A 119,764-nucleotide genomic window follows, 5' to 3' on the forward strand; every position below is an offset into this window, starting at 1 on the left:
TTGTCTTATAAAACTTTTTAAAAATTTTGAATGACTGTTTCGACTTATCACGCAACTGATAACAGGAACTAACTTGTTTGACAGACGTTCCACAACATTATTATTATTATTATTATGATAAAAGTACAAGTTGTTCTTTAATTAATAAAAAAAATGTATCATTGGCAAATTGTTGTAGAGTAACAGGAATAAAATACTTAGCGATGTGCTGTTAGTGCTATAATCAAGTGGTATCGCATCACATCACCTCATCATTGATTTTTTTTTTTTTTAATAACAGCACACCCTCTTATATTTTATTCTTTTGCTTTCTAGGCTTTTGTTTTCTGGCCCAGAAATCAGCTCCACCCCCATTCTTTAAGACACGGAATACATAGTTTCAACGGAGCACTGGAGTCAGCTGCAGCAACGTGAAGACTTCGCAGTGTTTTCATTGCAAACTGCCTCACAGGCAGCAGAGGGCTCTAAAAAAAAATCCAAACTGTCCCTTTAATTGTGGCTGGGAGACCATGATGTACAATATATTTTCCAGTCGTGTCTGTGCATTTCATTGACAAACACAAGCACACAATAAAAGACACAGGTAGACCAATGCTTGTAACAATGCATTTATTAAGTTTCTTAATATTTTTATCCATCATTTTAGGCACACTATATGGAAATGGAGGAAAAGTCAGGACTCTAAAGGTTTGGTCTGCATGCCTGCTTCATACACAAGAGCAGAAAAGAATAACGTAGCATGCTACAAAATGGCAGAAATCAAACAGTTTTTTTCAGCTGTGTATGCAAATGTGCAGTCATATGCATGGATATTATAACTGTTAGGAGAGAGAGAGAGAGAGAGAGAGAGTGAGAGTGAGTGTGTATGCATTAACATAACCCAGTGTTTCTCAAACCAGTACTCAGGGCCCCAGATGGTTTGCATTTTTGCTCGGATGTTCCACTGGTGGGACAAAATTATCCACTGCCTTTAGTGTACTGATGCTTTTCAATTGTTTGAGTATGAGGGAAACTCACACTTTTCTGGTAAACTACAGATTTTAAGCTAAACAGTAAGTGCTAATTGTTCTTTCCTTATTACATTGCAGCAAAAAGGGGACTATGTAAGCCAGCACCACGTCGGTTGTGCCTTCGTCAGTGGATGTTCGAGGACGTCCACTTCTCGGGTGGTCCACAGCTCTTCAAGTCCTTTTGAATTTTGGCAACATTGTCGTGTGTGATGTGCTTGCCATGTTTCCTGTTAAAGCCCATCGTAACCTTGCGAGAGCTTCCTGATCCAGCCATGAGCATGATTTCAAAATGTTCTTCTTTTGTCAGAGGCATTCTTAAAGGCTATCTGAAAAAAATATATAAACTTAGTATGAAAAATTTTGGAAGACATTTTGCTAAAAAGTGTTAATTTCCCCTCTGTATGCAGAAGGCAGACACCTGTATTGTGTGTGTGTGTGTGTGTGTGTGTGTGTGTGTAGTATGTATAGTTTGTTTTAGCTATAGTGTTTTTGACAATTTTGTGACAACTTATCATTGCTCTGCTAGGTCACACCACATCCAGAGTGTCTTAATCAGAAGATCATAGCGTATAGGAGAGTTTATTAAGTGACTAGTCTAATTATCTGAGATTGTGCCGACATGACATGCGCAGACATGATCACGCAAAAAGGTACACAAAAGCAGAAAGGCACAGTGTAAGTGTTGGTTCAACTGTGCTGTGAGCTAGGAAAGCAAAAATGTCAACCATCTGGAGCAGGGGCCATCAACTGGCAGTCTAGCAAAGTATTTCAGTGGACTGAATCGAGTAGCTGAACCGATCAACGTATGAAAAAATTTGTTGTTGTACAGGGACAGATTTTTTTTAAACATGAACCAGCATGGCTTCTGTAGTAGATCCCCTGCTGCGAGTTATCCAATCACATGCTAAAAGCAGCTCAGAAAGTGGAGGGTTTTCACTGACTTTCATAGATTTTTCCATTTCATTTACCCTCTCGGGTCTGATTACTGAACTGACTACATGGCTTGTTTAAAAAAAAGTCAATGGCGAAAACAGATGAAGGGACCAGACATAAGTGTTGTCTTCTTCATTGCCAAACCATTAATGGTTCAGAATTAAACGCTAACTCTTGTCGCCATTCAGTCAGTAGTGGCTTATCCTGACCTTTGTAAACAAGGAACTTTATGTAATTGGAAATTTCAGTTGAATACCCCTGGTCTGGAGGGAAACCACAGGTTTGGGCAACACTGGCATAACCAACAATGTATAATTAAGCATATCAGAAAAAAAAGCACGAAATATTTGTATGCAAATGTTAGCATGCACATAAGTGTGTATGTTGTGTCTGAGTGTTCAATCAGACACACACTTGTGTACAGCTCTTTCATCAGAACAACCGACTCACTCTGTAAGCAGCAGCCGTGATAGAGATGTTTCCCTAGATGGCACCTTAATGCAGCAGATCAATGAGCTGATACTTAGAGCAGTCATCAGTGCTAGATGAAGTCCTAACTGAAGTCTGCATGTGCAGATTTAACACGTTGCAAACTTTACCGGGAGTGTAGAGCATTACTACAGACGTGTCTATCAACACTCCATTTCCTCACAATCATCTCTTTTATTGGAGGCTTTTCACAGCATGTCACTCGAAGAGGAGAGATGTCTCTGGATGATTTTAGACAGAAAGCATTTCATCCTAGATTAGCACGTCTATGCTAAGACTCTTTGTGATTAGTAGTTCCAAAATAAGAGTTCAGTTTCTTTAAATACTAATAAAAACCATCACATTGACTAAATGGACCTGACTGAGATCAGTTCTCTTACTCTGAGATATGTGATACTTATTTCATTAGGGTGAATGGGCTTTTAGCTCAAGGCAAAAGAATGTTGAGGTACACAGACGTGAGTATTCAGAGGTATGTTGCGCCAGTTAATTCAATCTCTATCCTTTGTTCTTATGCATTTTTGACAACTAAACCGCCATGTACATGGTCCATAGCTGCAGCCATCTTCAACAACGTTGACAGGAAAGATCTAAGTTTTCAGTTTTACAGGTTTCTATTCCTCGACCATTTCAAAAGTTCAGCACAGAAGAACTTTGCCTGCCATCTTTCCCATTTTGACATTTTGTAATATCATGGAACATTAGCTGTCAAATTTTCCAGAAGTCATCAAATCATTTTCTCAAATGGTTCTTCTTCTATAAGCACTCTTTCAGCTATCAAGGACTAGTGACATCTGTTTTTTTTTTTACAAGAAAAAGGCTAAAAATGCTTCAGGGAAACGAAAACTCAGATAAAATTTGCTATCTATCTGTAAATAAGATGTCTTTTGACCGACTAGCGCTCTACAGTCAGTGAAACCAACAATTTCAAACTTAAGATCAAAACCAAGGAAACACTTGCAATCAATGTTAGTTAAAATCGATAGTTTATAGTATATAATGTCAGTTTTCAGTGCTCGTCTCACAGTAGAGGCAAATGATATGTAAATAAATATTACCCGTCTATTTCCCTTTAATACTGCGCTTATACGTCACGAACCATGCAACTTTCATTGAGCCGGCTCCCATACTGACACACTCCAAGATAGTCTAGCAGATGAAAGATTAATTATATGTCTCACTCTCTATTCTATTACTACACAACATTTCAATGATCACAAAAGCCATTTCTAAAAGTGCTCTCCTGTGTACCAGATAGTGGCTTCATCCAGCCATGAAATGGTGGTGAGTAGTTTAACTGAAACATGCCTTTTCCTATGTAATTCTCAACAACACCACTGTTCTAGTGGTTAGCTAATACATACAGTCTAATCAATACCATTCTATCTGCTACAACTTTCCATTTTTAAATCATGAATTGACTTTATGTAGCCTTTAATTTCACCAACCTAGAACTGATCTTTTACACTGACTCCAACACACAATTTCTGGTTAAAATATTTGGAAGGCTAGTCATGTATGTCATGCTACAGTTACAAAAGTATGGTTAGTTTTTTTTTTTTTTTTTTAGCTGATATAGTGTATCATGGACTTTTCTGATGAATTAAGGTTTAAGATAAATAACAATGACTAAGCAATGTTCATTCAGTTAAGCAGTTCTGTGCTTCATAGTAATAAAGGTAACAGTGTACGGCCATATCACACCACAGCGATGCCTCAGAAAACGTCTGCAGACAGTGAATAACAAATTCATGACTTCCATTTGACAGGCTTCGCACATCCCGTTTTCTCAGACACAGTTCTCCTGCTTTGTTACATTTTTGTTATGCTTTAATAGTGCTGTTTCATAGCTAGATTTCTTCTTCTTTTTTTTTTTTTTTAATTTATGTTATTCCTCCAGGGGCATGACAAGCTAGAGAAGAGAAGCCAGTCTTCAGGAGAGGACATCATCCATTATATCCATCATCCAGATTTCTTTTTCTCTTTCTCCTGTGAGAAAACATACTGGCCATTTTCCCACCTCACTGGATTCAGCACTAAGTCCTCTCATTGCTCTCAGATCAGACACTGAACAGACACCATGTGCTCATGTGCTGTCCATTAATAAATGGGAATAGTGTTATGCCTGACTTGCAATGACTGACCTTTCTCCTTATTTATATTGTAATTTTTTTTTTATCCTGGAAAGCATGGTGGTTGCCTTCATTTGAAGGGGTGAGAGTGTAGGAGAGTAGATGAGGTGGCGTCTGCCACGTTAAGACAGCTGGTCAGAGTCACAGTGTAGTTCAGATTAAGGGAAGGACGAGTGGAAGGGTTTGCAGTACAGGAAAACTGAGGGAACTCGAACACAGGGGACAGACAGAAAAACAGATCAAAGAAAGGACAAGCCCACAACATACAGTTCACATAACAGAAAGATACAACAGACTCAGAGGAATAAACATGAGGCACAGATAATATACAGATGTGCAAAATGTCTCTACGCAGTCCTTCTATAGGGTAGAGAGGCGAAATCACAAAAAACAGATATAGAGTAAGAAAAAAGATGCAGAAGTAGAAAAAAAGTGACCAGTAGCCCTACTGCAGCAACTAGAAGATCTACTGTGTGTGCCTGAACATTATGCTAGTCTGAAGAGCTTAGCTAACAGACTCTCTACAGGAAAGGTAAAGTGCTACACTTGGTAAGATGACATACAGTGAGTGGGCTAATTGGCCAATTAGTCTCTCAATGCCAATTGTCCTTTTAGCAGGAAGAATATCTGTGGTCCAAGTCAGAGACGTTCCACTTGGCACAGGAAGAAGAAGAATAAATGTCTTAAGGGCTGGTATTTGGAGGGGGTGGGGTGGGGAGGGTGTATGGGCAGGGGAGAGGGAAAAAGAAAAAGGGAAAGATAAGGGTCCTAAGACACAAGGGTTTGATCCAGGGCTTGAGGCGACTCAGTTTGGGCTGGAAGGCTGGTGTGTACTGCCGACATTTGAGAAGACGCTCGGAGGGTCACGTGGTGGCTGGTGCGTCTCTGGGACTGCTCAGGTTATGGAGAGCTCTCCAAGGAGGCTGCAAAAAGAGAAAAAGAGAAAAAAAGAGAGGGATTTAAGGAGGGAGGTTGAGAAAAATAGGAAACGAAGATAGGACAGAAGGGAGAAGGAGGGATAAGGCGAACAAAATTAGAGAAAAAGAGGAATGAGGAGGGAAAAGGCAAGTGCAAAGGAGTGTGCGGGAAATGACATGAGGGATTGAGGGAGATCGAGCGGAAGAAGGGAAATTAGAAGTAAAATAACAAATACAGTTTGAGGAAATGGAAAGAGGCAAAAATGAACACAGGCAGAGAAGTAGAAAAATATGAAGAATTTAGTCGATAAAAAAAAAGGGAAGAACTGCAGAGGAGAGAGCAAAGAGAACATAAGATTTATATGGCAGTTGCAGTGGTAAATCAATAGAACTATAGTTCACCACTAGCACAAGACAGTGTCGATGAACCCGGCACCCCACTGACTCACCTGCCCCGACACACACAGAGTCACACATCACGACATGACACATCTGACACTCAGCAGCATAACAAGTCTGGATATGCCCAATAAGATAACACCACCTGGGTAGCAACCCAATCTTTATCGGAGGATATAAGAACTCGGCATATTAAAAAAAAAAAAAAAGAAGCATATTAGCGCTTATACACTCTACAAGAACATGCACTGCCTCCTGGCTACACACAGAAAAACACAGTAAGCATCTGAAATCCATTACCATGGAGTGGCCTGACAAGCTGTCAGAGCATCACAGGCCCTCCATCTCATGCAGAAGCACATGAGCAGGTGCTGTGAGTGGCTGACTCGGGAGTTTTCGGGTTGATCCTGAATCCTTGAATCAAGGTCAAGAATTTTCAGTTCTGCGCCAGGAGAAATGCCAACATGACAGCTACCATTCGCATGCACACACTATGGCATGTGGGAGGAAGCGTTGGGCTAAAAGTGGTAATGGAAAGTTTGCTGTTGGGAGGAATTAGAAAAATACTCCTTCATTCTCCCTGTCAGTAAAAGTTTTCAAATAGTGAGTCTCCGTGACTCCCTGACATTATGAACCATGACTGGAATAATAATTTCCACGGATCTGTTTCTACCATACCCACCACTTTGACGGAAGACAAATTTCCTTCTCAATCTCCGTCGTAAATCACGTAAGAGGAATGAGAGAAAATGTCCACTTCTCTTTGACTAACTCCCTCTAGCCAGAGGACATACTCCAGTCTCCTTCACCCCACTGACTCCATCCTCAAACAATGTGATTTACTCATAATGGAACGCAGACAGAGTCGGCGCAGCTCATGTGTTACACATTACACGCCTGCTTTTTATGTTTCCTCTGAAAACAAAGGCTATTTATCACTGTAACCTTCCTTTGACAAAATTTATAGTGCAATAAAATGTGAAGAAGATAGAGAGTGAGATCTTTTTCTCTTTTCGTGCACCATACTGGCTCCCTTCTCAGCCCCAGTGGAAATGATAGACTGGATTCAAATGAATTACAGATGAGCCGCCCTCAGAGAGGGAGAAAGTGAGAGGCGAAATCCAGGAGAGAGCTCTGGAGAAGAAGCTGGAGGCTACCTATGCATTCCTAATTAGTTCGTACTTCTACCAGTAAATTCCAGCTCAGCCTCTGACTGTTTCAAACCCAGTTTCTCTGCTGAATGCTTCCCAAAGCCCTAGGAGCTGACAGATTTGCCTTTGTAGTGGCCGAGGAGCTCATTGATTGGAAGACTTTTGGTGGCGTTGATCCACTGTGGCTTCTGGTTTGGCAATTGACCTGGGGCTATGTTTGAGAACTCTGAAGGAGGAGAGGCTCGCCTCACTATAGCTGGGTTATGGTTAGACATTGTTATTGTATGATGACCAAGTCAGAAAAGATCACTGTTGTAGTATCCTGGTATCACAACCAAGATGCTGAAGAGAAGGAAAATTTATTATTCAAAAATAAATTGGAACATTGGCACTCACACATGAATTAAATGTAACATATTACACTTGCTTTATCCTGGAAAAATAGGATAAAGAATTTATTTATACTTTATCCTGTGTATTAAACGAGCAAAAAACCCAAACAGATAAATAAATATTTAACCATGCTTCAGTTGCTCCTTTTTCTTTTCCCTTTTCTTGCACCAAATGGTCACTAATGTGAAAAGGATTGCCATCAACATGAGTTTATAATCTGCATTTTAAGCTATCCAAAATATTCAAATACAATCAGTTTGATTTGCTATTGAAGGAGGATGCAAATTTTCATCACGGTCACCAGCCTATTTTGCTAATGATATATTAAACTAAAGGCCAAATAGGCAAAATCTGAATCCTCTATGTGAATGATCACATGATCACAAAACAACTGCTAGGTCAAAAATAGTTGATTTTAGTCCATTTATACCAGCACGTGATGCAAACAAGCTTTGAATATGCACACAAATATAGAAGTTATTTGACTGTGCATGTTGCAGCAGCATTGGCATTTGGTTTGTATGACCTTACCGAAGATTAGCTAAAGTACCTATGTGAAAAAACAGTGGTGGCAATCGTTTAATATAGTTCTGTGAAATTAGCAGCCCAGGGTTTTGTTTAAGGCACATTTCACTTATTTTGGAAAAGTCAACAGTGACAGATTAAACCAGTGAGACCATAACAATCCTACCCTTTACCGTTTTGAGGGAGTTCTGGCCGAGAGTCGCTGAGATACTTCAGTTTGAATAAAAAAACAATTTAGCATAGCAGTTTCTTGGTGGCCACGGTCACCTGATTACAGTAGATATATATATTTTTCTCCATTTTCATGTCAAACCATTTTCTTTTCACTTCATTTAATTCACATCGAATTTACCTTTTCCATAATTCTCTTCCAGATTTTGGCCTTTCAGGTGCTGTTATGCTGTTAAATAATATATATTTTATTATGGGCATAGACGTCAGTCAAAATAACTTTCACTTTTACTCCTGAGAAAGCCTGTTTTTGCCCTTGGCTTCTAACTTCAGCTGTGTGAGCTTTTCCCTTTATAGGGTTTCATGGGTGTCACCAGATGCAAATCAGCTGTGTCCTGCACATGCCTGGTAATTTACAGGTAATTGGCATTTATCAACATACGCATGCAAATACAAAGAAAATCAGCATTTCTGACATGTTTTTAAATCCAGCGAAAATACTTCATTCGGTCTGGCTTATGCAAACATGAGACCCATTGTCTGACTGCTGCTATGTATTTGAAATGTCAATGAGTTTTGAAAAAGTCATCAAGTACAGTGATTTGTTCAACACATCAATAGGCCTTAAATTTATTGTCCATGAAAGGGCAGTCACTTCAAATATGCTCCTAGAACAAACTGCACTATTTGTTCTACTTTAGGACAAAAATGAGACATTTATAGCACTGGGCTTTGTGTCGCGCCTCAGTCCTCACCAGCACTGAAATCTGGCTGCCCATTTCCCATCAGTACACACATAAGAGGACATCTTTACACACAGAACTTTTGATCTGCTCGTGAGCAGGTTTAAATAGGTCGTCCTGTTCTCCTTTTAGTGCCTTCTTTCCCTCGCCCTGGATTCTGATAACAAACAAAAGAGGAAAGTTGTTCAAACAAAACAGCTCATCAGCATAACCCACAGAGGCTATGCAAAGAGGTCTATTTATGTAGACTTTCTGATTCTCATCACTGACACTCACACCAGTCACACACTTCCTTCCCTCCTGCTCTGTTGCTTCCTCTCGAGCTGGGCTGCATACAGGAAATGATGAGGATAAGGAGTGTGAAGAAAGGAAGCAGCATCGTTCCTACCCCCCCGCCCCCGGTGACTTTAGGAAGAGCCGCTGAATAAATCACTCAATGTTGCACCATAAGTCATTTAAAGCAGTAATCATTCTAGCAATTAAAGTCTTTTCTCTACTTAATCTGAATATGATGAATACACTAAATTAGTTTTTGACCGTTCACATATATTCAAGGTTAAGTTCTCTTTATGAATAGTTTGAAGCATCACTTAGCTGAATATACTGTATTACACATATTATACTCTCTTCAAACTACAGAAACAGACTCTTTACTCTTCAGTGCAACACTTGAACTTTACCAATGCCTGTTCATAAAATAATTAAAAAATAAATAGACGAGGCAGTATTTTTGCTAACATATTTTAGACCTTACTTCAAGCTGCAATTTTAGTTATTCAGCATAATGCTTCTAAATGGTTAAAATCCATAGGATATGAGAGAGAATGCTAAGTAAACTAAATGATAAGTAGCTCATAGGATGTCCTCGCATGGAAACAATGGACAAGCACGTGACGTCATCAAAATATCAGAATAATCAGACTATCCATTAAAGACTATCCATTGCACTATCCATTAAAAATCCAACCGGGATGCTGTTTGTAGGTCATTCATTCACATAGGGCTGTATTCAAAGTCGGAAAGATAGGTTTGAAAGTTAAATCAATACTTATACAGGAACCATTATCCATATTCAGACCTAACTTACACAGGGGCTTAACCTGATTTTCTGTGCACATTAAGAATACTGAAATGACCTTTGTGCTGTTCATGTCTCTGAAGTTTTCTCAAGTTTCTCCTGAGTAGAGCTCTTGGCCTAGTCTACCATGAGAGATTTTCAGTAGTGTTTAGACCTTGCTGTTAAAACAAGATCAGTGGATGGAAAAAAAAAAAAATCAGGCAATAGAAAACATAGACTGATAAAGCTTATCACATCACATGTTTTGCTGTCAGTCACAAAGCAATGTACGAAGCAAGAGGCATTTAATAAAATAGACTAATAGGAAAGTGTACAAAAAATATGAAGGCAAACATATAAATAAACATACACTCACAGACCAATTTATTAGGAACACTTGTACACCTACACATTCATGCAATTACCCAATCATGCAGATCTAGAGGATGTTAATCTTCACATCAGACATTAGAATGGGGAAAGATGTCATATCAAAAACTTTCATTGTTGGTCCGAGTCTGAGTACACAACAGTCCCTGGAGTTTACACAGAATGGTGCAAAAAAAAAAAAAAACAGAGAGTGACACTGACAGTGAGTAGGTGGAAATGCCGTGTCGATAAGAGAGGTCAGAGGAGAATGGCCAGACTGGTCTGAGCTGACAGGATGACTGTGGTGAGCAGAAAAGCATCTGAGAACACACAATGTCAAACGTTGAAGTGAATGGGCTACAACAGCGAAAGACCACATCAGAGTCCATTCCTGTCAGCCAAGAACACGAATCTGAGGCTACAGTGAGGATAGGATCACTGAGACTCCTGTTGTAGCCCATCCACCTCAAAGTCCGACGTGTTGTGCATTCTTAGATGCTTTTCTGCTCACCACAGTTGTAAAGAGTGGTTATTTGAGTTTCGGCAGCCTTCATGAATTGTAGCAGTTCAAACCAGTCTGCAGTTTCTGAAATACTTAAACTAGCTCGTCTGGCACCAACAACCACACCACAGTCAAAGTCACTGAGATTTCTTTTTCTCCATATTCTGATGTCTGATGTGAAAAGTAACTGACCAGTATCTTCATGATTTTATGGACTACGCTGCCACCACATGATTGGCTGATTGCATGAATGAGCAGGTATACAGTGGTCAGTGAGTGTAAATCAGTAGCCAAATATATTTAGAATATATTGATAGTCATGAATAGTCCTATTCATAATAATTGCATTAATTTTCCATCTTTACATGTTTGTCTTAATTTAGCAATCTTGAATCCACCTACATTAATTGCCTGCCAGCCTACAAAACAGTACTGATACCAGTATACAGCAGCTCCTAATAATAACAGAAGCAGGCCAAAAAGCAGGCAAAAAAATTAAATAAATAAAAATTGCATGATGAAGTGCTCAACACTGCCATTTCCACTAAGCACACGCTATTTGCATGCTCAAGGATACAGATGTTCAAGATATGATCTAAAAACCATATCGAAAGTGTGAAGCTAAGGAGTGAAAAATGCTTTTGCAGTAGAATTGTGGATGATCCATATGAATATTTATTTAACAGTATTTATATATATATTTTTATATATTTATTTAACTGTATTTACATCACCGAGGACCTAGAATGTAGGCTGCAATGCTCTGATTAAAATGGCAACTCTGAATCCTTACTCAGCAGGTGAGCCAATGCAAGAATGAGGGATAATACTGCACCTTAGCCAGTGCTCTCTTGCCATGCCTATTTTCTTCATACTCCTTCCCTTTTACCCCCTTATAACCTAAGCATGGAGAGAATGGTGCAGAGAGGGAGGAATGAAATGCTGCTAGAGCAAAGAGGTGGAGTTACGTTCTCTGCTGTATAAATAGGTTTAGAAGAAATGGGCTTTATGATAAAACTGCAACTGCGTGGTGCAACCTAATTTGCCAGCCTCATTGCAAACACTAACAAAACAAAAAGAGAAGAATAAAACCTGACACTCAGGGAGTTTGGGATGACAGAAGCTGGAATCATGTCTGAGAGGGAGGAAACTTTCCTTTCTGTGATTTATTGGTATAGTTCTGGCTGTAGTCAATGGTGCATGGAGCCAGGCTTTATCTGACACTGGTAAATACCTGCTCCCCATTGAAACAGCACTTCCTTTCTCATGATTAACCTGCATGACTTAACCTCCAGCCAGTGATTAACGACACTCCATTAAACAAAATTAGGTGCCATTATTATAAGGCATCTTTTGTAGAGAGAAGTAGAAATGTTGGCCGGGTTTACTCTGGAGTGCTGGAGTATATGTGGAGTAGATGTACTGTATGTACCACAGTGCTGATTAATGCTCCATTCTGATTGGTTAGAAGGTGTTGACTAATTTTCTATAACAGTGGCTCAGACATGCTCATGTTAATGCACTCGTTTTAATTAATACATTATCATTTCTATAGTAACAAATTAGACAGGGGATTGTAAGGTGGACATTCCTTATAGCAGATTATAAGTGAAATAGTCTTTTTTTTATACCTTACTTGTGCAAATAACCTGGAAGATATGCAGAACATGACAAAAAAAAGTGGATTAAGCCGTGGCCTTAGCAAAAGTTTATTAAGTTGCTGAGAAAATCCATTTGGAAAACTAAATTCCAGTCTCGAATGCTCGTTTTTGCTTGGATGCTCCTCCTGTCAGTCATTTTGTAGACACTATATGGACCAGCTAAGATTCTGGGGGCGGAGCTTCGTTACACGGGCAGGAATCATTCAAATTTCGAACCCACCTAACCATAAGAGACTTAATCTTGAAAAAAAAATCTTACGTAATGCACGTTTAAAAGACAAAAGTTTTCTGTGAAGAGATGTTTATTTAGCATTTAGTAAAATTTTCTGTGAAGAGATGTTTATTTAGCATTTTTGGAAGGAGTCTCCAGTGTCAGTGTTTTTGTAACGGTCAGAGTTTTCTGGCACAGCTTGCCGGTTTCACAGTAACATGACAAAAAGAGAGGCTGGTAAAGGGGACTGACTAAATGTAAGTGTTAACAGGAAGTAACTTGTTTCGAGGAACATTTGTGTCTGCTGTTTCACAACATTAAGAGTAACTATAAATAAATAAAAAGTATGATGTGTGATTCTTTAGATAATATAAAATTGTAATCATTGGGAAATCGCTGTGATGTAAGAGGAATAAAACACTTTTCGACCTACAGTTATTGAAAAACAATCAACGGGCATCGTGCAATGTAAATTATTTTCCTCCAAGAGCAAAGCCCAGTTGTGCTTTACTCCATACACAATTTCTAATAACATCTTACAAATAAAATTTACAAATAAAATCTGTTATTATGCTCTTGCAATATACCCTAGAAAGAAGAAGGGCATTAAAAGACAGAATGCATGCAGGAATGGATAACAAGGAAGGTGGAAAGTGTGAGCACACAGATAAGGGGTGGGTTGTATTCCCTAATGTCGTTCTGAGTATAGACTCTCAGCTCCTGCTCTGAGGACTACAGCATTTATATTTCAGTGTAAAAATAGCTCCCGTGATAATTTATTTAGCCTGAACAAGCCTGCCTGCATTGTGCTCCTGGAAAATGGCTTCCTTCACCCACATCATGATAACTCTCTGCATACCGCGTATTTCCTCACAGAACTATCTCTTTTGCTAATGACATTATGGCAAAAACACCACATTAGCAAAGTCGCGTAATGAACTGAGGTTGTGCCTCTGTTCTCAATCTCTGCTGGTAGAAAGAAACTGTGTTGATAAGGAAAATAATAACGTTCACACTTTTGCAGAACTTCTTATTTGCCAGCAGCAATTACATTACACATTAATAAAAATGTAATCAACAGTTTTCCTCGCTATGCTGGTGAGATTTTGTGGTGCAAAGTAGGGTAAACTGGCTTTAGCTAATCTGTGAGGTGCTGAAGCTCATTAGGCTTTCATCTGTGGCGAAAAACTCTCAAAAGAGCCCTAAAATGTGACAACTCTGCACTTTCAGTGGCAGCGATCCATGTCGGCCAGGAAATGGGTCCAGGAAGGAATCCTAATGTTTTGACTGCACACTGTATCTCCATAACCTTGAGATTCATTGGTGAATAATAACTCTGCTCTGTGAGCTGGCATTGCTCTTATGGGAAAAAAGACATTGTTTTCTTTGCAGTGGACTCCCAAATCGCTGGCACTAAATTTTCTATTCATTGACAAAGAATGGCAGTGCAGATGGTGCAGCCAGTGAAATAAATGAAGAAGTATGGAATGTAAAAACGATTAAGAGCTCTAAGAGATGAAAGCTTATCAAGTAAGACATTAAGTTTCCTTGAACTTGTTATGAAACTACAAAAAGTCTTCCCACTTCCCCTTGATAATGCTTACATCAAACATTAAAAATGTAATCAGCAACCTTACTCATAACAGGATTCTTCTGCATCCATAAACTGTACACAAAACTAGGTCATGATCAAATGAGTAAAAGAGTAAAAGTCTTGAAGTTGTAAGGCAGTAAACATCTATAAACATGTCACAATGTCTTCGGTGCACTGAAGGTGAAATATTAATACCTAATCAAGTTCTCAGAAGAAAGTGAGACTAAAAATGCCAAGCTAAGCACATTAAAAGGGTCAGATTGAGAGACTTTATCTCGAAATACTACACTGCGCTTTCCCTCTAGAGCACTGCACGACCAGTGCTTGGTGGGGAAATGAACTCTAATGACCTGTAATTAAATCAGAAACCAATTCATCAAACAACTAGTCTGGGAAAAAGAAAGGACTCGTCTAAGAGTGTGGGTGTTGGAATTTGGGCTGAGTCATTTTGGCTGATTACAAGAACCCTCTTTCCTTAACTACCCCCACCCCATTTGGTTTGTTTTTCAGAGGCAGGAAATTCTACTTAAGTCAAGTTTATATCTAATTACCCAGGCTCTGAGTAAGGAAGCACTGTACTAAACATACCTAAAAAAAGGAAATGAATAGAAAACATAAGCAAGTGAAGGAAAATAGAAAGGGCGACACGTTTAGTTTAACTTATATTATCAATGACAACGGATTTGGCTCTGCTGGTGTTTAAAGTTCTTCATACTTTATACAATATATAGCCAAAAGCTTGTGGACACCTGACCGTCACACCCATATGTGGTTCTTCAAACTATTTCCACAAATTCTGAAGCACACAACTGTATAGAATGTCTTTGCATGCTGTAGCATTAAGATTTCCCTTCACCGGAACTAAGAGGAGCTCCATGAAGACCTAGTTTGAGAAGGTTTAAGTGGAAGAACTCAAGTGTCCTGCACAGAGCCCTGACCTCAAAGCCACTGAACACCTTTGGGATGAACTGGAACACTGACTGTACTCCAGACCTCCTCACCTAACATCAGTGCCTGACCTCACTAATGCTCTTGTAGCTGAATGATCACAAATCCCCACAGCCATGCTCCAAAATCTAGTGGAGAGCCTTCCCAGAAGAGTGGATTTTTATTACTTTAACAGCAAAGGGGGATTAAATCTGGAATGGGTTTTTCAGCAAGCACATATGGGCATGACTGGTTAGGTGTCCACATACTTTTGACCATATAGTGTATATAAAAAGAAGCGAAAAATTAAGACCATAAGGTCCCAGTGCTCAAAAACTAAGTGGGATCACAAACTTTTTGGACAGCCATCAGCACACATTAGATCCTGTGTACATTATGAATCACATTAGCAACTGTCAGCTATGTAGGTCGCATCACAAGAGTGTTTGCCAAGCAACTAAATGATAAATATTAATACCAAGAGTGCATAGGGACTCTGGGGACTGAATGTCGCCATGACGACTTGCTTCCTTCCCTCTCTGAAATGTCGGCTGCTCATCACCTCCTATCAGTGGAGAAAAGTGTCACCATCAGCCATGCGGCATCAACCAAAGAGCACTCTACAAAAAGTTAGGGTTAAAATAGTTAAGCTTAATGAGAGGGTGATCACACTCACAGGTAAAACAATCCTTGTATTAAAAATTGTATTAAAAATCAATATAGCAAAGCAAAAAAGACTGATGCATTCACTCATTGATGACTACTACTTATGACTCGTGTTTTAATAAAACATGTTGCCTAATCGGACACCCAACTGCCTCTGAATCATGGAGAGATACATCTTTACTGTAAGTTCAGCTACTCCTTATTCCTCCCACCACCAAGACTATACGAACTGTTGGCTCAGCAAACACACCCCTGCGTGCTGGAGAAATGGCATAACTGACTAGGGGCCAGGCAGATTAAGGTAACAGTTAGAAATGATGAGTCACTTACAGACCAAATGTCTGCTAAACAAAGACACAAAGTGGGAAAAATAGCAGGATTAAAAAAACAAAGAGAGCAAGAGAAAGAGAGAACACAAAGGAAGTGTCCTTATCTTTTACAGTTAAAACCTTCTAGGAGCTCTGGGAGAGGAGCTCAATGAAGCAGTGATTGAATGTGCAAACAATTTTCCCTTTACGGGTCTACAATAACCGTTCCATTCGTGGGAAGCGGGACTCACTGATGTTTCTCACTTCAGCTGTAACAGAAGATGAGGGAGGGGAAAAAAAAGCACACAAAAGGGAAATGAGTCAGTTGTGTTTAATCGCTCTTCAAAAAGAAATCCAACGTGCAGCAACAAACAAGCTCGACAAATAAGCCAATTCATTCACGGGATTTTAATCCCCACTTCCTAACACAGCTAACCACACAAGACAACAAACGTGGGCAAGCCAGGAGATGTAAACTAGCAGAGCTGGTAAATCAGCCATGCTCATCTAGCGCTGGCACACCCTCTCTCTCTGTCTCTAATCAGCCCTGACACGAAGCATACGGCACTGCACAGCACAGCAGACCAAGCCCATTAGGTCCAGAACACACACACACACACACACACACACACAAACACACACACACACAAGAAAAACACTTCAACACTGTGGAAGGTAAATCAATGGAAATATTAGGTTTGAAGTCTGTATGCTGCCATGTGGTTGTCCGTGTGTGAACTGTGTCAGCATGTGCGTGCTCTGCATTTTGATCTATACACAGTTTATATCATTTATCATCATCCACATTTCACCATAGGTCTCTGTAGTCTTTTCCCCTTGACTGCATCCAGTAAAGGTGAGGACAGGTTGTCACACTGCAGAATGAAGAAAAAACTGCAAGATTTCATTCTTCATTAGTGGAGGATAAAATTAGTTTGTCTTCACGGCTCAGGTTCGCAGCAGCCCGCCATATGCACAGTGGCAAACATACCTCCAACTGCCACGCACAATTTTGCCCTCAAGTCTCCATCAGTGAACAGTGGATAAGTTCAACAAAACAGAGCTCATGTGAAAACTGTAATGAATTTCCTGGTTACACAATTGCACTATGTGACCATGTAGCACACAGTTATAGAAGGGAATTATTTATAATTGCACTCTCCAGTGTCACCCAGATGAGGATGGGTTTCCTTTTGAGTCTGGATCCTCTCAAGGTTTCTTATTCATATCATCTCAGGAAGTTTTTCCTTGCCACCCTCGCCTCTGGCTTGCTCATTAGGGATAAGTTCATACACTTAAAATTTATATCTTGAATGTATTTATTTCTGTAAAGCTGATTTGTGACAATATCCGTCGTTAGAAGCGCTATACAAATGGAATTGAATTGCATTCAACCTCCGCTTATTTTCATGCCGTCTACGTATGTAGGAAAGCATAGCATGTCAAAACCAGAGCAAATCAGAAAGTGGGTTTCTTGATAATGTTAATTTACCTAACAATTCTTACTCACAGTGGCAGAGTGGTGCAGTGGTGCAGCTCCAGGGTCCTGGATTCGTCCCTGAGCTTGGGTTACTGTCTGTGTTTTTCACATGATCTCCCCATGTCCATGTGGGATTCTTCTGGGTTCTTCAGTTTCAAACCACCTGTACATGGATTGGCTACACTAAATGTCTATGAGTGTTTGAATATGTATGTATGGTGCCGCGTGAAGAACTGGCGTCCCATCCAGGGTGTATTCCCACCTCATGCTCAGTGTTTCGGGGATAGGCCCCTGATCTTTGCAACCTTGACCAGAACGACTGAAGATGAATGAATCAATCAATTCTTACTCATTTTCTACTTTTCGCTGAAAAGCTGATATTGAGGTTTAGTCAATTCAAATACACACACTTGCTGATTAATTATTTGTCTGATATGCAAGCTAAGAGAACTTGATAGCAGGAGAAATGACTGGTGCCTGTTTTGCAGATAGTGGACTGTCTGAGGGAATCGTGTAGACAGCTGCAAGGTTAAACACTCCTCCTTCTTCTGGACAGCTCATTACTAAATATCTCAATACGTTTCATTGACAGAGGTCTCACCTAATGGACTTACAGTCTAGCGAGTTATTTCATTATCAGGATGGCAGGATAGCTGCTGACAAAGCAGACACTTGCTTGGATGATACCCAGAACCCCACTGTTCACATGGGCTTGTTCACGAAGAATGGGCTTGTCTGGGCTCGCCACTCCTGACAGATCTTGTTGTCCAGACTTCTGTAATTGCAGCTACCACTGGAGATCTTAATCAAGGTTTCGGGAGGATGGAAGAGGCTGCCGGGACAAGTGTTTAAGAAACATTTTTCTTTTCCCAGCCCAATGCGAAGTGTTATGGCAAACCATCTTCTGGCCAACCTGCAATTAGAGTGCAACTTCAGGTCTTTGCAGTAACTGAGCGAAACTTCACATTAGAGAGCTGCAATCTCGCAAAGGACCAAATGTCTCGACATTTAAAGCCAATGGTTGAGGGTAAGCGGTGTTGTTTGCCTCCGCTACCAATGAACCTTTTATATACACACACCAAATGGTTTCCGGAGGGTTCTCGGAAATTTGTGGGCTTCAGACAAAAACTTTGGTGACAAATGCGATTAGAACAGACACTTTCTTGGGGATTCAGCACACATTTTCCCCTCGATATCTCTCTAAACAGATTTGTTTTTGCAACTCTCTTGGGAGTGCAATTCCTTTGGGGGCTTTATGATGTTCTTGTGTTTTCTTTGCTCAGTCAGAGTTTATCCAAACCATCATAAAGTTTATGAGATTGCCACTTATCACAGTAGGAAGATGGCAAACTAACGTCTTCAAAAAAAAAAAAAAAAAAAAAAAAAAATTCAACTCTGCCTCAAGCATAGTGAAAGATGCATTTGGGATATGAGCCTACTATAAAACAGAGCTTATATACTTTGCAGAGCATACAACTGTACGCACATGAGCATTCTTTTTTTCAACACTGGTTCTTTCCAACATGCATACTCTTTAATATAGCCACACACAAAATACACACTCACGTTCTTCCTCAAATGCAGATTTTTCTACAGGGTGTTATTGTGCCTAGCTCATTACGTCCGGGTGGTCTAAGGCATTTAAGATGCTGGGTAAGTCTCAGACACACTCTTCCCACAAAACAGCACAGACCAACACCACCGACACCAGTGTTCATTCTGACAGCTAATTTTGCTTTTGGGATTAAAGCCAAAAGTCAAATAATACTTATAATCATGTTTTAGTTTTATTCAATGGTGTAATGTTGCCACCTCACAGTTTATAGTAAGCTTGGGTTACTGTCTGTGTGGGGTTTCTGTGCACGTTCTCCCTGTGCCTGCGTGGGTTTCTTCCAGGTTCTCCGGTTTCCTCCTACCTCCAATAACACGCCAGTAGGTGTACTGGCTACTCTAAATTGCCCCTAGGTGTGTGTTAATATGTGTGTAAATGTATGTGTGCATGGTGCCATTCAGGGTGTATTGCCAGCTGACCCCCAGTGTTCCCAGAAAAGGCTCTGGATCCACCAACCCCCTGACCAGCATACGGTGGTTACTGAAGATGAATGAATGATAAGAAGATAATGAATCATCAATCAATCATCAATTTAGTTGAAGAAAACCCACAAATTTTCATCAACAAAAAGGGAAAAGTTTTAGTCAGTGAAAACTAAAGTATGTATTTAGTTACAAACTAAGTATGTTATTTCTTTTGCCATTATGGGCTTTCTCCCTGTGTTGAAATCATACGGTTACAACTGCGTCTCGAAAACGCAGCAGCTCTTTTATAGGGAACTGGGTGCATTCAGTAACTCTAGTGAGCACATTTATTATGCTGCATAGACTTTATAAAAGTAAATTAATTCAGTGACTTTGGTGGGGTGTCATCTGATATGCTAGTTCTTGCTAGAAAGTATTATATTAGCCTGATTTTTTTTTTTTTGAGAATAAAACATTGTATTGCGAAACAGTGCCTCTGTTTTCGAAAAGGTTGCTAATATTACAAATTAAGAGTGTGACAGCATCTCCAACAAAATTAACAATGCACCACTGACATGAGTGAGTCTGAAAATAACAGTGCTATGGTGCTAAACACCACACAGGTGCCTTTTCTGTCACCTTCTATGCTTCTAGTTCTGGCTCTAAGTAAGCAATGTGATACACACTGTTGAGGAAAAGATGGCCCGAACGAAGGTAAAGTGAAATATGCGGGCTGGGATAAGTCAGACCTAATAGACTGACGACATTTCCAATGACTGTGGACAGATAAGTGGTCATCCTCATTATCTGTCATTGTCTTCTATCCACTGTCTTTAACTTGGAGATCATTAAACAGGTTTTTCCTACATCAGTGCCAGCTCAGCAAGTCCTCTCACGAGCAATGCCTACTTTCTTCTAGTCCTGCAATGACCATGTGGCTTCACACAACCCAGGGTGTTGAATTTTTTCCTTGCTTTAAAGGTCATTTACTGATGCCTGCATTTATATTCTAATCCAGCCCGTGAAAATAAACAGCAAGGTCCAGCAAACCAATTTAGATTGGCACACTGAGATTGCGCTTAGCATTCAGCATAAATAAGTACTGCGCCAATCGCAGCCCTGCTTTGTGGTCAACAACTCTGAACTATGATCAGCTGTTGCTTTTATAATAGTCATAATGAGGGAGGTGTATGGGAAGTTGCTCCCAGATCAGGAAAGCCTCATTTACAAGTGGTTAAGTGTGAATGCAAGCCAAAATCTGGGGAAAATTGATATGACAATCATCCAGGATGTGACCTGGTGAAATTCCTAGGATATTATCAGGAGCTGGGGTCACCAATTGTCAGAATACGGAGCCAGCAAAGCATTTTACTAGACCAAACTGGGGAAAAAAGCCATAGTTCAGTGACTCCAGATTTCTAAACATGATCCAGTGTGGCTTCTTGTTCAGATCATCTTTTGTGGTTTATGCAGTCACATGCATTTACGTAAATTATTTAGCTGAAGGCATCTCATCGGACCAGAGACTAGCTACAGGGCTTAAGACATTACGTCAGAATTTTAGATTGTTCTTTTCCTCGTGTCTGATTAGTGAAGTAACAATATAGCTTGTAGACAAAGTAGAAAACTCAACAACAAAACCAGTAAGTTTAAATACGATTCAGTAAAGAAGGATGGGTTTATTCTCATTTGGTTCAAGTCAAAAGTGCCACTAGTCAAAAGTGGTAATGTGATTCGCAATTGCGAAACAAAACCTTTAAAAAGGTAGCTATTAGTTGTGTAACATGTTAGTTGCTTATCCGAACCTTTGAAAGGAAGAAATTATTATGAAAACAGTTAGTTGAACATTCTTGCATTAGTAGGTGGCAATCCTATGATGCACTGACAACACTGGAGATTGTCCATTTAATAAAAACAGCGCGGTTTGTCATTCAGGGCAAGAACAAAATTATGCGTCAAATAAAGTTAGTTATTTATGAGGGAATCACCATCATGCTACAATATAACAACATTCTGGCTTAAGTAGAGAGTGTCTGAAAGGTAAATTCCACCAAATCTATCTACGTACGTGCGATTTTTTTATACGTCACATCCAGACTTTCATGGTAAACATGAACATCCTGGTATAAGGCTAGAAGTTTGAATGGTGTAAAGTCTGAACATTACTAGTCGAAGTACACTCATCATTTTGAGTGTATATATATATATACTGTAAGTGAAGTAGTTGAGAGAGGACAGTGAGTGAGGTTGCCATTCATATGCAGTTAATCGCCTCTGGTGCAGAAGGCTAATGGGGGTTAACATGAACGCAGGCTCCCAGTGCAGACGGGACTCTCCAACCCCAGCTGTAAACAGTCATAATGAAAGCCATGTCAGAATTGTTCTGGTCACACTCACATACACCCACTTTTTAATTGCTTTTGCATGTGACAAGGGCAGACAAAAGGGATCAAAGCGTCTCTTTCCTTTCTTACCGATCCCCCCCACACCCACCCGCCCTTTCCAATACCTCCCTGTGGCCCCCACGTTCCGCCCTCCAGGCGAAGGTAATTATTGTCTGAAACCTACGTCACAGCAAAGCACAGATTGAGCAGAAGAAAGAGCTAGGGTAAACACTTACTACAGTCTGCATATTGAGCAAGCCTTTTCCATATGCGAGCCCCTCTACAGAATACACTCTTGGGCACGATTGTACACACCATAAACATGCAAAAACCTACACACTCCTGCATGATACCCATATAGCAGCTGGCCCACAGACGAGAGCAAACATAAACTTTTAAGTTCCTAGCTCAGAGCACATGAATGCCATCAGCATCTGTTGGTGTTTTAGTTTCAGAAAATTTTTTTTTTTTTTTGTCTTAAAGAAGGTACAGAACATAATAGTAACCATTTCCCAAGTCACAGCTTATCAAATTGTTGCTTTTCATTTATTTATGACTCAAATACATTCCATATGTGCCCCATTGTAGCTGGCCTTTTCCTACCTTCCAAGTTAAAAAACAAATAAAGCCAAATAAGATATTTTTAAGAACATAAAAACATCAAGCAATGAAGCACAAAGTCTCCAGTGATCTCTATGGAAATTCTGAGTCTATATGTTCCAGTGTGTGAAAGTGGAAACACAGTAAAGTTCACATGTAGATGATTTGTGACCCTTTTTATTTTCATGCAGGATTTCGCACCATTGTGTATTTTATGGTTATGGCTATGGAAAGGATGGGACAATGAAATACTGACTACAACCTTTACTGCCTATTAAAGCGACAGCAACTTTTCACCTGCATAATATCGAAACAATTGTACTGACAGGGATGTTTAAGGTCTTTGCTATGGCTCTGTAGCTTCTTGAGTGTTGTTTAATAATATTGTCCCTGAAAACTGTAGGAATCTCCTTCAACCCTTACCACTCTGGAACTATATTAAAAAACAAAAAACAAAGTGTCCAAATACTTCTTTTCCCTCACTGTATAAGTTGTTAAAGCATGCACATTTGCGTGTGAAAACCCATACATTTCACATTTTAAAAAAGGCAGCTTCTTCTCACCCATGATTTTAAGACGAGCCATTAAGAAAATCTCAACCTAAACCACGCTACAGCTTTCAAGGTTCCAATGCCATAACACTGCTCCGTGTGTTCAATAAAGCCACTTCGACATTTATGGTATGTGAGTACAGTTTCAAAATCCCAGGGTATTTTAAATATATATTCTGTTCAGGGACTGTGAGCAGCTAGGGCACCTTAACACTACCCATTACCCATCTGTGCCCCCTCAACACTCCAGAGAGTCTCCTGCAGGAGCTGCAACGATCTTCAACCAAATCTCAAAGTCATAGAGAACACTGAACAGGATTTTGACAAAGTTTGCATGTAGGATTATGCATAACAGGAATACTACTTTAAATGTAGTCAAATTAATTGATAAAACAACTTCTGACAACAGTAGTAGTTCTATTTCGGAAATACTGTATAATTAGGCCCTGATTTACTCATATCCCAAGAGTGTTAATTTGTGTGGGCTATCTGAGAAATTGCGTGCAAGATTAATGGGAACATTCCAAATGATTGAGAAAAAAATAACGGTGGAAATGACATCACATGCAAAGTAGCGAGAGGAGACAATAATAAAAGGAGGTGTTTGTGTAAGCTAATTGTTCTCGATATGCGAGTTTGGAACAGTTTCAAACAGATCTCTGGAAGAGTAAAACTGGAACTTGTCAGATGTATGTGTAACTGTGTGTCACGTAGGATGCAGATTAAAGGTGGGGAGACTTTTGAAAAAAGTGTTCAAAACATGGAATACATTCAAAATTAGAGTGTGTGTTTTGTTCAAAAAGGTAATAAAAAACTTTTCACTGGCTTTCTTTAAATGTTAATCGTAAAATGAATCCAAGATTTAAAAAAAAAAACAATCATTCTTTTGAGGTTCCAAGAAATAATTTTGTGAAACAGTAAATGACAACACTGTGAATGCAAAAAACATACAAATATGGGCAACATATTTTATATTGCTCATTTCAAATATGCAAACCTCTGTACGCCGTTAGTAAATCAGCTTCCTTTTTTTATCAGATGTTCATTTGCTCTTGGAAATGAATCACTAGTTTAACTTTTTTTTTTTTCATACTTTAATATCAGATAATCAGCTAATTATCTTAAAAAGAAAAAACTAGAAATTTATCCATTATGAAAATGGCTGTAAAGGATCAAATTATCATCAAACTACATACTCAGTCCACTTTAATAGGAACACCAGCACACCTGCTCATTTATGCAGTTATCCAATCAGCCAATCATGTAGTGGCAGCACAATGCATAAAATCTTTCAGATACAGATCAAGAGCTTCAGTTAATGTGCACATCAAATATCAGAATAGGGAAAAAGTGTGATCTCTGTGACTTTGATCATGGCAAGGTGCTTGGTACCAGATGAGCTGGTTTGAGAAATTGAGAAATTGAGAAACTGCTGATCTCCTGGGAATTTTACACACAACACTATGTAGAGTTTACACAGAATGGTGCAAAAAACAAAAAACCTCCTGTGAGTGAAGGGTCTGTAGGCTGTTGACACCTTGTTGAGAGAGATCAGAGGAGAATGACCAGACTGGTCTTAGCTGACAAGAAGTCTACTGTAACTCAGATAAGCACTCTTTACAATCATGGTGAGCAGAAAAGCATCTCAGAATGCGCAACACATCAAACTTTGAGGTGGAAGAGCAGAAGCAGAAGACCACATCAGGTTCCACTCCTGTCAGATAAGATGTCAACCAATGTTTTTTGTTTTTCGCACCATTCTGTGTAAACTCTAGAGACTGTTGTGTGTGAAAATTGCAGGAGATCAGCAGTTTATGAAATACTCAAACCAGCCCATCTGGGACCAACAACCTCACCACGATCAAAGTCACAGAGATCACAGTTTTTCTTTATTCTGATGTTTGATGCGAACATTAACTGAAGCTCTTGTATCTGCATGTATCTGCATGATTTTATGCATTGTGCTGTTGTCACATGATTGGCTGATTAGATAACTGCATGAATGTGCAGGTGTACCTAAGTGGACTGTTACTGTATATGAGACTATATACAGATAGACTTAACAGTGAGAGGCACTACCAAACATTTTATTATATAATTTCATATAAACATCATGTATTAGCAGATATGAATATAAATATCATGTCTTGTTTTAGCATTTTTAATACCAGATTTGTATAAATCAACTGTGCAACAGCATCCCCAGGAAAAACATCTACCTCTGATATTTCATCATTTCCAGTCACTGAGCTCAAGTGAGATGTAGTGTTAACAGTTTTGAGAGCAATGACCTTATGTTTGAGAGCATTGATCAGTTGGTCAAAATTTATAGATAAGCACCTACAAGGAGAAGCTGAGCCTTGGTCAGTAGCACAGCTGTATGATAGTGTATCAGTACAGGCACTAGTGCACGAGAGATCTGTGACCTCCATTCTGCTTGTGTGAGAACCATAGATATATACACAACACGATGTCTTTTAAATGAACTGCCAAAGACACATAATATCTGCTGTTTTAATTAACAAAATGTTACACATTATACATTATACGCTATACTTTATGTGGAACCATACAACGGAGTGTTTCACCGTCAGAAAGGGTTTCAAGTAGAACCCTGTTTGGAAGCTAAGATCCCTTAATTATCCAATGATTAAGTCATTAAATTACCCTTAAATAACCATTTATTCTCTGTTTGTATTGTAGTAAGTCAATGCAAATAAAAGGCAAATAAAAACTGGCTCCAAAAGTCATTTTAAAATGTCAGAATAACAGTTGCCAGGTTTTAAAATAACTATGCTACTGTAGATCTCTAAATATCCACTGCCTAACTCCCTTATCCATTTTCAGGGCATTGCTTCTTAGCTAGCTACATTTAGTATCAGTGTAAAAGAAACAGGAAACTCATGCAACCTCTGCAGGATCTATTTTAACAATATACAGTATGTGCAACAGTAAAGCAGTGTTGGACATATATTATTCTTAGCACGGCAGTTTCAAACAGAAGTTCATAAATGTCACCATGCAATATGTCACATCCTATACAGCAGCACACCACTGCTATTTTCAAGCACCTGTTCCAGATCCGACTTCCTCTATTCAACCCAGTTACAGGTAAAGCTGAAAGCACGCGCATGTGGATACTGGCAAAGAGCTTTAATGGCTTCACACTGTTCAGCTCCCTAGTGCTTTGGGTTTACTTTGCTTCTCTATGTGTGGTGAGCACAGTGAACAGGTTGGAAGAGCCAGCCTTGGGCTTTTGGCCTGCTGGAGTCAATCAGAGACATGCTGCCAGTGCTTCACTCTGCAATCACTCTGTGTGACCGTTCTGTGCTCCAGCACACTTACATTTAATGGAACACAATGAAATGTAAAAGTTTCCAACTTGACCAGTTGGTGCCTGGGAACTAGTATCATCCAATTGTTGCAAGATATACAGTGGATTTTATGTTTATTTCCAATCTTGCATTATATGTTATTATTTCTAATCAGGTTCAGCCAGCCTTACAGTTAGCTCCTAAATTTTTGGCACCCCTGTAAATATGGGTAAAATGGTTAGGAAAAAATGTCTTTGTGGTTAATTAGCTTCATTTCACACTGAAAACATGAAAGAAATCTAACCTTTAATTGAAGTATACTTATTCTAATTTATATATATATATATATATATATATATATATATATATATATATATATATATATGTGATATATATATATATATATATATATATATATATATATATATATATATATAAATAAATTACAATAAGTATATATATATATATATATATATATATATATGTATATGATCAAAGTATGTATATATTTTTAACAAAGCCAGAATTATTGGCACCCCTGCATTTAGTAATTTCCATTTTCCAACAGTGCATTCAGTCTTCTCATTTAATGCTTCGAGCTTGTAGAATACAGAGCCAGGAATCTGAGAGCACTCCCCAATACAGAATCTCTCCAAATCCTCCAGGGTCCTAGGTCCTCTCTTATAAACTTTCTGCTTCAGCTCAATCAACAGGTATTCAATAGGGTGTAGGTCAGCAGACTGGAATGGCCACATCACAAACTTGATTCTGTACGTATTGAAATATTGGATGTATGTTCTGGATAACTGTCCTGCTGGAAGATCTAACCATGAGCTACTTTTAGCTTCTTGGCAGAGGCCAGATTTTCATTTAAAATCTCCTGGTACCTCATGGAGTTCTTGATGGCATGTATCCTAACAAGCTTCACAGGGCATTTGGAGATTAAACAGCCCCACAACATCACAGATCCTCCAGCATACTTAACAGTGGGCATTGGGTTGTTTTCTGTATAAGCATCTTTCTTTTTACACCAAACCCACCTGGAGTGTTTGTTGCCAAAAAGTTCTATTTTTGGCTTATTAGACCATAGATCTTGGTTCCAGTCAAAGTCCCAACAGCATCTAGTGAACTTACGTTTGTGTTTAGATGAAAGTAAAGGCTTTCTTCTGGCACAACTCCAAATAGTTTGTTGGCATGAAGCTGGCAGCTAATTGTAGTTTCGGAGATTTGGTGACCCCAAAATGCTCACATCTTCTGCAAACCTCCAAATGCTATCCCTGGAGAAACCTCTCTAACCATCCTCCTCACTGTGTGTGGGCAAAATACACCTGCATCCTCTTCCAGGCTTGTTCTTTACAGCTGGGTTACACTTCTTAATTATTGCCCTAACAGTGGATATGGGTATTTTCAGGCATGTAGCTATTTTTTATAGTCATTGCCTGATTTATAAACATCAACACAACACGTTTAACTTATTTCATTTGTGTTTTTTTCTTATCTTCCCCATGTTGATGGAGAAGGATGGAATTTTGGATTTTGGTCACGTCATATTTATACCCCAGTCAAACATGATACACAACCATTATCAAGGGTGTCAATAATTCTGCCCAAAAAATACATATTAGTGAATAAAAATGTTTCTAGACCAAGAATAATCATATGATTTCACATATACTGTATCTTGTGATTTACAGTATTACCATATGGGACCTGGTTAATTTCAACGATGTATACAGACCTCCAATTGCATTTTTCTGGTCAAAAAAATATAATGTGGCTACATTTAACACATAACATTTAGCTAACCTGTTGACCTAGTTGGCTAGTCAAATATCATTCTAGGCTAATAAATGACATTTGTATGCGAGATAACTACCATAAATGCAACAAAAATATGGTTTTAGAAATTACACACTAATATTATACTAAAACTGAATGGCCTGAAACTGATTATTGTTACAGTGTACACCTAAATATACTCTAAGTTACAAATCCCCTCAGAAATCCTGTCAGTTTAATGCTTGCTAGTTAGCTAGAGAGCATGAACAGTGAAGACCGCAATAACACAGCATAGGGTGAATTATGCTATATTGGCACATCAGGTAAATTTGGACAGTTAATCTTAGCAGCATTTATTTGTGTACTGGTATGTCAAAGGCAAATCTTTTGTTACGAAGCTCTTGCAGTGGAAGCGGAAATAAATAATGTTTTAAACATGAACTTGTAGATGAAAGTAAAAGTCTAAACCAATGAAAGTATATGACTCAAATGACCAAACATGCCATTAAAATGGCTTTCAGTCAGTCTTGAAACAATTGTAGGCCATGTTTCTTCAAAACATGATATAAACATTTTCTTCTTCATATGTAGATAGTCAACACCTTGAGGATTTCAGAAATACAGTTGAGGTCAAAAGTTTACATCCCCCTTTCAGAATCTGCAAAATGTTAATTATTTTGCCAAAATAAGAGGGATCATACAAAATGCATGCATTTGAACAGAATGGATATGTGTACATTTTTCTTATTTTGCCTAAATATCATATTTTTTCATTTAGTACTGCCCTTCAGAGGCTACAGAAGATAGTTACATGTTTCCCAGAAGACAAAATAAGTTAAATTTACCCTGATCTTCAAATTCAAAAAGTTTTCACCCCCCGGGCTCTTAATGCATGGTTTTTCCTTCTGGAGCATCAGTGAGCGTTTGAACCTTCTGTAATAGTTGCATACGAGTCCCTCAGTTGTCCTCAGTGTGAAAAGATGGATCTCAAAATCACACAGTCATTGTTGGAAAGGGTTCAAATACACAAAAAATGCTGGAAAACCAAAGAATTTGTGGGACCTGAAGGATTTTTCTGAAGAACAGCAGGCTTAACTGTTCAGGACAAACAAGAGACTCATGAACAACTATCACTAAACAAAAAAACACAGCTGTGGATCACTCAGGTGACAACACAATATTAACAATCAAGTGGATGTAAACTTTTGAACGGGGTCATTTTTATAAATTCAACTATTATTCTCTCTTGTGGACTATATGTAAACATCTTTTATGTGAAATATCTTATTCAGGTCAGCACTAAATAAACAATAACATGCATTTTGTATGATCCCTCTTATTTTGGCAAAATAATTAACATTTTGTAGATTCTGAAAAGGGGGATGTAAACTTTTGACCTCAACTGTATATGATGTGTTGGGAGGTTTGTTTTATTAAGGGCAAGAAAGCTTAGATGATATGGAAATTCAAAAAGGGTTCCAATATATCAGATTTCACCCTATATGCTAATCCTAGGTGTGTGCACTTCCCTGAACTTGTTGTAATCTCCTCACAGACAGCTTTTCAGCAGAAAAAAAATGTATCATTTGCAGTGAATAAAGATGAATTGAAACTCTGTGTGAATTTATAAAAAGAACACTATTCTGGGATAAAAAAAATCAATCTTGCCTCAGCAACTTGATATTCAGGGACAGACAGCATCGTTAATCAATGCAAGCCTATTGCTGAGGTACTAAATTCACAAGCCACATACACACCTTTGTTTGACAGGAGACTATTTGTTTTGTAAAATATAGTGTAAATGTTCAGTGGAGTTGTTCTTTCTTCCCCTTCATGAATATAAAGATCTATTTAATCTTGCAATATGAAATTTTCTTAATTAGACCATGTCCAGGAATCATGTCGGATCACGCCGACACTTAGTATTTCACCTTTTTCATCTCCAGCTATATTTCCGCACAAATCTTTGTCACATCTAGTGCTAGTGTCTTCCCTCCTGCGCTATCCCTCCATGGTCTGCAGTAGACTATACTGTTCAGTCTTCAGACTGTTTAAACACTGCTTTTCAGTAAGACTCTGTTAATACAATTTTTGGATGCTGTTTTCAGGGAAATCCAGCCAAAGACAGGCCCGTCAGCTGGGCTGGCATGGGATCTTGGTTCAATATCTTTGTCAGATATATTGTAATTGCATGGGGCAGTGTGATGGAACCCACTGGTTGGAATATTGCATTGTATTTCCCTGGAGTCTCCCTTCGCCTCCATCAGTTTCTCGCTATCAGTCTTTCTCTGAATGTCTCTAAGTCACTCTCTGTTTCACTCTCTTCACACTTTTCCGGGAGAAGGAAAGGAATTGAGGATTGAGGAAGACCAAGAAGAGAGGGTCTATGTGATCCAAACGAAAATATAGCATGAGGAACATATGTCTCAACAACTCTTTATAAGAGAAAAACGCACACACACACACACACACAAACAAAAGAGAAAGAAAATGCATTTTATGGGGATGCATATTTGCATTTTACACTGAACTTGAAAAACAATATTTGAATTCATATTCAAATTTCTTTGTTGTACACACACATACACGGGCACAAACACACTGGAATACCAAACAAGGCTGTTGTGTGTTATATTCTGATAAGCAAACACTCCATTGCAGGACTGTACACAGAACCTCTAAGGTCTCTCTCTCTCTCTGTCTCTCTCTCTCTCTCACACACACACACACACCTTTTCAGGGAACTAGCAATCCTTAGAAACAGTCCTGCATTTCTACCGGTTTGGGAACCATTGCATAATCAGATGTGGGAGTAAAGATAACAACTGTGGAGGATTTTACAAGTTGTACATCTGGTTTTGAGAACATTTTATCATCCAAAATCGAATGCGTTATCGTGCATACACAACTCAAAGGCGTCATCTTAGACAAAAAAAAACAAAACAAACATGGGCAAGACAGGAGATACGTGTTACTGGTTTTAGCCTACTTTGTTTTAGAGAGACTGTGTGCATAGCAGCTCAAACAAAGTTTTGGTAGCACTGGGATTAGCAGTACACCTCCCATTCAGTTTGTTGTAATTTGCAATAAAAAACTGTTTATCTCAGACTAGTATATATTATACTGTAGGCATGAGACAAAATATCGTCTCGAATATCACAATACAGATACTGCAGAGACGAATTTGCTTCACGTATCACGATATTGCCATTTAATATTCATTATGAGCTCTACCTCTTCTTACACACTAGGAGGCAGCAGCAGTGGTAGTAGCATACAGTGCACGAAGTTTGCGCGTGGGAACCTAACTGCCTCGAAGGATACTTACTTAATAGTTCAAAAACTTCAGCTAATCAGAAGGATGCGTTATGGCCCTCAACAACGTTGGGCCTGTGTGAACTTGGGAAAAAAATAATACTGAAACGGCCCATAATACACTACTGATCAACAAATTCACACTGTCCAGAATTCACAGCAGATCCGTAGCGTAGCCAGCAGAAGGGCAGTTACCTTAAACCTCTGTATATATGTGCACTCCGATTTCTACAGTGGCTGGCTTGATAAACAGCATTAAAAAACAATGCCTGTGTGCAAATCACTTGCAGCTAAAAACGATTCACAAACATGTACTGGCAGTGGCGTTCTGGCAGAGACATAACCAGAAATTAATTTTGAAGGGATGAGGAAATATACAAAATAAAATCGCAACTGTTTTTCTCATCTGTACAATGAAATTGGTGTGACACACTCGTGCATTTCAGGTGGATGTCAGACGGCAGTAGGAGCAGTTATGACACCAATTTGATATTTAGACTAATCATTTAAGGTGCAATCTACCATCAAACAATCTTTCCATATTAATCACATTGCCATGAAATACAGTTATGACACTGAAAAAGATAAAAATAACATGTTAATAATAGGGCAAAATTACACCTTATGTTATAAAACCTGATCTGTTTTCCTTACAATACAATGTACTGATATTGCAGTGGTTCGATTAATTGTCCTTACAAAATAAATGAGTTAAAATGTAATATCTTATTAACATCTTGTGAAGCCTGTATTGGGATTTGTCTCATATAGTCGGCTCATTGTATCGTCTCATGCCGATACTGTATATTGCAATATTGATATTTTAATCTCGCTATTTTCTTCAATATGTTGTCATACCAATGAAATCCCTTAAATCTGGTTCACTGGTTTCAGACCAGGAGAATTTTGATTTTGCAACCACACTGATTTCGCCATTAAAGAACCAGCATTTCTGTAGAGGAAAAGGGCAGTTCAGAATTAGGGACCGTTGACGTCACCATGACGGTAAAAGGCCTATCTGCCTCCTCCTCTGATAGACACACTCTCGCTTTTACTCTTGGTCTCCAGTCAGCTGAAACATGTTATCTATTAATCCTGCTGAGGCAGAGCCATTCTCCCATATGCTGTGTTATTAAACACAGGCCTGTTTTGGTCAGTGGGATTAAGTGGAACCAATTTGTGAAGCTTGAACAAAACTTGTGCAGGAATGCAGGCAGCAGACTATTTCAGATTGTAGCAGTGTGATGCGTGATGTGTGTTGTAAGTTACAAACCTGGACACTTCTTTCAAGTGGATTGGGAATCTGGCGAGAGAAAAGGACAGGGCAGGATGACTGGCCAACCATGACTAAAGATCTCTAGGTGGTTCACCCACAGCCCATCTCCCAGTTTATCCAAGCTCTATCCAACCACAACTGCATTTCCTGCTACTGGAAGCAAGCTTAATACTGACAGCATACCTTTGGTTAATGAATACAGTACTAAAAATGAGATGATACACAAGCCTTGCAAGCTCAGGATGTCTTGAGATAAGAGGCTGAAGATGACGAATGGCCTCGTAACGCAGTACTGCAGAAATAAGCTGCCCCGAGGCCATTCTGCCAGGGGAAACATCTATTGTAGAACACTGCAAATACCTGGTGCTTAAAAGCTGAAAAATGGAGCAGGCCACGTAAGCACGCATTCGCTGATGGAACGCCTAATTAAGACAAAGTGGGCCGCAAATCTGCCTGACATTTCACCAGCACCGGAGGGGCCTGACTGCCGGCATGGTAACACATAGATATCGGGCCAATGACATCCCCCAACAGACACTTATCCCCTGACATGCAATCAGTTTTAGTGATCTTTGGCTATGTAAATAATTAGGCCTATCTAAAGGGGATATTCTTATAAATCCATGTAATAATCCTTTTGGCCCAATGCATATTTACTCAAATGTGAATAAAACACATGGAAAATAATCCTAAATGCACAGTAATTATTTTACCTGGAATGTTTCCTATGTAATTGCTTTTTAGTAAATGTTAAGAGTTGTGTATATAAGTGCAACATGGACCATTTTTTAGAAGCAGTTATGCTACAAAAGATAGAGAAAGAGAACAAGAGCAAAAAATTCTTTATCTCAGAAGGAATGCTGGAATCAGCTCAAGGATCAGTGCAGCAGGGTCAGAGTCGGAGACCAGAGGAGGTTTTAGTCTGCCCTTATCACCGCGTAAGTGCACACAGGGAGAAAGAGTGAAGGATGGAGGACAGATTGGGTGTATCAGCACGGAGGTGATCAGGCCCATCTGTGTGACGTGGCTCCAGACTGAGCAGACGGCTGCAAGCAGTGATGAGATTTCACCCATGCTGCCTGGATAGACAAATAAATATCCTACTTACCGTGAACCACTGCTATGGTGGGAACTGGTCGATGTTGCCATCTGATACCATTATCTAACTTTTAAGAAGGTGTAGGAATACTCCAAAAGACAAATTCTCCAAGACCACCCAGATACATGCTTGACATAAGGGGCATGACAGCTGTAGCGAGGTCAGAAAACGAAGTCCTGCTAATTTGAAGATCTTTGCCTTACAATAAAACTTGCCAAATAGTTTTTTTCCCCAGACAGACGCAGATTTCCAAGATGTGATGAGTCAGAGTGGGTGTGAGAGAAAAAGACTGCATGGGAGAGTGAACGGTTACAAGGGCAAAAGCGAGGGTGATAGCTACATTCACTTCACATTCAGATTTCTGTGTTATGAATCATCATCCCGAGCAGAACAAATTACTATAAATGGCACCATTATGATAAACCACAGAGTAGAGGAGAGTCCAAATGTACCATATACATCTACAAAGTAGCTTACACATCTACACGCAGGCAGTGTAATTATGTGAATGCATGGAGTAAATACCTACAGGCAGAGTTCTCTCCGCAAGTGATTTGCTAGAGCTGCTTTGTTGTTAATAGCTAGAGGACACGCTGCTGACCTGCATTAAGAGAGGGGGGTTGTGGGAAGGAGGAGCAGGCGTGGTGCAGGTGGTTAGATTTGATTTGTCAGGATGCCGAAATGCCCGCCATGACTCTACTTAATCACGCAGCTTAATTACAAATAGCCTGTGTGCCAGGCAGACAGCACGCCTCCTCCTTCCCACATCCAGATTACAGAACACACACACACACACTACACTTTCCCCTCATCAGTATCCATAATTAAGCATAAAATGATGGCAGTAATGAAATCCTCACATACGCAAGTGGTCAGATAGACCATGCAAAATCAAGGCACCAGAGAAATTCTGTGGTTAGTGGACGTCTGGTGGAAACTGTGCAAGTGTTTCAGCCCTCCAGATTAGCCTGCGGTCTCCCAGCACGCCCGTGTGCCAGCCACCTATGGAGGAGCACTTGCTCAAGGGACTGCACCGACAATGCTCAATTTCAAGTCAGCACGTCGTTTCCAAAAGCAGCCTAAACAGCTTTTGTTGTAAAACTAAAGTACAAAATGACACTGGCCTGTTAAAAAAAAAAGGTGCAGGAATGATTTCATTGCACCTGTCTACTTCCTGAATGGCCTCTCTGTGCCATGCGCCTGTAAAGTAATTCCTGAGACTTCTCACCATCGGTCATGTGATGTGACATCTGGACGGTTTCGTTTTACAGAATGTGCACAGAAACTGAGAAAGAACATCACACACTAACTGTTAAAAAAGCTTGTTATATACACATAGCACATCCCACAACCCACATGTAAACAGAAAATGTTAAAAAAAAAGAAATGTGCTAATAAACAAAAAGCAAGTGTATTTAGTGTACAGGTGTGTAAACACTTATGCCTTCAAGGACCTTCATGCATAGCATCTCATTTACAACAAAAATCATAATTATATGTATTCCCAGAATGTATTACCTTTTTTTTTTTTTAAATTGGAAGCTGTGCTAAATTGGCATGTTCTAGTGCACTAGTGAAAATGCTTCTATTTTCATTCCCTTCTAATATAATACAATATTTTTCATTACAAATTATATTATTGACAACAACTTGAGTGAAAAGTAGAATCATTGAAATATTTACTTGAATTTCAGTGTTTCTTAGTATTTGGTACGTCCTCTTGTTTGCTTTAATGACAGTGTGCACTCGAGCTGGCACGGACTCCACAAGTCTGCCGAAACCTTATGATCCATTTTAGATCAAATCCATCAGGGCGCTGTCTGAGCGCTTCAACAGAAGAGATTAGCCTTGAGGAAAATCTGACCTTTTGTACAAAGCAGTTAACATGGTCAATATCACAAATTTGCTTACAGTTAAATAGGGACCTAGAAATAGTGCAACATCTTGAATATTAAATATTTACTTTCTTTATTTTAAATTTTTCAAAATTCTAAAATCTTCTGTTTATTTCCAATTTTAAATAGAAAAAAACCCCAGATATTCAATGTGGTCTCAGACTTTTGGACCTCACTGAATAAAACAGATTGTATAAAAAAGACCTCATTGTTTTAAACAGAACTGGTATTAGAATATATTTTTATTATATAATTATAATATTTTCAATTCTTATAAATTCCTGGAATTTTTAGGAATTCTTCTAGGAACAATCTAAAAGTTAATTTACTGTAGGAATGCCCCTGCAACAACTGTAAAGCACAGCATAAGTGACAGAAAAATCCAAGAAAAAAGCAGGGATGCACATCTTTACCTGCAATCCAAGTGAATTGATTGCTGTTGCAAATGCCAATTTAGCTGTTTATATTATGTATTCTATACAGCATTCCATAAAGTCTGCTCATGTGTACTTGTAATCCGAACCAAATTTATACACATGCAAGATTCGGTTTTCAGTTGCATTGCTTCTTTCTCAAATACTGTCTGCCTCAAAAAATGTGCTCCAGACATAGCTATTGAACAGAAGGCAATTATTCAGTATTCACGAAGTATGATTTGGAATATTATTCGGATGCCCATTCCACCACATATCCTCACAATATCTTTTACCACACTTGCACTTAATAGCAGCAAATATTCAGACTGTGAACGTAATCTGAGTCAAAGGTTTATATGCTGAATATTTTTCCATAACAGATGATGAAATGACCCAGCGTGTTCAATTTGTATAGAAATTTCTGTCAGATTGGCTTCAGTATATTTACTAAGATGGATATATTAAAGGTTTTAGTCACATTTCCACTAGAGTCAGAAAGCAAGCCAGTGGTAGTGCTGTTAAACGTGTGATTCATTCCTAACAGCCTGACAGACATGTAAGCCAGCGACAGCACATCAGGGCACAACTGCTCTCTACCTTTGTCTACTAGACAAACTGTCATGCTTCTCTTTCAGGAACATGACTGCTTAACAACTCCTGAGATTAACTAGCCTCATAAAGCAAAAACAGCACAGCGCAGTGCAGTGCAGTCCGCAACCAAAATGGCTGCCCCAGTGGCGTTCTCGCAAATGAGATAACAAATCACATGCCGGATAATAAAAGGAACTGCTACACAAACATGGGATAGGACAAGGGGGTCATCTGCTGACCGCGCTCGGGGGTGAGGTAGTGAGCCATCAATCAGTGGTTTATTGGGATGTCAGTGGCTGTGACAGAGCACCATCTGGGTTCTGCCGTCTGGACCTGTGTTAGAGCAGGTGATGGCGGTCTGCTCCTTCTGCTCCTCTTCTCTCACTCTGCTGAAGAACCAGCTCAGATATGCGTGCAGTCTGGAGTGCAAAACCAGAGTGTGTACTGGAAAATATAATTCAACGCACACACAATTGAGGTGGAACTGGGAATTTTAATGATTTATTCTAAAAAGGTGTAAACTATTTTGAAAAATAAGTCTCATATACCCAATATATACAGTCACCATCCACTTTAATATGAAAACCTTTACCCCTGGTCATTCATGCAATTATCCAGTCAGCCAATCATGTGGCAGCAGCGCAATGCATAAAATCATGCAGATACAGGTCAAGAGCTTCAGTTAATGTTCACATCAAACATCAGAATGGGGAAAAATGTGATCTCTGTGACTTTGATTATGGCATGGTGCCAGACAAGCTAGTTTGAGTATTTCAGCAAATGCTGGGATTTTTATGCAGACCATAGAGTCACTAGAGTTTACATAAAATAGTGCGAAAAACAAAAAAACCTTCCAGTGAGCAGCAGTTCTGAGGGAAGAAACGCCTTGTTGATGAGAAAGGTCAGAGGAGAACAGCCAGACTGGGTCGAGCTGACAGAAAGGCTACGATACCTCAAATAACCACTCTTTACAGCTGCGGTGAGCAGAAAAGCATCTCAGAATGCACAACATATCGAACCTTGTTGACCTTGATGCAAGTTAATACAGCTTGCTAAATCAAAGACTTTGGGAAAAATCAATCAGCCAGAACTAGCCTTCAGTGAACTAGCTTTAATCTTACCTAATGTTGCAATCAAACTCAATGTTAGAGTCCTAAAGACAATAAATATCTCTGTGAAGAATGTAATTTGTAATAGAGGGCAAACTAAGCCTGCAGCACACACTTACGTGCACATGCACACTGTACATACAGCACACATGCATACACACACAGACACACACAGACACACACACATTTGTCTCAGTATTCTTGTGAGGACGTTCCTTTGAAATACTTATTAATGCAGCTAATTAATGCTATGTCTACACCAAACTTTAACCCCAACCTTAACCTCAGTAACCATAAGGAAACATTTTCTATTGATTGATTGATTGATTTTTGTATTTATAAGCAAAAGCTTAAATTTTTGTAAAAAAAAAAAAAAAAAAAAAAAAAAAAACAGTTTTCCTCATGGAGACCAGTCAAATGTTCACACAAGGTCAAAACTGTCACATATTCCACTCCCACCAAGATATAAAAACATACACTTCCCCCTCTTACACACAGATACAGTTTGAATTAAAGAGTTTAATGACACATTTGCATCATACCTGTCAAACATCCTTTCATCTATAAATATTGGCTTACTACAAAACTCCACTACATGAATAAACAGTCCTGCTTGGGCGACTGCGCCTTCCCACCCACAATGCTGCAAAACTCAATGACATCTTGACAGTGTTTAGGCATAAACATCCACTTCTTCAGTGAAGAAGAAGGTGAAAGAAAAAGAATTAAGAGTCTAGATATGTGACATATTACAGATTTGGCCAGCAAGCTAATAGAGGCTAAAAGGCTTATTTCAGAAGTGTTATTTAAGACAAAAGTCATATAAACTGTCAATGGCCATGAAAGTTGTGCAATTCTATCACAGTGTACAACAATGCAAATCTCTGAATGGTTTTCATTGCATATCCAAAAATATAAATTGGCTCAAGTACAAACTGGCTCAAAACAGGAACTGAAAGAACCTGGGGAATCTAATTCTGGTTCATTTTCTCCTGGCTGTAAGGGTAGAAGCAACTACATTATTATTTTGGCATGCAAAAACACCACTTCAACCCGGAAGACATGCTTGGATTGACATTGTTATACTTGATTTGCCATCTGTTTAGCCAATCAAAATTTCTGACAAACAATGCTGCTAACCCTGTCTCAAGTACTATTATCATTGTTAGCACAAGGGTTAAATAGGTACCAAAAATAGTACAACTGGAATTTTTGGTACTGGACCTGTGTTTAATGCGAAAAGCACAATTTCGTATTTCTAGTGCCAAAAATTCGGGCAAATCCACCTTTTTGTTGGATGTCCGTAAGTTGCTGTGATGCACAAATAATTGTGTTGTGTTGTCTGTCATGTGTGTTGTAAACTGTGTGTGTGTTTTAAACTGTGTGGAATGTATCATGTTGTGATCAAAAACCAAGAAAAAATCCTAATACATGTAAGTATATGGTGAATAAAATGATTCCGATTTTTTGTTTCTGGTGGCTTAATCTAGGTACTTGGACTGCAAAACAGTTTTATGCTATGATTATAATATTTATTCCAAAATATTACAAATCATTTGATATGACAATGGCATTTGGCTCTCCTAAGGTCTAAAGTTGGTCAGGAATAATCACAGCACACAAATCATTATCTATATATAGCAGACCTCTGCAATATCAGTATTGAAAAGGCCAATATTTATAACCGAAATATTGCACAGCTACACATTGGACATTGACTGAGAACAATATACACAGACACACATATTAACACAGTTTTTCATATGGATCTGTGGCTGTCCTGTATGTTATAAAGGTCTCTTTTTTCTGGACTGCAGAAACAGTAGTATGGCTGCCTCATAATCCAGACTAATCTTCTCTAATTACAGACACTTTTCCATGCAGAAAATGAGTAGGGAGATCATATGATCACAGGTGTTTGGGTCTGTCCTCTCTGCTTCCATAAACCCAAGATTGCAGACAATAATCACTTCCCATCAAGCTCACCCACAGAGCAAAGAAAAGGAACATTTGGACAATTAAACATGAAATGTGCAGTAGCACCAATTTTGTCCAATGATGGATTGTTGGATTGTTGATTAGTGTTTGAAAACGCTACAGGATTTAGCAGGACAGAGAGTGAAGGCAGGAAAGATGTATTTGTGTGTGTGTGTCTGTGTGTGTGTGTGTGAGAGAGAGAGAGAGAGAGAGAGAGAGAGAGACAGAGAGAGAGAGAGAGAGAGAGAGAGAGAGCGAGTGAGAGCACATGTGTACACTTGTGTGTGCACTTTGACGGTGAGAACGATACTCAGTGGCGTAATGAAATGCCACAATCAGGCTACTGTAAAAGAGAGAAAATTGTGTTCAGTTGGTTGAGAAAGTGTAAATTCAAGGAAAAAATGCTGCATAATAAGTTTGTTGAAAAAGCTTTGCTGCATGTTAGCTGATCTGCGTGGTCATATGCTCAAATTACCACTCCGTTTAAAGCTGGAGGATCACCAGGTGTTACACTTGGCTCATGTGAAGCATGTGATTTTTTCCCCTCTGGTCCAGACAAAGTCAGTGTTTTCACTGGCTAGTTCTGCTCAAAGCTGTCCTCATGATCTCAGCAGCTGGATCTAGAAAGCTTCCTCTGTCCAGCCTGTTGTTGCAATGGACAATGGGTAATATTTGTATTCCAGGATAGAGAACATTATATTATATTTTAATTTGATCAAGTGGCATTTATACCAACACAGTAGGAGAAGCCCATTGGTAGAGGTAGTTGTGTTTATGTGTAGACATTAATGTACTGTACTAACCACTTTTTTTTTTACTAATAGATATTTTGTTTTTCCTTTCTGATGCATAGATTTTGCCTGCATCCTTTTGCTGAACTACAAGACACATTATGCTCACTGACTAACTGAACAATACCACATTGCTGAAACGCACATGTGGAACATCCATAAGCCCATCAGTAAATGTGGAGGGAAAAAAAAAAAACATTGCCAGGAGTTCAAGCTAGTTGCAATATTTCTACCTATGGTCCAGAAAAACCATCCTCATATGTTACGATTGGCTTGTAGCTCTTACTCTTATTCTGCTGATTCCGCTTCTCCATTTCCACTGTTTTGCTATAGTTGCTACAACAATGTGAAGGACTTCTCAAATGTCCGACTGACAGACTGCATTCGGCCTAATAAAAGGATATATATATATATATATATTTAAATTTAAATTTAAAATGGGAAATAAACAGAAATTTTAAACTTTTGAAAATTCTAAAAAAAAAAGATGTGCACTATTCAATGTATTAGATGTTGCACAATTTCTAGGTCACTTTTTAAATGTAAGCAAATTTGTGATATTGACCATGTTAACTCCTTTGTATAAAAGGTCAGATTCTGTGAGTCTTATCCTTTCCACTGAAGAACGTATTCAGATGATATACCGATGGATTTGATCTAACCTGGATCATCAAGTTTCACACAAACTTGTGAAGTCTGTGTCAGCTCGAGCGCACACTGTCATTAAAGCAAAAAGGGGACGCACCAAATACTAAGAAATTCTGGAATTCAAGTTACTGCTCAAATTATTGCTGAATATCATTTGCAATGAAAACTGTGTTACACTGAAAAAGAAAGTTAGGCAGAAACATTTTCACTAGCGAGACTTTTGGACCCCACTGTGTGTCTGTGTGTGAAAGGGCTCAGTGTGAGTGTATGAGCAGAGAGTCTGCATTAGTGCCAGCGATGTGCAGGATGCTGAGGTGGGGGGCAGACAGAGTGGAACCAGGCCGATGTCTTTTTAATGGACTATACTGCTTATTCAAGGCTGACGAACAAGGCTCCATGCCCTGAAATTCAAGCCTGAATGCAGTTCCTTCTGAAGTCTAGCCAGCCTTTTTCCACTGTAAACAAGCATTTCCCATTCTACAGTAGTGCTTATTGCTCAATACGGCTTAGTCGAATATTGGAATATTATTGTAATAGTACTATAGCTTCATACCATATGATCGTCTTCCATCTATGATACAAATGTTCATCAGAAATATTTAAACTATATGTAATTAAAAACTGTATGTCCTGTGAAAAAAATAACTGTATTAATACATTTGCAAATTAAGAGTATTTGCAGTTGGGGGGCGGGGGGGCAGTGGCTTAGTGTTTAGCACTGTTGCCTCACACCTCCGGGATTGGGGGTGCAAACCTCGCCTCCGCTCTGTGTGCATGGAGTTTGCATGTTCTCCTCATGCTTCTGGGGTTACCTCCGGGTACTCTGGTTTCCTCCCCTAGTCCAAAGACATGCGTTGTAGGCTAAATGGCATTTCCAAACTGTGTGTGCGATTGTGCCCTGCGATGGGCCGGCATCACTTCCAGGGTGTCCCCTGCCTTGTGCCCCGATTCCCCTGGGACAGGCTCCAGGCTACCCTGCGACCCTGTGTAGGAAAAGCGGTACAGGGAATGGATGGATGGATAGATGGATGGAAGAATTGATGGATGGATGGAGTATTTGCAGTTTGTGCTTTTTGAAGGATACTCATAAATAGGTGTTATACTCAAATCTGTTGAATTATTATTGCTTTACTCATAGATACTCATAGATACTCATAAATAGGTGTTATACTCAAATCTGTTGAATTATTATTGCTTTATATCAGTCTGGCAGTTTCTGATTACTGACATTAAAGACAGCTAAAATCATTCCCTTTGCTGAGGTATGTGTCTAATTCATGAAGTAGTTCTCTAACTGGGTGTCAAATTTAAAATATGAAAATATATTTAAAGAGATTGTAAGGCTACAGTTTTTGGATTGATATACAGTCGAGCTGAGCGACTGACCATGTGTACAGTGGACTGTTGAAGTTTTTAAATAGAAATTCCCTGTATTATATTAGAGGCAGTGGTGGCTCTGGGCTACTGATCAGAAGGTTGTGAGTTCATACTCTGGCCCTGCCAAGCTGCCACTGTTGGGCCCTTGAGCAAAGCTCCTTAACCCTCTCTGCTGTATCATGGCTGACCCTCCATGCTCTGATCCCAGCTTCCTAACAATGGGACAATTGGGTAACTGGATACTCTTCAGTTTTGGATAAGTGGATTATACAGTATTACATGAGGCTGCCATATAGTTATAGTCAGACTGAAAAACAACACACTCACTCACTACACACTCTGGGTTCAGAATGGATCTGAAAGAATTTCATTAGTTTAAATTCAAGCTTTGGGGGCTTTAAAAACTGTTTTGATGAGATAGGTAAATCTCTCCAAAGTCCACTGCTTTGGAAAAAGATATCTTTGTTCTATTCTGTCAAAGGCTTTCTCTAAATCAATCAATAGTATCAACATAGAAAGATCTATTTGTCTAGTAGATGAATTACATATATGTCAGTGCACTCTGTCAAACCAAAGTCTATTTCTTATAAACCTTGTCTGGTTAGGGTGACAGGACAAGGTGAATAAGCTCTGTGGGCATAACATTTTCTTACCTTGTAGCTGTCAGTGTAGTCACAACCTTCAGAACTCAAAAGGAATCAGAATTCAAAAGAACTATAAAAGCCAATTTCATCCAGTGTTGCCAGGTAAGTGCATGTTCGTAGCCAGCTCCAATGAGCCTGGTGATCCTTCATTAAATGCATCTTTGATCATATTTGTGAATAGAAAAATAGCTCCAACTGCTTGGTCAAAAAAGTTGCAAAATCTAAATCTTCAAGCATAGATGTTTGAATTTCCACCTGCTAGGCTGTGGGTGGGCTTTTTTCCATTTCACAAATAATCATAATTGCTTCATGATCAGATAGTGTGGCAGCTAGGTACACACAGTGTACTATTTTAATAATCGCTACTTTGGGGTTCAGGAACATAATGAGTCTGGGATAAGAGATTTGCGCATTTGGACAAAGTAATTTCTTCTTTTTGAAGCACTGAACATGTGGAAATGTCATACGGCCCTGGATCTTTTATGCGTTTGATTAAGAATTAGAGCAGACTTTGAAGGGGTGAATGTCCTAAGGGCTAAGCGATCTAATGATCAGTCCAGGAAAAGATTAAAGTCTTCTCTGATAAGACAAGGAGCTGCCGATGCAGCCAGGCTCATTATTAAGTTTTGCAAAAAGTTGGGTCATCATGGTTGGAGTCAGTGTCATACTATCCATGTTAATTACATAGTCTTTTTCTATTTTTCTCTTTTCCTACTGATGTACTTTTAAACCTCAATGAATTTATTAATAAGTGTAGCATATCCTTGCACTTTAGATGACAATGATGAAAAGAATACATAATCAACCCAAATTCTTCATTATTTTACAGACGAGATATTTTTTCAGATGAGATAAATGGGTCTTCTAAAGAACAGCATTATTTATAATGTTTTTCATTAAAAAGCTTAAGATATACACCCTAATGCCTAGCCAGGCATAAGTAAAAATATTAATAACGCCATCCCTCAGGAAATATCAGAATCTAAAAGGCCATGCCTCCTTTACAAGACCCTATCATAGACCCTTAAAAATTAAAATGTAGTCTACACTCCGAGTTTGAATATTATCTAGAAGGGGGATTGTATACTGATATTGTGGATGGCAAAAAAAAAAAAAAAAAGTAATATCATGACGTGGCCTTCAAGAGAGGCTTTCTTGGGAACACTGGATGTGAGGCAGGAATACACCCCGTCATATACACATTCACACTTGGGCGGAAATTAGAGCAGCCAATCCATCTACATGCATGTCAGAGGAAACTGGAGAACCTGTAGGAAGCCTGCATGGACACAGCTAGGACATGTGAAAGGCCACATAGTAACCTGAGCTCAGGAGGGAATCCTGGAGCTGTGAGGCAGCAATACTACCTGCTGTGCCACTGTGCTACCCATGTAATTCCCAACAAATCTGAAATAACTGCACTAGAATTATAAGTTATTAAAGAACTGGCTAATACAAAATCAGCTTGCAGAAAGAATGGGAAATTAGTGCTCTCCCAACATTACTGAGAATCTAAGCTTGCCAAGGTCAAGTGCCTTGACTAGTGACCTAAGCTAAACCACTTTTCCCATGCGCCTTCATTCTGTTCCAGATTCTTCAGACACTCATCAGCAAATCATTGGATGGATCCGTTGTGCTCTACCCACAGTTTACTTGAGCCATATATGATTGCTATCATTCTCAGTGATTTTTCCTGAAGGCATATTTGAGCTGTCCTAGATGTGATGTAGATCCTTATCTCAGAACCATGAGAAGTTTTGATTGAGTAATATGCCCTCCGTAAACAGTGGAACTGGAATTCTACTCCAAATCTGGAGAATAATCTACTACAAAGCCTATTGTGATATCAGCCTCCAGCTGAAAAGCTGTATTTTGGTCCAACTGCTTGTATAGGCCATCATTTCTTTGTTTGTGTCATATCTTTTTTCCATCTTGCTAATTTGATCTGCTATACCGTATTGTCTTCACTCGTCCTTTCATTTCATGTTGGTCAGATAAAGTTGAGAGATAAGTTACAATTTTTGTCATTAGCTTCAATTTTTGAAGAAATATGCCTTTTGTTCTCCAGAATAGATCTCATGATAGCCTTGAGTGTGCTGTCATTGTGCTCAGGCACAATTTTCTCTTCAAACCAGATTCACACTCAGGTACTATAACAGTCAGTTAGCTTTTCTTAAATCTCAGATTATACCCTGCCAACTACTAGTAATGTAGAATGATATTATTTTCAAGGACACAGATTTGCACAAAACAGGGCCACCTGCTGAAGGCCAACCAGGGTCAACTCATGTCTCCTCTCACTGCATGCAGGATTACAAAGATACAGCAGGATTCAAAGGTCTGAGTCCACCTCCAAGATTGCTTCTGATAAAATAATAATTTCCTCAAACTATATTTCTCTAACAACTATATGAGTCCATAAAGTGTTATTTACTGGAAGCAGCAGTGACTAAAAAATAACTCACAGAACTATACTAAGTACTGAGTCAATAACAAGTGTTAGTCATTAACCATTGTAATTGCTGTTGGGGATTATGTTAACTTTCACCAGATTTTCCCCACAGAGGGCATAATTATGCAGAATTGAATTCTGAGTCCATTTTTTTTTTTTTTTGGCTTCCTCAGTATCTCATATTGGTAGACAAAGTGTCTAATACAATAATGTGTCTTATTTTGATTCAAAGAATTATAAATTTGAATGAACATATCTTTATAATGCGTATAGTTAAAGAAATCTTTTTTTGTGGAATAAAATATTAATGCTGGAATAAATTATTTTGTTCCTACACTGGCTGAATAATTCTGATAAGTCGTGATTATTTCAGCAAAAATATTCATGATTATTGTTTTATCCATTAACAATGTTTCCTTAAGTCTATTCAAAGACATGAATGTGTACACATCACTGGTATTATAGTGTTGCTTCATGGATTTGTAGATTTAGCTAAACTCTACCTTTTTTAGCTGAAAGGAAAGGTTTATCCCTCTGAGAGAACCCTTAAAGATTCTTTGCAGCACCTTACACTTGGGTTTCCTTTTCACAACTGGAAAATACAGGTACATTTTAATTTGTTTTAACCACCTAGAAAACAAAGGGGGGTGCAAACTTTTGCACTAATTTCTTCACAAACTAAAAATCGGCTTACACAAAGTATTCTTGAATAATAAGTGTAAAAATGTTCATATTCCGTTTTAAAAACCATACTGTTGCTGCAGCTGTCATGAAACACTCCTACACACCTACTCATTTCATCAGTGCCCTCAGGATCTATGAGTCTCCAGAAGCAGGGTTTTATTATAACTTTTTCAATATATCTGCCCTACATACATATGTGTAAGTGTGTGTGCTCCTGCGTCTGTGTGACCTCTGCGTGCAAACTGATTCTGTTTCAGTGTTATTCTTATCTCTAGCAGGCTTAAAGACTCGGCTTCACTAAGGTCCGTGTGCACGTGGCTCGTGCCTCACCGCTCCTGCTTCTCGGAGAGCTACTGTCCTTGAGAGCCTACTTCTCATACACACACTCCCACACCCCCGCCAAGATAGCTTGTGCACACACACACACACACACACACACACACACACACACACATACACACATACACACACACCTACAAAACTCCCGGATAAAACTGACCTTTGCATTGTCTATCCACATGTCACAGAACGGAGAGGGAGAAAGCCCAGAGTGGCAGAACTAAGATTAGCCTTCCGTGACTAACAAAGAACAGGCAGCTTATAGATGGAAATGAAGAGCTCTCACCTCCTCATGTCCAGGGTATTTTAGTCTGAAGTGGGTGGAAGGGAATAAGGAAATATTTCTGAAAATACATACACATCTCTGACCATAGCAGCTATACCAGGCCATATACTATATGCCAACATTATTTTGAGCTTTTATGCATTTAAGTTGACATACCAGAGTTTCACACAGATCATTCCATTACTCGAATTTGTTTGTGGAGCACTTACAGACCTGCAGCTCTGCTGTGCTGAAGCATTCCCAACCCGGGAAGAAACTCTGTCTTCCATACACAGTAATTAATAAGCAGCATTACACACCATGTGATGCTAATTTACTGCAGGAACTCTGCACTTGCACTATGCATCATGTCAGATTTAATTCCCCATAAACTGGAACCTTCTGTAACCAGTGCAAGTACTACTACTGCAACATTCTCAACTCATGCCCCCTTTAATGAGCCCCCAGTCACGAGTCAGCACACCTGCCTAACCTGTGAACTCACACCATTGAAATCGGCCAGACTGGACTCCTATTAAATTCATGTCTTGAGCAGAATAGAAGACTTCATTATACGCAATATCTCTTCATAGAGGCATTATATGACATACTATTTTTTGCCATCTTTTTTTTTTTCCTCATTGGTAAGACATAATCACAGCTTCCCAAACCCCAGTACTGAGATAGTGTCTCTGCTGGGAAAGCCTAGGAAGGCAATTAAAAAAAATGAAATTAATCTGACCTTCTGGAGGACGCAGGGAGAATTTCCCAGTGTGGAGCCTTAGGCTTTGGCAGATAATAACACCAATCAGCTTTTCTTTCTTTCCTGACCCCCAGAGCAAAGAACGCTGATTCTACTTCACATATCCATAGCCTTCACACACACATACACACACACAGACAATTGTAATGAACAACCATTTAAGATAGACTGCTTTTGCTATACTAAGCATTCAATTGTTGAGCAAAGTCTGCAAAAAACATGATACAGCAGCTGAGAAAATGCATGGAGTGTAAGGGGGAACATATAGAGCATAAGTTGTAAATAGTAAATACAAAATTATTTATATGTAGCTTTACTCTCACTGGTTCCTGACTTTTCGGACACCCTGTTCATCCTGAGTAACTAGAAGCACAAGCTATGTTTTCTGATCACAGACTGCAGAGTGTACCGTCTAGCATCCAGCCCAACAAAAAAAGCATCTACAACTGATATTACAACTGTGACTTACACCGAAACATGGCATAATCAAAGACAACCACATCAAACCCCAACGCTTTCAGCACAGCTCAATGAGAGATACACTTTTACAACAAGAACGCTCCCACTTCACTAAAAAAAACCCTGAAGACATTCAGTGCACGAGAAACAGCTTGCAAAAAAAAAAAAAAAAATTCTAACATTTTTTAAGCATTCTGAGATTTTTATAAGGTCAGCACCCCTTTATGGTCTGTAGGCATTTCACACATCTGGAAGCTAAGTATTTGAAAGAGTTGAAAGTTTTATGATGATTAGTGTAAATCACTGCAAAGCACAGGCTTTTTTTCTCCTCTGGCTTTTAAAAGCTTTTGGAGCCTATTTGGCATTTTTGCATCAGTGCCACTTGGTAACACAGTGTGTACCAGTGGGTGTGATTAATGACTTTTGATGGTCTGCGGTGAAGATCGCTGTCCAGTGTGATTAAAGACAGATGACCTTGCTAAACTATACAAATCTGATATCAGTATATCCTTTAAAGTGTATGAAGATTATCTTATAAAGTACACTACTAGACATTATCTAGACAATGCAGTTTAGATTGATGCCAAACATTGGAAATAGCAGTGATGGCTTGAATTTGTTATTTAATTATTTATGGCCTGATCTACCAGTCTCATCATATTAATAATGTTGCCATAAAATACCTTTATGACATTTCCACTGAAAATGATTTTAGTAATAGGGGAAAATGATATTTTATCTTATATATCCTGATCTACCAGTTGTTTACCTCCTCCTACAGTAAACCTCTGGTACTTCAGCTCGAAATCCCTTTTCAGAATCAGAGTCTAGCTAGCTGGCTGGTAGCTTTCAAACAGAAAGTGGGAAAAAAATCCATGATTCTGATTGGATAATCACGTTTCTCACTATAAGATGTGATTCTTATCAAACTAACGAACACATTCATTTGACATCTAGGGTGGTTAAATATAGAATTGTAATGAGGGGAGGTTCAAACCTGAAATCGCCTCACCACCTACACCTCTGACTAGACTGTATTTGCAACAGGAACAACTTGGTAGAAAGAGAGAGGCATGAGTTAAAAAGGTAAAATAAGGATGTACAAGGAAAAATGCTCTCATGTCATCTCACAGTCATCCTTTGCTTCTTATGCAGGCTGTGGCTGGGATTCATTAAATAAGTGAATGCTAAGAAAAAGCGTTTTTTTTTTTATTATTATTCTAACCACACATTGCCTTGAAGTGGATGATTAGTTGATGTAGTCATGGATACAGATCTGAAGGTACTATATAAAACACTAATGAAAAGTATGTGTATCAAAGCCATCAGGAACAAGCAGTTTACATAAGTCTGATACACAGCTGCACCAATGCAGTCCATGCCATCTGCTCGGCCAGACTAATGGCCACATGGCATTCATGCTCATAACCTGTTATTTATTTTCAATGTTTAGATGTTATTTGTCAGAGTGGTATAAGTGGTATAAAGAATTTATTTACATAAAAATTTCTTTCCTCCGGGCACAATGTGCATCATTCAGATGACACTTAAATCAAATTTGAAATGCCATTTAGACACAATTATATAAAAGTTCATAAGAAGTCCTGGACCAGCACATCCTTCTTCCTGAAGATGCACCAGACTCTGCTTTTGGAACACCTCAGACGTGCAAAGATAATTCAATTAATCTGTCTCATTGAATGCACTGTTGAAATGGTAGGAGATTGCTATTCTTAGTCGGCTGCCCACTGCTTTGCGTCATGATCACATTCTGATCTGCATCAGCGCCTGCACGAACTCAAGCTAGTCAGCTCTAGTGATGACAGAAGTGACATGAAGGACAACAGTGAATCCGTTCTTTCTGCCCAGTAGCCTGCTACGTGAGCCATGAACAATAAGAGGCTGCTGCTGCTTGGTTGACTGTAACTGATAAAGCCATTACATTCCAATCATCCTCACTAGCTTTCACTGAACCAGAATCTAATTATTTTCCTTCCAAGGACCAACGAGCCGTAAAGGTTAATTGCTGTCCATCCGTGTGATTCTGTGGAAGCACCGGAATTGCACAAAGTTCATTAGTGGAGAGAGAATATTTACGCTAACTACTTTAGCCAGACTGCCTTTACTAATACGTGAGCCAAATATAATTGTTGGTTTCACTGCAATGACTATTAATAGCAATTGATGAAACATTGCATCTTTCTGTCATTTCTGTCCACTCCTACGACTTCTTCTTCCACTATACAGTATGTTTGGTCAACAAGCTAAAGATAGAATGAATGAGCTCAACCAACAGGTTTCCCAACAGTGTACAGTCAGAAAGGAGCTAAAGTAAGCCCTGCTGTCCCTAAAGTAAGCCCTGGTGTCCAGGATGAATGAATAAAGTAAGCTCAGCATTCATCAAACCCACATCACCCTCTCTATTATACAGCATGTCAGAATCCTTAAGGAAGTTTGTTCCTCCACTTTCCTTCACTACAACATCAACTATTTCTGTATTAGTGTGATGTGCAACCTCATACACCTAGCACACATATTCTTACCAGACCATACACTATGTACCTGACTATGTAATATATGCATTTAAAAAAAATGCTAAAAGAAAATGACAAATTAACTACCGCCAGCCAAAAACCGGCCGTAGTTCAGCTAGTATTTTAAAAACATAAAGCATTGCTGCTTCTACTGTGGGAAATCAGACAGATTCATGTAAATTACTGACGGTATCTCATCAAGATAGAAAAGAGCTTTCGCAGACTTTCAGAGATTTATTATTCATTTATACTCTCTGGTCTGATTATAAAATGACAACATGGTTTGTTCAAGTCCTCCGTGAAAACAGAATGTTTAAAGACAACAGAAACAGATGTCTCATTTATTCATGATGCTAGTAAAGCACCAATGAGAAATAAAACAGACCCAATTTAAATTAACGAGTCTTATTTACAGCCATGAACTAATCATCAACAGTTAAGCATTAAAAGGTAACTGTTATTGCCAAGCATGTTATTTCTAAGGAAGGAATTTTATGTAGCTTGACCTTCACAAAGTTTACTTGAAGTCCTCTGCTCTATAGAAACAACATGCAATTTTAAAATCCAGAATGCTCACCTAAAACCTTTTCTATTCTCACTTGGTGCATCAGCCATTTAAGTTTCCAGACATGCCTGAATTTACCAGTAGGGACACACTAAAATTGTACAAATTGTATGTTATATGAGACATAGCTTTGATGTCACATCCACGTATCACACTTACCAGCGAAGGTTCCTGTAGCCAGAATACTGAGCTGTTTCCATGGTTACTTGGTTCATTTGACTTACCTGCAGCTCATTTACTCAATGGTCATATAAATGGCACTCTTCACAGCCTGTGGCAAAGTCTTGCCCATCTATTCTAGCAAGTCCAAACCTTTCAAAATAGCTTATCCCTCTCGTTGTGTTGAATGTAGTCTACTAACTCCACTGTGCTTTTGGAACACTCTTAGTACCTCTTTAATTTTCAATCAACTACTCTTTCAATCACATGGTCATGTTTATTTTGGTCATGTTACCAGTCCCAGTAGCTTCACTGCAGTCACTGGCTACGTTTACAGGCACACCAATATTCCGATAATAATCGGAATTTGCCAATATTCTAATTAGTATTGAGTCATGCATGTAAACGCTGCAATCCGATTGCCTGATTCAGATTAAGACAATATTCTGATTCCCCGAATTCCAATTCCCACCCCTGGAAATGCCTGTTTTAATCGAAATTTGTTGCATGTAAATCCACTGAAAAGAGATATATGTGCATGCTCAGTCTGCAAGGAATTGTGGGTACTAACAGATGCTTAGCTGTAGGCTAGGTATTTAGTAACGGCATCTCATTTAACTCAATATAAACATCGTATTCGGAATATGGCTGCAACCTGACTATAGATCTTACATGGAATTTGATGTGCATGTAAACATAGCTACTGAACGATTGAATTAAATGCTTTAAGATGAATAACTGATTAATAAGCTGAAAATTCTCACTCAACCTCAACATAGTTGATAGAAACACATGGAAAAAACTGGTAAAATTGCCAGAGATATGTGATAATGTGATAACTTGTTATGTAGCTCCACTATATTTATATTTATTACAATTATTCTCCAACAACAAAGCATTTTAATATTGATAGCTGTCCATGAGAATGTTTTATAAAAACTGACAAATGAATTAATTTGAAAGGGCATTACATTAGAGACTATGGAGACTGTTGAAGAAACTAACACTGTTAATGACAGGTGAAGTGAAATGTATTTATCATCTGTTTGTGCTGTGTTTGTGCTGTTCTGTGCTTTGAAGGTTATTGATTGCGCCAGTTTGGTTTTTGAGATATTCTAGGTATACACGTCAATGTAAGTGAACGACCAAAACTGATATCACAGTGGTTGTATAATATCCCAAAAAAAAAACAGACACAAAGCACTTTGTACAGCACAAATCAGCACAAATGGTTTGATTTTGAGATGACTGGGATGTAATATGATGTGTGCATTGTGACGTCACTCTCGATCATATATCTCAGAAATTAAACCTGCACAAACAGTATATTTTGCTGCATCATTCAGTACAAACACAGTACAAACAAATTACATACGTTTTATTCTATTTCATTTTCAATGAGGTGCCAGCTTAAAGTTAATTGGTTTGCTCTAAACCTCCCTGTTTGGTTTCCTATTGGTCATTATTGCTCATATGACATACAGTATATGGCCAAAAGTATGTGGACACCCATGTGTGGTTCTTCCCCAAACTGTTGGCACAAAGTTAGAAGCACACAATTGTCTAGAATGTCTTTGTATGCTGTAACATTACAATCTTCCTTCATTTTCCTTCCTTCTTAGTTTCCCTTTTACTGGAACTAAGAGGCCCAAACCTGTTTCAGCATGACAATGACCCTGTGCACAAAGCGAGCTCTATGAAGACATGGCTTGAGAAGGTTGGAGTGGAAGAACTCGAGTGTCCTGCACAGAGCCCTGACCTCAACCCCACTGAACACCTTTGGGATGAACTGGAACACCGACTGAACCCCAGACCTCCTCACCTACTGTATCAATGCCTGACCTCACTAATGCTCTTGTGGCTGAATGAACACAAATCCCCACAGCCACGCTACAGACTCTAGTGGAAAGCCTTCCCAGAAGAGTGGAGCTTATTATAACAGCAAAATAATGACTAAATCTGGAATTGGATGCTCACAACAAGCACATAAGTGTGTGATGGTCATGTGTCCACAAACTTTTGGCCAGCGCATTCTCCGCAAAAAATGATCTTAGTGCAAATATCTTGAATATAGTTAACTTTATTTACTAGTATGTTTTTTTTTTTATTAATGTCAAGCTTGAAATAGTCTCTTTTTTCTAATTTTAAGCATTTATTTCTAGAATGAAGCAAAATTATCCTACAATAGAATAATAAAATGTCAAGCTTGTAATTAGTAAAAAATGTCTAGAAATAAGTTTAAGAATTTTATATATGGTTTTGTCTAATCTTATAATAGAATAGAATACTAGATACATTGTGGCTACAATTAAGATAATTTCACCTGCTAAGATGTAATTTTTTTTGTACTGTATACTATAATATGTCAACATTGGGAAAATGTTTCCCAATGCAACTCATGAGGAATTATTTAGTTAAACATGATTTCATTTATAAATCCAGTGTGTGTGTGCGCGTGTGTGTGTGTGTGTGTGTGTTTGTACCCTGTGTGAGGAGCTGCAGGGTGCGGACCTCCTCTCTGACGCGCAGCTGCAGGACCTGTTGCAGGATGTACTGTCTCTGGCTCTCTTGCATGATACCCATCCTCTCCAGCTTCCTGTCTGTCAGCCTCATCAAAGCTCGGCCTGCAGACAGAAAGAACTTACTCAGTATCAAACTACTTCCGCGTGACGTAACTCAGCACAGTAATGAACATCAACAGTAATTACAAAGCTAATATTTACCACGTATGCACACAAAACACCCTGTAACTCAACATGGCTAATAAGAGCAGTGTGAACTGAACCTGAGCAGACGAGTCTATGTGGCATGTAAAGACTTTAGTCTAGCACTCGTCTCTGTCCTGCAATATATTAAAAGGAAAAACGTTAATTGAAGGAAATTAACTGGAATTTTTTTGCTCCAGATAACATAGTAGTCAAGGTCAGATGAAGTTCATTGAATTTCTCAGCATTTCCCGTTTCTTAATGACATTGCTGAGGGCAGAGTGAATAATCCAAGTCTCATGAATTTTCATTGCCTCATCTGATATTTGGCATTTTTGCCTTTTGGCTTGAGGCACATCGCTTTGTATGGGATAAACACTGGAATTTTAGTTGTGTCTATGAAAAAGACATTGCACATTCATTCACTTAGAAGCTTGTTAAGTATATAGCGTTCAGCTCTGATACAAAATATGAGCTCGCATGAATCCTATTTTCTTGTTTGATGACGCAAGCAAAGACAGCTCTCTCACATTCTCTCTCGGTGAAATTCTCACAGCCTCTATTATCTATAAAGTGTGTTAGCCAGTGGAGTGATGCTGACGTGACCATTTTCCTGCTCGGCAAAAGCATTTACGCCAGCAGTGGTTGTTGACAGCCAGACGGTTATTTAGAGCAAAGTGTGCGCTGCATGTGTGCAAACCTGCTTAAAGCTCCCTAACAAATCAGGCCTCCATAATTGCCAACCACCTCTTCCACAGAGAGCGTAATGTGGAAATGCAAAAAAAAAAAAAAAAAAAAAAAAAACATCTGAATGAGAAAGAGTAGGTGGAAAGAGTCCAGGAAGCCTTTAATGGGCGCAATGGTTACAGAGCCTGCACAGACCAAAGAAAGCATGACAATAGAATAAAAGCGACAGTAAAAGAGAATAGGAGATTGAAACTGTCATTATTTAGTAAGCTTTATTGAAATTGGACACTTTCACAATATAACTGATGGATAGAAAAGCATAGAAACAACAGCAGTGCTTCCAGGCCTGTCACTGAGCAACAGATGCGTCAAAGGACATATCAAATTTTTACTGACATTTAAAAAACGCCTACAATGAGTTTCTGGCTGGGTGCTATGTTTAGCCATGCTACATTGGAAGAAGAGAATGAGGGCTCTTGTGGAGGTGGACGTGATCAGACTGAGGCTTCTCCATAAAATGGACGTGGGCCAGACGAGCTCTTCATTTGGCAGCCGGAGCTGGAACTTATTCCTTCTTTCTGACTCAGTGCCTTCAAAATCCCAGAAAGACGCAGAATGGGATGAGTTAAGCCATGGTTAATACTAGCGCACTGAGGAGAAGAGAGGGAGAAGAGAAGACAGAGGGGAGATAAGAGGGAATATGAGAAAATAGAGGACGAAACAAGAAGAGAAGATGAAGTGAGGAGATTCAAAGACAGTCACCAAATTATAAACCAAACAAGCAGAAAGGGAACTGGGAATGAAGCCATTCAAAACAGAGCTCAGCACATAAACACGTCCTATAAAAACATTATGGATGCTGCTCAGCTGTGTACATCAAATGTCACTGAGTGGGAGAAAAGCTACACTACCTTAAGTCTAAAGAAAAACAGGCAAGATGGTGCAGTTCATCCAAATGCACTAAGTCACCTTACAATGCATGTCAAGTGGGAGAGAAAAAAGCCATAAAAGGCAATAAAGCTATTGCGCCTATGGGAGCTGCACTGCCACAGACTACCCTGAGGAGACATGTACTGAGTCACAACAACCGTGATTATGGCTTTTTCACTGCACCCCTACTCTCACCTGTGCAGATCCATCAAAAATAAGTTAGACAATAAGGGTAAAACAGATCAGCTGTGTCTCAAATCTATATGGAATCAAATGCGACTGGTAAGGAAATATTCGCTTTTATGTCATCCTTCCTAACTGCCAAGAGTGGTGAGAATCACTTGGATACATGCTTTTGATTGACATATCTTCTCTGATATGTGCATACTCTGATATGTGATCCAGTTTTTTTTTTTTTCTTCAAATTTTGGAATTTTCCTCATTTTCTCCCCAGTTTGATCACCTGTCAATTCCCACCGCCCAGCCAGCTCTCCCCATCAGCTACCAAGGAGGGTGAAGGCTAACACGTGCGTCCTCAAAGACACCAGTCAGCTGCATCTTTTCAAACTGCTGCTCATGTTGCATCACAGGGCAGCGTAACCCATTTGGAGGAAAGAGCTATCTGCCCTCTTCTGCATGCATGAACTCAGACACGACCACAATTGAGAAGTGTCCCACTGAAATTTTAAAATGATCGTACTTTTCCAATCCTAAATTTGAAAAATTAGCATGATAGACCGTAAATTTTTGGTCATATCGCTCAGACACAGAACAGGATTTAAAAATCCTATATGTAGTGATTTTCCATTAAAACCTCAACAAGCTCAACAAACAAGCTGCATGCATGATTTGTCACGAGTGCCGTAGTGCTACTCATTTGTGCACTCCTGTACGGCTGAAGAAACTCTGCATTTCTTGTTTTGAGCGACTGTAATTGTCTTAGTGTCCGTGCTTTTTGATTGGGAACACAGCCAGGTGATTTACCTACCAATACTTTTGTGTTCTCCTTTCCAGATCCACTTATTTTTGCTTATTTGACTGTGAAAATGATTTAAAACACTTTTCTCTCCTGGACTGCAGAATAGTGCTTTAATTTAAATTCCTATTCTCACATGAGCTCCTCCAGACACTACCTGCTGATTCTGCTCATCTTGATATCCCACTACCAAAAAATCAATATTAAATCATTGCAATGATTTATGTGTTTTATGTAAAGGCATGCATGTGCATGACTTTTATACATTAGTGTAATTAGAGGAGTGTTTAGACTTTTATTGCCTGAACGTGAATAAACAAGGTTGGACATGGGAACGTGTGAGCAGATATACACTGATCATTGTAATTATTGTACTGTATAATTATTTTATACAATAATTGCTGCAAAATCTTGATGAGGTGTGCCAATAATTTTGGAGGGAACTGTAAATTTAGATTTTAGGCCACCATGTTTAGCATTGATGTTAAGTCAATCACTTTCCAGCAATTTAGCAACAACCATGCTAGCAAACTGAAAAAATTTCAGTTTGAAGAGTTCCTACTGACACACTTCTACTGACCCCCACTGACAGACCCCTTTTCCTACACCAAGAGACAAAGCTCATATGCTAAAAATTGTAGGTGTTTTGTAGGTGATCCAAATGGGGATTTCTGCACTTTAATGGGTAAATATTTTCTAAATTTGAATTAGTATTTGAATTAAGAAACTCATTTTGACAGAACCACAGGAGGCATACTGGTGGCCCATCATTTTAACAAAAGCATACACAATGAACATCATCCAGCACCAAGGCTACTTTATTAAACCTCCAGTAATGTGCATCATGTACAGATATAACACACTTAAAGTGAGAACAATCACTGAGGACTGGATGCTCTAAGAAAATTGCAATACATTTCATAAATATCTATAATAAACTTAATAAAAAGCGCCGTAACAGTCAGTGAGTTTTCCACTACAGGAAGGTCTTCAGAACAGAAGACCGAGGACACTTTCCAGCTGCTCTCCAACAGGTAATGTTTTTACTTTTGTCTTATTAACTTTACAAGAGAGAAAAAAAAGAGTCTGGTGCGGGATAAATTTAAATTTTATATCCGGAATTTATATATTTCTGTAAAGCTGCTTTGTGACAATGTCCATTGTTAAAAGCGCTATACAAATAAAATTGAATTGAAATATCTGATAAGGTAAGTGATAACATGAACTAACTTGTCTTGATGATTTTCCACAACATTAACTACAGACAGTTAAAACGCACAACGTGCTGTTTATTAATAAATGTAATTGTAGGAAAATCGCTGTGTTATAAGAAGAACCAATACTTTTGGCATATGCTGTTATAGGAAAATAATCCATATCACACCACCCCATCATGAAATATTTTCCTATAAAAGCACAAAAAAGTTTTTTCATTCTTACACATTTCTCATTCCAAGGACAAAGTCTGTACTGATAATTAAATAGAAGGACAAAATTGGTTGACAAGGATTAAGATACTGAAATCTTGACGCAGATAAGACAAAAAATGAATGCGGAGAGAATGAAGGCGAGGCTGAGCAAGAAGGAGGGAAGAAATGTCAATAAGAATAGGCTTACTGTTTCTCATCTATAATTGTGTTTCACATCCAAAGAAACCTGTCACCCCTCCATCCCAACCCCTTCTCCCAGCTGCCTACAAGCAGGAAATCTCCCTCTGATGACATACTGATTTCTCTGGAGAATACAGAGAAAAGGAGGGCATTATTCTAATGACTATGAGCTCCTCCTTTATAATGAGAGCAGCTCCATAACTGCTCGGTAATCAGTACCTAATAACAGCCTGTTCTTCACCTCCCTCATTGTACAGGCACACAGAGGTCCCTCAACTCAGAAAGACTCTCTGTGATGCACTTAGAGAACACAAAGCCCTCTTCTTCAAATTGAAATGACAGGTCAAAGTTTTCTTCTGTGCTCCTTTCCCTGTACCCTGCTTTTGTATTTCGTATAACATGATGGAACCAAACCTTATAAACATCCTTGCATTATAAAAGTCTTCACAGCTGAAACACAGGCCAATGTTGCGAGCCTAATTTTAAAGTCATGACAGTATTTATGCAACTTAGTTTGCATATCTTTAGGATAAAATGAACACTAAGGCACATTTGTTTTTATGGAGAATCATTTGTCATAACATAAATGGTCAAATATTGTACAGTAGGATATTAACTGTGAACAAAAAAATAACAGGAATTCAAAAGTTTGCATCTCCATTCCTAAATGTGATATAAATAGCCTCTAATATCTTGTATGCCCCCCTTTGCTGTTATAACTCTCTCCAACCTCTGCATATCCTCCGTACAGCTTCTGGATCCTCGAAGTTGTATTATTCTGCCAAATGTCATAAACTCTCTTCAAAGATGTCCATGGCAACACCTTTTCAAAGTATTCACTGATTTCGCTTTATGCTGGATTGTTGTCGAACACATACACATTTCTTTTTCACCATTTTGGAATTCATTCTTTGCTATGTAAATTGTTAAAGTTTATAGGAGACTTGTGTATACAAAACAATGAGGAATGCAAATTTTGTGTATGCTCAAGACTATGTTAGAGTCCAGAAACCAAACTGTGTTTTTCCTTGTTGTTGGAGTGGTACCATCAAGAGCACATCTTTTGTAACTTTAGCATGTATCCTTTACCTAGGAAGGTGCATGTGGTGTAACTTTAATTGGCTTTTAGAGTAAAGCTTTAAAGGTACAAGGTCCAATTGTGTACCTTAAATTATTTTAAAGGTGGAAGCTACATATTAAAGATACAAAAGATGTACCTTTGATGGTACCACCCTAGCAACAAGGAAGAGTACAGTTTAAGTCCATGTTCCTAAAATGGGCTGATTATAATGCATGAGGTCTAGCAGTTCAACTTGTGACCCAAAACAACAATAACAGCGCTGTGCATGTCACATCATGCACTTATAAGATCACTGCAGTTATATCTAATTTCACCTACCTGAGTCCTAGAAAAACAAACATGCCTCATGCCAGAACACTGCATTTTTCACCTCAGCCCATACAAAATAGCCAACACAAATACAACTGTATATCAAAATACACCAGAGAAGCTCAGAACACATGCTATAAATATGTAAGAATCAATATTACAAATAAAATATTGACAGATTTTTACTGTACAGATTTTACTTTTGGGTGATTTTCTGTTAAATACGTTTTCCCATCATTATTGTTCATTATTGTCCTTGCTCATAAATCACACAAAGGTCTTAAACAGTAGAAACTGTATGAAATCTTTACATATTTTATTTGTAATATTGAACCTTAAACTTGCAGAAATAAGTGCTACACGCTTGTTTGCCTGAAAATGGAATTAATGTACTGTACATTTTCCCGTCATTATGGGAAATCAATTCCAAATATATTGTTATTGTTAATTATTTGGTTGTAAAACCACCAAATAATTAACAATAACAATATATTTGGAATTACATTATAATATAACTAACTATACACACACACACACACACATATGTATGTATATACACACACACACACACACACACAAAGAATTTTGTATAGATGTTCTGGCACAAGTCAATCTGCTGAAGCTCTTTTAATTTCATGACAATTTTTCATCTAGCACATAAAATGCTGTAAAAGAATGCAACTGCTTTTAGAGGATATTCAGATCCAAGCTGTCACTCCAGAATGACAAAGAAATAGGATGACAGTGAAAACAGAGGACTCCTGAACAACCTCATGGGTTCTGAAGAGAGAGAAAGAAGAGGCATCTGATTCTCCTTCATTCTCAAGCCAAGAGCGAGTGTAGAATGACAGCTTGCGAGTGCCTCACTTATGCTGGTCCTTTATAAAACTATCATCAAGGCTCGTAAATAAACCCAGCTTTTAAAACACACCCTCTGTAAAAAATCCCCCCCCCCCCCACTGTTTTTTTGGCAAGGGGAGCGTGAGCCCTCTAGAGCCAAAATGCTCCAGACTCATTTGCTTTCCAGTGAGGACATGAGAGTACAGCCTGTTAACGAGAAGCATCCCAGCTGGTTTCATTTAGCTTGACAGCAGAAGAGCTGGCTGGCTTTCCTGTCTGCCTTCAACTCCCTCCCTTCACTGCTGCAGCCCCCATCCTAAGCAAAATCCACGCATGTGTACATTAAATCTGCAGGGCTTTAATGTAAAAAGTTTGGAGAGCCGGTTCATGACATATGATTACGTTCCAGGTTGTCAAAAAACAGCCCTGAGGCTGATGGGCCCAGCTTGTGCGCAATCTCCAAATTGGATCAACTTCTGCTACAATAACACTAAAATTAAAGTATTAATATAGTTCTTATGGAGGTCTTATTAGTGATGCTATAAACTCACAGGAGCACATAACAGATCGCTTGTAAATGTGTTACGCTACGCTCAGCCGGGGCTCAACCTCAGAGAAGTAAAGCTCTTACGAAGGCTACTAAAGAAATGCAACGATCTTTTTTAACCACTGTTAATGCAGCTAGGCTCTAGTTTTTTCAGTGCTCCCTGCAATTTGTCAAGTTGTGTGGAAAAACACAAATTCCCTGAACAGGAAATGCCTAAACAGAAGCTGTCACGTTGACAACCCAGGATGCATGGGACAGAATCACAGCCAAGAGGATCTAAATCAGTAATTTGAGGTATAAGTTCCATATGACTGATCATAAAAAATTGATTGCTGTAATGGAGCACTCGCTACAGCACCTCCAAACTATGCTAGGCATTCAAAATGTCATAGCAATACCAGTTCAAACTCACCAAGAGTGACTCAAACCTTCTACATGTTCACAAGGGCAGTGACTATAGCCCACGGATAAAAGTAGCTTTGACGTAACGAATTCTTCCTAAAGGCGGTGTTAAGCTACAGCCTGATGGCAGTAACTCTTGAAGCAAGGAATGGACAGACCAAAATGGCACTAGCTTTCATAAAAAAAAGTTTATATACTGTAAATACTGTAAATCACAAAGAATATGACGTACTCCAATAATTTTACATGTCACTTTCACCATGCTGTAAAGTGTACTTTTATTAATCAAATGGATCATGCTAAGATACAAAAAAGTTGAAACAGATTTAACAAAGCTACGATAAAAAAAAGGTCATCATACACTATATGGCCAAATTTTTGTGGACACCTGACCATTACACCCATATATGGTTCTTCTCCAAACAACTGTTGGAAGCAAAGAATTGTATAGAATGTCTTTGTGTGCTGTAGCATTACAATTTCCCTTCACTGGAACTAAGAGGCCCAAACCTGTTCCAGCATGACGATGCCCCTGTGCACAAAGCGAGCTCCATGAAGACATGGTTTGAGAAGGTTGGAGTGGAAGAACTCGAGTGTCCTGCACAGAGCCCTGACCTCAACCCCACTGAACACCTTTGGGATGAACTGGAACACTGACTGCTCCCCAGACCTCCTCACCTGACATCAGTATCTGATCTCACTAATGCTCTTGTGGCTGAATGAACACAAAGCTCCACAGCCACGCTCCAAAATCTAGCGGAAAGCCTTCCCAGAAGAGTAGAGGTTATTATAACAGCAAAGGTGAGCTAAATCTGGAATGGGATGTTCAAAAAGCACATATGGGAGTGATGGTCATGTGTCCACAAACTTTTGGCCATATAGTGTAGATGTGTGACGGTTAAACATTCATTCTCCGCAAGAAAACTGAAGCGGCTGTATTTTCTTAAAAACACCACATTGGGGTCAAAACAGTTTGTCCATCACTGTACCAAGATATTTTTAACAGAGCATTTTATAATAGTGTGGGAGTAGATCCTAAGATCCTTCCTAAAGTCAACAACCATCATTTTGTTTCCATGTAGTGAAAATGTAGATGTTAAAAGGGGCAATTTAAAGCTACAGTAAATTTTTTGTTAAAACCTGAAACTAAAATTATCACTGAGTCAGGAGAGAAAAAATACTGGAAAACATGATGTTCCTAAGCCACTGTAAGACGCCCTGACACTCATGTTACAGTAATTCATACTCAGTGCTGTCGGGTTCAAAACACACAGGTCACATCCTGGCTCCGATCCATTTTACAAAATCAGGGCGGAAATAAGAGTGATTTATGTACAATATTATGCTCATTACTTTCAAGCTGTTTCCAAGAATATAGAGCAGCAGTATTTAAATAAACTTTGGTAAAGCGAAGACACACACATTTTCTTGTTTACAAAGGTCCAGATAAGCAACTAACATGACTGAATGGCAGCCTTTTAATGTTTCATGCATTAGTGATTAGTTTACGCCTGCAATTAAAGCACATCAATTTAAAGTGGTTCTGTTTTGTTTCACGTTGGTGCGTCACATTACCACTTTTAACAAGTGACCCAGACTCACAGTCTGCTTTTAAACTGAAGAGGAGAATAAACACTTACTTCTCTGTCCTATCATCTTTAAACATTCTGTTTGTCATCAACTTTTTTTCTGAATAAACCATGTCAACACTTTATGAATCAGACCAGAGGAGGTAAATGAAATAAGAAAAATCAGTGGAAGTCTGTGAAAACTCTTCCCTTTCTCGATAAGCCGCTTTAACTTTACTTTGATTGGTTCTGCTCTAGTATTTTTTCGACTGCTTGGGTTGGTCCAATTCAGACCAGGCTAGATGCACTAGTTGACAACCCCTGATACAGTGGATTAAAAGTCCATGAATTTATTAATAGGCTAAAGGAGCAAACGCTTGCAGTCTTAAAGGACAAATATAAATCACTGGATGACTAAAATATTTACTGAAATTTTGTTTTACAAGAATATAATGTCATTTTCAAGTACTGCTGCATGGCAGCCCTGAAGAAGCTTGCAGCCAATTTTTCCATTTAGACCTAATTGCAACTCTCTAGTGCTTTTCTGGGCTGTGCTGCTTTAAGCATAATTTGTGTTTTCTGCTGGTAGCAGTAATTTTAAACATACTTTTACAGTATACTGTCTTTTTGACTGAATGCATGAATATCAGATACTTTCATGGTATAAAGTTAAACTTTAGTGCCACATTTGATTGTTGTATTGCTGTAGTTGCTGTAATTAATACAAGCATCACTGCTTACTGGCTTTATGTTGGTTTTACCATGTAAATATAATCCAGGGCTAGGTTTGGGCCTTTAATAATCTGGTTCTGCTCAATGCTGTGGGCTTTATAGTGATAAGTCGTTCGTAAATGAGTCAACTCCCTCAGCCACCTCTCTTAGAGGAACACGGGGTATATGGACAGGAATCATACACAGATTTAATTGAAGTTAAGTGCAGACACAGCACGCACAATACAAAAAAAATGCAAAGAGCCGTTTGAGAGACAAAAGAGTCAGCTCTTATTGGTGAACTGATCCAACTGACTCACTGGAATGAGTCGGAATTCAATGGCAAATCTTACATCTCTATAGACACACCTACATTTATATTTCCGGCTGTGTTATTGGTACACAATAAAGTTTTTATTCTCAAAACACAAGACACTTTATGATGACAGGAGCAGATAATTATAGCCTCTGGTTTTGGCTGTATCACTAACTTTGCGCTGCTAAATTGTATGTCAGTACACAAATGGTGCCAGAAATGATGTCACTGTAGCCTATGTAGTATGTAGAATGCGGTTTGGGATGCAGCCCTGAATTCTCATTGAATCTGAATCACTTGCGTCTCACAGCCTTCAGTTAAAATCTGTGCAGTGGAGAATGGCACAGCATGCTACAAAATGTTCTTCAATCAGTAGCTTGCAATCATTTTTCTACAAGACTTGGTAAATTAACCAAATCTTACATCCATCTGCTTTTAACTAAAATGAACTGCTTGTTGTGAATGTAGTAAAACAGTGCATGTGTCTCTTCACTATATTATTAAAGCATTAACGTGAATGAGTGCCTATTTTCAATGCAGTTTTATAGCTCACCTCCTCCCTCCTGCCTTATAAATGGTTATTGTGCTATTGTTGTACTCTTGTTTTTTTTTTTCTTTTTCAAAAGCCACGGTAGCAGCAACAGAGCAAAAAACCATGCCCTGCTTCAATCAGAACATCAGCACATTAACAGGGAGAGTGCACTTTCTTTACTCCTACGCCATGAGAAATATGTGCTTAACTCATTTACCAAATGACTCGCCTGATCTGTCTTTGTAATTACTGCAGATTAGGGACTAATATCTAATTATGCCTTAATATGTATTAATGTAATTTTAATAACAGTTCAGTGTTGAAATTAAACTCAGGGAGTCTGAAGAGAGAAGAACAGAACCAGTGAGAAACAGAGAGCTGAACGTTTATGTCTGCACTCTGGGAAACAAGTTGCCCGAAAGCAAGCACACTGTATGTCTTCTAAATTGAAATTGTGAGATTTCATTTTGAGTAAATGGGAATCTTCTGAAACAGTGAAGGCTAATTGTATGTACGTGAGGACGTGCTGCGCGAGACGTGACTTGATAGAACCCCGGAAAATGGGCTTACAGTGAGTCGGAAATGAATGTTCATTTTACTATGGCTGTAGCTCATTGATCAAACTGCAGCTGGGACCACCTACTACTAAATAGTGTATAAAAAAAAAAAGCTTAGGATAAAAGAGGAGATGTAAGTTTAGATAAGCAAATATATAAGATAATATATAATATATAATATAAGATAAGATAAGTAAAGATAAACATGTTAATACAAAAAAAAGTTAAGCAACATTCTTAGTTATAAAAAGATTCTAGAGGGACTTCATTTTCATTCATTCATCTTTAGTATGTACTTTCTCATGGTCATGGCTGTAATGGATCCAGAGCCTATCATGTAAACATTGGGTGCGACGCGGGAATGCGACACCCTGGATGGGACACCAGTCCATTGTATGTCCACCAGTCCATGAGTCTCCATGTTAAAAAGTAGAATTTAGGAAACAATAACACAAACTTACATGGGAGCAGAATGAGGCCTAATTAAACCTGAAACCAAGGAGCAAAATACTCAGTACATAAAGCTCAGTATGCTTTAAAATGGACCTATAATTAAAAAGGTGGGGTTTCTACTGATCTTGAAGTTATTATAAGGGAAATAATACTAGGTTAGATTGAGCTTAAAGTGGGGTCCATGAATCACGGCCAGGGATTTTTTTGTATTTTGATAGAACCCCTCATTATCATTATTACTTTTATTTATTACTGACCTCTTATGGTTATTAGTCTGTTTGACTGGTCACTTAAATCGAACGGGTTTAATCCAAACCTTAATAACTCAAAACAATTAGACCTATAAATAATGTCAAATTGGACCTCATGTGTTCTATCGGTGGACAGTTAAGGAATAAAAAACCCTCTGCGCCAATAAATAGCCAGAATATTCTGGGGTTGGTCAAATTTATTGTACAGTTAAAGGAGTCCTCACTTGCAAAAAGTTTGAGAACCTCCGCTTTAAACATGTGAATGTAAGAGAAAGTCAAACAGCAACCCAGATTTGACACCAGTGACTTCCTGAGTGTACCATTTGTATTCGTGCTCTGGATCAAAGCAAGTTTTTCCCACACTGTTATGTACATCTGAGACATAATCTTTTGTTTACTCTAATGAAGTGTGTAGAGTGGCACTTCACATTACAATCACTGGAGAGAGAGATGCAAATTGCATTGTGTCACTAATTGGTAAGGCATGGCGTTTGTTAACGAGATTCAGTTAATTAATGCGGGACAGTGGAACTCAGTTGCTCGCATATTTTCTGCATAAATTACTGTTAATTGGCATGTGCATTGACCAGACCCTTAACACAATGTGTAATCGTGATCCTTTGAGACACATTAGAATGATTTAGGCAAGGATACGCAATCGTTTCAGTAGTGAGTGCTGTTTATATATCATACAAAAAAATATAAAAAGGAAACCCCAAGTTGTCATGGATTTCTTCGACAGTGAAAATGTGGTGTCTGATTATGGGAAAGTGCAAAAGGAATAAAAGTAATACAATGTACTAGGTGCTGTTTTAGTTGTTTTACAAGTCTGGATCACTGTTCAATTAAACGTCAAATTTTATTCAATGTGTCGTCAGGTCTGTAGCTTGCTAAAGTATGCTGTCTTAAACCTGCATAATCAGTTTCCTCATCGCTATCAAATTACTGCAAACACTCACACTGAATAACACTGAATATTAATCAATATAAAACTACATCACATCCTGAAGTACTACAGAGATGATAAATATACTGTGATCACGTCTCAACCAAGAGGTTGTGGCAGATCAGCAGTGGAAATTTGTGTCATTATGCATGAGTTAATTAAAGCAGTGTGTGTTTGTGTGTGTGTGTGTGTGTGTGTGTGTGTGTGTGTGTCCTTGGCTGGGCTCATTATGCGATGACTGACAGGAAGAGCATGTACCTGTAATATCGTGCTGTTTGAAGGCGTCACTGTAGACTTGGTGCTGGTTTGGGCAGTGCTTCTTCAGCCACTTACACACATCCTGCTGAGTCCACAAAGCCACCGGTTTGGACAGTTTCACTGTCCCTGACTGGACAACAGAGAAGACAAAAGTTTGTATTAATTATATGCACCGTCTGTTCACACACAGTACTCTATTTTGGTGATCATATAGCAAAAGCATAAGATTGTGGAGTTGGTGTGTGTGTGGGGTGCAGATGGTAACCTGACTCAGATGGACATAATTGTAAAAAAATGAGGGATTAGAATAAAATCATGGTTGGGTGTGCTGCTGTGATATTTAATACAAAGATTTAATAATATTCTGCATAAAAACTGATTGTGCACAATGCATCACAGTTACATTTTTGTAATATTAAATTACATTTTTGAGATTTCGCACTGATATTGTAGTGTTAGAAATAACCAGCTGGCTGACAACTAAGATATAATAATAGCGCCCACAATATCTCTAATCATTTCAGAGTCTAATGCAGAGGAATGTTACTCTTCTGTGTCTAATGCACGTCTTTTTCTCAAGTCAGAATCACTGAAAGCCAACAGCATCAATAATGATCTGGGCCAGAATGTATCATTCGCATTGAGTCACTCAGAGTAAAATTGTTGTCTTAACGGTCAAAAAATTCTTAGTAACCAGAAAATGTGTTACTCTGTACTGTGGATGCAGAGTGACTAATCTTAAAATCTTAGCAAGTTCAAAAAATTATAGCTTGCATAAATTATTAAAAATTATTAATTTATTAAAACTTTCCCAATATAGTGTGTACTTCAGGGCAGGATGGCAAGTTGTTTGTACTGCCATGCTCTGATAGAGTAGATGACGGACAGTATCAATGCCCACACTGTTCGAAACCTGAAGATCTGCAACAGGCATTATGACATTACGAGCACATATGGCTACAGAACCCACTAGGAAGAATAAGGTAAGCTCCTTTACTGTGTTGCAGCGGCAGGAACAAAGGTACTCAGAAGACTCCACTAAGCAGTCCCTGTCACAGTGAAGGACAGAGCCTGAAGTACCTAGTACCTGAAGAGCCTAGTACAGGGGCCTCATGTACAGGCCCTGATGTTCTATAATTGTCTCATTCTCTTTTGAATTTGATGCTCGTTTCGGCAGGGAGTGTTTGTAGATTGTCAGAGAAGCAGACTGAAGAGCAGAAAGGAAAGCAGGAGCACAGAACAGCAGCAGCACCGAATACACTACAGACTGACGCCCTGAACACATGCCTAACCCATATATAGTACATCCGCCCTTGCATCCGCCTAGGCTATTCCACAATTTACTGATTTCTCCGATGACCGCTAATGCACATTCCAGAAATTGTTAAAGCTGCGACTTGATAAAGAGGCAGGCTTACTGGCTGCACCTACAGATGCAGAAACCCTAGGCATGTGATCGATGCAGAATGCAGATGCATAAAGGCTAAGCATGAGTCTGTTCCTCTCATTAGTGGTACAGGCTGAGGAAGCTTTATATAAGAGCTGACATGCTGATTTATAAACCATTATACACACTGGTGAGTAGAAGCTGGCCCAGTTCCTACTGCCCCTTAAGGAAATAAAAGATGCAATATTCGCAGAGAATATCTTATAGACGGTACAAATTCAAGTGAAGGCAGTCATAGCAACAGGGTGGGGCATATCTGTGGCTGCTAAAGCAGAAGACGAGACAAGATTGGTTGGTACAAATGCTATTTGTTGGAGTCTTGTAAAAATATGCTTCACCAGCTGCCATTGGTGCCTGGACAGGTCTTTGGCACACAGGCCGAGGAGCTATTAAATGATCGCCTCGTTCTATCTGAGACAAGAGCAAAACACACAGAACAACAGATTGCCTTTAGATGCTTGACTGTGCCAGCATATTATTCCTGCAGAGTTGCGTTTCAAAGCCCGTAAATGGGGAAAGAAGGAGCTATGTGAGATGCAGCAGGAAGCACACTGGTGCTAACACAGCTGCCCAGAACACAGGGCTGTTTTGTGCCACAACAGAGTGTGATCAAGCTTCTAAAGCATGAAATACCAAAACTGCCAGAGGATCCCTGCAGTCATTCTGAAATCACGTGGCTGGGTCCTCTGCAACTAAAGCATTGGCGTCTCATGCAAAACAGTGATCCCACAGTAGGATCTGGATTTAATGCTTAAGTAGTTTGTGCAACTTGCCATATAAAATAGTGGAAGATGAAGTGGCAAGCGTTTACTACCAATTTCAAGCTTGAAATAATATAGATATTTTTGCCCAGTTTAAGCATTTATTTAGAAAAAGAAGCAAAATTATCTGCCAATAATATTGAAGCTTGAAATGTCAAAAGTTTAAAATGTCTAAGTTTAATGATCTCATTATGTTTTGTTTATTTTAATCATATAATAGGAAATACTAGATAAATCTGACTATATTCAAGATCATTTCACCTGCTAAGATGTCATTTTTTGCCGTGAAGATGAGCCTTCTTCTATTAAATGAAGTTCATACACACTATGGCTACCTCCTGGGCAGAACTAACAGGCGTATCACTCAGAGCTCATGGTCTATCTTCACCAAAATTTACAGACTGAATGCTGCTTGATCACAACCCATGTGGTCTGGCATGAGTCTGAGTCATCGTCATCCTCAATTGGGAGCAGTAAGAGTACTTGAGTGATTCTCAGACTCTATAAATTATGGTGTTTGTACTATTTATGAGTGCTGTTTGGCAAGGTGTGCCATCTGGACTTGTTCTGACTTTGCTACAACTTGCTTGGCAATGCAGTGGGCGCTGTTAAACAAGCGCAGTATGATCAAGAGAATAAAATATTTAGGTCCCTTGACATATGATACTGCATAGTACTACACTGCAAAAAATTACATATTAGCAAGTGAAAATATCTTGAATATATCATATGTATCTAGTATTTCCTATTATAAGCTTACCATAAACCAAATATAAGATTATGAAAACTATTTCTTTTTTTTTTTGTTAATTTAAGCTTGAAAAAGTCTTGTTCTTTTGGCAAATAATTTGACTCATTTTGAGCATTTATTTCTAGAAAGAAGCAAAATTATCTGCAATATATATTTAAAAAAGTTTAAAGCTTAAAATGAGTAAAAATGCCTCAAAATAGCTTTAATAATCTTATAGTTGGTTTGTTGTACTTTGTCTTATAATAGGAAATACTAGATATGTATGACTATATTCAAGATATTTTCACTTGGTAAGAAAGCAGTTTTTGCTGTGTGTAGAGTACTATGACCAAATTCATAACACATTTACTGGTATGGCTGTTATCTATATTAGACCAACAATCGTCTGATATCTTGGGATATCACACTCTTCTGAGCACGTCGCTAGAGCTCCAGCTTGTTTTCACAGGCGTGCTAATTCAGAACTAACACAGCTGTCAACAGAACACACCTGTGAGCGCATTTTCCTAATGTGTGTTACAGTGTTGTGCTAGGCACTGATTTGGGAAGGAGAAAGAGAGAAATGTGTTTTAAAGAATGGCTGCAGTGTGTACCCATGTAGCTCCAAAAAAGAATCTCACTGTACCAGGATTTCCTTCCTTTTAAAATAATAGCTCGAGAGAGCTGTGGGGAAGGGACAGGACGTGGACACAGAGTGGAAATAGCTCTTGCTCAGACACATACACAAATAAATACACTTAGTCACTCACACATATTAGCCGAGATGGATATGGGGACAATTACCACACACACAAAAACACACACACGCACACACATACACACACTCAGAGTCCTTGGCATAATTGCACGACGCAGGTATTTCCATGTTCCTATAGCAACAAAGCCAAATCAGCTTCAAGTCTTTGAATAAATCAGCACCATCTGTGAGGTTTAGAGAGCACTGTCAATACACCAAGATTTCAGAGATATCAAGAGAACATTAAAAACTACATGCTATCACATTTATTACTAATCTACAATAAGAAAATACTTTTTTCAGAACTAGAACTGGATACCTAATTTTTTTCCTTTCAAAAAAAAAAAAAAAAAAAAAAATCAAGTGAAAAACATTGCAAAAATGGCAAACAGTCTTATGACCTGGCTATTCTTCGATATTCGGGTGAATCCTTTTTCTCTGGTGCAACCACTTGAAATATTGATTCCTTTTTAGCATGTCAGTGGTTTACTTTCAGAAAGCAGAGAGAGGTGCTCATCTGAAGGAGCCCCACACTGGATCACAGCCAAAAACCCATCCCTTAGAATGATGATCATTTAAATGAAAGTAGAGCTCCATCGTGTGGTGTATTCGAGCAGTTCACCTTTAAGCTAGTATCTTTCTCATATCCAACCATCACTGTCTCCATGCACACTTCTTCAGTAATACATTCTAATTATAAAATGAGTAGGTTTATGTATAAAAAGAGCAAAATGACATAACAATAGTAATAAACATACACAGTCTATAATCATAGCAGTCTGTAATTATGACTTGATGGATTAAAGCCTTTTAATGCATTGTAATGCATTGTTATATCCAGAGGTTAATGCATTGTTATATCCAGAGGTTAATGCATTGTTATATCCAGAGGTTAATGCATTGTTATATCCAGAGGTTAATGCATTGATATATAAAGAGGTTTGTATCAGCTTTGATTTGCAATGAGAGCTATGGTATTGCTAGATGCTTCTTTTTTTTTTTTAAATGTTCATGTGCATATTGCTCGTTCTTAGACATCGGGATCTCTGAAGGTGATATACATATACAGTTAGGTTCACCAGGGTAAATTTCAACTTGAAGTATATGAATAAAAGTATCAAATGTGCTGTTGTATGTTTTACTTACTTACAGGATGATCATATGTGTTTTACTTAGATACAGGGTGGCAATACAGAATGTCTATTCCCAGTAACATGTTCAAATGGTTGGAGGTTAATATTTCTATCCTTCATTAAATTTAAATGAAAATAAAAAAGTAAAACGAATACAAAATGAAAGAAGATTAAATTTATTGTTACTGTATCACTGAAAGCTTTGCATTTGGTATTGTCCAGGTTTGACTGTTTTGTATGTTAATATCTTCTCCTACAGTGGACATACTAAAATAATAATAATAAAAAAATCTAAATTATGAAATGGTTTTTTAATTCTAAATAAAAGAAAATAAAAATACAACAAAAAAAACTAAACTGAAAGACACTTTTTTTTCCCCTTGTTTCTCAGGAGGTAATGACGGGTGGCAAATTAAAGTAGCCAACAAAATAAAGCGTCTTGGTAAGGTTTGCCACTACGAGCCACCAGAACAGCTAGATTCTACAAGTCTCTGGAACTGTACTGGAGGGCTGAATAAAAGCTGCGTTAAAAGCTGCGTTAAAAGGCTGTTCTTCCTAAAGATATTCTCTCAGTTGGTGCTTCGTTGGTCTAAAATCTCCCACAGGAAAGCAATCATTGGGTTGAGATCTGGTGACTGTGAAGGCCATACCATATGAGTTACATCATGTCTATTCTTATCAAACCATTCACTTAAGCCCTCATACTCTGTGGGTGGGGGCGGAGTCATCCTGGAGGAGACCACTCCCATCAGGATAGAAATGTTTCATCATAGTATAAAGGTGATCAGTCAGAAGAAGTTTGTATTGATTTGCAGTGAACATTCACTCTAAGAGGAAAAATGGACCCAGACCATGCCAGCACAATACCTCTCACAGCAAAGTACCAAAGTGGTACTGCTTTTTTTCCTTTAATTTGTCACCCGTCTGTACATTTAGTACATGTAGGGGTGGATGGAGATGTTGTGTGCTCTTGAGGTATACTGTGGGGGTGGGGGCACAAAATGCGCTGTGCAAAATATGAACCACATTGAACAACCACTGCAAATCCTAGTAATAACAGGGTTAAAAAGTCAGAGTTTGCTATCTGGACTATTTGTGGAAAATCTAATTTACAGTTGTTATAGCTCTCAAACAAGATTAGTCATCAACTAATTTACCCTGAGCACAGAAACTGAACTGCCTTCTACCTGCTCACTCAGCCTCTTTGTGCCTGAGAGACTGTGAGTAAAACGGCATCTAATATTTTAGATACACTGTTTTAAGTGCAGTAGTTTATATCTTTCAACAGCGAGTAGTTCTACATCATGTTTTTTTTTATACCGTGAAAGGAATGAGAATTAGCAGAGTGGCTGCTCTACGATTCATCTATGATTAGCACTGGTAGGCAAGCTGCATTTTTATCTAGTTAACCTCAATATTTACACACAGACACATTGGAGAACCAAGACTACATTTTCTCATTTTTCTGCGTTTGTCGCAATGTTATAAAGGAAAATATGACAAAGTTTTATAATCTGATCTTGCCAAGCTTGAGCAGCAATACTCACAGCCACCAAGTGTTAATAATCCACTAGAAGGACAGTAAACCATTTTATTAAACCAGATACAACCGCAACCAGATGCTTTAACAGACAACAGGTAAAGGGATAGTTCCCGGAAGCGCTGCACTGCTTACAGCAGAGGAAGTTTCTCAAGGTTCTGGCATCCAGGAAATGCATACTTTAGCACCATTTTGAAAAATAAACCAAGACCTAATGCAAAATCAACTTAGAATGTAACGAACAAAGCTTAAGTACAGCGTCCCTCTTCCTCTGCTGTAAACAGTGCAGCGCTTCCGGGTCCGGTTGTATCGTGAGAACGTCTGCACTCATGTCAATACAACACGCATGCATCGTGGTTCTCTGATGAACGCACGTTGGAGATCTATGTGGAAGTGATGATATTTTGTGAATAAAGACTTAATTTTTGTTTTTTTGTGCACACAAAGCATTTGTATTATTTCAGAAAATTGGGATTAAACAACTGGAGTCACACGGATTACTTTTACGATGCCTTTATGAACTTTTCAGAGTTTGAAAGGTTTGGTTACATAGACTGTCAATGGAGGGACAGAAATCTCCCAGGTTTTAAAAATATCTTCATTTGTGTTCCAAAGATGAACGAAAGTCTTATGGGTTTGGAACGACATGAGGGTGAATAATTGATTACAGAATTTTCATTTTTGGGTGAACTATCCCTTTAACAATCTGTTAGGAGCATAAAAGTGTTATACTTTTAATTAAAAAAAGAAGCAAATGGTGCCTAAAGAGGATATCCAGATAGATTTCATTATCCACCTACATCAAACTAAAACACAAAATGTTGATTTGTCAGTTTTATATAATTTATTTCTGAATAATATGTATCTAACTAGCAAACATCTGTCAGGAAATCACTCCTGAACAGCAGGATTTTTTTATATGTCATATATGCACACTACAGCAGAGTGAAATTCTTTTCATTGCAGCTGGTTAGGAAACATGATATAGCACTCCAGGATGCCCAACAGTGGTAGCTTGGCAGTGCTAGGGCTTGAACCCTCAACCTTCTGATCAGTAACCCAGAGTCTTAACTGTTGAGCCACCACCAGGAAGCTTGGAATTTAAATTCAAAATCCTGTACAGAGCTGGAATGCTGCAGGTATTACTACCTTGTCATAATGCGGGACGGCCCATAATGCTCCTGTGCATGTGTGCTGCTCAGGCCCTGTCTCTCACTATAGTTTGCAAAAATATAGACTCTATTTCCTGTACAGAAATACACACGGGCAGCAAAGATGTTCAAGCACTATTTTTGTCTTTTTCCTAAAAAACACAAAGGCTTATAAGTAGATGATTTATCATAGTGTCAGATCATCACTGTATATGGCCATGGGTAATTTATTTTAAAGCATACCTAAGAGACTTCTAAGTCCAAGAAAAGCTCCATCAGCATTAGATGGGGAGGAGGAAGTGATAGTATCCATTAGTTCTCAACACCAAAATAAAGAACTGCTGCACAGAAGTAAAGCTCAGCAATGCATCACTAATGATTATTCTGCACTGTGCTGCAATATTTTATGCTTTTGCTGCAGTGATATGGATATAATATGATTTCTATATGATTTTTATATGATACTGACCTAAAACCTTTAGAATAAGGTCAGTTTTAGATTAAACTTTAACAAAATTAAGGACTAAAATTGTCCACCATTTATGGTTTGGGGATATATTTTCCAGTTTGGAGAAAGCACTAGTAGAGGATCGTGGATGCTTGTGGGTTTTCTGTCTCTGTTGTTTACCTTGGAGAGCTCAGATTCAGAGACGGAGCGTTGTGGTGGAGTACAGCGCTGGAAATCAGGACTGTCCTGCTGAAAGCCCGAGCTGTCATCATTCAGTCCTGGGCCCTGATCTATAGACTCCTCTTCCACGTGTGAGCTCGCATCCGCCATACACAACTGGTGATCGATCCCATTCTGACTCAGGTTGCAGTGGACAGCTGGAGAGACCAGGACAACATTAGCGACTATTCATTTTAAAAACCATTTCATCATAAACATTTGGTATCAGTGCATAAGGTGGCACTCTGATGTCTGTCCTGCATGAGTCTTACTATCAAAACTGTGGACAGGGTTAGATTCTACTTCTTCTTCAGTTTAGTACATGAACCAATTAATATTAAATTTAGTTTCTCAAAATCATTGTGGAAAGCTCTAAAGAATTCATCTCCATGGAGGGTTTTTTTTTTGTTGTCGCAAATCTGTGTCATTGAAAATTAAAACATTTAGGTCAGTAATGTTATCTATAGAAAAGCTCAATATCACCTTGCTGCTGTTTTACTATTCACAAGCACTAGGTGGCACCACAGCACACTTCTACACACTACATTCCAGCCCAAGTGAATGTCAAGGTTATCAATATCAACTGCACATGAAAAAAGAAAAAAAAAAAAGAAATCAAACTCAGATTTAAAAAAAAAACTCATGTTCATCAGCAGAATTTATGCATCAGCTATCCTGCACACTTATGTTCCTGGCTGCCTTTGCTCTCTTACTGCTTTTCCATGATTTGGATGCAACCATTTCCTTTTTTCCCGTTTTCCTGTCCCTTTTTTCCTTTTCAACTCCTCAAAAGTCTTATTTTTTAGTATCAATACATTTAAATTTATTAACAAGGCAATAAGGCATGTGAATGTCCTAATATTTTTTAGCCTCATAGCCTCTCATCAAAATAACAATCATTGAACCAATGAAATATAACATTAATAGATCAGTCTATTACTGGTAAATGTCAAATAAGCACAATAACATTTCCTTAATCCTTTACATTAGATTCATCAGACAGCAATATTACAGTCTCTACATTATACAGTCAGCTCTTGAAATATTGGTGTCATTCCTTAAGATGAGTCAAAAAAATGACAAGCATAATCTTACACTAAAAATATTTGAGACATTAAAGAATAAATTTCTTCTATGACATAAAAGACATTAAAAAAATATTTTTAAAAACAAAACCACACATTACAACTGATGGTAGCCTGAGAAATTCTTACGAACAAAATGTGATTGAAGTTCCCAGATTGTGTATTGACTCTTAATCAATTATCCATGACTTCCTGTTTTACTACGATATAAATATGAGGTGACACATAGGCCATATTCCCTTAGCTATTCATTAACATGTGGAAGACTAGAGAATACACAAATGAAGTAAGACAAAAGAGTGTTGATCTTCATAAATCAGGCAATCGCTATAAAAATAGCTACACGTTTGAAATACCATAACATGTTAGGGCAATAATTAAGAGATTTAACACAACCAGAGCTGCAATGAACCTGGCTGGAAAGTGAGGAGGATGGTTAGAGAGGCAAAAATATCTCCCGGAATCATGGTTCGAGGTTTGCAGCATTTTGGGGACTGGAAATGTACAATTAGACACCAGCTCTATTTCATAAACTACAGTATGTGGAAGGCAAGCAAGAAGAAAATCCTTGTCTTTCACCTAAGCAGAATCACAAGCACCTAGAGTTCACTGGATGCTTCTGGCAGGGCCGTATCCAGAATAAAAAGTTTAGTGAGGTAGACACTGCAGAAATGTGACCAATGTGTATTACACCAATTGCTAATTTCTCATTTTTGCTATGTTACACTTCCTTAAACTGCTCTGATTCAAGACCGGTTAAAGTTAATGAGTTAAATATTTGGGCTTACTCTCTCTCTCTCTCTCTCTTTCTCTCTCTCATCCTTCCTTTCTCCCTTGCTTCTGCAACAGGGTTAAAAATTACCTTTTCTGAATTCCCCCAAAAGTATTGCTTGTTGTTTTATTTATGTATCATATTTAGATGCTATTAACGTTAGATAATTATTACAATTATCACACTAATAATTACTGTTTACACTGTAAAATATGACTAATACTGTACACTGTGTTACTGTATGTTACTAATACACTGTGCCGTTTAGTTATTTTTAACTGTTTTAAATCGTGCCCTTCTTTGTTCTCCATGCGCCCTTTTTTCACCTCACACTTTCTGTACATCAAGTTCTGTCTGCTTTACTGGAGAATGTGTGCGCAGTTGTCAAGCTCATCTCTCAAACAGAAAAAGATGTTTTGAGTGTATGTGCAGAATAAAAGCAGAGCAGGTGAGAGAAGAAAACCTCCCACTGTTCGACTTGTATCACAGACACATTGTTAGCCCTGCTGCAGAGATACAATTCATCTCAAACACTCACATTTGTATCATGTGCTCTCTCGTAAATACAAACATTTATATCATAGCTATGTCGGATATGCATATCTTTCAACAAGAAGTTAAAGTCTGAAAGAACTGTCTTGTGAGCACTAAAGAAAATAGATGATTGAGTCTATGGGCAAACCTAAAGTGTCCTCTTCAGCTGCTCTGAGGTCAGTAGAGAAACAATCATCACTGTCTTGGAATGTGAGTTTTCTACACAGTAAACTACATTCTGCCATTTTCTCAAGACGTTGCAAAGTTTCCACATTGAATTTTACAACTAAACGCTATGAAAAACCCCAAAACCTTCCGAAACTACAGATGTCCAGACCTCAGTGTCCTAATAGCTAGTTACAGCCACGGCTGCTGAAACTCTGACTGGTCAGATGAGACAAAAATATAGCTTTCGGAGCAACAAACACTCAAGGTGGGTTTGCAGTAAAAAGAAGGACGGTTACACAGAAAAGAATCCAAGTATGGTTGAGGATCTGTGATGTTGTGCAGCTGTTTTTCCTTCAAAAATACTGGAAAACTACTGGTTAGGATACAAGTCATCATGGACTCCATGAATCTGGCTGCCTCTGCTACTACAACTAGGTCATGCTTGGATCTTCCAGCAGGACAATGATCTAAATTACAGTATAGTACGTCCAAATCCAGACAGAACGTCTCAATAATCACAGTTCTGCTCTGAAAAACATTAGGGTGAACTATAGAGGAGAATCCACAAGAAAGGACCCTAGAGGTTTTCAGATTCCTTTCTCTGTATTCTCATACTCTCAACATTATAGCACAAGTCTCAATGTAGTAAATGCAGCCGTGCCAATAATAACAATGTATGGGACTTTGTTAAAAAAAATTATGAGTATTTTTTTATTTTCTTAGATAAAATTACTTCAATTAGATGTCAGATTTCTCTTATATTTTCAATTAATTAACCAATTAATTAATTAACCACCAAGGATTTTGGAGCCTAACATTTTGGTTCTGGAGATGAGTGTATATACATTTATACATCCTAATAGGATTCACTGTAGTACTTCAACTACCAAGAATCAGAGCAACCACTACGAACAAATACAGCTTCAATTATTTTTTAAGCTCCAGCATGTAAGCGGATTAATTAAACGGTGTGAGCATTAATCTCATGTCTGCAAGTGCCAAGTAATACACAGTCAGAACTTCAGGCTGTGTCCTAAACCACATCACGCCCATTAAAGTCTGTTTTACACCGTGCGTTTCAGCCAAATTCTGTAACAGATTGTGCACTAACATATTCTCCATGTCAGATTGTAAGAAGAAGATCCACTAACAACAGAAAGAAAATGAATATGGACTGTTTACATCATCTGGGCACGTGCAGAAAACAAGGTCGCATAAACAGAAACAAGCCCTTGGTATAATAGCAGCATGTTATCTGTGGAGAAAATAGATAACTTTAAAACTGGAAGACTCTGGAGCCATTAGTGACGGAGGCTTGAGATACTTAGGATATTTTTTCTGTCCATTAACATATGTGTTAGCTTTGCAACAAACTGCACGAGGGACCGGGCATGCAGGTTGGTAAAGCTATATTAATTTATCTGATTAATTTGTATTTCTATTTGTTTGTAGCTGTTTCATGACTTTCTCGTTATTCTGTGCTGTCCTCCTATTGGTGACTTTTAGCATCGTGGTGTTTTAATTAAAAAAAATTCTGACACTGCCTTTGTCATCGAATGTCTTTGGTCACAATGGCACTAAATTGGCCTTCAGTGAGCATGTCATATTATGTGCTCTAAGACGCCGATCTCAACTCATGAACAAAGAATTCTTGTGCGTAGGGTGATTTTCGTATACAACAACATAATCGAGCTGAAAATCTTACAATCTTACAACTGTATCATTAATTGTTATGATCATGTACAAATACAAACGTTATATCCTGTTTAGCCTTGCACCAGTGTGAGTAATTTTGTTCCTTGGAAATGGGCTTCACTGAGTTTGTTTTTTTCTAAGATTTTTTAAAAACTGGGCTTTTTCTGAGTTTTTTTCTCATCTCATCCTCTGCCATCACTATCCATGGTATGTTCTTTATGGTACACAAAAAGAGTACAGGAATCTGTGTATCATTTCCACATTCTACGGTCTGGAAGCACTTTAATGAATTGCAATTGAGAAAAGTTATAAGACCTTTATTTCCATAGAACTGTCATAGACGTCGAGGATTAAGGGGGAAAAAACCCTCATGACTGAAACTTTAATTGCAAGCCCCATTTGTGGGGTCTGGTATAATGTACTCTAGTAATATAAAATACAGTTTTTATTGTATTATTCTTCTTTTCAGGCAGACTTCTAAAAAATCATTTGCTTTCAAATGTTTTTTTTTTTTTTTTTTGCCAAATTCCAAAGTCTAGAAGATAAGAAAACATGTGAGGATCTAAAAATTGATTTGATTTAATACGAAATATGAAAATCAGATTAGGAAGCAGATTTGAAGCAGCAAGATAGATATGTTTTCTGTTCTCTCTAAAAATGTACTTAAAGAGCATCAAGCAAAAGTTGGAACATTTGAACATTAGATGAGCCTGCGTGTACATCTCTTCTTGTTTTGCCACTCCCTTTGTAGAGCATCAGTGAATCTTCCGCTATGAATAATGAATCAATAAAGACTTTCAGTTGAAATCATTTTTGTTTAGACTTACGATGTCCACAACGCCCCTTAATAAATATTTAGAGTTACATTTAGCTATCTGGCAGACACTTATTCTCCATCCTGTAAATGTGCGAACAGCTGAAAGTGCAGAAATTCAGACGTATTTGAGGAAGCTGTAAGGATTTATAACCTGAAATGACTTGAGAATAATGCTGGTTTGTACAAGTAATAGAGTGTTCTAGTTGGTAACATAGGGACAATTTTAAAGCAATAGTGAAACTTTAAGTAAGTGCACTGTAAACCCTAATGCTGTCTTCACTTAAACAACCAAGTAATCAGGACTAAATATTACTTAAAATGTTGCATTTTGTACCCATGAATCACAATCTAAGTTCATTTAATTTTTTATTTACCTACAAAATACATCAACTTAAGATTTCATTGCTGTGTTATGAACTCGAAATCATGATTCATTAAAAGAGCTCACTATGGTTTTTCTTTGATGTTATTGAACATGCAAGAAGTTCTGCCTGGTCCAGTACCAGTGTAGTCAATTTCAAGAGTTCATGTTGCTAAAAAGTGTTCATTTCCCCAATCTATGGAGACTTCTGGGACACGTCGTATTTACATACAATTGAAATAAACACCAAGTTAATTGAACTTAATTATGTCAATACACTAATACCCTTGTGGACTAGTGGCTAGTATTCGGCACACATACTGCCACGGCCCGAGTTCGATTCATGATCAGTAAGCTATACGGTACACTATATGAACACCAAGTGAACTTAATTATTTAACTACATTATATGAACATCAATTAAGTGAGCTTAACAATTGAAGTACAGTTTACATGAGCTCCAAGTTAAGTGAACTTACACAATATACAAGTTTTGGGAGACCACATTAGTCAGTTAAACTGAGGGAACGAGCTTACTCAATCAGTTGAGTACAGCCAACTTGTTAGGGTTTTCGGTGTGTAAGCATTTCAGAAAACTACAAAGTAATACAAAGAACAATTAATATAAATTAAGTGCAGAGAAAATCCATAAAGTGCTACCCTCCATGTTATCTGAAGATGTTGGTCTTTTGGACTTTGTAGAAATTGAGACCCATACCAAAAGCTCTCTCAGCAACCAGAACACTGAAGCCCTGAGATCTTGCCTAATAAGCCTGTTTAGACCTCAGAGAAGGACCATGACATTCAACCTGAAGTTAATGACCTAAGCTGGCATGCATGTGCGTAGTTCTGAACCAAGGTACAGAGATAATGTGGTGCAGAGCCATTTGAGGCCTGGAATATAGGAGGATAGGAGTTCTGAATTTGATTCTTGCTGCCACAGGAAGCCAGCAGACTGCCTTCAGTAAGGAAGTCTCATGAGAGGAGGTTATAAATCAGGCAAGCATCAGAATTCTGAATGATCTGTAGAGGAGACACAGTATATCTACGAAGACCAGAAATGGCCACGTCCGGGAAATTTTTTACAAATATACTTCTATTTCAAAAATACCCTCTATAAAATCAATAAGATTCAAATCCCTTTAGTAACAGAAAACTTTAATCTGTCGGAGGTGTAAGATAAAACCCCTGGCTTTAAATATTACTTTGCAAACTGAGTACAAATATTGCAGACTTATAAATTCCAAGGCTAAGAAATAAAAAGCACTCGTAAGTAACACTGTGGTATTTGTTTTAGTCTCTCTTCACGTGCTTATGTGCTTCTGCCATGTTACAGTGCATTGCAAATATAAACGTGTTAAACAAACAGCCTTTTGATATTTCAGTGTATACTAGAAAAAACTTCTATCAAATATGCATGTCAATTATTTTAGCCGGTAGCATCTAACATTTAGGTTCACAGCTCTATAGACAAGTACTAGAGAGATGAACACCAATTATCGTAAGATATTTCATCAGTTGGAGTTTTGACGATGGTGGAGACTCTCTCATAGGTGTTCAATTTGACAAATCTGGTGACTGAATGTCAAAGCATATGATTTATGGGGACGGGGTCATCCTCAAAGAGACCACTCCCATCAGGATAGAAATGTTTCATCATAGTATGAAGGTGATCAGTCAGAATAACTTTATTTTGATTTGGAGTAATGCTTGCCATTAAGGAGACAAATAGACTCAAACCATGCCAGCAAAACGCCCACTGCGAAACAGCCATTGTTTTTCCCCTTTAATTTATCACCTGTCTGTGTGTGTTGTCAGCCAAGCAGAACACATCAGCTAACACAGGATACTTCTCCTTCCCGTTATGGCTGTTGATATAAAACAATAGCTTAAACAACAGAAAAGATAATTACACTGTTAATGGCAATTCCTTGACAATTAATCATCAGCCAAAATGTTATAAGCCTACTTTTATCTTTCAAGATTCCCCCCTTTGAGTCACCATTCCTATGGTGCTGAACATGATCTGCTCATGCTTTAGTCTCTGTTCAAGTCCTGTCTCCACCCCTGTCCTGTCATTGGTTTGTTACCTTACTGTGTTCACCTTTTTCTTGATTAGATCATACATTATTGTCATTAAGCCCAAGTGTTTATTGCCGTATATCAAAGTGTTTCCTATTTCAGAGATTTCCTGGTTTTGACCCTAGTTCCCGTACCATATTTCTGGATTATCTTTATTTAACTTTGCCTGCCTGTGTTTTGATCCCGGTTATGATTTGTGTGATTTCCGTAATAACGGTCAAATTATGTTTAGACCTGCGTCCTGTCTCTCACCATGTTACACTAATGTACTACTGCACAGATGTAGCTTCTACCTCCATTCAAATTAAGCAAGTATGGCAGCAAGGTGGCTTAATGGCTTAGTGGTTAGCACATTTGCCTCGCACCTCCAGGGTGGGGGACTCGATTCCTGCCTCCAGTCTGTGTGCGCAGAGTTTGCATGTTCTCCCTGTGCTTCGGGGGGTTTCCTCCCCCAGTCCAAAGACAGGCATTGTAGGCTGATTGGCATCTCTAAATTATCTGTAGTGAGTGAATGTGTTTGTGATTGTGCCCCACAATGGGTTGGCGCCATCCAGGGTGCCCCCCACCTTGTGCCCTGAGTCCCCTGGGATAGGCTCCCCATGACCCTGTGTAGGATAAGCAGAAAATGGATGGATGGATCTGCTGATTGACAATTTTTTTAGATTGTTTTTTTTTTTACTAATAATCTGCCATTGATTAATTATCAATAAAAGATAATAAATGATCCACAATAATAAATCTAATAATTAATGATAATATTGTCCAAATCTACTTTAAAGTGATACTGCCTGGGTATGACAATTTCCTGCACAGAGCTTTATCATTTTTAAATCACTCTTATTAAAAGACCATGATTATAGAGCTTTAACTGCCAAATAAGATTAGACACAAGGTCAAACATCGAACTCCTTATGCCACTCAAACCCGTCAGCTGAAGTGACTAATCCATACACAGCACATTACAGGATTATTCTCCAGCCATGTCCCTGACACACACTCCAAACATCACCGCTAAACAAACGAAAACTGAAACTGCTGGTTGTGCCACTTTGAGGAAATCAGAACCATGCAGCTAAGCTTGTTTTGCTAGGGATTACAAGAATCCCGATCTGGAATTAAAAACCGAAAGTAAATACCAGAGCAAAGCACTTCCTCAACAGACAGACAGCTAGAAAGAGAGAAAGGGGAGAATTGAGGCATCTCATAAGCTGTGGTCTAGCAACCTATAATTAGTCATGTGCAAACACATTTCACTGGTTACTACTTGTCTGATTGACTTCACTGCTTGCACAAAAACTGGAATGAGGTATCGCTTTCAAAAACACAATCACTGTCCAAAATTTTAATGATACTGTGCCTTATGAAGCCAGCCACCCATTTCATTAGCAGTTAAAAGCATTATGTAAAGTTGCCAATGAACAAAAGCCAAAACGACCTGAATAATGTTAAATTCATTAGGTCAAATCACTCATTAAGGGTTTGTTCTGCTACTATAAATTCTTAGTCCAAGAGCCATTTACATGTGCACTTCACATTCCTTCTGTAGTGAATCATCTGATGAGATTTTCACTTATCAAGACTACTGCAGTTATTAAAACTTGTTATGTTATGCCACATATTGAGACAAAATTTTCTTATATCTAACATTCAGTATAACATTCAGAGCCATTGTAATTCAGCAAAATCGTAATCTCAAAATCACATTACGTGCCCAGATGACCACAGGAACATCGTCACCTTTGTCTTGCTAATTCCTGGTCTGGATTTGCCTGGAATGCCTGTTTATAAAAAGGACGATATACAGTAATTGAACGAGGTTTTAATATAATGGGAGTGAATTGAATTAAATTAACACTTCCATGGATAACTGTTTGCTCCTGGTAAATCTGCTCTGTATTGGTGACAACACCCACATCTGCAGTGAGACAGCCTTTTAAAACAAAGGCAACTTAGCATGCACAGCACAAAGCGCTTATCTCTCTCAGACCCTGCTGCCTCCTTCCCTTTCTTTTCTTCTGTCTTGCTTTCTCACCACTCCTTTCCGTCCATGAAGCAGAGAAGCTCACCATCCACCTAATGTTCACCCGCTCTACAGCTGAAATTAATTATGCATCTGGCTGAGCTATACTGGGAGTGATGAGGGAGGAAGAGAGAGCCCGGGTGAAACAGAATGAAAGAAGAGGGCAAAAGAGAAAGGAGGGAAACAAGAAAAGGAGGCACGTCACAATCACATATCAGCATGTGATTTTCAAAGGGAAAAAGAGCATCTTCTTTCTGCGGTTAGAGTGCATCTTGGGTAGTGATCAGGGGTGATGCTGGGAATGATTCATTTTACATCATCTTCTAAAGATAGCCCTGAATATTCTTTGCCCTCGCTTGTCTGACATGCGCAGTGAGACCAGAGGCGCATCAGTGAGCTCCCCAGCCCTCCTCCTGCTGCCTCGTTCACAGGTCAAATAAGAAGGAGAAGACGAGAAAGAACACCAGTTAATGAACACCATATTGATCCTGCTATTCAGCAGTAGCAGGACACATAGTGCGAACAGAATTAGCCTTTCTAACGCAATCAGTGAAACAGATAGGCTGCGTAGATGTTGCTTTGTATCTTTGGGGCCAGTGTATTTGAGTAGGCAGAGCTTGTGAGGAGTACATAATCAGAAGTGAAGCTGGGTTCGATGTGGAACAAGCCAGTCAATGCCAGTTTGTGACCTCCATCATTCAGGCAAAGGCTTCACTATCTGGAGAATCACCTAAGAAGAGCAGGAGACTTGATGAAGCGTAATAAGCACAGGACTACAGTGAGGTGGATGGAGGTGATTAGTGTACGATAGAGGGAGCAAGATATCGTGTATAAAGATAAGAGGAAGATTTAAGCTATGTCTGTGTCAGAAGCTATAACCAGCACAACAGGCAATTCACTACTAGCAAGTGGCAGCAATGACCAACACAGATCAAAACACATATCGTTCCACCACAATAACAGGAAAAGGGTATTTATGTTTATAATATGGACTAGGGGTGTAACACAATGCAAATATCTGTATTTGTATCTGTTTAGTGCTCTGAATTTGTGTATCTGTATTCAGATTAACACCTTCCTCAACCTCAGATACATCACTCGAGTTCATAATGGGTCTCAACTAGAGCTGTGGGCTGCCCACTATATTTTCTAACATATTTAGTTCCCCAGAATATAAACAAACTAGTAGTGTATTTTAAACCAGGCAGTTACTAAGGATGTATGAATGAATGCTGTAAATGCGTGTTAATGAACATGGCCTTTGTTTGTTCCATAAGCTTTATATCTGACCTCCCGCTTATTCCTGCATGAAGAAAAAAAAAACTCAGGCAACTTTGCTGTTGCATCCTACAGGATCCCAATCCTGATGCACATGTCTAGTCTGAACCAGATGCCCTGTGAACCTCTCTGGCAAGCTTTCATATCTGTATCTGTTTCGAACACATTATCCGTTCATTCTGAATAATGTATTTGTATTCTGTTACATCCCTAATATGGACCATTTGGCGATTGGAAGTAACTCAGTTCTCCATATTCATAGTGTGAATGAAACTGACTAAATGAACAACCTTGTTAAATTTGGATTGCTTGCATTTTTCCATTCTGGCCAAAGTCTACTCCATTTGGCTATTCAAATCTAAGCCAGGAGCCAAGTTTCTCTTTCCCTCCAATTTTTCATCCATACAATTCTCCAAATAGACACTAACACGAGCTGCAATCGTGCCATCTTCTGATTTCAAGTAGTAATCAGTCTCGCATTTGCCACATGAGAAAACGTAAACAGTTTCTTCTGCCATGTGTACGGTTCAGTTCAATGGAGCTTTTTAAGCCCCAGAGAACAGCTTTCCTGTCAGCAGGGGTTCCTTGTTACACGCTTACTAAAGTTCTAATTGAGCTCTTTGAAGACTAGAAAGGAGATAGAGAGAAAGAGGGAACTAATGATGCCATATTTGGGCCAAAAGCACGCTCTCTCTCTCTTTCCTTCTCTCCCGCCAGAGACCAAGATGAAGGGGTTGTCTCAGTCTACTGAAGTAGGTCAACTTCACATCAGCACTGGTTAAAGATTCAGAAGGTTTTTTTCCCTTGAAATGAATGTGATGGTACCCCCACATTATGTCTAAGCTAGATTTCAAAGCAGAGCAGGTCACTCTGCACATCTCAGGCCGTGGGAACCGGTGATAGGATTTGCTCTCTTTGGCCTCTTTTCCACTGTAGGACCAAATGATTCTGAGCATAAAAGGAAATGTTTGTCAGTGGCTTTTCCACCTAGACATGGTTAGGAGTGGAACATCAGGTCTCTTCAGGGTGGTGTCATTAGAGCTCACCACAGAATCAACATTACAATTTTCATATCATTCATTAGGTCATGACTAGCCCAGTGGTTATGATTGGTTATGATTGTCTGCCATATTAGACTGGGCGTCATCTTGCATCTTCAATCTAATCCTCTTACAAATTTGGTCATATCATCAAATTTGAATCAGATGATCTTGAGACTAGGCCTCACAAATATTACAGAAGGATTTGGTTTATATCCGTAACCAGTAACCAATAACAAAGTTGATGACAAGGAGACAAAACAGGATGTATCTCAGCAATGTTTTATGACATTCAGACTATATATGAGCTTAAGACCATATTTTACATGTCACCAACAAGTGCTATAATTAAAAGACAAACTAAAAAGCTCATGAAAACCTCTCCCTCCCAAAATGCAAATTCCTTCCAACAAAACATGGTTTCATCATCGAAACAGACAGAAAGGATCAAGTTCCACAATGCCACAGTCTATTGCAAACTTCTTTGAGCTCTTAATTGCTGCTTGAGGGTGTACTGAATAAGTGTGACGCCCTACCCAGAGTCTTTTACTTACTTATTTCATGTAATTTGTCATCCTGGCTCAGAGGAATGCTAAAGGTGGTGTCATAGTCAGTCGAAGCCTTTTAGTAACTACTTCCACATAGGGTTGTTTCGGTTTAAAATTTTCATGATGATGATGATGATGTTACTGAAATGATAACCTAGATAACCTAGTCTAAAAATAAGATGAAATCATAAACTGTTCTTATATATTACAGTCTCACTGTATCCCAGTACTAATCAACCATATTCATATTCATAGATATTTTTTCTATTCGTGGATATTTTATATTTGATGGATTTCACTTCCAACGTACAGATTTCTTGCTTAGACAACAAAAAGCTTAACGGAGCCATCAGACTCGACTAGAAAAAAGGTTTAACGTCATTTATTACGTCAATATACTAAACATTTGACATTATAGCCTCATATCACATTTCATTCAGGGGGCTTCATATTTCTTCTATGTAATAGTAATATATACTGTATGGAGCAATTTTTTTGTTTAATGAGGCTGGTTAAGTTTCATTTTTAATTTTTAGCCTGTTTAATTATGGCTTGTTAAGATTAATGATAATGAATGCCTGTGTGATTTTGTACATTTTAGATAAAGAGGTAGCGATTAAAACATTATTTCCTAACATTATTTCTTTTTTTACCTTGTGTTTTGAAAAAAAAGCAATTAATAAAAATGTCAAATTATACTGGTTACAGCATTTCCCATTTATATGCCACAATAAAGCCAATTTTTGATCAATACACATGAATAATCAACTAGTTCGTTGAATTTACTTGATTCAAATGTGTACATTGGATCCACGAGAATGAACTGAGTCATAGTATCACAATTTGTTTTACGTCACATATATTCAAAGCCCTAGAATAAAACTGAATGCCACACACTCACCCAAGCTCAGGCTCAAGCCCAAAAGCCTGGTGTTGTGAGGCAGCAGCATGGCCCACTGAGCTATCATGCCACAACCATTTAAGCAAGTTAATTTAGTACTACAGTCATTTTTTCCTGTCGGCAACGACATCCTCAAGAGATTTTATAACATAACTGGATCACATTAGTACGATATGAATTGATCACTCACTTTACACAAATCAAACTAGCAGATAAGATATTTGTTTAAATTAAATTTAGTATAAGCAATAAAATCACAATTTAAAGACAAAGTAAATATTTTAATGTAAACTATATATAATATATTTTCTGAAATCTGACCAACCACTTACTCCCTTTTTTTTTTCAGTGGAGTCACTGCGGAGAAATGGTGGCTGCTGTAGAATGATTTAGGGATTTAGGGGAACTCCAGAGGGAGTGGGTTGTGATGGGGAGTCACAGAGACATGAAAAGTATGAGAACCACTGGAGTAAGGAACTCAATCAGGTTAAAAAAAAATTAACAGGTAATCAGTAATAGGTGGAAATGCATTTTAATTGGTATTATGAAAAAGTCAGTGGTGAGGTAACCATCCACTGTCCACAATGTGACTAACCATGACACTATGACACTAATGATCCTGTTTGAACAGTATGTCAAAGACTTATTCACAGTGAAAGGTGAGACTCGGGTAAATTGATAATGCATAACATGATAAGGCACGAAATATAAAAAAAGACAAGGAGGACAGTCCTTCTTTAATTATATCATCAGTGAGAAGATTAGAGAGCGATGACATCTGCCACTGTATCATTACTGTGGTTTTTCTTTCATACTTCCTCATCCTTGATCTTACAGCATAACAAATCCAGTTGAAAGCGTAAGGTTCATGAGAGCGCTCTGGTGTGGAGTGGCACGATGCAGCAGTAGTACAATCGCCTCTACAGTGGAAAAGAGGCTTTTAACTCCCTTTAATTCACCCTGATAAAAAAGCAAACATTAACAGCAGGCAGGGTTTGCCAGCCATAGTGGACTCTGAGTTTACGACTCTCTGCTTTGTTAATCTGTTATGCCAGACTCAGACACAGATATGTTCAGCCATAAAACAATGTCTACCAAAAGCACACACTTGAGTCACTTTTCAAACAGACACAAATGCTCTAAAAAACATGATAACAACACAATGTGTACTGCTCTTTGAATAAATGCTACAATTCCTTTGTATGACCAACAGTTAGGGGAAAAAGAACAGTACATAAATAGCATGCAAGGCAAATATGGACAAAGGAAACAAGTAGCTACAAATATTCCAGCAAGATAAAATACTACCTTGTTGACTAAGCAAGTGGACCTGGACCTTGAAGTGATTGCAGAAATATGTGATGTGATGTGACCTGACCAAGAGAGGCTGTAAATCTAGGAAACCTTCTCCCAACATCTCCTCTCCAACACACAAAAAAAATCTGTACACTTCCATTTTCAGCCCATTTTGTTTTACTTTTATTAAATCCCATTTTCTCATTAAGCAATGTGAATGCAGGCAAATAACTTCTTTTACAAGGCTGTAGCACGAAACGCTGCATGGAACAACAGCACTGACAATCCAGATTTTAAAAATGTATCATTGAACGTCTAGTTTTTCAGTTCTATAATAAAACTGTTACCCCTTTCCTATTAACTAATGATGAACAACTTTGGCTATAAGCATGTGAAAATGTCCCATGACACAAACATCAGTGCTTTTCCAATTCTTTCACTGTTTGTAAGATCCCTCACTACTTTCACCAAAAAAAGAGCTTTCCAATTTTCAAGACATTCACAAGGCAGCACCTGTTTCATCACTAAATATGGTTGAGAACCACCTACTTTTATACAGTGAGGCAATTTAACTGATATTGCAGATGACCAACCATTGACCTTTTCCCTTAGCCCACTGGCAAACATGGGAGATTCTCTCATTTATTCACAGTGCTTCACAGATAAAAATTTCAAAATCTATTAAAGTAGTATTTCTTCAATTTGTTTAGTCAGGTAACTATATATTGCTCCTACAAGCCCAATATATCACGGTGTATACATGGAAGTGCAGGAAGTCACTCAGATTGCAACCTTCAAGATTCTGAAGGTTGTGGGCAGAAAAGTGTGGTAAAGATATCAGTCTCTCTTTATCAGTCTCTCTTTATCAGTCTCTCTGACTGAGGTGAAGACTATTGTTGATTCCTCCAGACCTGACAGCTCTCAACACCTCTGCTGACTGCCATCAACTTACTAGTTAAGGAACAATTTGCAGACAGTACAAGTAAAAATAAGCTTGTCTATTGCTATCAGCTGCCTAAGATGCACTATTGATTTTGATAAACAAGAAGTGCTTCTATGGTTTATTCTGCGGTATATTCTCCGGAAACCCGTGAGGTCTGAATCACCCTGTTGCTGTAAAGCCAGGAGTCTACTCCAATACTTAAATTAAAGCTGCTCAATAGATTGCAAAAGACTGACTTCACAGAGCTGATACCACAGCTCTATTAACAATTGATGTTCAGTCTTAATATGAATCACTGAAAACACATCAATGGCTGGAGAACAGGCCAAATATCCTCCTATTATGTACAGTATAGAGTCAGAATGGTAGACAAAATCATAGTCTTTTCATTCAGGAAAATCAATAAGACATTGCTAAGCATTTCTCTTCATTACTCTAACAGACAAGTCTGAGGTGATTCATCACATCTATGTCTGTAAATATCACAGCACAGCAGCTGGAGCCCTCTAAAATGCTAATCAGAGATAAAATTAGCTCGGCTCCTTTCCCTGAGCCAACAGCACCAGCACCTCAGTATAAATAGACCTGGCAAGGGTATAAATAGGTACATTCCGAAAACACATTACTGATCCAGCTTTAATTAGTGTGATCTACCGGGCTTAAAGATAAGAACATTCCCAGATCAGGCACTAAACCCCACAAAGTCAAACTCTAATTAAATTTCACTTGTCAGCTCTATCCATGCTTTGCTGATGAACAACTAATTGACTATGTTCACTATATTTCTGACCACTTAGACAGCTGGTTCAAGCTGACAGGAAGGCTACAGTAACTCAAATAATCACGCTTTACAAACGTGATGAGCAGAAAAGCATCTCAGAAAGCACAACACACTGAACCTTGAGGTGGATGAGCTACAACAGCAGAAGACCTGGTCATCTGAAAAAAACTGGACATCTGAAGACTGGTAAAAGTCCAGGAAGTGAAGCCAGAAATTCAGTCCCATATATGACAACCGTAAAAGAAAAATCATGTCACTGAAATACTAGGATATGTACTAGGTGTGCACAGCATGAACAAAATATGATATTGTGACTATATTGTGATTACATGATAAAAACGCAGTGTGAATTACAATTTATTAAAATGGATATGACCTGGATGTAAAAATGCATAATTGTGATCAAAATATTTACATTTATTTGAACATGTGATTGTTGTAACCAATCAGAAGACCCATAGCATCTTTATATGGATCTTTTCTGAGGTTGCTCAGGATGCTCACAGTACACAGTGAGACTTACCAAACAAATCAAACCCAGTCAAACAAAAGTCTCATGTAGGCTTCTGAACTAACAAAGGCCATTATTGAGATGACAGTTAAGAAGCCGTGCATTGTGCAGGCCCCCTTTCGTCAGTCACATGTGAACAGAAAAACTGTCAGCAAAATTGTGTGTGGGGAAAATGGCAACACTGTAGAATAGTCTTAGCTGGTCAAATGACTCACTGGAGCAGCTGGAACAAAGAAAACGAGGAACAATAAGCTCCAAAAGTACTGTAGCACGGACACATCTTTGTCTTTTTATATTTATAGTCCAATACTTTATTGTCATCACAGTATGCAAAGATGAACAACAGCATTAACAATAGCCACTGTTTTGTTCTTGGCATTTGTTGCAGCTTTGCTGCAGAAACAGTGAGAAGTAAAGTTAAATATAAACCACTAAACAACACTAAAACAACCAATAGCAGGTATGTGACAAGGAAATGCTTGTCATTAACATGACAAAAATGCTTGTGCTCTTGCGAGCAGTCTGGCCAGCTAAAACAAATATTATCATTTTTTCTCCAATTTTTCAACTAGAAATAATTGGAAGTGGCGTGAAAAAGCTTAAAGAGTCAAACTGCAGAACCTCAGAGGGCATCATTTACTGTTCTCATTATACCAGGCAGCAGATGAATGCAATAAAGATCAGGGGTCATACTCACAAAGAAGTATGTTATCTTTCTATCTATTTGTTGCTATGGATGACAGAGTGTTTCATGAATTAATAATGACAGTGAGTGGCATGCATGGTAAACACATGAATCAAATCCCAATGCATGAAGTGATAAAAAAGAATAAAACAAATTAAAAAAGTATTGCTGATTTCATATATGAAAACAAAAACCTAAATTGTCTGAATCAGATACGTCAGCTTAGCATATATGTGTGTGTATTAATGTAAGGATTTTTCTTCCATTTAATGAAATTACTGAATTCTACAGTCTGTATACTATTCCATATTGTACCCATAGCTCTGTAGTTTACAAAAATGTAAAACATATTAATCCTTGTAGTATGAAATCAATGACACTTTTATTTTCATTATATTTTTTATTGTAATAATACATTGTGTAATGGCTTTCATTTATGACTTTACTGTGAAGACATCTGTTAATATTGATATTCAGTTGAAATCCTGTTATGGCAATCTGTTGAGATTCAGTTATGAAAACTTCTGTCATCATTAACAATGATTGAAATGTTAATAGGTGTCTGGAGAGGGCATTTATTGCTTGGTGTAAAGCCAAGCATAGCCGGAATTTTCACGTGGCCAAATAGCAGAGAGTTGTGTCTGATCTCGGCCTGTAATGCATTACAGACACATTTATTGAAATATTCCTAATATTGGCATGATATCTTTTTTTTTTTTTTTTTAAAGATCATCGCCATTAAATATATTAAACACATGAACTTGACTGCATTGGTAATTGCTGAAGCAGTCAGTTAAGATTGTGACTTAATTACTTAGGAGTCTGTACGAGCCCTATGTTTTCGCAGGTTTAGGACCGGAATTTAGTACTAAACTGCTTTATTTCTTAAATTTAGGATTAATCCACCTATTTTTTTAAGAGTTTCTCCTAAATCAGCAAGTCAGGAGCTAATTTTAGCCTTAATATTCTTTGCGAATATGGGCCATGGCATTTCATGTGTTGTATTTTGCTATTTAGTAAGCCTAGTAATTTACAAATTGTTGTCTTCAGGAAACTGTACACATTACAAATATAATTTCTATTTGAATTCTTATTTCCAAAATCATTTCCACTGCAAAAAAAAAACAACTCAATCTCAGACCTGATTCATAATCTGTCTTTCTTAATGCACTAAGTCGTATTTCACATTCCATCTATACACAGTACATGTATACAGTGGGATAAAATATTATATCTCCTGGACTGTGATGCAACTTTGATGCAAGACAATACAACAACTCTGTACACATGGCTACATACAGTGTGTCTGAGGATCTTCAGTGACAATGCTTTGCATTTTTATTCTTCTGTCACTTTCCACACTAGTTAATGTGAACTCCATTAACCTTGAACTGATCTTCTTCTCCACACATGATGAATCATTTAGTAGGATATGCGCAGAACAGCAAACGCGCCATTCCTCCTACCTTATAGCTGTACTTCTATATGCCATGTCCCTGAATGCAGTTCATTAAAGTAAAAGCACTGTAAAGACCCACGGCAATTAGATCAACGCCAGGGGCAAAGCCGGCCATAAAATTCCCCAGGGACAAACCAGATTTAAAGTGAGGAAATCAATAGCCCAAGGCTGAAGCCCATCTGGGTGACCTGAGCAGCATGCTGACAGTCTCGACACAAGATTCTGTGACTGTGATGAGATCTCGGCCAATCCTGATCTAAATCATTAATGAAACTATCATGATTACAAAAAAGCAGTGCAAAAATATAAAAGGACAGCCAAAAACTATGTGAATTTCTTTTCAAAATTAAACACACTATGAGGCAACTGAATTACAGAGAAAACCAACTTATTTTTACTTTTCAATGCATGCACTAAATCAATCCCTTAAACACCCAAGAGATGGTAAAATACAGAACAGATGCCTTCTGAAGCTCATTTGATATAAAACTAACTGGCAGGAAAAGAGTCAAAACTAGCATTATTCTGAATACAACCCAATTTAGGCAGCATGGTGGTGCAGTGGGTAGCAGTGACGCCGCTCAGCTCCAGGCTTCCTAGTTTCGTCCTGAGCTCAGATTTCTACCTCTGTGGATGTTCACATGGTTCCCCTACGATCCTGTGGGTTTACTTCAGGTTCTCTGGTTTCCTTTGACCTCCCAAATCATGCCCAGTAGATGAACTGGCTAGATTTGAATGAGTGTTTGGGGATTGACTCTGGATCCACGCAACCCCGATCAGGATAAACCGGATACTGAAGATGAATAAATGAATGAACAACGAAAGAGTAATTATGTCTTCAGAATCAACAATGGTAAAATTTGTCGAACGTACAAAAGCTGTTTTCTCCATTGACCAAAAAGTCCCAGTAATCTAATGGAGGACTTTTATAAAACACTTGGACATACTATTTTGAAGCTTTGAAGCTTTTCTCAATAGTTACTGTATGTTGAAAATAAAAATCTACCACTGACCTACATATAGTAAGATTAAACCATGACAGTGACACTGTTGATTTGGTTTTATACATCTGCTGGACTTGAAATAAAAGAAATAAATCCTAAAGATTAAGGTGCATAAAATCAGTTGTAATTTAATGGTACTTATATCAGTAAGCGGTGAACTTCGTATAAGTCACGACCTCTTTGCAGGTCTGCAGTCGAAAAGCACGGCACTAACTGGACAATACACTGATTTCTTCTCTGTTGCTTGTGTGTCTCCTTAGTTAACTATTTTCCTTTAAAAATAGAAGACTACCACAGACGAGCTACATTATGTCTGTGCGTATTCAGAGGAATGTTTGTAATGTTTTTCATCTTTTTTTTAATATCTTATGGATATATCATATCATGCTTAAATGTCCCCACAAGGATGCTAGGAATACAATGACAGTTTTGACATTGTGGTGACATTTGAGCTGCTCACACCAGGAAAACAGAAACTCCAGCTTTTATTTAAAAGCAGAGCCAAAAAGGTTTTAAGGTCTGGGTTGGGTTTAGGTGTAGGAATAGGATTAATTAGCTGCATTAATAATTATGTGAATGGACAGTCCTGCAATGATAGTAAGACAAAAACAAAAGTGTGTGTGTGTGTGTGTGTGTGTGTGTGTGTGTGTGTGTGTGTGTGTAATGCTGGTTCATCTGTGCTTAAGTTAAATGATGAATGTGTCCTCATCAATAAACCTACAGCCAACAACAATGTGAGCATGCAGGAACACAACCTTAACGTCCATGTATTCTTCCATCATTCCAGGCGAGATCAGATTCATGACTAAACATCCAGTCGGACCGGATCAGACGCACAGACAACAAAGAAGCGTGATTATTCATTACACATGCTGCAAAGATCTTCAGTCACACTGACGGCTCGATGCTTATCAGTGCATGGCTCTTTAGGAACGCAAAGGACATACCTCGCATGGGGTTCTGAATCCAGAGAATTCCCCCAACAAGATGTGGAGACTGGCCGAGCATCAGGACCTACAGAGTGCCGTTCACTTCAGCTCACTGTGCAGCTCTTTCTTTACAAATCAGTCACGCGCTCACTTCTGGCCCCGTTTGCGCGCGTGCCATGCCACTTCAGACCAGGTACAATGAATAAAGCCACTGAAACGTTTACTGAACGCGTCTGAATACGTTTACTAATGTCTGAATATCAGTCTAAAATGAGACAAACAAGTGCTGGGATTGCAACCTTTTAAAGCTTTCCATTGCTTAAAAAAAAAAAACAGAAAACAAAAAAAAAAAACGTATAGCCTTCGTGCCACGCGCGCGCGCATTTAACACTTCTTGCCCTAACTGTGCATTTTTCTGCTTCTCCTGATCCCTGTGCATCAGCTGGTGGGGATCAGCACGCTAAATTAATCATGCAGAATCACAAATCCTTACAATATGTGCACAGGGTTATTAGTCTCTCTCTCTCTCTCTCTCTCTCTCTCTAGCACACACACACACACACACACACACACACACACACACATATATATATATATATATATATATATATATATATATATATATATATATATATATATATATATATATATATATTACATGCATCTCTACATTGGCTACATACTCAGCAGGAGGACGAGGATGCGCGCGCGTGCTGCTGCCGCACAAGCCAATCATAAACCCGAGCTCGCGCCTCGCAGCAGTTGCTTACTGTTGTCCCTGTTTGTTGTTCAGAAGGTCAGTGTGACACTCTAATAACATCCTCAACGTCTTTGTTTAAATCTTACCTTCGACCGCCATTCTGCTACTCCACAGAATGGCACATCATGCTCACGGTGGCAGGATCACTGGCACTCTCAGCAGCTTATCGCCTCGCGCTTGTTAACACTTGCCGCAGGCAAATCCTGTCAAGTCCACAAACCCATTGTTGCCAGGTTGGAGCGTCGGTTTCCAACCTTATCAGTGCTTAATACTATCTCATTTTACTATGCACTTGGCAAGATAATAACTTTTCCACATATTATTTCCTATCTCAGTGCCATTTCTATATCCAAATAAGATTACAGATAGCCATATTGGGATGGAAATCGCACAATCTGGCAACACGGAAACTCGCGCGCTCCTTAAAAAAACCTCTTGTAGCTTTGTGTCAGAGAATTGTGGGGAATGTAGTTATCATTAACAAGATTACATTCAATCACAGCATTACATCATTGCATACCAGCAACGGTGTGACTCTAACATGGTTTACAAATCATGCATATTTCCCCATTAATGAGTCTTTACACTTTCAGGATATGCATCAGAGATCAAGCTACAGTGCTACATGTCATGGGGTCCACAATAAATACATTTAAATTAATACATACAAATTGCATTCGTATATACACTGATCAGCCATAACATTAAACCACCTGCCTAATATTGTGTAGGTCCCCCTTGTGCCACCAAAACAGCTCTGACCCCTTGAGGCATGGACTCCACAAGACCTCTGAAGGTGTGCTGTGGTATCTGGCACCAAGACATTAGCAGCAGATCCTTTAAGTCCTGTAAGTTTGAGGTGGGGCCTCCCTGGATCAGACTTGTTTGTCCAGCACATCCCATGGATGCTCGATCGGATTGAGATCTGGGGAATTTGGAGGCCAAGTCAACACCTTGAACTCTTTGTCACGTTCTTCAAACCATTCTTGAACAATTTTTGCAGTGTGGCAGGGCGCATTATCCTGCTGAAAGAGACCACTGCCATTAGGGAATACTGTTGCCATGAAGGGGTGTTCTTGGTCTGCAGCAATGTTTAGGTAGGTGGTACGTGTCAAAGTAACATCCACATGTTGCCAGGACCAAAGTTTCCCAGCAGAACATTGCCCAGAGCATCACACTGCCTCCGCCAGCTTGCCTTCTACCCATAGTGCATCCTGGTGCCATCTCTTCCCCATGACGCACATGCACCCAGCCGTCCTCATGAAGTAAAAGAAAACATGATTCGTCAGACCAGGCCTCCTTCTTCCATTGCTCCATGGTCCGGTTCTGATGCTCACATGTCCATTGTATGTGCTTTTGGCAGTGGACGGGGGTCAGCATGCGCATTCTGACTGATCTGCAGCTACGCAGCCCCATATGCAGTGAAATGGGCTACACTGTGTGTTCATAGCCAACATTAACTTTTTCAGCAATTTCTGCTACATTAGCTCTTCTGTGGGATCAGACCAGATGGTCTAGCCTTCACTCCCCACACGCATCAAAGAGCCTATGACCCTGCTGCCGGTTCACCGGTTGTCCTTCCTTGGACCAATTTTGGCAGGTACTAGCCACTGCATACTGGGAACACCCCACAAGACCTGCTGTTTTGGAGATGCTCTGACCCAGTCGTCTAGCCATCACAGTTTGACCCTTGTCAAAGTTGCTCAGATCCTTACACTTGCCCATTTGTCCTGATTCCAACACATCATCTTCGAGAACTGACTGTGCACTTGCTGACTAATATATCCCAGCCCTTAACAGGTACCACTGTAAAGAGATAATCAATGTTATATATGTATGTCTATATATATATATATATATATATACATATATATATATATATATATATATATATATATATATATATATATATATAGGTTTAGTGTCTAGAAGTTGTGTTAAAAAGCCATTGCTATCTCAGAAAAACTTCAAAGACAGGATGAAGTTTTTGGCAGAATATGGAAAGTTTGATTCAGAGTGGTTCAGCAGAGTCGTCTGGATTTGAGTTGTATGGTGATGCTCCAGAGAGGTGTCTTCGAAGAACTGGTCAGAAGCACAATAGTGAATGCATCTCTACCAGTATGGAAAGTATGGAAGTATGGAAGAAGAGGTGTCATGGTGTGGGGAGCGTTTTCACTGTGAAAGGTCAATTAATGCTTTGGAATACAGGAGAATATTGCAGAAAGGCTTGCTTCCCACGATTGAAAAATAGTTTGCTGAAGAGGAATGATCAGACAATACAAGACAATACTCCTGCTCACACTGCGAAGACCACCAAAAAGTGGCTTGAGAACAAGTCCATCAGGCTCATGTTTTGCCCTGGTCAGAGTCCAGATTTGAACCCTATAGAGAATATTTGGTCTCACGATAAACACAGACTAACAGGGAAACGTTTGCCAAATACTCCTCAACTGTTTGAAGCCATCAACACTGAATGGAGAAGCATTGATTTTTCTTTCTGTAAAATACTGTTTGTATGGTTACCCAAAGGCTTAAACATTCTCCCATTTAAAGCTATCCCATACTGAGTTAATTTATCTGTTTGTTTAATTCTTGCTAATTTCCTGACAAATGATTATTTGCCATTTTGGGTGTGGACCATTTTTTTTTTTCCACCCAGGAGTGTGTATATATTAATGAAGGGCCAAACAGGAAATAATTATATGAAATCTGAATATATAAATGAAAATCCGAATATAGAGTTATAACTCTGCATTTAGTCTTCTGAAATAGTGCTCTCTCTATATACAGTGTATAGTGTAAGATACAGTACGTACATATTACATTCCTTAATTATATATATATATATATATATATATATATATATATATATATATATATATATATATATATACACACATATGTATAATTTTTTTGAAAGTATGTTAATTTAAAGTTAAAGTTAATTTATTACTTAATGTCCCCTGATATGCAGTGTGTAAAAGCTATAGTTTTTATGCGGATAAAGAAAACTCTTGAATTATTTGACATTCTGTGTCTGAGAGAAAGGTAGAGTCATGTGTGCTAAATGTTGCTTTTCTGGTCCAGAGGGGAAAAAAGTCATGATGCTTGGCATGCTTGACTTTGAGCCCAGATACAACAAGCGGTGTGTGGTGTGTTCCAGCAAAACCAGTCTGGTAAGCCTTTGTAGCCTTTGGTTACATAGCAAGCACATGCAGGCTGATGCCCAGGGGAACGGAAACACCTGAGTTTTGCTGCAATTTTACAATCTTAATCAAAGTAATGCTTCTGTATTTAGATCATCTTAACCTAATTTGTATTTTTGAAGTAACTTTAGTATGGCTTTGACTACCCCAAGCCTGTGTATTCAGTATGACAAACGAGGCTGAGCTTGGCTTCTGATGGGCAGTTTCATGTTGGACTTTGCCCTTTCACCTTAAATGAATTGCAGATACTACATTCCGCCTGTAGAGGGCACTCATTAGTCATTAAAAATAATTTAATGTGCACTGAAAACAGTCTTTTGGACTAAACTCCACTTGTATCAATGTATTATGAACTGATGTTGTATTTACATCCTTTTTTAAAACCATTTACAATTATGTATTGGTCAGAATAATTAATTAAACCTTTAAACAATAAGGAAAGATACACTGTCTGATTCTGAACTTCTTCGCCAAAAGAAGACATAATGTCTCTGTTGAAAAAAACAATAGAAACCATCACAGAAATTCTAATGGTTTCCACTACAAATGCCATTACAAACCATCAACTGACCATTAAAACCATTCCCATTCCCATATTGGTCCTTAATGGTATCCACTAGACATAATATTCCAGCAATAGAAGGCAATAAATTACCAATAGAGACTCACAGGGACCATTACAGTTTCCATTAAAACCAATACAATTCCCATTATAACCATTAAAATCATTACAAATTTTTTTTTTCAGCAAGGGTGTCAGTAAATCTGATTTTTGTGTTCCCCTTTCACAGTTACTATATACATTATATTGCATTAAAAATGGCTATTTTCCTATTTTAATAATATAAAGAAAATAACTAAAGAAAATAACTAATGAGTGCCCTCTACAGGTGAACTAAAGAAGCAAGAAATAAGAAGCCAAATGTTGCCTCATTGACATTAGAGCTGTTAAGGCCCCCTCTACATTTTACATATTAAACAATGTTAAGCACTGGGTTAACAACTCCAGATTTGGTGCTAAGTGTTTGATAAGGATAATGTTGAACATCATCAGTTTACCCAGATCAAACCAGATGGGTGACAAATTAAATGAAAAACCAACATAAAGCATCGTAGTAAGGTGATGGGCCACCACAAGCCACCAGAGCAGCTTCAAAGTGCCTTGGTATCTATACTAGTCTCTGGAACTGTACTGGAGGCATGAACATCTTTCTTACAAAAATGGTGATAATGGTGGAGAATACTGTGTAGGCCACAGCGTATGATTTACATCATTTTCCTACTCATTTAAAAATAATCACATATCAATTAATGCCATGTTCACAGCACAGATTCACATTTAAGGATGCACACAAAACTACATAAAAGTCAAAACTTACAGAGAGCTGAAAAGAATAAAATGATGACTAGACAATGAAAGAATGCCTCCTAAGCGTGGTATGTGATAAATATTCCAGTAGTGCAGATCAGCCATTGAAGGACATTGCTTAGCACAGGCACAGACTAACTTCCTGCTTTAATAGGGAGACATTTCTTTTGTGTTGAATGACTAATCTTATTTATTTGAACTGATGGATTTATTTTGTTCATTACTACTGACAATGTAATCCAATTAATTGCAATGATTAACTCATCACTCATTATATGAATTGACACCTATAAATCCAGGATCATGTTAGTGACTTTCCTTATATGTGAATTTGCACAAACTCAGGAACTCTTGTAGGATACGAATGTTTTTCCCATCTAAATGCTTCTGTGAATGATTTACAAATAAATTTGTTCATATCTAGCTTGATAAATTAGGCCCATGTCAGTATTCTCTCCGTATGCATTCGCAATATCTTTCTCTTGGCTTCACATTCAAGTCTGGGCTTGGTAAATAAATTACACAATCCCTATAAATTAAATTGATTTATTCATAGGGATCATGTTGAAGAAATATTAAATGTCAAATGTAACCTTAATCCTGAACTCACTTTCTAAAGTATGTACAATAATGTTGTATCTAAAACATATGAGCAGTTAAGAGAAAAGTTGTACTTCCATTTCAACCCTGAATTCCACAGTTTTTCACAGTTCATCAGATCCCTTGAAGAGTTCAGAAAGTGAAGGGGAGTTAATGGATACACCATTAGTGCTCAGTCTGCTGGATGTAAACGCTCATTACAAACACACCTCTTCTATGATGCACATTTATTTAACATGAAACCTGTTCATTAGATCAGTGAACCATTTCTGACCTAAGATGAGCATAAGACTATGTGTCATCATAAAACACTACATATAATCTTAATATTACATTTAATTACAGGTACAGTAAGTGTGATGTATGTGACGTATTGCAAGAGACTATTCTGAGTTCCAGTGCTGCTTTCAACATGCCATCTTAAGCAGAGTTCCAATTAGATGACACCTTGCATGCTTGAAGGATGGAGTCAACATGACTGTAGATCAGAGAAGCCAAATTTGGACAGGAGGCATTTCATTCTAATGCAATTTCCATTTAAAATATCAAAACATAAAGCATTTTAAAAAAGTAAACAGGAGCAATAAAGTTAATATTGAATAACATGGGGGAAAAAGCATCATATGATTTGCCATATTTAAATATGGTTTCCCTACATGACAGCTGATGTAATTTTATGACTTTCTTCTGCTCACTGTTTAGCATGCTTGATATTTAGAATATTAGCAGGCTACTAGGATTATATGAGTTTTCATGTAGTGTTATGATTGAAAAGTCTCTCCTGCGGCCATTTGTGTCACATAGCACTTTTGAGTCATGTGTGGAAATCAGACGGCATGCTGAATACAGAATTGGACTGCGGTCTATTTTCTACAATACAAACATGCACACACATCACAGATAAATACAGTTGTCTTTAAAAAAAAAATTAGTTCATATAAAGTCTTGAGAAATTTATAATCTCAAATCCATCAATAAAATAAAAATAATTTAACAATAGCATCAGTGCTACCCTCCTACCATTATTATCTAAGATTTCTTCCCTTCTATAGCAGCAAAGTCAACACTCCTTTTTTTTTTGAAGTGCATTATGTTATAAAATGGTGCCATGTTTGTGTCACACAAGCAGCGTAATGATAACTCCATCATCTCGACCCTGCCACAGCATCTCCCCCTCAAAGTCCACCTTGCCGTGCTTCCTGGCCCTCATCAGGATGCCCACTACCTTGTCTGAAATCCTCACATATCTTTCAAACAGCTCACCAAAGGTGATCCGGATGTAGCCATCTGGATCAGGGTCAGCCATGGTACTAATGATAAAGCACATGTGCTCAATCTCTCGATGGATGTGCTCCTCAGCCCGTTTGGCTCGCTCTGCCGTCTTGCTGCCCTCCTTGGGCCTACCATAGCCCTCCTCTCCCTTCCGCAGACGCAAGGACATGGAGTACTCATAGTCGAAATCATCGCTAAAGGGGTTCAGTTTTTGGCTGGTGGTGTGCTCTGACGCCCAGTTTTGCCAGCGGCTCTTGAGGTTCCCCACAGCGCTGTAATTGCTGGAGAGGGCGTTTATTTTATTGGCATCCTCCACTTCCTTCTTGGCCCTGAGATAATACAAATATAACAAAATGTGTGAAATCAACAGTTTTCAAGAATTGTAATAAATCTAGTATTTCAAACATATGACCACACATATAAATAAACCGCACTGGACCTTAAAAATGCTATGAGGTTAGAAACCAAATACCAAAATACTTGTTCAGTGAATATCCAGTGGAACTTGGTTCTTTCTTCACATGAAAACAGTGATGAATTATTTGCTTTGGTTCTGGGATACTGGGAGATTTCATATATCAGTATGGGTGACGTATCAGAACGTCCCTTTATTAATTTTCCCAAACGCTGTCAGCAATTTATATGAAGAAAAAGAAAAGTGTTTGAGAAATAACAGACCCCTGCTGGAAAAAAAAAAGTTTCTGCTTTTTAAAATAGTTTGTAATGGTTAGTATCTGGCTGGCCTGTATCTGAGAGTAGTTGATTTTCTGACAGGAATTGAAAGGTGGCCTAGTGGAGTCTCATGGTCTCAGATACTGAGCTTGTGGTAATAAGATGGTTTAAGGGTGATTTAATTATGATGGACTTAATTGACTACAGTGATATTGCATCTGTAAGCCTAATTACCCTTCAGGATGCCTACAAGGCAATAGGAAATGATGGTAATAAGCTCTGAAATAACGTATATTAGATCTTGATAAAATATGTTTGATAGAAAGCATTAGGCCAGTGCTTATTACTGGAGAAAGTTCTGAACATGTCATGTGTAACATCAAACAATATAAAAGTCACAATCACTAAAAATACTAATTAATCTCTATAGCACATATTAAAAATAATACTTTTCAAAGATAAAAGGTGGATAATTTAACCCAGTCTCTGTTCATAATACATATTTTTCCTGTAAACACCTATATGAATAAACAGAATTAAGAGTGGAATTGTTTTCTATAAAATAATAGTCTTCGGAAGTAAACTGATTGAATGACTTGCTTTTTTAACTCCTTATTACAGTGGAAAGCCTTAGGAAAACCTCACTCACCCAAGTGATGATGGTCTCTTGATCCTGAGTGATGATGACTCTATTTCATTCTCTTCCGCATTTTTCTGGTTCTCTGAAATGTCCAGCTCCACAACTCTTTCCTTGGCCTCAGAGATTCCACTGCCCTTGCTGGACTCCCCCGCCCTCTTCCGTTCATTTTCTACTATCTTCCAGCTCTGTGTCAACTCTGACACCATGTTGGAGCATTTCCTGCGAAGGGTGGGTGAACTCTTATTTTTCAGCATCCTGTCCAGCTCCTCTGCGTCTGGGTCTTTACAAATGCGGTTGGTCAGGTACTCAATGCCTGCGCTCTTCTCCTGGACATCTCGGTTCACTGTTTTCACCACCTGTTTGGTCTTAATGCGGGAATCCTCTGGTCCATGCTCATTGTCCTGAGATTTTTTTGTCTTCTTCTCAATAAATATAGGTTTCTTCGGCTCTTTCTTTTCAGGTTTGGGCTTGTCGTTGCTGTCTGGGACCCAGCCTGTGGGTTCACTAGCCTGCTTTTCTTCATTCTCACATATCCACTGTTGCCAGCTCCGTGCCAGGTTGCACACCATGCTCAGTGTACGCAGCTTCTTTATATTCTTGTTAACCGAGGGCTTCCTCTGAGATGACATGGTCTCAGACATAACTGAACAACTGCCTGTTGTTCCACTCTCTCAACTCTTCTTTGACTAGTTTTTGTAGTTGTACCACCTACTGTTGTTATTCTCTGGTAATTTCTAGAAGCAGCGTCCTCTGTTAGTCAATGGCGCCTTTGAAATAGGGAGCAAACGCAACATGATGGTGGAAAGTATGCCAGGCATTCCCACCTCCCTTATCATCTTTCCCTGACACTTGCCCCCAACCTCGGGAGACTGCTGTGGAATCACATTACATCAGGGATAGTGGCCATTACTGAGGTTAAACAGGGCATAGCATGAAGAGGGCTCTAATGCTTATTCAAGTTCTGTGCACACAATATTTTACCTCTTACCTATACAGTATCAGACAATATGATACTGTCTGATATAAAACAGACATGAGTATATCTTCATCTGCTCAACATTCTTTAACTCTCTCTCGCTCTTCTTGAACATCCCTTTCCAAAACCATGGGAATTAATATGGAGTTGGTCCCCCTTTTGCTGTTATAATGGCCTCCACTCTTCTGGAAAGGCTTTCTACTAGATTCTGGAGTGTGGCTGAAGGGATTCAGCTACAAGTGCATTAGTGAGTTTGTGCACTGATGTTGAGAGAGGAGGTCTGGGGTGCAGTCAGGGCACAATTCATCCCAAAGGTGTTCAGTGGGGTTGAGGTCAGGGCTTCCACACTAACCTTAGCAAACCATATATACAGTATATACACTGATCAGCAATAACATTAAAACTACCTGCCTAATGTTGTGTAGGTCCCCCATGTGCCACCAAAACAGCTCTGACCCATCGAGGCATGGACCCCACAAGACCTCTGAAGGTATGCTTTGGTATCTGGCATCAAGCTTGCCCCCACCAAGTTGCGAGGTGGGGCCTCCATGGATCTGACTTGTTTGTCTAGCACGCACAGCTCGATTGGATTGAAATGTAGGCCAAGTGAACACCTTGAACTCTGTCATTTTCCACAAACCATTCCTGAACAATTTTTGCAGTGTGGCAGGGTGCATTATCCTGCTGAAAGAGGCTTCTGCCATTAGGGAATACCGTTGCCATGAAGGGGTGTGCTTGGTCTGCAGCAATGTTTAGGTAGGCGGTACATGTCAAAGTAACATCCACATGAATGCCAGAACCCAAGGTTTCCCAGCAGAACATTGACCTTTTCTCATAGTGCATCCTGGTGCCATCTCTTCCCCAGGTAAGCGATGCACACGCACCTGGCCTTCCACATGATGTAAAAGAAAATGTGATTCATCAGACCAGGCCACCTCCTTCCATTGCTTCATGGTCCAGCTCTGATGCTCACATGCCCATTGTAGGAGCTTTCAGTGGTGGACAGGGGTCAGCATGGGCAATCTGACCGGTCTGCAGCTATGCAGCCCAATATGCAGCAAGCTGCAATGCACTGTGTGTCTTTCTACCATAGCCAGCATTAACTTTTTCAGCAATTTGTGCTACAGTAGCCCTTCTGTGGGATCGGACCAGACAAGCTAGCCTTCGCTCCCTACTCGCATCAGTGAGCCTTCTGTGCCCATGACCCTTTTGCTGGTTCACCGGTTGTCCTTCCTTGGATCACTTTTGGTAGGTACTAACCACTGCATACCGGGAACACCCCACTAGACCTAATGTTATGGCTGATTGGAGAGAGAGAGAAAGAAAGAGATATTGAAAGGACAAGAATGCTGGACTGATCCAGACTCAAAGTCTGGACTGACCACTTGTGAACCATTTATATAGAAGCCAGATTTTAGCCCAAAATCTCAACTCTGGGCTATTGTGGAGGTTTTCCTGGTTTCTGTTCTAATATTATGTCACCCTTTTCACTTTGTGTCCATATTAATATATAGATTTTAATTACATAAGCACAGGATAATGAATTTGCTACTTTCGAGAGAATGCTGCATTTAGCCGTGGAAGCTAGTGCATATGTTCTCTGTGTCCTTGGCTTGCCTTTTGGTTCTCCTGTTTTCATGCCAGTAAGACGGATTGGCTATGATAAATTGGCCTGGTGTCCCATCCAGATTATATTCCCTCCTCATGCCCAGTGTTCCCTGGATTGGCTCTGGATCCACTGTGACACTGACCAGGATAAAGCGGTTATTGAAGATTGCATATCACCCTTCTCTTTCTCTCTGTCTCTCTCTCTGTCTCTCTCTCTCTCTCTCTCTTTCTCTCTGTCTAGTGAAAAATAATGTGCAATTGGATAAAAAAAAGATGATCTCCCTTGATATCGTTCAGTAAATTACTAAGTTTTTCCCCTGCAGGATAAAGGCATCACTGTACTGGCTGCAATTTAGCACATTAATGAGTGTGCTTTGTGCCAGTGTGTGTATTATTACTCTTGGTTAAAAAATGGTTTATGCTGCCTTAGTGAATGTTCTAATTTATCGGAATATTGTCCAAAAATCATATGTAAGAAATTTTAGGGCCCTTTTTTCAAAAACTAGTTTGATGGCAGACAATCAATACATAGAACAATCAATACAGGAATGAACTGGATGAAATCTTATCTAGTATTTGGAGTACAAAGATAATACTGATGTCACCAGAAACATGATTAAGCAGTGAATAAGACTCTAAATGTGGTAACATGTCCCAAAATGATAGAACAGGTTAAAATTAGGCTCTTGGCTAATTTTAAGTTGTGATGCGACTGTGCAAATGTGTCATATTACAGATGCCACTTATTCAAATGTCCTTGTGTCTAATAAAAATGCTGTTCAGTGTCTGTTGGGTAAAACTGGAATTCAATGGTAATGGCGAAGCATTTATATAAGCTAATTTACTTTTAAAGACGTAAATGCTATCCTTTCCCCCCTGGATTTGTGAAATATAATATAAAGAGATATTTGTCAAACACTTGTCCACATTTGAATATCATTCATGTGAAAGCACAGGATTTGGAATTCCTTTAGAACAAACTATGAGCTGTCGAATACATTGAGGCCAGCAGATATTAAGATCTAGATGCTATTAGATGCAGAAGAGAGGATACAGACTACAGCACATAGGAAGTAGAAGGAACTATACATAACAGCCTTCAGGCCTGACTTGGAGTCAGTGTGCCATAAGCAAGAGTCATTTGATCCTGTGTAGTAGCACTGATGTCCTTACCCAGGAAAGAATGTGACACCTGAAGAAGTCGTGCAGTCTTTATTGCAAATGGAACGGGTCATCTTGCATCGCACCTGGCACCATGCAAGTACTTGTGTAGCAATACACTGGCTTTACACTGTGCCTTTCCCTCATCGACAAATTTGTGTATGTGCATAGGTTGTTATAGTGCAGATTTATACATTAATGTATTTCAATTGTGCATTCGTTTTTTAGATGTTTATATGTATGTGTTTGCTTTTCTGCGATAAATAAAGAGTTTTATTCTTAGTATCTGGCTGAAGTCAAAGCCAGATGGAGGCAGCTGTTAGCTATCAGTCATCAAGTAGAGGAGTGGTTGTGTGTCATTGACCGTGTGCAGGAAACAGAGGACCTGCTGGTGACCCTCCTGAGGAATTGTGTCTAGAGCGGGTCTAGGGGAAACACCAAGATCATAATCACTGACAGCTATGAGGAAATAAACAAAAGTAAATAAAAATGACCTCAGATATGCTCTTCAATCCTGAAACATTTATGATTATATAACAGTTAAATTATTACTTTGCTTTAAAACAAACCAAAACCAAAATATTTATTTATTTAGAATAATTTAACAAGAGTTAAAATATAGTTCATTAATAGCAAAAATGTATTTGCTAAAAATATTAAAACAGATGATTTTTAAATCTTACCCTTAAGTACAGACTCAACATACTATAGGTGGAATACTGATCAAAGAGAATTGGTACAGGATTCAACACAATATTACTGCAATTATTATACTATATTATAAATATTACTGCATCTTAATTATACGTCATGCATCACTAATGTTACCTATCTCAGTATTTAGCTATTGGTAAAGTAACATATCATCAGTGGCACAAAGGCTAACTAGGGACTACAGTACAACTGTAATTTTGACATTTCTGGGACTATTTGGATAAAATGAGAAATACATCGGAAGCAGGACCAAGTTTATCTTTTATGTGAAAACTCAGTGCAATAACAGTAAGGTTATTATACAGGGTGTCTCAAAAATCTCTACACATAGGGGAAATTAACACGTTTTAGCTAAATGTAACTTTAGTTACAAAACATCCTCTACAATTGCCATTGCCATTTCTTTGTAAACACACATGGAGTTGTCTCTCCAAACTTCCAGTTTGGCAGCAGTGTTGTGTATGATGTGCTTGCCATGTTTCCTGTTAAAGTCCACAGCAACCCGATCCAGCCATGAGAATGATTTCAATACATCCTTTTGTCAAAGGCATTCTTAAAGGCTATCTGTAAAAAATATATACAATATAAACTAAGTATGAAAAATGTTGGAAGACCTTTTGCTAAAAAGCGTTAATTTCCTCTATGTATGGAGACTTTTGGGACACCGTGTAGATTTCTATTTATGTATACAATTAAATTATACAGGTTTTTGTTTCTGAGAAATTCTTCACTCGGGTTTCAAGACTGATTCAGAGTTTGTTTTATTTTATTTTATTTTTTTTACTTTAGGGATCCCTTGTTTTTTTTTTTTTGTTTTTTTTTACTTAATTAGGATTGTGCAACCAACTGGACTCAAGGACTCTTAGCTGAAACATCCTGTTGCTTTAGAAACTTTGTGCACTATGTTGCAACTTTATTACCACCATGTTTATTGCAGAAGTACACTGCCTTATCGTTCAATGTCAACGTGCACCTGGATGATTGCAGCATAAACCCAGCTTGCCAGTTGTTGCCTCGTATCTGATGTGTATTCAGAACATGTGAGGAGCAGCATCAGCAGAGATAGCGCTGTGTAAACTGGGTTGAAAGAAGGATGTCACAAAGTGGCATAAGGGTGTTATCATATTTAGTATGGGAAAAGAACACCCATTAAAGGAGGGTCTGTAAACTATGGGATAAACTTGTGGGATTATTTATAACAGCAGGTGAAGCACCCAAAATGTCACCACAAACTCTAGGTTGATTGATTGATTAACAACCGTAAAATTCTAACACTATCTTCCACCAGCATGTTAGATTGAAATTCTTATTCACTCAAATTTTACGGAGCCTATCTCAGGAACACTGGGCGTGAAGCAAAATACGCGAAATGGCGAAATTTCACCAAACCACCTACGGGCATGTTTTGCAAACTCAAAGGAAACCCACAAGGACACAAGGAGAACATGTGTAACTCCACACAGACAGCAACCCAAGCTCAGGAAGAAACAAGAAACCAGGGACCCTGAAGCTGTGAGACAGCAATGCTACCTGCTGCACCATACCCTCAAATCTTTTTAGTTTCCTATAACTTATGAATAATATTTCAGTTAATTTTCAGGCAAATTATATTAATTATATTTTCATTTTCACTAATTTTCATTTTTTAAATTTGTTTTATTTTTGTTTCAATAGCAGTTTAGTTTGTTGTTTCACACTGTAAGCTGGGAATCTGACCTGTGTGTTTGTCGGTCTGCCAGTAGAGGTCCTTACAGTCCCAGCAAACCAGCCAGCGACGCCTCAACTACGCCGACGTTCTGACAGACATTACTGTAGCAAGAATGCACCATGTAAAATATAGTTTCAATATGTTAAATGATTGGATGATTCCGTCTGTGTGAGCTCATGACACGAACGTCTTTTGTTACGACACCGATTTGGTTCATTTGGCCAGTTCATTAGAGACATGAGGAAAATGACATACAGTATAAGGTGTTAGAGTACTGCTTCATTTGAAACACAGATCACAGCTAAAACAAAGCTCACTTGCCCATCGCATCTCTCTCATTTTAGTTGATTACATTAGGTATATAACTGAACTGTTCTCACCAGCATATCACTATGTACCTATACCACCTATGTACCCACTGCAGGTGGTTTCCTTTCTGATTTAAACTCTAAATTGATTAATTGCCTGCATCATTGCGATGGATAGCTGTGGACGTCCAGACAGCCAGGTGTGAAGTGGTTCTGCATGGGAAAGGCCCACCTGGACCAAGAGCCTCTCCATCTGCCCAGACAGGCTGCAGGGTTCGAGGACAGAGTGAGAGCACCTGTGCCTGCTGCTGCATGTCCTACTTCCCTGCGTCTCCCCCTCTGTATTTGTCTTTCAATTCCTCAGAGTCCATGCCTGTTCCTGATCTTGTTTTATTTGGCAATCATAGCCAATTGGGCAGAGTCAGACCTGGTTGCGCCGTCCAAACCTCTAGGGGGTTGTCGGTTTGTGGAGTCAAAAGCTTGGAGTATAGTTTGATTTGGGCTAATTGGATTTGTGTTGTGGTAATCTGTCATTGATTAAAGGGATCATTAAGTGCTAAATGTTGATGAAAAAAGACTGGTCTGGCCTGTAATGTTCAGATACATTATGCCCTTAGTGGAAAGGCACTGCAAACTAACTTAACTAAACAAAAATTATAGCCTGACAAATAACAGGGTTTCAGTGTTTTTAAATTGTTGTAAAAGTTATGACTTCATACAATTTTTATTAATCATTCATTCCATCTATGAGAGCAGAAATGACGTGTGTAGCACATACAGTATAAGACCATATAACTGTTAAGACCGCATTTAGACACAAAGCAATTAAAAGAATAAACTAAACGCTCTGACATGTGAGAATATAATTTGATTTCATTCACATTTCCATTTTTAGACAACATCATCTGCTATTTTGACACAGTTTAAAGCTTCCCAATTCTGTCTTGGCTTCCTGAAAGTAAACTTTGTCAGGTCCTCCATTCCTGCCTTTAATCCAATAACATTATTTTGCAACTCACATTACAGATTGAACTTGGCCGTCTCACAGAAACACATAAATAAATGAAATGAATCAGCCTGATTTGTGACCAGGGCTCAAACACAAAGTTTCCAGAAGAGAGAGGAAATCCCACCCCCTGCATAGCATCTAACACAGACTATGAACACCACTGAAGCAAGATGAGCTCAGTGAAAGCAAGAAGAGCACTGTGACCTGGTGATTTTAATTCTTTGGATGTGTCTGTAATATATTCATCTTCTTGGAGGGAAGAACTGAGTTAGAAAGGGAAGAACAATATGCGGGGGAGGAATGTGAAATATCGGATCTTGTTCGACTCCTGAACCATCACAGAAAGAGCATACAACGATACATATTTCAGGGGAATAGTGCATAAAGGAGGCAGATGATATTTCTAGTTTAACTACTGCCTTATTTTCCTAAGAGTGAACGCTAAAGTGTTGTAGAGGCCAATTTTATACGAAATACCTGATCCAGATGAAGGATCCTTTTTCATGAATAGACTGAAGTATCACTGAATGTGTCAGGTCATGCAGTTTCCCTCTCAGTAGATTTAAAAGTCAAATGACATTGCAATATGAAAACACTTAGGCTCTGTTTGAGCAAAGTAGTCATATATAAAAATCTGATACAGTTGTATCAGGAACAAGATCTTCCTTGAACCAGATCCAACCATTTTCTACACAGATATCTTAAACAACCAAAGTAGCTATTCCAGCAAATGATTGCATGGTTAAATTGCTTCAAAACATATGGATTTAATCAGAAAAAGAAGAAAAGGCAGCCTGATTGGAACATTATAGTCTGCCTAGAGATAACTTTAATGATACTGCTTGACCAAAAATTCTTACTTTGCTAATAATGAATCCAGTTTCAGAAGTAGATACAGTAAGCTTTAGTGATATCATGCTAATGGCTGACTATCATCATTATTAACTGTGCTAGTAGTATCATTATGTAGTAACATTGCTGTCTGCCTGAAGGTAACTTTAAATGTTCTTGCAAAGAAAAAAGCTTACTTAACTACTAAAAAGTACTTTATGAAGAGCATGCAGTGACAAAAGAGATGATATGCTAGCAGTGTTTCTGATCAAGTTAAGTGAACAAACATATGCTAATTCATTTAGGGTTAGGTTTTTAACTTTTTGCTGTTGTTGTTATGGTTGGATCAATGAAACGCTTAACTCACTTCAATTTCATAGACTGTAGTGAGGACTGGAACAACTTAAAATACATTTCTAAGGTTCTTACAATAAAATAAACGATTTAAAGAAATTTCTCTAAGCCTCCAATTCAGTGATCTATGGGGACTGTTTTATAAGTTCACCCTTGAGTCAGCACCACTTCCAAAATGCATTCTTGACATGGGATGCTACAAGATCCTTCAAGTAGAAGCCTGCAGTCATCCCACTGGGGGAGTCTGTATATCTATCCTAAATCACTGGTTAACATTTCCTGTGAAGAACAACATTGTAAAATAGCGTGGTAAAAATGAGTAAATATATGGAGTACATATCACAGAGGAGAACAAAAGCCTAATTGATAAAACACACATCCCTTCCTCAGTAAAATCCCTGTACATATTAGTGAACAGTACTTCACTATATTGTTCTTCTATGCTGCATGACTTAAAAGTTCATTCAGTTAAGAACCATGTGTTCTTTTTTTGTTCATCCATAGATCTCAAACACATTTGGTAAGTTAAAAAGCAAAATATACAGTTATAAGGCATCCACATTTTGATTTTTATTTCTATGCTCCAGCAATGAAGCAATAAAGCGCAATGAAGCAATGAAGTGCAGGCTGTCAACTTTAATTTTGTCTATGTAGGTTATATCTTTATCAGCAGAACATTTGGGAATTGCTGCCCTTTTCATACACAGTCCTCCTATTTTATCGTAATTGAACAATTGGCTGCTCACTATTTGAAATTGAACCATTGGCTGCTTAGTGTTGTCTGCTCAGTGTTTTCTTGGATTGCTGTGTGTTGATGCACAGTAGAGTTAACAAAAGGTCTAGCTGATACTATCTGATCTTCCATCTGCATCTGGAGTGTTTTAAATAAGCATCAATGCCAGTAAGTGTTGGACCATCATGAAGTTAAAAAAGCAGAGCAAATCAGTCAGAGGCATAGCAACAACATTAGGCATGTCAGCTGTTTGGTATATTGTTAAGAAAGCAGAAAGCACTGGTGAGTTTAGCAATAGCAAAAAAATCTGACAGAACACAGAAGACCAGTATTGGGTGGCTGAAGAATGCTGTCAGCCATGAAGAACTTTATTAAGGATGTAGGTATGCCATTGTTAGAGGCCACTGGTAAGACTCAAGAACATAAAGGCCGAGTTAAAGTTTGATAAAAACAGTTCTGGGACAAAAGGAACAGATTAACCTATTCTAGGGTGATATGAAGTGGAAAGTGTGGACAGAAAAAGTAACTGCTCCCGATCCAAGACATCACACCTCTGTAAAACATGACATGGTCATGTACGACTTCCAGTGGAATTGACTTACTGATCTTTATTGATGATGTGACAGCAGCAGCAGCAGCATAAATTCTTAGCAACTCAGATTGTATATCATGTTGCACCAGGAAAGTACTAATAAATCTATAACAGAGTTCTACATTGTTACATTCTAGACAGCCTGGGCAATTTCCTTTTCATTACTAGAGTTTCTGTGTGCTTGTTCCCTCCCGAACAATAGCAAAGTTGTTACATCGTGATTGTGACTGTGACCCCACTTTGTTAGCCTATTAAAGATCCAAGCAGCATCATTTTGTCCTCTTTCTCATTCTTATCCTGCCAAGGGTTTGAGGAAGTGGATTTGTGGATGTTAAATACAGTGCTTTCACACACACCTTTGATGATGGTATTTCTCATTTTAGACTTAGTACTATTATCTCCACATTTGACTGCATTGTTAAAACAGACTCATGATCTATTTGTGTTGCTGTCTGGCAGTGTGAACGGTGTGGAGACAGAGTAACACATTTCACAATTTTATAATTTGCTGTGAATTGTTAAACTTTCCTAATGGTTTTTATTTCAGGTTTAGCTGCTTGTACTGCCAGGTCCTGATGGAGACCTTACAGAGCCTTGTAGTAAATGCAGAATAATGCTGATGGAAACACATGAAGCCTGACTCACAGGCCATTTCAGTAATGATAGCTATTCATTACCTTTCTCTAATGATACATTGTTGCAACAGTGAGGAAAGTGAGTTGCAGACACAACCGCTGAACCCTCTAGGAAGCAAAAACTAAGCACATTTGCTATGTTGTTGTGGCAGGAACAAAAACAGGCTTGGCTGCTCAGCCCCATGAAAAGGGACGAGTGAGTGCCTGCACTGTGTTGAAATGCAGAATAGAGGACCTGGCTGGGCATGGACCAAATGCACGAGCCTTTCATGGCAATGCAACAATGTATTGAAGGGCAGAGCTTGGAGAAAATTAGCACAGCTGCCTTGCATATAGAGACAGATGCTGATGTTCTTTCAATGGTTCTGTCTCACTCTCTAAATTTGAGGACCACCTGAGTAGAGATTGCTGATAGCCTGCCATCAGAGCAGTATGGATTCAGGGATTGCTGATAGCCTGCCGTCAGAGCAGTATGGATTCAGGGATTGCCGATAGCCTACATTGGAGCAGTATGGATTCAGGGATTGCCGATAGCCTACATTGGAGCAGTATGGATTCAGGGATTTCTGATAGCCTACACTGGAGCAGTATGGATTCAGGGATTGCCATTACAATTATGGATGCACTCATGAAATTCCAAATCATCACACATCATCCATATGACTTGCTGTGTCTGGGTGGGATGTTGGCAGCAGCAACTCCAGTAAAAAACTGGGAATGCTGCACCTCAGGCAGTTCCAGTGTTGGCTGAATGCTCAATGCCTGTCAGCGTTATTACGAAGGCAATGGCTAGTCCTGCAACATTTTGCACCAAGAGGTCACACATACTAGAATCAAAGTGCTGTCTTCTATTAACCACCAAGGGAGCCCTAAAAGGGTCATATGCACCAGTGCAGACTGACAACACCACAGAGGTATTTTACATCACCCATGAGGGAGGCACAAAATCATAATGTAGAGGTGTGCATGCAAGTTCAGGAAGTTAGGCAGATGCACACCTGTCATTGAGAGCTGTGTATCTACCTGACTGATACAATCAGATAGTGGATGCACTATCTCACACCAAGTCTCTGCATGGGGATTGGCAAATCCACAATGTTTGTGAACATGCAGACAACTTTCCAATTTGGTTCACAGATAGGGCAGAGAGACTTTGGGCCAGGATGCTAGTAAGCCTTCCCACTACTGCCAAGGGGTTAATGCCTGTAGTTGCACACCATGAGAAAACTTTCCACTTGCCTGCATACAACCAGCAGATAGATGGAGCAAGGGCACTTACAAGTGAGTTAGGTGTGACTGACCCCTCGCAAACATCTCACTGTATTTGACTTGAAAATTGTGGCAGTCACTCCTAGTGGACATACCCATAATTTCAAGGTGTATGGTCTGTTGTGTCACAGAGCCCCATTCATCTGGGACAGTAGGTCTGGTCTGATGGATAGTAGTCACAGGTGAAACCCTGGTCTGTTTGGCCAGAATGGGGCCATCAGCAACACTGGTAAAGACAGCCTTTATTGTTATATATGTACAAGTACAATACCATGAAATTCTTTTTGTTGTAAACACTACCTTGTTAAGAACCTGGGATCAGAGCACAGGGTCAGCCACATGATATAGTGCCCTTGAACTGTTGAGGGTTAAAGGGTTAAAGGCCTTGCTAAAGGGCACAACAGTAGCAGTTTGGCAGTGCTAGGATTTGAAATCATGACCATCTGTTTGATCTACCACTGCCCCCACTAGTTCCGAAGGAAAGTGCCCTGGTGCCCTGGGTGTAAGGAGAATAGATGGTTATATATGTAATCATGTTTCTTCAACTATGTGGAGCTACCTGAGTTGTAACTTTGACTATAGTGGCCAGAAAATGAATGTGACATAGGCTACCCATGTGAGGTCATGGTCACATGGAGCACAAAGGAATACTCTACTAGTTTCAAAGGAAATCACCTATGCAGTCATTCACTTAATTGTGGAATCACAGATATGTATGTAATCTTCTGTTTTCGTTCAGTCACCAGACCTGAACAACACTAACCTTTCAATTCACTGAAGTAAAAAAACAACATAAAAAGAAAAAGCCTCAGAAAAGAACAGGAACTGAAAATTGCTGCCTTGCAGGCCTGGGCATAACAATATACACAAACACACACACACATATGCATGCTCAAGCAGGAAACGACAAGTCATGTTCACAAGTCTGTTCAGATTGTTGGATATAACTGTCACATAGCATGGCACAATATCTTATTTCAAAAAACTGGTTTAAATGTGTGTGACACCAGACACAAAAGTACTTGAAATAATTTGCACCTCATTACGAAAATTTAAGCCAAGGTTGCCATCATATTTTCGAACATTCAATAAATGATTGTGAATGCAGTGTTGTTCAACAGAGAGTTTAATATCCCCTGATATTTCAAATGAGCCCCACAGTTCATTCAATCAGACCGTCACTGAATCCAAGGAGTTTCAGTGAAATGAAAGTATTTGTGAAGCCTGCCATTTACAGTGACAAGTCCCTAAGTGCACATAGCATTCCAACATGTGTATATCAAGAAACACTGTCTTGTAATGTTTCCCCTTGTGACTCTGCCCCTGAAATTTAAAGATCTCTGGCCCTGAATTTTAGCCCCAAGTGCCATCTAGCAAACAAACAAACAGGGACCGTTCTCAGCTATCCTCGAGTGGGCAGTCATAGTGGAGTCTGTGGTAAAGGAAAGAGGTACTCCCCTGGGCCTGCTTTGGAGAGGGGATCTGATAAACAAACTTTGGATTGCCCTGTGCCCCAGAGCTTAGTCGTAACTCATCTGGCGCTGCTAATCTAGACACCCCCACTTCCTGCCACCCTTCCATTACCTCAGCCCACTCCCTTTTTCACACCAAGCCTTTAAACTAAATGTTGCTCTCACTCTTGTTACTCATCCATCATGGTGAACACCTATTGAGCTTCTTAATGCTGAGTTCCCAAAACTCCAGCTGTGTGTTTATCTTTAAGTTCCTCTACAACTGTTTGCTTGAATGTCTCAGGACATTTTTTGTTTAAGATCCACTCATTCTATCGTTGTCTTGTTGGGAAAGTCTCAAGTGCTTCTGCTGTGTAGCCAAACTGAATATCTGTTTCCTCATAAGGGACACATGGTATATCAGCAACAACTGATTGCACTTCCCAAATCAAGCACCAGGGATCAAGTAGTGTTGGCCTTCTGGCACTTAGGCTGAGGAAAAAGATGAGGCCTGATGACTTCTGTGTTGCAGCAGGGTTGTGAATTTTAGTACAGTTTTGTTTACTTCAGAAAAAGAGGCAATTTATTTTACACCTGGTGCAGCTCCAGCAAGAGCCAGACAGATCTCACAGATATCATTTCATGCTAGCTTGACATGGAGAATCATAGAGTGCAAAAGTACCTTAGTTCTAATGGAATCTTAGGCTATCATCCTGTAAGGCAAATCTTGCTAGGTATAGAGTTATCAGAATTGTTTGCTGTAAGTTTGGATGTTGGCCATACAATTTAAATATAACCTTTTTGCTCTGGCTGTAATCTGTTTTCACGCAGTGTTCTGCCCTGGTAAGCAGCTGCCTTGAAATGGAGAAAATGAAATTTGTTCCCACAAAACTACATTTATTTTCTCCATTAAATGAGATATCACTACATCTACCTAAACTGCATGGAAAACGTTAAAGCTGTATTACTTAACTGGAAAAAGCATTTCCATAAGACACCAAACACCGCCAAGTTCGGAGTCGGTTGGCTCACAAGCTCCTGGCACAGGCGGTTACTCATATCAAACACCATACTAATGCTGTTTTTCTTAGAATATATTACAACTGAAGTATTTCTACATCCTTAAGATGTGGCCATTTAAAATTTCTCATGGTCAGAACATTTTGGAGTAATATGTTGTTGCTTTGTAAAGCTTATAAAATCATATGCATTATCTTATAGTTTTGTATAATATAGTTTAGTATATTTTTATACTACAGTGGTGTTCAGTGTAGTTCTGCAGTAAACCTAATCTGAATAAGAGTTAAGATGAATCCTAAGCACAGTTACTGCTAGTTGCTAGGTCCTTTTAACCCTAGTATACTGCACAAACTATTCTCCCCTGATAATTTCACAATTAGTTAAAAATCCCTCTTGCTATTTAGTGCTCCCTTGTTCCCTACTGTAGCTACGATGGGATAGGGAGTTAACCATCCCAGATTA

At 38.7% G+C, this 119,764-nt stretch overlaps 2 protein-coding genes across 5 annotated transcripts; both read right to left on the reverse strand.

Annotated features, from left to right (window-relative positions):
- Positions 1-578: 578 nt before the first annotated feature.
- Positions 579-98,965, reverse strand: samd12 (sterile alpha motif domain containing 12). Of its 4 annotated transcripts, none has more exons than XR_008300788.1 (6): positions 97,261-98,965; positions 75,467-75,663; positions 67,320-67,449; positions 54,124-54,264; positions 33,982-42,382; positions 3,406-5,487 (listed from the first exon to the last, which is right to left on the reverse strand). XR_008300788.1 is itself a non-coding variant. In XM_053228387.1 (5 exons), the coding sequence occupies exons 1-5, from the start codon at positions 96,491-96,493 to the stop codon at positions 1,326-1,328; spliced, it is 540 nt and encodes a 179-aa protein (XP_053084362.1). In that variant the 5' UTR covers positions 96,494-96,949; the 3' UTR covers positions 579-1,325. The 4 variants fall into 4 exon arrangements, 2 of the variants coding, with proteins under 2 accessions (XP_053084362.1, XP_026785796.2); XR_008300787.1 differs by lacking the exon at positions 97,261-98,965 and adding an exon at positions 96,433-96,950; XM_053228387.1 differs by lacking the exons at positions 3,406-5,487; positions 33,982-42,382; positions 97,261-98,965 and adding exons at positions 579-1,336; positions 96,433-96,949.
- Positions 98,966-100,642: 1,677 nt separating this feature from the next.
- Positions 100,643-105,710, reverse strand: abrab (actin binding Rho activating protein b). Its single transcript, XM_026929966.3, has 2 exons — positions 104,943-105,710; positions 100,643-103,950 (listed from the first exon to the last, which is right to left on the reverse strand). The coding sequence occupies exons 1-2, from the start codon at positions 105,572-105,574 to the stop codon at positions 103,467-103,469; spliced, it is 1,116 nt and encodes a 371-aa protein (XP_026785767.2). The 5' UTR covers positions 105,575-105,710; the 3' UTR covers positions 100,643-103,466.
- Positions 105,711-119,764: the final 14,054 nt, after the last annotated feature.

This window comes from Pangasianodon hypophthalmus, chromosome 23 (genome assembly GCF_027358585.1).
Source record: "Pangasianodon hypophthalmus isolate fPanHyp1 chromosome 23, fPanHyp1.pri, whole genome shotgun sequence".
Taxonomy (NCBI): Eukaryota; Metazoa; Chordata; class Actinopteri; order Siluriformes; family Pangasiidae; genus Pangasianodon; species Pangasianodon hypophthalmus.

Coding starts and splice junctions, on each gene's coding strand:
- samd12 (XM_026929995.3), bottom strand. CDS start 96,493: ATGCTCGGCCAGTCTCCACATCTTGTTGGGGGAATTCTCTGGATTCAG. Junction 75,664..96,432: donor GATTCAGAACCCCATGCGAG/GTATGTCCTTTG, acceptor TGGTCTCTCCAG/CTGTCCACTGCAACCTGAGT. Junction 67,450..75,466: donor CTGAATCTGAGCTCTCCAAG/GTAAACAACAGA, acceptor TCTGTTGTCCAG/TCAGGGACAGTGAAACTGTC.
- abrab (XM_026929966.3), bottom strand. CDS start 105,574: ATGTCTGAGACCATGTCATCTCAGAGGAAGCCCTCGGTTAACAAGAAT. Junction 103,951..104,942: donor AAGAGACCATCATCACTTGG/GTGAGTGAGGTT, acceptor GTATTATCTCAG/GGCCAAGAAGGAAGTGGAGG.